The sequence below is a fragment of the Acomys russatus genome, chromosome 2 (genome assembly GCF_903995435.1).
Source record: "Acomys russatus chromosome 2, mAcoRus1.1, whole genome shotgun sequence".
NCBI lineage: Eukaryota > Metazoa > Chordata > Mammalia > Rodentia > Muridae > Acomys > Acomys russatus.
In genome coordinates, this window is record NC_067138.1 from 3,065,759 (window position 1) to 3,209,937 (window position 144,179).

A 144,179-nucleotide genomic window follows, 5' to 3' on the forward strand; every position below is an offset into this window, starting at 1 on the left:
CTAAAAATACTTTGGCTAATTCTAGACAATCACTAGTTTCTTTAAAACCAAAATATCAGATGCAGAATGACAATGTCATATAAATGATGCCTTTGCCATTTCCTGAAGACATGCTGTGTTTCTTTCCCTTAGTGCGGCATCCTTTGGGCCGAGTGACTGTGTTATGCTTCCATCAGCGACAACGGACTGGGTAAGTAGTGGACTGGCAGAAATAGAATTCCTTAATTTTTTTTTTTCCAGTTAAGGACAATTTCAACCCAAACTGTGGTGTGACGAGGGACATTAGATGTAAGAGGAAAGGAAACTTAGAATGGTGAAGATAACCTAGTTAAAGATTTCCGTGTGGAGCTGGGCAGTGGTGGTGCAAATCTGTAATCCCAGCGCTCTGAGGCAGAGGCAGGTGGATCTCTGTGAGGTTGATTCCTGCATGGTCTACAAAGTGAGTCCAGGACAGCCAAGACTATACAGGGAAATCTTGTCTCAAACTACTGCCCCCCAGCCCCTGCTTCAAAAAAAGAAAAAAAAAAAAAGAAAAAAAGAAAAAAAAAGATTTATGTATGGTCAACTGAAATAGGTAAAACAATCCAAAGATTTCTCTTACAGACAGGACCAGCAAAACCATCATGGGTCTGGAGAAGGTATGAGATAATTTGTCAGAGTCACAGTGTGCGATGTCGGTAACACAGACACAGGGAGAACTTTGGATCTTGTAGCTCAACCATGGATGTGCTTAATGGTAGAATGGTAAAGCGTCTAAGAGTGTGCCACAATTGGGAGCACTCTGAAGGAAGTCTTTAGATAGTTCCCTAAGGTGTGAGCAAAGCTGTCAGTATTAACCATTTGCTACCACTGTGTGTATAGTCTCGGGACCTTCCTAAATTAAATACAGGGTGTGTGACAAAGGCTGGGGCTCAAAGGGAGTATTTATTTGGCTTGGGTTGGATGGAAGGCCTCAAGGGCTCTGAAGTTGCAGTGGGTCCTGCATAGAATTCTGCAGAACTTCTACGCCTGACTATCTGTAAAAGAGCAGGTTCTACCTGGAATGTTGCTGGAATGGCTGGATGGGAGGAAGAATAAGTTAGGAAGCTCTGAAGTTCCTTCCGTTCATCCTAGCTCTGAGAAAAGAATGAAGAACACATTCCCAGAAGAGAAGACCAACAGCCTAAAAGGCAGAAAAAGAATCCAGAGCAGTAGTTTAATCCAGCCTTTCCATTACTTCCACTGGCGGAGGTGCTTGTGGGTCATCTTGGGGAACAGAAAGGGAAGTACCAATGCTCTGCTTCCATGGTGGATGCCGAGTTCAGATCTCTACCCCAGAGGGCAGATTGGAAATATTTTATTAAGATGGTGGATGTCAGTATCTATTAGGATAAAAATGTATGGCTCATGATCTCAGACTGTGGTCAGATTTGTGGATATGTTTATTTAAAAATTTCAAAATCTATTAAAAAAAAAAACTTCATTCCTAATCATCTCTTCTAGAGAAACACAACTAGCTATGAGAACTGTTTGCATTCCCCAAATAATTAGTAGTCACTGTCATCAGGAATATATGAACAGTTGGATATGATGGCGCATGTCTTTAATCCCAGCACTCAGGAAGCAGAGGCAGGCAGATACAAACGAGTTCAAGGCTAGCCTTGTCTACATAGTGAATTTCAGGATACCTAGGGTTATGTAAAGAGACATTATCTTGTAATATATGAGCTGAACTCAGTGAATAAGCCATGGACCTGATTGGGAAGTCACTAAGGAAAAAAAAACCTGCACACACAAACACATACAGGGACAGATGAACACACGCATGCACACATCTCACCTCTGGCTCTAGGATCATACACACTTCTATGAGTCAGCATTCTTATGTATTGTTTGCAAATTAAGAGTTCCTGCTCCCTTTTCATCTTAAGTGGGAAGATCTGACTCCTGTCACACTGATGTGCCTTCCACAGCAAAAGGTCTAATATTGGGTACTGTGGGCTCTGACAACATTAAGAAGTGAAGTACACACGTTGAACTTCATAGTCCATGTATGTGGGTGTGGTGTGTGCATTGACAATCAGAGCTTAACAATGAGTTATGGAACTTGATTGGCTCAGGCAGATCGCCTTGAACCCACGCATTAATCTTCAATTGGACACTCAGGTTTTCTCATGTGGTGCGAGGAAGATGCACCGGCCCTGTGAGCATCCTTGTTCCTGATGTGTTTAACCTCACAATGAGGAAATGCTGTAAACAGTCCGTCAGAATGTGGGGGCATCCCATGTTCAAATTGGCGTGCATGGTTTAGTAATGTCAGTCATGAAAGAGCACAACACACACACACACACACACACACACACACACACGGAGGGGCCAGTAAGGGAGAGAGAAGAAGAGGAAGGAAACGATACTCCATTAATGGAAATGAAGACAATGACAATTAAATGTGAGGTGTAGTTTTTGATTATATCACAGATTTTTTTTTTTTTAAAGAAAAATCAACTACAAAGAATTTTGGGGGAAGAATTTGAACAATCTGTATTGCCTACCAAATACCCACTTTGTCAATGTTCAGGCTCTTGTAATTGATAGCATTGAAGATGGGCAGATAAGGTTCTTATTTCTAACAGCGGGAGGGGGAGGCATGATAAAGTATTTTAAAACTTTAGGATGACTTTTTTTTTCTTTTTTTTTCTTTTTTTTTTTGAGGATTCAGCAATGAGTGCATTTAGAGTGAGAAAGAAATGTAAGAAGGAGGCCCTTCATGTTCTTGGTGCACTCAAGAACGTAGGTACTCGGTGTAGTCTTTCAACTTTGAATTTACTCAAAATTAAAATAAACATAGAAAAGGAGGGAGAACAAAGTTAGGCCTGGAGCTGCAAGGATCTTCCATTTACAATATAGACGTTTGGAAGGTAAGGTTAGGCCAAAGGCTAAAAATCAGCTCATGAAGATTTAAAAAAAGAAAAAAAGAATTTGCCAAACAAAGTTCTGTAGAAATATGAACACCTTGCACTTAAAAAAAAAAAAGCAGAACAGTTGGCTAGATTTTACTCTAAGATTTGATTAGTGCAATTAGCAATACAAGCCAGACACTATCATTCCAAGAATTAAAAAAAAAAAAAAAAAAAAAGGGATGTTTCAAGCTAAATGGAAATTTGATATACACAAATAATTGATAGAAAATAACTTTAAAAAGGAATGACAAATGTCTTCAGAGTTAGGCTCCCCCTTTGACTAAGTATTACTGAAATGCAGGTACATACTCCACTTCAGACTGCATGAGTCCTGCAGTTGTTCAAAGGACAAAGCTGCAGAGACTCCCCAAGACCAGGTGGAATAGCCTGCCATTTGTCAGTGCCACCATCCTGCATACCCACGTGGTATGTTGTTAAGTATTGCCTAGGTCAGAAATTCAGGGCTTGTTTCTCTGGACCCTTAGGGCAATCAGATAACGCTTTAGGTCAAAGTGATGTTGACAAAAAAAACCGTTGCCTATCTTGGCCAAAGTTACTTAAGGAGAAAAGAAAAAAGTCCCTGTAGGTCAGAGTGAGCCAACATCATGGAAGTAGTGGTGTTGGGCTTCAGAGGGAAACATCTCTGAGAATTGCTCTGTATCCTTGCATCATGTGCAATGCCACTGAGTTTGTACAGTCAGCTTTTTCATCATTTAGACAAGACGTCATTCTTGCCAGGCTTTTGTGGTGGCCACACATGGCATCCACATATTATATATACTAAATAGCATCAGACTAACTTAGTCATCTTTTGCTATCACCTCAGCTGCAGGAACACATCCATCTCTACTTCCCTCCACCAACAGTCTACTAGAATCAGACATCAGGGGCAAATATGGGTGCTTCTTAGTCAAGCTGGCAGAACCACAGCTTTGTGACGGAACCACAGAAGGCAGCATTTCATTTACTAAACCTCGCGAAGACAAGAGATAGTGCAGAATGGTGATTCTGACTGCTGGGAGGAAGACCTTGGCGACTGTAGCACACCCACTGAGTAGAAATGGAGTCTGTGTCATCATGTAGCATGGGGGATGGAGGGAGGGAGAGAGAGAGAGATAGAGAGAGAGAGAGATAGATAGAGAGAGAGAGAGAGAGAGAGAGAGAGAAGGAAGAAGAAGAAGAGGAAGAAAGGGAGAGAATAGAAAGGAGAGGAAAGGAAAATGGAGAAGAGGAAAAACATTAGTGGGGATCAGAATTTCTGGGGTCAAGTTGTGAAGGCTACAAGTCAAGAGTATTTAGTCCACGTGTACCAAACACCAACTGTCATTTTTGTCTGGTCACTGAAACCCTAGTATTCTACTATGCAGGGACATCCAGGAGTCACTATCCCTTAAGAAAGAACAAACACTGCACTAATCTGGCTTAAGGATCCTAGAGGTCAATTTTAAGTTCATTTCTCTCTGGGGAAATGGGAAAGTATACCTTTAATGGGAGAGTCTAGAAATGGCTGTGGCTACAAAGAATACATTCTAACCAGGGCAAACTGATAACACCCCAGCTGTATTTCCAGTCACAGACTCTTCCCAATGGTTAGCGTGCGAATGGCTTGCCTGGGCCACAGATCATGTATCCCATCAAATGGTTCCCCTGGTGAAACCACCTATGAGGAAAATGGCATGGATGCTTCCAGAAGAACTGCAGGCTTTTCTCAGCTCCGAGCCCCAAGCCCAGAGCTAGGGCCTGCAGGGACTTAAGGAAAGACGGGACAGGAAAATGTACTGCCTATGTGGTATCCCCCAATTTGCTTGGTGCTTAGAAAAATAAACCACAGAGAACTTAGTCAAGAAGCCTGACAAGATGTGAGTGGAAGAGGACCACCACAGCAAGCCTCTCAGTCTTAAAACCTGAATTCCAGTAAAGCCTAGGGGGGCAGCTCACAGGCAGAGCGGGCAGACGTGCATGGCCCTCTCCTGCACTGTCCTCAGCCGCAGGGGTTAAGGCTGGTCCTTCATGCTGTGGTCTGCATGGCCCACAGGCTCTGGCTAGCAGCACTTGGAGGGTTAAGAACACGTGAAGTGGGTAGGAGACTCTTTCCGAAGAAGTCCCCGGTGGGGCTCCAGCTTTCCTGCTCCTGGAAGTCGGGGGTCATTTTCATCCAGGGAGGGCCACTTCCTGTCCCATAGGGACTCCTGGGAGAAATAGTATTCCTTTCTTCCGGAAGATGAGGCAGAGTGTTAGTGACACATCCTGGTTGTCATCTCTTTCTGGAAAGCAAGAAGAGAAGGGCTGTTAGGGGACACTAAGCCGGGCAATGATGGAGACACACTGGGGGCATTTACCTGGAACCCTCACGGTTGCAAGCCTCGGCCAGGACAACACATTGTATTTGGTCTGTAGGCTCTTGAGTGTCTTCTGTCTCTTTCTCTCCTCTTCCTCTTCCCTCCCTCCCTCCTTTCTTTCCTCTCTTTTTCCTTCCTTCCCACTTTTAAATCAAGACAATTAAAATGTTTAAATATTTTACTTTCTTGCCAAGAATCCAAGCTACTTGCTTTTTTTTTGGGGGGGGGGCGTGAACACAGGATTGGATGACAACTCTCCTCTCTGGAAGTGCACGGCCTCCCATGTCCGTCCCACCCCTTCCAGTTGTGTCTCCAAGGAGAGCCCAGGAGCACTTGCCAACTCGTACGATAATGGGTTTAGACTGCTGTTTTTAGAATAGAAGACATCTTCCATTTGACTAAGTTTCAATCAAAGATGGGAAAGCGAAGATCACAATCATGTAGACGTCAAGAAGAGCAAGTGAGAGGAAGGAACGCCGGGATCCGGCCTGTGTTCTGCCTGTGCACATCACTTTCCCAGCTCTTATGGGATTTTGTGGATCTCAAATGTACCGTCCTTTGTCTTCCTCTGAGACTTTGCATAGGCTGGCCTATGCATACCCCATTGCGCCTCTACCCTCTTTACCCAGCTAACTGCTGTTTATCTTTCCAGTTCAGACATGATGGCATCCATTTGCCTGGAAGAAGCCATATCCCAACTGTGGAGGTGACCAGACCTCTCACCCTTGCACACTCCGACTTTTGTACAGGGCACACTGGCTCTGGGTGTGTGTGGCAGTTTCAATGATAATGCCTCCCATAGGCTCATATTGCTTGACTACTTTATCCCAGTTGGTGGAACTATCTGGGAAGGATGAGGACATGTGGACTTATTGGAGACGGTGTTCCCACTTGGTGTGACTTCCCGAGTGTCAGGAAGAAACAACACTCATTGCATCTCTACAGAGGCTCTCGTCTTTGTAGTCCCACTGTTTCCCACAATGTGGTGAAGGTGGGGGCGTGGTGCAAGAGAGTTCTTCCCCGCTCTCCGCCCCCATCATAAGAACAGTGTGGGCTGTGGCTGGAAAAGAGCCTTAGGCTTGTCAGCATTTGGGAAGACAAGACTAAGTAGTTTTAATTAGATGAGTAAATTGCTTTGGAGTTCCACTGCAGCTATATCTCCTGAATGCCAGCCTGGATCATCCCAGACAACCAAACAGCCAACATCCGAGTCAATGGAATTAGTGTCAGAGTGCCCTGGTGCTCAGAACATTATTCATACAGCCAGGCAGTGGTGGTGCATGCCTTTAATCCCAGCACTCAGGGGCAGAGGCAGGTGGATCACTGTGAGTTCGAGGCCAGCCTGGTCTACAAAGCGAGTCCAGGACAGCCAAGGCTACACAGAGAAACCCTGTCTTGAAAAACCAACAAAGCAAAAAACAAACAAACAAAAACAAAAACAAAAAAACAAAAGAAAGCACGTGACCATAATGGGTTGTGGACAGCATGAATACAGACATGTGAAAAAGAGCCAGGTACCTTCTGCGAGGAAAGGAAACAAACCCATGGCAAGTGCAAGATGAATCAGCTGTTGCTGCCTCAAGTTTCCAGTGGTTCTTGTGACCTGGGCATGCAGGTGTAACAACTGTAATCCCAATACTTGGGAGGCTGAGGCAGGAGGATTGAGAGTTTGAGGCTAGCATGGGGTATAATCAAGCAAGGAAATGAAAAACAACAAAACCAAAGGCTCTTATATTTTGAGGAGACGTTTGAAAACAGATTGGGTATTTGAGAGGAAGAGAGTAATTCCAAGGATACATCATGTGACTTCAGTTTTATAACTTAATTTTATAACTATTTGCAATGGATCAGTGGTCCAAGAGAGAAAGGAAGAAGCTTTTGATAAGAGGCTGTGAAATGCTTGTTGCTTTGAGATGCCTGTGTTGTTGTTAACACAGAACTCCAAGAGGGTGAGGTGTGGTTGAGGTGAGCTGTAGCCTCACCACAGGAGGCTGAGGTCTCTCCTGTTCACACCTGCTCTTCTGCAGGTGTACCCTGCATCTCTGGCTGTAGCCCTGAGAGATGAGATGTGAGGGAGAAGGGCGCAGGTGTGGGACTCAAACAAGTCTACGTGAATGTGAAGGCTGGAACTGTCCGCACAGCATGGGGCTTTAGTTGACAGCCTTGAGCCAGAAATAAATATGCATTTGAGTGATAACTTGGAAATTAATTGGCTTATATATTAATTACAGATGGTTTCAGGCCATTTCTGAATTTTCAAAATGCTAGAGGTACTTTTTTTTTTCTTCTTCAGCTAGTCTGATCTCAATTTGAATTAGTAGTGGAATAGAAAAAGTGTTAAGATATTTCTGTTCCCCACAGTATAGATGTTTAAAATATATGAGTTTTTTTTTTTTTTTTTTTGAAAAAGTGGAGGGAGGGAGAATAGATCCAAGGCCCTTGGCGTAGGTTTTGAAGTTAATATGGGAGCTTTCTTTGCCACAGTGTGAGCCCTACCAGGCAGAAGAAAAGCTGCTTCTGAGATGCCTCTTAAATTCCTACAGGAAAACGTGATTTGAACGACAGGTCTACATTGTTCTCAGTTGTGCCCTTTGAAAATATACAGGCCTGGGCCGGTAGGGTGGCTCCGCAGGTAAAAGTGCTTGCTACAGCTGGGTGGTGGTGGCACACTCATAGCTTTTCATGACCACACACTTATAATTGTTTTCCTTATCAGCTCTCTAGTACTTTATATTATCTCATCTATACTATCTACAAAAATAACCCACACTAACACCATAGATGTTCAAGAAGTAGAGACAATTTGAACCATTCTACCAGCTGCAATTTTAGTACTCATTGCACTACCATCCCTCCGAATTCTCTATATGATAGATGAAATCAATAACCCCGTCTTAACTGTCAAAACAATAGGACATCAATGATACTGAAGCTACGAATATACCGATTATGAAGACCTGTGTTTTGACTCCTACATAGTCCCCACAGATGACCTAAAACCAGGAGACCTCCGTCTACTAGAAGTTGACAACCGAGTAGTACTTCCTATGGACCTTCCTATTCGCATGCTAATCTCATCTGAAGACGTCTTACACTCATGAGCCGTACCCTCATTAGGCTTAAAAACAGATGCTATTCCCAGGCGCCTAAATCAAGCCACAGTATCATCCAATCGCCCAGGCCTATTCTACGGACAATGCTCAGAAATTTGTGGCTCTAACCACAGCTTCATGCCAATTGTGCTTGAAATAGTACCACTAAAACACTTTGAAGACTGATCAGCTTCTATGATTTAATCTCACTGCGAAGCTAAGAGCATTAACCTTTTAAGTTAAAATTAGAGATAAGAGTCTCCACAGTGAAATGCCCCAACTAGATACATCAACATGATTCACCACTGTCCTCTCCTCAACTGCTACACTTTTCATTCTATTTCAACTAAAACTTTCAGACATTAACTACTTCTCAAACCCCACACCTAAAGCACTAAAATCATTAAAAACTGAAAACCCCTGAGAAACAAAATGAACGAAAATCTATTCTCCTCTTTCATTACCCCTACACTAATAGGACTACCCGTAGTTATTATTATTATTATATTCCCCTCTATAATATTCCCCAACTCAAAGCGTCTACTAAATAATCGCCTTATCTCACTCCAACAATGACTAATCAAACTAATCACAAAACAAATAATACTAATCCACACACCAAAAGGACGTACCTGAGCCTTAATAATTATCTCCTTAATTATATTTATTGGCTCAACCAACTTACTGGGCCTTCTCCCCCATACATTCACACCAACTACCCAACTCTCTATAAACTTAGGTATAGCTGTTTCCCTATGAGCAGGAGCAGTGCCCTCGGGAGGCAGAGGCAGGTGGATCTCTGTGAGTTCAAGGCCAGCCTGGTCTACAATGCGAGTCCAGGACAGTCGAGGCTACACAGAGAAACCCTGTCTGGAGAAACCACACACACACACACACACACACACACACACACACACGCTTGCTACCACACCTGAAAATGTGAGTTCTAGACTCACACTGGTGGAAGGAAAGAACAGACTCTTTCAAGCTGTCCTCTGACCTCACAAGTGCCATGTCCTCACACTTGACTTTAAAAAGCACAGCCTGCCCGTTTCCTTCTATTGGGTTGCCTCATCCAGCCTTAATGGGGGGGGAGGGGGATGAGCCTCATCTTACTGCAGCTTGGTTGATAAGCCTGGGAGCTCCGCCTTTTTCTGTAGAGGAGGGGGATCTAGGGGAGAGGGGAGGGGGGGGGGGTGGGGGTGCACTGGGAGAGAAGGGAGGGAGAAGTGCCATAGAGACTAATCTATGAGAGAGAATTTTTAAAAAGCAGCACAGGTTCCAAGGCTGCATTCTACCTCTTTTCCACGTGGTGGCGCCATCAAACCGCTAAAAGACAAGCTCTCCTCCAGGCATAACCCCCAAGCATGGCTTTCCTAGCGGGCTAATCCAGCAGGGTCAAAGGCATCCTTTCATTCCTTCCTGAAGGGGACCAGGCTCAGCATCTTCCACAGGGCGCTCCTTTAAGAAGATGTGCCGTGGCTGGGCACTCAGAATGCCACACATATAAGGCAGGCCACCAAAACCTGAAGCATGCTTAGGGTGGTCACTGCAGTCTGAAAAGTCTCGGGCAAGAGAGTGTAATTGGCTTGTTTATGGGGGAAAAAAAAAAAAAAAGCAACATTTGAACTTTTAAAAAAGACACAACGGGGGCTGGAGAGATGGCGACCCCAGAGGTCCTAAGTTCAATTCCTAGCATCCATCTCACAACCATCTGTAATATGATCTGATGCCCTCTTCTGGCCTGCAGGTGTACATGCAGACAGACCATTGTATACATAATAAATAAATATTTAAAAAAAGAAAACAAAAACAAAACACAGGGCTGGGCCAGGCGGTGGTGGCGCACACCTTTAATGCCAGCACTTAGGAGGCAGAGGCAGGCAGATTGCTGTTAGTTCTAAGGTCAGCCTGGTTTACAAAGCGAGTCCAGGACAGTCAAGGCTACACAGAGAAACCCTGTCTCGAAAAACAAAACAAAAACAAAAAACAAACAAACAAACAAAAAGCCACAGCTAGGCATATACACATATCTTACCACTGAGATACCCACACGTTCATGTTTATTGCTGCTCTAGTCATGACAGCAAGGAAATGGAACCAGTCTAGCTGTCCATCAACAGATGAAGGGGCAATGAAAATGCAGAACATGCATGCACGTGAGATTTTACTCGGCTGTAAAGAGAAATGGCATTATGAAATTTGTAGGAGAATGGACAGATCTGGGAAGTAGTTAAGCAAGATGCTAGAAAGACAAAAGCTACATTTTCTCCAGCCGTGTGTGTGTATGTGTGTGTGTGTGTGTGTGTGCATAAAGTCTAAAAGGCTAGAAAAGATACCAAGAGTGAGAAGGGTTAAGGATGGGCAGAAGGTCACATAGGAAAGGGAGTGAGGAGGGGAATTACAAGAGAGGAGCAGGAACAGCAAGGGACAGGGTGGGGGTGGGGGGTGGCAGGGGGAAGGGGATTTAATAACAACTTCCCAATAATGCTATTTTAGAATATTTCTTTCTTTCTTTTACTTTTCTTTCTTTCTTTTCTTTTCTTTTTTTTTTTTTTTGAGACAGTGATTCACCTGCCTCTGCCTCCTGCATGCTGGGATTAAAGGCGTGCATCACCGCACCTGGCAAAGTATTTCTTAAATGTATTCTTGTGGTAGAAATAAAGGCAGGCTTTGGATTTGTCATTCCCATCAGACTCATTTTCGACAGCCAATAACCAACTTCCACCTTCTGCGGCCAGTCGACCAGTCAGAAGAAGCTGGTCGTGGCTGGTCATGCCTTCTGTCTCAGGCAGCTTTTCGCCATACAAACAGCCAGGCCAACCAGCTCCCCCAGGGCTCCACAAGGCCGGTGCCTTGGAGTTTCTCACTGGATGTTTATTCTGCCGAGGAAAGGTTCTCCACTTGTCTATGCCTGGCAATTCTCATGGCTTACATGACTCCCTGAAAGCATTATTCCATCCATTCTGGGTCCCTATTGCCTGGCTTTCCGAGGCACTGGAATTCATTATACTATTAGCCTCAACCTGAATTGTATATTGTGTATACCTTAGTGTATACTATTGTGCGATGAAGGATATTTTTTCAAGTCTTATACAGTACATACGATTTGAAGCAGTTATAAATACAATTTATGTCTAATATGAGTTTATAGCTGGGTAAACGAAATCATGTTTGTTTTTATGTTTTTCAATTTCTGTTATTTTTGTCCTTGGCGTAGTCTCTGAATTTTTAGATACTTTTAACACTCACATTATTTCTTGCTTTTAAAAGAAAACTCTAGTAACTTAAAAAACAATGCAAGGGGAAACAGGACGAAACACCCAATAGAAGTCACATTTAATTTTAGAAATGAAGTTTCAATGACTTTTGCTGGGTTTTTGTAGGGAGGGTGAGGGTGGAGAAAACAGCCAAGCTTTGCATAGGTTACACAATTCCTTGCCTGATTTAAGCTTTTAAAACTGAAAATGGCCTCTGTTTGGTAGTACTGTGAGATGATTTTGACACCCAACAGTCACGTTTCTATGAGTTCTATGATTCAAATTTCACCACCACTGCCACCACCACCACCATCACCACCACCACCATCATCACAACCACCACCACCATCATCATCATCACCACCACCATCATCATCATCTCACTGGTCTGGAAATTGTCTGGACATCATGAGTCCCAAGCTAGCAGACATTTAACCCTGAAAGCAAATGGGGTACCCCATCCTATCACCCTTCCTTCCCTGACTCTGCCTGTGAATCAGAGAGTCTGGCTGCGGGCTCCTGCTGTGACCCCCCAGAAGGTTAAGGGCTCCTCCCTCTTCTGTCTTTCAAGTCCTGATTCTCTCTAGAGACCCCTCCCCCTCTGCTTTCCATGTCAGGTTCTGGGGCCTCAATTTCCCTTGGAGCCCCTGCCATGCAGCTGCCACTCTGCCTATCTGTCCGTGGTGTGTGGTCCTTAGTGTCTTCCTGACCCACCCACCTCCCCCAGAGCTTAACCTCGGTTACACTGACTTGCCCAAGTCCACACAGCTTCTGCGTGGCTTTCAATCCAGATTGAGTGGAGCTGAACACAAGCAGGCAAACCCCATGCTGTTCCCATTATTCCACTTGGGGGAGATGCCGGGAATGACTTCAGTGGTGTTTGAAATGCCTCCAGGATGCAAGAACAACAGCGTCTTAAACTCACACTTTCTCCTAATCCTGCAACATTCTGCTCACTGTAAGGAGCAAGGAGGCTGAGGGAGGAAGACATTACCAACAATAAAAGCAACTAAGGAAGAGAAAGAGCAGAGAGGTCTGTGCAGCATTTAGCCCCTTTCTTCCCTCCTCAGGCGGGGGTTTGGGGCAACGGGGTGGGGTGGATTGGGGGGCGTCTGACCATGACAGAAAGCTATGGGGGACACTGGAGTTAAAGCACCGCAGAGAGTAGGCAGATGTGGTTTTGGGTGCTACAAAACCAGAACGGTCTTTCTCTTAGCTCAGAAGACTCAGGAGTCCTTGCTTTGGCATGCTATCTTGCAGCCATTCTGGTGTGCACCCAATGGTGAGAATCATTTCTCTCTCCTCAGCTCCTGCTGGTTTCTTTAGCAGCGCTGGCAAAAGAGACCCAAAGAGACATAAGAGTAGCCTCTACTTCCTCTCTGTCTTTCTGCTGCGATGTACTAGGACCTCAGGACCTATACACCTCCCATCACAGCAGCCAGGCACAGGCCTGGTCTCTGCACTTGCTCCTTCAGAGCTGCAACAGCCACTCCAGGCCATCCTTCCATGCCCTGCTTAGGTGTCTTTGAAGCATCTAAGCCACCTCGATGGGAGACAGAGCAACTCCCAAGAAGGGGAGAAGGTCCCTGGGTGAGGAGGGAGAAGGCATCTCCATGGCTGGTTGCTAACTATGCACTCTGTTAGTTGATTCTCCCTCCGGAGAGTTGGCGTGATGTCAAGGGAGAGCAGCCAGGTCAAACTGGAGGCCGTTGGCTATAGTAACATCCCCAGATGAAGGAGAGGAGAAGTTAAGAAGCAAAACGCAGAACATCCTAAACAGTTCCCCAGCCAGCTGCCTTCAGAAAAACTCAACACTAAAAGTGCTGGAGCGAAGCCAGCTCCTAGCCACCCCTGACGCACACAGAGGCCTGGTGGTGGGACCACAGCTTGTCCAAATGAGGCCAGCTTCCGTTTCCTGTGGTGAGCATTTCTCTTCTCACTTTCTAGAATGCAAATAGCTGTGTGACCAGGGGAAATAACAGCGGTCTTGGGCAAATACCCTTGGCAATTCCAGAAGCCAGGCTTTTCCTACCCCACTTCTATGAACAGATGGGTAAGTCCCCAGGACTTGCTTGTCCACTGTGCAGGCCGAGGCATGCCTGGCTGTTTTCATGGTATGGAGTGAAGGCTGAAGGTCAGAAACGGAGAGCCACCTCCTTTGAGCTCTGAGATCTCCCCTCTGGCCCTCAAGCAGGCAAGCTTTCTGAAAAGCCTGTTCAATTGTGGTCAAACTGACCAGCAGGTATTACCAGATTATGAGGCTTAAGCATTTGGCACACAACTATCTTTTTTTTTAATAATGCAACTGTACCTATCTAACAAGAACTCAGGGGTGGGTGTGGGGGGGTATTCTAGTAGGAAGCTGACACCAGTCACTCTACATATGTACATCTACACATATACACAGCTACCACTTGGTACATAGATGGGTGGGTGATGAGCAATGTAAGAAAGACGGAGGTGATAACAAAACAACGCCACGAGCCAGCAAGCATCTTGGGCTCTCAGCAGGCACAGCTACCTAACCCTATGTGCCAGACACTGTCTACACTGCACAGCATCTTCAATGACGTCACGGTGTGTGATCTCTTCACTCTGCAGAGGGACCCGAGGGGCAATCTCTTGCCACAGTCACCTGCGTAGCCATCAGGACAGCAAGTCTGACACTTCTAAGCCTGTCCTCTAAAGGGTCCACCAGCTATGCCCCCTGGCATCACACCTTCCGTATCACTGATCAGCATGTACTTTCAGTGGGGCCTGAGTCGATGGCCACACTACATCTGCCCTGGCCCACAGGGTGGGGTCACTCCCAAAAGCCCCAAAGGCAGGGCTGCTCCCCTCTTCCAGGAACATCTCAAAGCCTGAGATGGTTGAATAAGGCAGAACAGTCAGATTATAAAAATTAAAACAAAACAAAAGAACCCCGCCCGCCGGAAACTCTCGTGAGTATAGATGACATCCAGCCAGTGCAGGAGAATTAAAAATGTCTCGTCTGGTGCCTTTTAGGGATGTGGGTGGTGAATGAGCCAAAAGAAAGTAAAAATAGCAGTGGTCACAACTCTCTGACCGGAAAGAACAGTATTTATTTGATTAATTTTGCTCCTGGCTGCCCATGTTACTGAGACAGAGGGATTCCCTCTATGGGAAGATGAGGATGAGCACAGACACATACACGCAGGCCCTCACATCCGTACACCAGTGTGGACAGATAAACATGCATTCCTGCCACCCACCGAGAGGAGTTATTCATAACTGATCCAAACTGCCTTTCCTCTCGCAAGCCCTACAAACATTAGAAAGAAGTCACTTTATGTAAACAGCCCTTGGTTTACACTGACTCACAGAACCAGCGAGCCTCGTTGAGATTTTTGAAGCCCTCTCTCTGAGCACATGGCTGGGTGCCTCCTGTGAGGAGATCGTGCGTCCCAGGGTGTGTTGGCTGCTACGCCAACAAAACAGGTGACACTGGGCCTGGCTTGAGTGTCTGAAACCTCAAAGCCCATCCCCCAGTGACACATTTCCTCCAACAAAGCCACAACTACTCTAACAGGGCCACTTCCTATGGACTTCTAAGGGCTGTTTCATTCAAACCACCACAAAAGGCAACCACAGCAGCGTAATATAGTGAACGCCAGGTATATATGGTGGTAATGGAGCTACTGACTGGGAGCAAGGAGCCCCTTGCTTCAGATTCTAGCTCCTACTGCCCCTCCCAGCTACAAGAGATCCTAGACTGTACCCTTCTAATACACCAGGAAGCACTCCTAATCAAAAGCAGGAAGCCATTGTAGTCTCTCTGAAGTTGCCATCCAAGATGGAGTGGGACTTTGGAGTGATTCAGCTGCCATGACACTCCCGCACGTGACCCCTTACCTGTGCTCTATAAAAAGGTTCAATGAACTCATTGGTGTCAGCAAGCTAAACTGTGGTGACACCGTACATTGGTCTTCTGTTAGTTTGCTTTCGGGGTGACTGGACATTTGTTTTCATCTCCCCCAGGAGAAATGAACACAACATTCTGGTGTCTGTCACCAAGTCTGGCTTCCTCCTCCCGCACCCTGAATTCACCAGCACAGCTGGAAGGGCCCTTGCAGATGCTCAAGAGGCTCCCATGCGTGCGTGCGTGCGTGCGTGCGTGCATTGAAGGGTGAAGCAGAGTGCTCCATTCCTCAATGCTCATTTGTGGATCCTCCCAGCTTCCTGGAAAGCCCAAGGCGGGCTTCACGATGCGCTCTCTCCCTCTTGCTTCTGCCATTGGCCTTCCATCAGCAAGCAGAAAGGCATTGGCTGGAAGAACTCTGTAGGGTGGCTGCAGACACTAGCGTTTCAATGAATGGGCTCAACTCTGATGACCTTCAAGAAGAAGTCCCCATCAGTCATTTTGGGATGTTGTCTGAACTTTCAGGGCATGGGCGCCTGAAGGAAGAATTTACCTCCCTTGGGAAAGACAAAGAGTCTCATAGAAGCCAGCCAGCCAGCCTCCTTGACTGCACCCACAGCATGGAGCCTGCCATCGTGTAATAAGACCTGTATTGTGTGCCTGATGAAGCGAGGAGGAGGGGCTGCTTCCCCGGTGAGCTTGCAATTGGGAAGGTTTGTAGTTTTTCTTAGCGGCTTCGCCCCCCCCCCCCTTTGGCAGGAACAATGTTGCTTAGACTGAGTAAAGAGCCCTAAACCCATCCTATTCTGTAAGCAGGGCGGAAAAGACACTTCAACACACCAGTCCTCCTGAACATCTGGGTTAACAACACAGTGCATTACAGCGGAAGTGAATCGCGCACTGCTATGCACACGCGCACACGAGCACGCATGCACACGTGTGGCGGAGTTGAGGCTTCCTCTGTTGCCTAGCTTCAGAAGAGGGTATCTATCACCAGCCTGGATGAAGACCAAAACCCAAAATTCAAAGTATGGTTTCTACCACAAAGTCGCAAGAATTCTAAGCCTAATCACAGCACGTCCGGGACTCCTCTGTGTGTGCTGTTGGTTTGACCAGCACTAAGTGCAAACATGCCAAGCTCCCACAGAACTGCATCTTTGCGGTTATGGTGGGGACTTCTGCGTACGGTTACAGGTGTGGCGTGTTGGTGTGTGTGCATGCATGTTTTGCAGGTGTGTGTGCGCATTCCTGAAGTTTCCTCATTTGTTCCCCACATTAGAGAAGCTGAAGACAGAGTCTGCGGATTTGGCTAGAGCGGATAGGTAGCCTGCTCTGCACGTCATGTTTCTGCCTCTGCCTCCTGTGTGCTGGGATGACAGCTGGCTGCCATGCCACCCTGACTTTATGTGAAGACTGGATCTGAACCCCCGTCTTCAAGTGCTTTAGCCATTGAACGCTGTCTGTCCCGGAGCCTTCGGAACCAGTCACCATTTTGCCTGCTGTTTGGGCACTGGCTCTCTCCTCTGTGGGTGGCTGCCCAGCTATTTTTATAGAGAAGCTGGGCATGGAGAGGTCAGGGATTTGACTGAGGTTACATGGTTAATACTTGGCAGAGCAAGAGTTTAAACCCAGATCATTCAGATATCGTGGAAACCTGTTTTTCCTCTATAACAGGGACCAGAAAAATAAATACAATGTGTGGCCTGCTTTTATATGGCCTACAGTCTAAGAATAGTGTTAATTTTTTTTAAATAGTGAAAAAAGTTAAAGAAATATTTCCCATGTGATTATTATTTGAAATTCAAAATTTCAGAGGATTTATTTTTATATATAGAAGTATTTTTTCCTATGTTTATGTAAATGCACACATTGTATGTCCATGGAGGCCATAAGAGCATGATGGATCCCCTGGAACTGGAGTTAGAAAGTAGTGAGTTGCCGCGTGGGTGCTGGAGCTGAACCCAAGCCTTAGAAATCTGATCTTAGACTGCAAAACACCAAGCACTTCTGCAGCCTCAAAGGAAACCAAAATAACATCGGAGGACCTGTTAAAACTCTAATGTCTCACATCGTGATGCCAGAAGAGACAGTCTGCCCCCCTGAGCACCTATTAGGGGTCCTCTGCAGCGCATGTACGAAGGCCAAAAGACTTGGGTCCTAAAGAATGTCAAAACCGCAGCAGAAACCCAAGGCAGAGAGGCAGGTGTGCTGACCTTATTCAAAGTTTTCCTCTCCAATTGAGAGGCTGTAAAGTTAAAGCTGAGCGTGGATGCTAGGGCCAAACATCTTTCTCTAATCTTATTTGCTAATGTTTCCTAAAGATTAAGAAGATAAAAACCCCCCAGCATGTGTTTTGAGTTGTCTGGTAATTTCCACTGGCTTCTCAAGGCAGGGGTGGTGCACTGGGCTCCAATGTTTGGAATACAGCAGCTGCTTACGGTCTGAGCCTGGCAGGGATGGGGTCAACTCTCTACATGCCAATCAGCAACAACACTGGGCTTCTTAAGTGAAGCTGGTGACAAAGAAACAGCATGCTCCTTGTCCTCTGTTGTCTGCAGCAATGCAGTCACCGCAGACCAGCAATGGAACTCTGGTATGAAACAGCGTGGTGTGCGGTAGACACCAACTTAATCAAATAGCCATTGTCACGGCTGCTACATCTAAACCCTGTATGCCCAGTCACCAAGCAACACACACACACACACATACACACACACACACACACACACACACACACACACACAGGATCATCTCAGAACTTACGGATTGTCAAGCTAAAACTCACGAAGTACAGATGCTAGGTGTGCATTACCAAGTTGTAACAGGATGGGACTTGTTTTGTCAACCACAGTAAGTGTGCAAATGGATGGCTCCTAAGCAAGGCATCGTCCCTATAAGGGAATTCAGTCTAAAATTTAAAAATAGAATGACTACCCTAATGAGTTGGTGCTATCTAAAATTCTGAAGCAGCATTTACATAAAATGTTGTAGTCTCACTTTCCTTTGGTTCGGAAATAATGGGCCTCTGTGTCCACAAGGAAGCCTCTCGAGGCAACGGGGCTGCACTGGAAACAGAGTTCACTGAAAGGCAAACCGCCTGTGTCATTGTGGTGCCAGAACCAGAGGGAATCTGGAAGGTTCCTTCCCCAATCTACGCAACTTACAAATTATTTCAGCAACAGGAACCGTTTCTCTTGGAGACATTTTCCCTGTAGACATGAGCCTACAGAGTCCATTAATTAATAAAAGGAGTCAGGCTCTAACAGAAGATGATGAGGGGCCGCAAACTGGTCTCGGGCTCCACTCAGTGCAGCCTCAGTGTGTCCTAAGGACCATGGTTTGGCTCACCCTGATGACGGCCTGCATGGCAGCTGGAATGGGGATAAGCACCTGTAGGCTTTCACTCTGCAGTGCTTGGGCCCCAGTTTGTGGAACTGTTTGGGAAGCATCAGGAGGCATGGCCTTGTTGGAGGAAGTGTGTCCCTGGGGCTGGGCTTCCAGGTTCCAGAAGCCTCCTCCCTCCTGCTTCCCTCTGCCTCACGGTTGTGGATCAACATGTGAGTTCCTTTGCTCCAAGTAACTATAACCTTTTGAGGCCAAACCGAGTCCTTTCATTTATACGTTGCCTTGGGCATGGCGTTTTTATTGCAGCAACAGGAAACTAAGACATTCTACCATTTAAAATATTTTAGTAACTTCTACAGTTTCAGAGATGTATACAACACATCCGACCATTTTTACCACCTCCCAGATCTCTCTCTCTCTCATCCTCATTCTTTTTCTTTGTGGCCCACTGAGAATAACCTGGGCCATCTGTGTGACCATGGGTTTGGAGCTATCTACAAGAGCCTGGTGGGCTCAGCAGTGGGTACAAAGTGGAAGACACTGATCCCACCATCTCCCAGAATCTATCACTGGTTAATAGTTCAGAGGTTAAGGGTAGGGCTGGGTGAGCCCTTGCTTAACTGACTTTTAATAGGGCAGGTCTTGTGTGGGCCCGATGCAGCCAACTGCTGTGAGTTACTGATGGCAGCGGTTGTCACAAGCCTAGAGACTGTCAGTGCATAGCCTTGCTACCTATTTCTTTGCTCTTACCTATTCTCTGCTGTCCTAGTGTCATGCCAGAAGATAATGTAGAACCATTCATATGCACACATAGTAAGAAGGTTCAAGCCAGGCCTGGTTTAGTACAGGCGAGGTCCCAGAAACCTCCATGCCTGAGGATGTGCCATTAGGATGTGACGATCACTCCTGTCATTAGAAGGTGACAGATACACCAGTGTGGCCTAGACAAGGTATTGAGTGTAGGGTTGATTCTGAGGGAAGAGATAGGGAAAAGAAAAGTAAATCTGAGCTTGAAAACAAGAGAAATGGGATAGATATTCTCTTTTAAAATGTGAAGAGGCTCTTACTGACCTCAGTTCTACTCAATTTGGGAACTAGTTGCTGTTAGTTTCCTAGTGAGATGTAGGGATTACCTGCATTACAAGAACCTAAGAGCCACTGGAAATACAAGATTGTGACTAGCAATGTAGATCAGTTGGCAGAGTGCTTTCCTAGCATGCACAAAGCCCTGGGTGCAATCCCCAGCATGGTATAACTTGGGCACGGCCGCAGAAGCCTGTGATCTCAGCACTTGGGAGGCGGAGGCAGGACGACCATAAACTCAAGGTCATTCACAGCGCTGCTAAGGGAGAGGGTTCAGGTGGCAGAGCGATTGACATATAAGCATTATACAGGCATATGGAAGTGAAGGTGCCGGAAGACAGGCTGGTCTGGGGACGTACTGGCCAGTGTGTCTAGACAAACTGGTAAGCTCCAGGTTTAGTGAAAGAGTTAGCCTCAGACACCAAGACAGAGGGTGATGGAGGAGGATGCTCAACACCCACACCCTGCTCTCCTGCACTCGTACGGAAGATGATCCTCAGTAACACGGGGAGTCTAAAGCTGATTACACAGGCTGCGTGAGAGCCTGGCTCACAAACAAAAACCACCCAGGAACGCAGCCCTGTGAGCTCCATGTCTGGCCTATTGCATCGGAATTTTTCATTTTTATTTTATTTTTGAGACAGGGTTTCTCTGTGTAGCCTTGGCTGCCCTGGACTTACTTTGTAGACCAGGCTGGCCTCGAATGCACAGCGATCCGCCTGCTGGGATTAAAGGCATGCACCACCATGCCCGGCTGCATCGTAGTTTTTAATAGCAGGCCCCATGCAGGAGGTGCTTGCAGATCCCCATACTCAGTCTCCCTGGTGCTCACCCTTGAGGCTCCAAGAGAGTGAGCTCTACTTTATCTGAGCCCTTGGAGATTTCGACCGAAGAAATCGGAGATCTTTCCAGGTGACGTGTAGCAGACAGGTTTACAAATACAACTATTGCCAGAGGCACAGGGGGACCCACCTGTAAACATCTGCTTGCACACCTGGAACCGCTGTGGTGGAGCCAGGTCTTGGGGATATAATTCTCACGTATAGCATGCATTGGGGTAGGACAGACAGCAGAGATGATGAGAGTCCTGGCCAGAGCTTCGCACCTTTTGAAACGGTCCAGAGGCCTTTCTAGCCAGTAGCTATAGGACCTGTCCATAATGTCTATTTTTAACTCTGGAATTACATATACATGAGAGCCTGGAGCCGGACAATACTAGAAACTTCATTGCCAGAGGGTTCCTCTTGTGTTTGTCTGACACATGAACCATTTTTGTTACTATAACAAATTTTTAAAAAGGTATTCTAATTGTCCCTAAGAGATAAGTCTTTACTCTTCTGTTAGCCTTGCTAACTGCCCAGGAGGCTAGGGAGTCAAAATATCTGAGCCGAGGTCTGTCAAAACATTCTTCTTGTGAAGGCCGAAGTCTTAAAAAATAAGTTCGATGCATTTACCAAGTATATTCTTAAAATAAAATTGATTCAGGCACAGTGAAATGCCTCTCTTTAAATGCACAGTCTGATGAGCTCTGACAGATGTTTGCTCCCTGTAAACACGCAAGCATGCCACAATGAGAACACACCTACCATGCTTCGGCACTCTGTCAGGTCTTTGCTCCAGCTGGGGCCCCAGCCAACCACCAATCCGAGAGCTGACACTCTGCATTAGGCCCTTCTGGAGCTTGAGGTAGAGAGACTCAAACTGCATGTACTTTTCGGTGTCTGGTTTCTTCTGCTCAGCACAATGCTTTCAAGATCTACCGGTAAGCACGAATTAGCAGCGGGTTTTCATAACATCCACTGCCTCGTGTGCACCGCAGGGTGAGTGTGCAAGCCTGCAGGATCCTACTTCAGTAGGCAGATCCTCGCTCTGGAGCGCAAAGCAGGCTACTGCGAATTGAGTGGGAAGTGAGAGAGTGGCTTCTTTCCGCAGAGGCGGTGCTCTGAGACCACAGTGAGATAACGGGGAGTTCTCACTGAGCCAGGGGACTTCTGAAGAAATGTGCTCAGTGGGGCAAGAGGAAGCCATGTAGGGGTCAAAGGCACACATCCCCAGCTCAACAATTTTAATATCATGACACTTTAGAAACATATCCCCACAGCCCTCTGTTTAAGTGATGGAGCTTTAGTGTGGGCTGTGTTTAATAACTCACCGCTGATAAGTAGGAAAGCATGCAAAGCCTACGGCGTTCTCATCTGCAATAATAACCCATGATGGCGTTTGTCTTGGTTGCTCCATATAGGGGAAGAACAGTTGTCCCCAGGGAAGTGAAAATTAAGCCAAGGCCCATGGAATGTCCTCAGGAAGACAATGAGGGACTTGTATGTATAACAGCTCACAAGGGAAGGCACACGGTCCATTTAAAGGACTCTGGGACATTTCTTTTTCTTTTTTTTTTTTTAACCTTTATGTGCATTGGTGTTTTGTCTGTCTATTGGTGTTATGTATGTCTGTGTAAGACAATCAGGTCTTGAAGTTACAGACAGTTGTGAGCTGCCATGTGGGTGCTGAGATTTGAACCTGAGACCATCTGGAAGAGCAATCAGTGCCCTTAACCACTGAGCCTTCTCTCCAGCCCCGACATTTCTTGTAGAGTGATTACATTGTTTATTTTTCCAGTTACACTCAGTCACAGTGTAATAGGTATCTATTCATACTAACATGGCGGGGCTAATATTGGCTTGTCCCAAGTTCCAGTCCTATGCAATGCTTAACTGTATATTTGGCCTTTGTGCATGATATTTCTTCATGGGAAGAGGTCCTCAGAGCACATGAGTGGGCCCACAAAAGCCAGCCCTAGGTTAGAGACAATCTGTAGTCTTATCTTTGTGGTTTCATTACAGTAGGGGGGGGATATGAGTGATGAGTGAAGATCCAGGGTTATATTTCCATAAGCAAAACCTTTCTTCATTCAAGTCCCAAGTTGATATTCGCTTGACACTTTCCTGGGCCGAAGAATCTGGTCTTATCTGGCTGGGAAATTTGAATGTGTCCAGATCACACAAAGCAGCCAGCACTTGGCAGGCTTGTGTACGGGCATCGAGCCACACTGCCTATCTCATTTTCACATAAATGTTGAAGATGATGAATTAATCCCCGCTGTGACTGACATCTGCAGCAATTTCCAACACCAAAGAACACACAGTGGGGGGCGGGAGGGGGGAGCAATAACTATTTGATATCCCAGAAACCAATAGCACTCCTAATATTTTGAGTAATTCCCTGACGTGGAGGATCAGATGGAAAACCCAGGGAGAAGTGCTGAGCACATGGTTTTGAGCTTTATCTACAAACTAGGAGAGAAGTGGCTTAGCAAAGACAAACAGGCCATATTAGGAGCTTAAGGGACTAAATGGAAACGGCTCTCTGAGGCAGCATAGGGACTGCTTTGAGCACATCTGGAAGCACTGTGTGCTGTTAGGAGACTAGTCTTGAGGACAGAAGCTCAGGGTCATTGATGTCTGATAGACTGTTTCATTGCTGTGACACGAGTGGCCCTTGGACTGTAGGCGTTACAATTAAGAATCAAATTTTAATCTGCCCTTTAATTCTAGCTAAAGTCACCAATGGCTGGCGACTGCTAAGATCGTGACGGCCAATGGATTAAAGAGCAGTGCTCTTTAAAACCATGAACTTCTAGCTCGTCCTGGTGAGTTTTTATTGCTGACTTGACACAATCAAAAGTCACCTGGGAAAAGAGAGACTTAATTGAGACATCCCTCGGATCAGATTTGGCCTGTCACCCATGTTTGTGAAGAATTATCTTGATTAATAATTGATGTAGAAGGGGCCCAGCACACTGTGCGCGGCACTGCCCCTAGGCAGGTGGGCCTGGGCTATATTAAAAAGCTGGGTGAGCATGAGTCGGGGAGCGATCTGGAGAGCTGCACCCCTGCCTGGTCTCTGCTTCCGTTCTTGCTTTGAGTTCTTGCCCTGCCTTCCTCTATAAATAGAAATAAACCCTTTTCTTCCTAAGTTGCTTTGGGTGAGAGTGTTTTTATCACAGCAACAGAAAAGGAACCAGAGTAAACTGGACTCATAATCCTAGCACTTGAGAGGCAGAGGCAGAGGCAGAGGCAGAGGCAGAGGCAGAGGCAGAGGCAGAGGCAGAGGCGGAGGCAGAGGCAGAAGCACCATGAGTTCTAGGTCAGCCTGAACTACAAAAACTACAAAGTTTTCTAACCAAAAAAGATCAAGAGGCCAGCGAGCCAACACTGACTTTTTTTAAAGAGTGAATATATATACATCTTGTTCGATTTAAAAAAAAATTATTTATTATTTATACAGTACTCTGCCTGCAGGCCAGAAGAGGGCACCTGGTCTCATTATAGATGGTTGTGAGCCACCATGTGGTTGCTGGGAATTGAACTCATGCCCTTTGGAAGAGCAGACAGAACTCTTAACGTCTGAGCCATCTCTCCAGCACCCTCTTGTTCAATTATTATTGTGCTGGACTCGGTGTGTGGCATGCAGCTGTTTGTTTTAAAAGCTTATTAACAGACATGCAGTGAACATTAGACCACATAAGCCAGTGGAGTTGGTATTTCCTACAGGGTCTTCAAGGAGCCTTCTACCCACAGATAGCTCTGTACCGAGCATCATGCGTACCAACACATTAAAGGAAGGTGACCAGCCCTGTAAACAGTTTCCTATAGCTCTCTGTGGAAGAGCCTTTTTTTGCATAACATTTAGCATACCTTAGATCTAGGAGATTCTTGGAAATATCCGAGAAGATAGGGACCCCTGATGGTCAGTGCGTAAGAGCTGACAAATGTTTACTGGATGATATAGAAGGTATTCTTTCCTAGCCCCAAACCGGAAGTACTAGATAGACCATCGCCACCCAGAGGACAGCAGGAGTAGTGTGTGTGATTCCAGGCACTCCCAGGCTGGTGTCCTGGGCTGGGTGGACCAACAGATCTGCAAGACCACCAGCAGCTGAGAAGCAGATGAAATCACAAGTTAGACAAAAAAATAGCTGCAGGAGTGTGTGAGTGTTTAGAAAGGCTTCTATATTTTAAGTTGAAAGGTTAAGTACTTGGAATTCGTTGTGACTTGGGCATCATTCTCCCTATAAAGGATGTGCCAATCAGAGATGCTGGTGCACTGTGAGTTTGTCTGGGCACTGGCCCTGTGGGTAGGAAAGGAAAAACGACAAAGCATAAATCTGATTGACACCAGGGTAGAGACAGCATCCTTAGTCACTTCCGGATTTGTATTTTGGGAATATCTGAGTAAAGACGGATAAAAATTAATGTCAACAAAGAATTATTTCAGCAAGGTTTTCTGTAGTTATTGTACACACACTTAGGCTTAAATTCGATAAATGACATGTATAGTGGTCATTCCATGATTTAGATTAATCATTTTCAACAAATCCCTTTTGTTCTCTTTAAAACTTGAAGTTGGAAGAAAAAAAAATACAACAGAGGTCTTTTCAGAGTGAGCAGGGGAATCTGAACCTTTTATTTTCATTTAGTTTTAATTAATGTTAGTTGCCATTGAGGAGAGAGGCCAACTCCGTTCTTGGTCCTGGCACAGAGGCTGTGTGAAGCTTCAGGCTTTGGTAACAAGGCCCTTTGTGGCATAAGGCTTGACTTTTTTTTTTTTTTTTCTGATTGCACAAATGATTCATGTTTGTGATAGAGGGTCAGAAAAACTCTAGGAGTTATGCATAAATAAGTAGCATTTTCTGTAATTCCATTAAGAGAAAAAGACCAGTTGTTGAGCTGGTGGCGTACACCGATAGTTTAAATACATGAGAGGCTGGGGCAGGAAGACCGAGAGTTTGAGGCCAGTGTGGTCTACGATGTAGCAGGATCCTGTCTCAAAAACAAAGACCTCCTTCAAAATCAAACCCAAGTCTTTCCAAACCAAATAACAGTGAGAGAGTCACTGTTGGCACTTTTAAATATATTTCCTTCTTCTTTTATGGACATATGATTATTATTGATTCTGGAGTGCAGTTTCAAATCTTGTTTTCATTATTGAATATTATATGCTGAAAACTCTTTAGCTTGCATCATTTTAACTCTAAGAAAATAATTAAGAAAAAGAAAACAAGCAAACAAACAAACAAAAAAACCAAAAAACAACAACAACAACAACAACAACAAAAAAAAAAAAAAAAAAAAAGAAAGAAAGAAAGAAAGAAAAGAAGAATTCAGGGCGTAAAATAAATCAGACCACATCTCATGCTTGACTCTATTAAAAACAAAATAATGTGACACCCTGCTCCAGCCACCCAAAAGAAACCAACCACCTACCATCCTACAGAACAGATCCTAAAGCTCCCTGGCCATCAAATAGGGAAGAATAAATAAGTCTGGCAAGAATGCACGGCTGATTCTGCACAACGTAATTAGTTGACGATAACGCTTTGGTATTTTTCAAAGGCACACTTGAATAAGTCTGCTGGAAGCTCCTCAGATGACCTCTGGCAGGTACTCTGGCTCACCTCTGGGCATCTGGCTTGAACAGACACCAGCTGATATAACCTTGTACACATACACACATACTCTTGCTCCCTCGCATGAATTCAGGTACACGCGCACACGCGTTATCATCTGATTTAGCAAATGCAGACTCAGCTTTTTCTCTGGGCCAAGTACATCTCTCTCTGCTGCTATGATGGATAAGCCTCCAGTCGGGAGGACCTCTCTAAACAAAGATGGAAGGTCATCTTGGACAAAAGATGACAAGCCTGGTGATTTACAGTGCCAAAGATCAGAATCTCAGCCCATCAAGCCCGGACCACTCTAGAGCTGATGCCTTTTGAAAACGGGGAAACTGAGGTCCAGAGGCATTGCAAGCCTCATCCAGGGCCAAAGAAGTGGAAACGTGAGAGCGAGGCTGCCATTATATGGGGCCTCGACTGCAGGCTGCAGCTCTTTCTTCTCCAGTGGCTGTGTCCAAGGTCGAGGCACTTGGCTGAAAGTCACAGAGGCCGCCTGACAAGCGGCTGTCTGGAGGCCTCTATCCAGATGATGCTCAGAAAGAAAGGATCCTTTCAAAAGCCCCACAATGGCTCTTCGTTGCCAGCTATTCAGGGAGCAGCTTGGCTCACGCAAAAGCCTCGGCTGCTTTTCACGGTGCTGACCTGATCTTGTGTCGCAGGCCAAGCACAGCTGCTGGACTCAGCAAGACTTCTCCAGGGGATGGGCAGGCCTGGCTTGGCCCATCTCCTAGGGGGACACAAAATCAGTCCATGTTTGGGCCCAGATAGTTTAAGGTTGGGCTTCCTACAACCTTGGTCCTCGCACTTTTTTCATAGCTCCCTTGTTAACGTGGTGGGCTGAGAACTGTGAGCATGAGGCAGCAGGCACCTGCCTAAGAGGGATGGACTGAGACGTGGGCTTTGGGGAGTAACACGATGTCAGTGATGAGGGATGGTGAGGGATGTGGGCCGCATGTTCTCTTGTCTCAGGCATGGTAACAAGAGACGAAATAATACAAGTAAAGTGCTGAGCAGAGGGACCGTCAAGATGGCTTGGCGGGTACCGGTGCCTGCCACCAAGCCGAGTTCCATCTCCACATGGCAGAAGGAGAAAACGGAACTTCAGCTGAGCCGTCCTACGTCCTCCACATGGGTGCTCCCCAGTTCCATCCTGTCAAACCCACAGAACTGGAATCTGTGCCTTCAGCTGAACCCTCTACAGCTGGAGAAAGCTACAGGTTGGAACCAACTTCTAATTTCAGTAACTGGAATTCATGTAGCCAGGATCAGGCTCACATACACCCATTTCAGACACACACCCCCCTGCCCCCCCCCCCCCCCCCCCCCCGCCACCGGGAGATTATGATGCAGGTGGTGTGGGCAACCCTCCTGTCTTAACTGAAGATCTCCTGGCCCCAGCTCCTGGGGTAACCTTTGCTTTTATAGCCAGCACCTCCAGGATTGCATCTTCCCTGTTAGAGATAAGGAAGTAGAGTCCTGGTGAGAGCCTGGGAAGGGCTTGGGTCAGGTCACTCAGGGGTCAGCAGGCACAGTAGGATGAACTAGTGCCCGGGCATGCTCGCCAATCTCGGCATGCTCACCAATCTCAGTTCTTTAGCAGCTAGCACAGTGCTAACAGGCCTCTTTGAGCTTGTTTTTGTTTTTGGTGAAAGGCCACTGAAACACAACGCTTGCTATTTGTGACTGCTAATGATAATTAGATCAACTCTGTCAGCTGACTCCAAGGCAGCCAGGGCCAACAGCAACCTGCTTATTTGGTGAGTATCTGGTCCATTTTCCAAATACCAGCATTACTTGGGCTTCCTTCCCCTCGACTGTGAACCTGCTTGAATTTGGTCATCTTCAGCAGTTGCATTCACATGACAAATGGATTATCTTGTCATCCTGCCCCCCTCTGCCTGGTTCTCTGGGTTCCCAGGCTACTGGTTGGGCTCCAGAAGTCAGTAGCAGGATCTCACTGGGGCGATAAGGCAAGCTCTGGAGGCAATCAGTTCTGCTGGCCTTCACTGTGCTGGCAGGGTGACCTCTTCACAGCTTCTGAATTCCAAATTGATTTCCTACTCCGAAGTTCAACAGGATGAATGACTGTCCCAGTTCACTGAAGACCAAGGTCATTCCCCCACCCTACCCCCATGGAGACTAAGATGGACAGGGCTGGTTAACCTGTGTCTGCTGCACTAGGACACTGAGGCGGTACGACAGCATCCGACACTTCCTGGGCGAGTCAGTCTGTAATCCAGGGCAGAGAATGTCTAAGTGTTGTAGCACCATCTTATGCTGTCAGGTCTAAAGTTTAAACAAATCCCTTCACTGCTCTGCATCTCAATTGGCTTTTAATCTCTTTTATAAAGGAGTCAGAATGAAGCTTTAGTTCACATAAGTGAATGGCTAAGTTGCAATTCTGAAATTGGATGAAATAAGGAAACCAAGGAGGAATGGCTATACACAATCCTTTTGAATAGAGGTACATCGTCCTTAAACTACTCTTCGCAAATAAGAAACATTTCAAGTGTTTATTAATGTACCAAGCACCATGGACAATTCAGGCATGCATCTAATCTACTACCTGCCCTCATAGAACTGACAACTCCAAGGGACAGACAGATACAAATACAATTAACTATGCTTGCTCTGAGACTACCGAAGGAGTCACTGGGATGCCTGAGAAACCCCGAGAGGCAGGGAAGGGGAAAATAGGGCCATTTACTGGGTGCTAACTGCTCCAAACTCATTTTCTGACTTCACAGCTAACATGTTTTGAACACGTTTTTTTTTTAATTCTAAGTGTGGGATGTGAAACAGACTTGTGTGAGGGTGTGCGGTGTTTGTCTGCTGAAACAGACTTGTGGGAGCACACGTGGTGTTTGTCCACCAGAAGAGGAACTGCCTATTGCAGGTGCATGGTCTTTGCCAATTGATAAACATCCTAGTATGGACTCTGAGAGGATGTGTGTGTGTGTGTGTGTGTGTGTGTGTGTGTGTGTGTGTGTGTGTTATTTCTTCCCATCATTCTGCATCGAGCATTTTCTAAAGAGCAATGCTCCAGAGAATGCTTTGAGGTTCCATGTTGCAGCTGCTGCTCTGGATTCCAGTTGCTGCGGTTGCAGTCACCTTGGTTGAATTGCTGGTTTGTTGTTTAACAGGTCTACTGAAATCCTGACAAGGAAGCATAGAATCACTCTGAGTAACTGAGTCTAGAAAGGTCTACTTCTCCTGTTCCCATTAACCTTTTTTTTCTCCTATCTAGGGTAGGTGGGTTGGAAGGGAGATATAAGCATTAAAGAACCCCAAATAACGTAGGTTTGTAAAAGTTCAAAGCCTACATATCTTTTAAAAAAGATTTATTTATTATTTTGTACATAGTGCTCTGCCTGCATGCACACTTGCAGGCCAGAAGAGAGCATCAGATCACATTATAGATGGTTGTGAACCACCACGTGGTTGCTGGGAATTGAACTCAGGACCTCTGGAAGAGCAGTCAGTGCTCTCAACCTCTGAGCCATCTCTCTAGCCCCAAAGCCTATATCTTAAGTACTTACTGTGTGCTTAATTCATGTAACATTTACAATTCCATTACATTTACTCCTCGGGTGAGGAAAATGATGGTGTGAAAAACTGGGCATCTTGCTCGAGGTTACAAGACCGTAAGTGAAGGTCTTGAGCCCTGGGATTGAGTCCTGTGCTGCCTGTGTGTGTGTGATGCTGAGTCTCCTACCCTCATGTGAGGTCCTGGATTCTCCACATAGTCCATGTGCAGTGGTGCTCAGCTGGCACCACTGCAATGCAACCAGGTAAGCCCTCATACAGAAGACTGTGGCTGGACATGGTAGAGGCATGGATGGGAAGGCCAGGTGAGGCTCCAAGTTCCACTCTGGAATTCTAAGCATGACTCCAGGAATGCCCCACTGTTGGTAACGGGGTGGAGACTGCTGGGAATGCTGCTGTTTTGGAGGAAACTAGCTGAACAAATGGTGCCCTTTGGCCTCTAGCTACATCACACTATGAAGAATGCATGGCCAGAATTTGAAGGGAAATTCATCCTCTAGGGATGAGGGCATTATTGCATATTTCTAGTCTGTGTTTTAAGTTTTCCCTAAAACTGATCTCTCTTTTTCTAAATATATTTTTTAAAAATATATTTTATTAATTTATTCATATTACATCTCAATTGTTATCACATCCCTTGTATCCTCCCATTCCTCCCTCCCTCTCATTTTCCCCTTACTCCCCTCCCCTATGACTGTGACTGAAGGGGACCTCTTCCCCCTGTATATGCTCATAGGGTATCAAGTCTCTTCTTGGTAGCCTGCTATCCTTCCTCTGAGTGCCACCAGGCCTCCCCATCCAGGGGACGTGATCAAATATGGGGCACCAGAGTTCATGTGAAAGTCAGTCCCCACTCACCACTCAACTGTGGAGAATGTCCTGTCCATTGGCTAGATCTGAGTAAGGGTTCGAAGTTTGTTGCATGTATTGTCCTTGGCTGGTGCCATAGTTTGAGCAGGACCCCTGGGCCCAGATCCGCCTGCCATAATGTTCTTGTAGATTTCTAGGACTCTCTGGATCCTTCTATTTCCCCATTCTCCCATGCTTCTCTCATTTAGAGTCCCAATAGGATGTCCTCCCCTCTGTCCCACTTTCCTGGTAAATGAAGACTTTCATGGGACATGCCCCTTGGGCTAGTGTCCAGATATAAGTGAGTATATACCATTTGATTCTTTCTGCTTCTGGGTTAACCCACTCATTATGATCATTTCTAGTTCAATCCACTTGTCCACAAATTTCAGGAATTCCTTATTTTTAATAGCTGAGTAGTGTCCCATAGTGTATATGTACCACAGTTTCTTTATCCATTCTACTACTGAAGGACACTGGTCTAACTGGATGTCTATGTGTAAAAAAATGCAACTGGACTCATATTTGTCACCATGCACAAAACTCAAGTCCAAGTAGATCAAAGACCTCAACATAAAACCAGAGACATTAAATCTGTTAGAAGAAAAAGTGGGGAAGAGCCTGGAACACATTGGCATAGGAGACAACTTCCTGAACAGAACACCAACAGCCCAGGCCTTAAGGTCAATGATTAATAAATGAGACCTCATGAGGCTGAGAAGCTTATGTAAGGCAGGAGACACTGTCACAGAACAAAGCGACGGCCTACAAACTGGGAAAAGATCTTCACCAACCCCGCATCTGACAAAGGGCTAATATCCAAAATATATAAAGAACTCAAGAAATTAAACACCACCAAACCAAACAACCCAATTGAGAAATGGGGCTCAGAACTAAGCAGACAATCCTCAACAGAGGAATATCGAATGGCTGAGAAACACTTAAAGAAATGCTCAACCTCCTTAGTCATCAAGGAAATGCAAATCAAAACGACTCTGAGATTCCACCTTACACCCATCAAAATGGCTAAGACCAAAAATTCAAGCGACACCACATGCTGGTGAGGATGTGGAGAGAGAGGAACACTCCTTCATTCCTGGTGGGAATGCAAACTAGTACAGCCACTTTGGAAATCTATCTGGCGCTATCTCAGAAAACTGGGAATAGGTCTTCCTCAAGACCCAGCTATTCCACTCCTTGGAATATACCCAGAAGATGCTCCAGCACACAAGAAAATTTGCTCAACCATATTCATAGCAGCCTTATTCATAATAGCCAGAACATGGAAACAGCCTAAACTGATCTCTCTTATATGAGATCTGAACATTTTGCTTTGAACGTATAGAGAAGTTAGAATATACAAAATAAAAATACATTGATTTTGGGCCAGTGAGATGGCTCAGTGGGTAAAGGCCTCTGCCACCAAGCCAGATACCCTGAAGTGAAAGGAGAGAATATGCTCCCACAGCTGTCTTCTGCTTTTAATTCCAGCAATTGGGAGGCAGAGGCAGGCGGATCGCTGTGAGTTCGAGGCCAGCCTGGTCTACGAAGCGAGTCCAGGACAGCCAAGGCTACACAGAGAAACCCTGTCTCGAAAAACAAACAAACAACAACAAATTATATACATATTCACGAGTGCAAATCCACAAGTATAGCACTCTTAGTGATTGTGGACATGCTAAGCGTTTGGGCCTGCACCATATAATTGTTGTAGGTTTAAAAAATTATCTTATTCTATGTGTATGGGTGTTTCCCCCTGCATATATGTGTGTATATGTCTAGTGCCCACAAAGGCCAGAAGAGGTTGTTGAATTTCCTGGAAGTGGAGCTACAGACAGCTGTGAACTGCCACGAAGGTGCTGAGAGTTGAACTGTAGTCCTCTGAAGAGCAGTCAGTGCTCCGAACCGCTGAGCCATCTCTCCAACACCTGTTGTTGCTGTTTTTGAGACAGGATCCCTCTATGAAGCCCTGACTGGCCTGGAACTGTCCATGTAGATCAGGCTAGACTAAAAATTGCACCAATCCTCCTGAGTACGCCTCCAGACTGTTGGGATTACAAGCATGTACCACCATGCTTGGCCATCATATACTCATTAAACTCAGACACATCCACAGGATCTAACCCTGTGATTTACAGTTTTGAGTCTGTGCAAACAAGCAAACACATAATTTCACGCAATTATTTTAAAACTACATACCGCTACTGCTACTTATTACAATTATTTTTCCTGTACTATAATTAACAAGATGTAAATGTGGGAAGAAAATGACTTTAAGTACGAGTTAAAGAAATACAAACTTGGGGGTGGGGTGGGGCGGAACAGGACCCAATCTTTTTCTTGTCCCTTTCAGTGTTAACAATTCCTGGTTAGGAGAATCATGGTTTTTCTCTAAGGCCCCCAATGAAGAACACTGTAGAACACTGGCTTGCTTGGGGCCTGGCTGTGAGGCAGGAACTGCAAGGCAGCTCCTGGCACTACGGCGCTCCAGCTCCTGCGCCCTTTCCTCAACACACTAACCACACAACAGAGGTTTTTGATAGCAAAGAAAGGCCGCCTTCTCTCCTTGCTGGTTTGCCCTACAATAGCCTTTACATGCTTCCGTGCATGGAGGACAACTTGACGCTCAGCCCTAACCATCTTCTTTATGCATCAACGCAGCAAAACTGAAAGCGAGGCTCTGGCAGCGCTGCCACTTCTGGTGGCCTTTGGGGGCCTTGCTCCTGTCCACCTGGGCATGGCCCTTGATGGGAACTGAACTCCATGGCCCAACAGCGGCTCTTTCCTATCTCTTCACTTACGGGGCCGCTCTCTTTCCACGGTCCTTGACGTTTTCTGAGATTAGCTTTATCAGCTGGTTCCAGGATTTAAACTCCCGGGTTGTTTGCACAGCCTTTCCCTCTTGCCGTGGCTGTTTACTCTCAGGAGTCTTTATACAGGGTCAACTAGCAAACCCACCATTTACGCCTTCGAGTTCCTTTCCGCTTGAGTCTTACAGTGATGCTCAGCAGTGACTTGGTGACGAGCCCCGAAAGCTTTCTAGGAAACCAGTGTGGAAGAAAACGAAGAACACCTGTTCTTTAACCAACTGTGAGGCATTTCAACTGTATGCAAAGCAAACTGGTGTGTATTCCATGGGGCAACTGTAGACCAGGAGTTAAACTCCTAGAGGAAACTAAGAGTCACTAACATCTTCTTTAAAAGATACAGATACAGTACAGTTATAACTAATGTGTCTATTTATTTTGCAATTTGCTTCTTCAACCCTGAGAACAAAATGCCACCCCCTCCCTCCCCTGCTCCCCAAGCCAGCTGGTAATACCTGAGGTGGCAAACTGTTTACTCACGAGCTGTTCGCACACAGCCAATACAAACCAGCCAACACAGAGCCCAAAGCCAACCACCTCCCAAATGAGGCTGTCAGACCAAAGACCACAGTGCGAGGATAACAGACAGCCAGAGCCGCCTATGTGCCTCAAGCTTGCTGAGTTCCTTCAGACAAATCCACCCTGTGCCTGTGTCTATGCTCCCTCTAGTTCCCCTGTGAGCTGTTGCTTTGCCACATAGCTGGGCTCAGCTCTTGTTGTGGGGATATGTGACTATAACATAGTATGTTTTCAGCGGTAGTCATGTGAGCTGTTGACCCCCGGGTACCCGAATAATAATAATAAAATATGATTTCAAATGTGCAGTCCAAGAAAAGACGGGCCGGGAGTAGAGCAGACACCCTTGCCCTGTACTTCAGTCATTAGTCAAAAAGACTTCGATAAAAGTTACTTCACCAACTATATTTATCAAAACTACACTTTAACTCCTTCAAGGAAAAAAAAAAGCATGGTTTTAACAGGAAAGCAATGTATCGTACTGGGTGGAAAGGTTCGCCTTAGAGCCACTGGAGATGGCTGCAGGGCAAGCATTTACGTTATAAAGGTTTTGAGGGTCCTTGGCTATTCAAGCACATAGCAAAGCTAACAGCAAAATGGACTTACATAGAAAATAAGCACACGGGGTGGAGGGCTAGCACAGTGGTTAAGAGCACCTAGTGTTTTCCCAGAGGAGTCAGGTTATGTTTTCAGCACCCCCATGGCAGCTCGCAACCATCTGTAACTCAGTTTTAGGGCATTCGGCCTCCACAGGCATTGCATGCCCACAAGGCACAAACATACGCACAGGCAGAACACGCATACGCATAAAATAAAAATAAACAAATCTCTTTTAATATAATATATTATATAAAAGATTATATATTATAAATAAATTATTATATATAAATAAATATGATATATAATATATAATAAATAAATAATATAATATAAATAATAAATAAATATATAAAGATTATATATATATTATATATTAAAATTATATAATATAAAAGCAGCTCACCAGGATAAGAAAGCTAGAGCTTTAAATCTCAAATGTTCGGGACCCTGCTTCACCCCAGGGGATTTAGTCTACAAAGAGTAAAGTCCCCAGGACATAAAACTCTCCCTTAGACTGATTTTTCTTTGCGTCACAGGAAGTTTAATTTGACTTTGTGTGCCTCGCAGCCCACATTCAGCGGGTGCTAAATATTCATTTACTGACCGTAGCTGACTGATAGTGATGGATCAAAGAAGTGTCTCTAAGACATGAGTAAACGATATCAGAGCTCAGAGCATTAAAGCTGCCTTCCCTGGCCCAAACCACATTATATGACTTCCTGGAGAACAACTTAAGACACTTAATCTGGTTACAGTGGGTATTTTGGCACACCCTGGTCCTTTGCTGACCACTGACCTCTGTCCATTTCTGCAGCTCCCTTCTAATCTTAGCTAACAGGCAGACGGCACTTTCATCCTTACATATATTAGTACACATTGTGTATTTTATTATACAGTGTCTGGCGACGTACCGCTGAGGCACTTACCAAGGGCTCTAGCTCCTTGCGGTCTATGAGGTTCATCTCTGTAACGAAGTAATAGAAGTGTTTGTAGCAGGTGTTGACGTGAGCCTCTGCACCCATCACGATGACGCGGTCAAAGTGGTGGATGTAGACGTGGACGAAGACCCGGAAAAGGCGGCACAGGATCTTCTTGCATATCTGAAGGAAGTTCTTCGGGAAGGGAACGCCTGGAGGAACAAAAAGGAAAAGGCATGAAGCCACTTAGGAGGATCTTTTCCTCTCACCTCTAAGATAAGAAAAATGGAGGCAAGGGAATGCTGTGGTGGGGGGTGAGGAAGTGGTACTGCTTACCACGCAGGACCTGAGGGGAAAAAGACTGTCACAGATTAAAAAGCACTGGGGGCTGCTAGTCTCCAGCCACCAGTGACCATAAATGGGACGAAGGAGGCTCAGCGTTATCATAACATTGCATATCTCCAGGTAATTTTGGAAATTTGGAGTATTGTGTAAACGCCGCTGCTGCCTTTTAAAAAGGTTAAACAATTAATTTGACGTCTTGAAAAATTCCTACTGCTAAAACAAAGCATCTCTATGCACTGGACTCATCCCACAAAGCTGCCCACTTGCAAATTTTGATTGAAAGCATTTCCCGAGGTGTGGTCTCCAAGGTGGGCAAATTCAGACTCTGTTTGCACCACTCACTTTGCTCCATCTCTCTTGGGGGGAGGTAGGAATCGAAGGGTTATGATTTCATGACAGAGAAAAGGCAGGTGGCTGGGAAAGTCACTCAAATGTCCTGTCTGATGGCCACAGTTCCCAGCTGGCTCCAAGTGGCAGAAAGGTAAGCCCACTGCCCTCCTCCCTCTGAAAAGCTACTTCAACTCTCAACAATTACCCCGCTTTCAATAGGAAGCCAGTTGTAATGGATGTCAAAGTTAAACAGACTTTGTTTGAGTTCCTGTTCTGCCTCTTCCCCATCTGTATGACGAGTGCCAGTTATTTAACCTTTGACCTCTCACCTGTAAAGGAGGGGTCAGCGCAAGGCTCTTCTTGCAGGGAAGGGAGGGTGTCGTTATGTGTAAGGTCTTCCTATAGTGCCTAAGAACATAGCAGAAGCTCACAAATGGGGCTGGTCCCATCTCTCTGCACAGTAAGGTCAGAAGCATCCACCCGGTGTTAAAAGGAAAACTTGCCAGTCCAGCTTCCGGCCCACTGTAGAGGTGGCATGGGCACACCCCAGGTCCTCAGAAGCCTGGGAGTTTGTTGTTCTTAGCATCACAGGAACCTGGGGCAGTTATCTGCTGTGAGCTGTTCTGTCAGGGGAATCTCCTGGTCTCTTCTCCTCTCCAGCGCAGAATAGGAGAGATGGAATATGTCTGCCTGTTGGCTGTGGTGGGCACTGCCTCTCTAGGTCCCAGCTTTTCTTAAAAGTTAAAGTCAACACGTTGAACAAACCCAGGGAGACTGTGGGTACAGCATACTGCCTGGATGGTGGGGCAGCAGATGCTGGGATCTAGAGATGAGGTAAATTAGGGGAAGGACAGGGTCAGGGCAGCCACTTCAGCTTTTGGCTTTCGGGCTTTCCCTGGTGCAGGAGGGAAACCACCACTGACTGTTGAGAGAGGCGCCAGGATCTTCCAAAAGGCCCGTGTGTCCTACACATCTTGCCTGTGCTCTCTCTAAGACAAGTGAGGTGAGCAGTAGAAGGCTGAATCTTTACAACTTGGCTGTGAAGTACTTTTGCCATTCCCACTTCTCAGCTGAGAGACACAGAGGCTCTGAAGCACGGGCTAATAATTTCACACAGCAGTAGAGCTGCGATTTCAAATGAACAAACCAAATTCTATAATCCAAAGGACAAGCACTTTTGCAGTTTGACTTGCCGTTGGGCCTGGGTTAGAGACACCCCTGAACTGCTCAGCATAATGGAGAACTTGAAATTTACTCCTCAATAATTAAAAAATAAAATAAAATAAAAATTTAAAGAAAAAAAAAGAAAGAAAGAAAGAAAGAAAAAGAAAAAGAAAAAAAAAGAAAAGAAAAGAAAAGAAAAGAAAAAAGAAAAAAAAGAAAAAGACAGAGAAATGCACTCGGCCACAAACAAACAAGTGAAGGGTGACTGAGAGAGAAGGGCGAGGAAAAAAAAGTCCACAGCATCAGGCAGTCCTAGGAACAGAGCATCTACCTGATAGTTAACTGCTAATAGGGAGAAACTGTGCGCTTCTCCTGCACCAGCCGGAAGACCATGGACCTGGGGTGAAGGGTAAGAGCCTGGCACTTACTGTGTTTTAGAGATAATGCCACACACTTTGAATGGACCAAGTAACTGAATCTGTGGAGTGGTCCTTACATAATTGTTTTCACTTTAAAGATGAGTAAGTAAATGTAAGTAGTTACCCAACATAAACTCACTGACAAATAGAAGGCTCTAGACCTCACTGGTCTGACTCTAAAGCTCAGTGCATCCAGCACGCTGAAGCACTTTAAGACTGAGGGAGGGCAGTCTGCAGGCCTCCAGCAGCAAGTTCTGTCTTGTCTGGGGAGGAGACTCTCTCCAATTTCTTCACCTTTTGTATCCTCGGATCTAGTCTGGAGGGAGGTCATGATCAGCTGTCAGGGTGTATGGTGGACTCTAGCTGTGACATTCTTCTAGTCCTTACAGCTCAGTCCCCACACCCCACATGCTCACTTCAGAGGAGGTAAAGTCTAGTCCTAGACCATCTGCAAGGATGCTAACCTAAGTCTCCATCAGGTAGGACCCCAGGCTCGCAATCCAAGTGCAGCAGGTAGGACCCCAGGATCACAACCTCTTGGTTTTGGATGCAGAATCAGGTCAGACTTTCACCATTTCTTTTCTTTCATGTACTTTATTCTCCAAAAGCAGAAAAGAAAAACAGTTCAAGCCAAGATGAACTCAGTGTGCACCCACAGTGGGCACTTCAACTCAACCCTGCAAGCCAAGCACTAGGGGGCCTGGAATTCCCAGAAGTCCTCAGGTAGGCTAAAGATGAAGCCTTGTCTCAGGGTGAGATTGAGAATAGGGAAACCACAGAGATTTGGAAAAGCCAAATTTGATTATAATGTTTTTAGAACCATTTAGATAGCTTGAGCATCATGTGAGCCCATTGTCCCTTTTCTTCTGACTTTTAGACGGTCAGGTTAGTGTATATGTTTTAAAGAAACTTTCTATAGAAGTAGAAAGGAAATGGGAGAGCCCTCAGCTGTCAAGGCCTCATAGGACCATCCCACTGGTAGACTCTGAAATTGTATATCTTGTATAGTTCAAGCATTCAACTCCATTAAACAGCCAGAGAGGAGGAATGTATGGGTGGGACTTGATATATACATTGATATCATTTAATCCAGTGATACTCTGAACAGTGGTCTTCTTCTTCTTCTTCTTCTTCTTCTTCTTCTTCTTCTTCTTCTTCTTCTTCTTCTTCTTCTTCTTCTTCTTCATCATCATCCTCCTTGTCACTGTCATCATCGTCATCATCATTTTAGCTGTTAAAATCATTTATCAGGATCTTAGCCCAGCGAAGCATCTACTCCAAGCCACATTACACATTACTCATAGAACATAGATATTTGGTCCAGAGCCTATAATCTCCTCCTATCACTGGATGCTTCATAGTGGCAGGGAACTGATGTCCCTTTCAGAAAGACCTAGAAAAATGTCTCTGCTTGGAGATTTTATGTACAATATAATATATATTAACAAATTATGCAATATTTAAAAATACATGTTTTCCTGATTCCAGCAGCAGGAGAAATGAAAAGGCTACCAGATTATCAAATGGGTGCTGTCTGGCCACAGTGTCAGCCTGAACGCATGGGGACGGAGTGCGGCTGGGTTTGACAGAGAGCAGGCTATGTGGTCTACACGGCATCACTGCTCCCACATTAGGGCCAGAGTCAAGCTGCTCCTTTTGTGTCTTATGCTTCTCTTGTAGATGTGAGACTCACGATGCCTCTGTTTTAGGCTTTCTCTAAATATATTTTAAAAATCACCAATCTAGGAGATTCTTAGCAGAAAAGAGAAGGTTGTGAGGTCAATTATAAAGCTCTGTCTTCGTAGGCTTACAACATGTGACGATCTTAGAATACACATGGCAGAACATCTATTAGGCCCTGGGATCTCCCTTTTCCCTATAGTGCCCACTGGTGTTACCCATAGCTGGCTACCAGATCTTTTAGCTATCATTTCTAGTATTACCACCTAATAATAATGTTGCCGTATACCAAGGGTCTAGCTGCTTTAAATATCAGCCATCTCAACCAGAAACCCAAGTATATATTAATACTATCCTCAGTTTAAGACATGGTTGGGAGGATTAAATACAAATGCATATGGAAATGTGAACTGTCAGCATAACCAATTGTTTGTACTTTATTTTTAAACTTTTTTACATATACATTTATATTATTACACATATATACAATAAACTACATACAGCAAAAAGAGCTATAAAACAATCAAGAATTATATAAATGTTGCATTCATTGTTTTGGCTATTTGTATTTGGCAACCTTGGAGAAAACATCTTCCCTAGCTTGGTGAGTCTAAAGTTCTGAATGTAAATCAGTATCTGTCATATCTCATCTGTCAACTTAAACACCTATCTTAACCCCTAAACAACTAAGCTTCACTGTAAAACTAAACTATCTGGTTTTTAACCCCATCAGAGACTTGAGATGGAATACAATTAATTACCTGAGTAGACAGGAAGTGCAGGTTAGCAGCTTCCCAAATGAGAAGAGATGACAGAGACAGCTTGCTACCTGAATAGTCACCTAAAACTCTCCATAATGTTGGAGGATCATCTTCAGCTTTCTGGCCCAGTATATCTGACAAACATATTTTGTGAGGCAGGAACTATAGAGGACTTGCTTACCCTGTCTAGGTAGAGTTTGGCCGTTGACTCTGCCTGCATCCAGGCTTGCCCACTTTTAGGAAGAATTGTGTCTGTGGCCAAAACCAGTGGCTAGTTTACCACATTTGAAGCCAACTCCATAAGGAGGTTCATTGATGCTCATCATCTTCTTTGAGGTAGGCTGGATGTTGGCAACAGTTAACCTGTCTCTTTGTCAAAGAATCTTTAAAACAATAAAAACATTTTTAAATGCCATATTCTGTACGTCTCTGAGTTTTCTTGAAGACATTATCTAATTTTACCACATTTATCTATAGAATCACATCTATCTGTTAAATCTAGGATGTATATTCTTGTGGTAAAAATAGACTAGTAAATGACATAACCATGATTTTATCAACTAACAATTAACTTGTATTACCTAATTATCCTAAGCAGCCTGCAATAGCACTTTCAAAGTATTGGAAGTAAAACCTTGTATTATAAATGAGTTGTATGGATACAATACCTCATACTAAAGTAGAAATATAACGTGTGTGAAGAATAACCTTAAATCTGAATTCTATACCAATGCACCAAAATTAAACTTATTTTGCATCCATATACAAAGTTCTATACCAATGAATTAAAAAATAGCCCCTTGAGTGACAATCAAGGCCTTAAGTTGAGGAGTAGGTTCAATAATCTACTTTTTGTCCCATCATCCCTATATATTTCTATATTCCCTCTTCTTTCTTTCTTTTCAACCCCTATCTCCAAGCCTAAGAAAGAAAGTGTTCACGCTTTATAATGTACTTGAGACTGAAGTCTTCCTGCACTTTTATTTTCAGGAAGATCATTATGGCATCAACATATTCATTCCGAACTTGGAAGAACGGAGAGTGATGGGTTCTCAACTAAGCACTGCATTGCAGTCCACCTTGCATATTGTCCGTGAGCTTTTTCATGTGTACGCCCTGCATTGAGATTAGTTCTATAAACAGAGGCAACCTTTCGTACCTTAGTTCTACTTTTTAAAAAACGGCTGGGACAAGCGGGACAACTGTGGTGGAGAAGGGAAGGGAGCCTTATTTCAGTGATGCGGGGATCGAGCAGCTCCTGTTTGGGGAAGAGAGAAAGCCCACAGCAGAGATAAGAGCTTTTGACAGTCCTGGCATCCTCTCAGCACAAGATATTGTTCAACGCTTTGGGAAGATGGAAGGAGAACTTTGTAATGAACAACACTTTTATCTAGCCTGTAGAGTAGGAGGAAAGACTCTGAAAGTCCTTTCCTTTAATCATTAACTCTATTGTTCTTTCCATCTAGGTATCCAGGTGGGGAAAGATAAGCTTCTGTCATTGCCCTCAATCAGAAAGTTATTGTGTAAATATACCATAGTTTCTTTATCCATTCTTTGGTTGAGGGACGTCTAGGTTGTTTCCAGATTCTGGCTATTACAAATAAAGCCGCTATGAACATAGTTGAGCAAATGTCTTTGTTGTATGGTGGAGCATCTTTTGGGTATATTCCCAGGAGTGGTATAGCTAGGGGTTGAGGTAGAATTATTCCCAATTTCCTGAGAAAGCACCAGATTGATTTCCAACGTAGTTGAACAAGTTTGCACTCCGACCAACAGTGGAGAAGTGTTCCCCTTTCTCCACATCCTCACCAGCATGTGCTGTCACTTGAGTTTTTGATCTTAGCCATTCAGATAGGTATAAGATGGAATCTCAGAGTTGTCCTGGTTTGCATTTCCCTGGTGGCTAAGGACATTGAGCATTTCTTTAAGTGCTTCTTGGCCATTGGATATTCTCCTGTTCTTTTTAGCTCTGTACCCCGTTTTAAAATTGGATTATTTGGTTTGTTGGTGGTTAATTTCTTGAGTTCTTTATATATTTTGGATATTAGTTTTTTGTCAGATATACAGTTGGTGAAGATCTTTTCCCAGAAAATTTCTGGCAAATGGATAGATCTGGAAAAGATCATCCTGAGTGAAGAAACCCAGACCCACAAGGACACACTTATAAGTGGATATTAGCTTCATAGTACAGGATAACCACACTAGAAGACTCAGACCTAAAGTAGTTAAATAACAAGGAAGATCCTGGGGAGGATACTTAGTTCTTACTCAGTACGGCACGTAGAATAGACACTGGAAGCAGTTGAAGAGAGTGAACAGGATGGGAGCCTACCATAGATGTCCTCTGAAAGACTTTACCCAGCAGGGCATCAAAGCAGAAGCTGAGTCTCACAGCCAGACTTTGGGCAGAGCGTAGGGAGGCCTATGGATGAGTGGGGGGATAAAAGGACCCGGAGGGCATAGTAGCTCCACAAGACCAACAGGGCCAACAGATCTGGGCCCAAGGGGGGCTGGTGGAGACTGATGCACCAAACAAGGACTATTCATGGAGAGGACCTAGGCTCTACATCCAGATGTAGCCAATAGGCAGCTCAGTCTCCACATAGGTCTCCTACTAAAGGAAGCAGGGACCATGTCTCAGGACAGTGCTAACAGCAGTGCTCACTGTGCACACTGCACGCTTCACTACAATAGTAACAACAGTCCTCACTGCTGCACACTGCCTCACTACAGTAGTAACAGCAGTGCTCACTGCTGCACATTGCACGCACACTACAGTAGTAACAGCAGTCCTATCTACTGCACATTGCACGCCTCGTTACAGTAGTAATAACAGTCCTCACTGCTGCACACTGCATGCCTCACTACAGTGCTAACAGCAGCGCTCACTGCTGCACACTGCACGCCTCACTACAGTGCTAACAGCAGCGCTCACTGCTGCACACTGCACTCCTCACTACAGTAGTAACAGCAGCGCTCACTGCTGCACACTGCACACCTCACTACAGTGCTAACAGCAGCGCTCACTGCTGCACACTGCACGCCTCACTACAGTAGTAACAGCAGCGCTCACTGCTGTACACTGCACGCCTCACTACAGTAGTAACAGCAGCACTCACTGCTGCACACTGTACTCCTCACTACAGTAGTAACAGCAGCGCTCACTGCTGCACACTGCACTCCTCACTACAGTAGTAACAGCAGCGCTCACTGCTGTACACTGCACTCCTCACTACAGTAGTAACAGCAGCGCTCACTGCTGCACACTGCACGCCTCACTACAGTAGTAACAGCAGCGCTCACTGCTGTACACTGCACGCCTCACTACAGTAGTAACAGCAGCGCTCACTGCTGTACACTGCACGCCTCACTACAGTAGTAACAGCAGCGCTCACTGCTGCACACTGCACGCCTCACTACAGTAGTAACAGCAGCGCTCACTGCTGCACACTGCACTCCTCACTACAGTAGTAACAGCAGCACTCACTGCTGCACACTGCACTCCTCACTACAGTAGTAACAGCAGCGCTCACTGCTGTACACTGCACTCCTCACTACAGTAGTAACAGCAGCGCTCACTGCTGCACACTGCACTCCTCACTACAGTAGTAACAGCAGCGCTCACTGCTGTACACTGCACGCCTCACTACAGTGCTAACAGCAGCGCTCACTGCTGCACACTGCACGCCTCACTACAGTGCTAACAGCAGCGCTCACTGCTGCACACTGCACGCCTCACTACAGTAGTAACAGCAGTGCTCACTAATTTACAGTTGATTACCAAGGCTCAACAGCACGCCTTTACTCTATCCTATCCAGACCATCTCACATCCTGTGGCTCTCAGATTAAAGCTGGGAAATTTTAAGATTCCAAGAAGAAATCGTATTCAGATGAGTGATCTACAAAGGGGTGATGGACAGAAAATCCAGGGCTTGGATGCCCTTGGGTCATGTGGTGTGGCTTGGACATTGCCAGTGGGCCAGTCCTGAAACAGAATTAGTGAACTCAAAGTAGGACTGGGATGAGCTCAGATTCCAACATGCCTGGGCAGAGGTCAGCCTCCAAGGTGCTCACTCATGAGGTTCCGGCAGGGATTTGTTCCAGGCTGGGAAGGAGGCAGGCCAGGGAACTGGGGTAAGGGTGAGGTGAAACTGCAGGCTGCATGCTGATGAGACAGCTCCTCAGCCCTGGCTGCTGCTCCCGAGGTCTTGGTGCTCTGTCAAGAGCCAGCATCTGACAGAAGCCGTGCTGAGTTTATGAATTGCCTAACCACAGCGTTCTGATCTCCAGACCACATTCAGCGAGAGAGCTAAACCTAGCACAGATTATAACTGTGCAGACCTGCCTTTCATCTCTGACTCAGTAAATCTCCTTTCTCCCCAAAGAAAATTAAATAAAAATTCCAGTAATTTCTGAGCTTTAACCCATTTTTTTCCTGCTTGCCTTTTCTTTCCTCTTTTCTCCCTTCCGCTAGGCCCTCAAATGCCCATGAATATTTCATTTTCAGACACACCTAAAGAAAAACAATTTGTTTATGTGGCTTGTGTGATTTCTCTTATCCTGTCATATAGATTGGGGGGGGGAGCTTGAGAGGGAAGGGGGAGAGAGAGAGAGAGAGAGAGAGAGAGAGAGAGAGAGAGAGAGAGAGAGAGAAGACAGAAGACTCCAAACTGGACAAGACATAAAGGGAGTTTGTGAGCTATCTTCCCCTGGTGAGAAAAGCCAACACTTGGTGATTAGACTCTGGCCTGTGATGGGTGCGGGGCTGTACCCTGGGCTCTGCAGGTACAGCTATTCCAAATCCTTTGGAATAGGGAGGGCTTTGGAAAAATGCTTTGGGACTATGCCCTACAGAAGGGCCGGGTCTGTGTCAGTCCGCGTCACCAATGATTCCTTACTGCCCAGCATAGAGCCTGGACAGGAAGGGTATGAAATACTTGTTTAGACTGCTCCCGGCTAGGGCAGAGCTCCTCTGCCAGCGGCTGACACTGACATCAAAATTCAGAAAGGGAAAGGCCCAGCTCAGGGCTGACAGAGCTTCCAGGGCATGTAAGAAATGCAAAGGGTCTGGATTCAAGTCTGCGAATTCTAGAGGCTGTCTCCTTCCACCCTGTTGGAAAGCTTTACAGATCTCTCATGGCTCCTTAGATTCCAATCCAATTGGCAGGATCGAAGAAACAAACTTGTTAGCAGATGAAGGTGGCAAAGGGTAGTCTGGCTCTTATTTCCCCCAAACCTAAGTGCTAGGGCTAAGGGCACTGGTTAGACACCCCCTGGCTTTGGCATGGATCATACCTGAGTCAGACTCCAGCTGTGGAAATTCCACGATGGCCACCCTGGGCCAGGTTTGCTATTATAACTCCCAGGAGCCTCAGTCAGTATCCTCAGCTGAGGAATGGTGACACTGATGCGTGCCTGAAACTCGGTGCAGGCAGACACACAGAAGGTAAAGAGCGAACAGGACTAGATATTCCTATCGGTATAACGACAGCTCTTCTTTGTCACAGCTGAGCTGGTGTCAAGAGAGACAAATGAAACAGGAGAGGCGAAGGTGTCCTTTCCCCAAAGGGCAAACACTTCTCTGTAAAACCAGTTTGGAAGAACACTGATATGGGAGGGGGGCGTGGTGGAGGGGGACACACCACGAGAGCCGTCCAAGGAGCTTGATTTGACCGGAAACCTAACATCCCAGTCAGTCCTTCAGGGACCTCGATCGCGCGTCAGTCACAACAACCGGAAATGTCCACCTTTCTCCTTTAAGCTGTCGCACAGATTTGAGGGCCTTGGTGCTGTACTTTTTTGCCTTTGGAGTCCAGAAATAGGAGTGTGCGTGTGAAAATCCCTCTACAAGTCATAAAAAGTAAAAATCACCCATTCTCAATAGGTCACAAATAAAAAAAATATCCCACACACGCGAGGAAAGGAAACAGACGTCTGGCAGCGGGGCTGAGCGCACACTTTCTCCAGAGTTCTCGCAAAACACGATGCAGTTGGACCCCAAGTGGGGATAAAAAACGAACACAGATGCTTCTTAAAAGGAATATACACTCCCTCCTCCTTCTTGTTTACTTTCTTCCTCCTTCCCAGCCAGCCACATTGCCCTGCCTCCTGAAAACCCGCATCGCGGAAGCCCTGGCGCTCTCCCGGGAAGCCGAGGTCGCGCACACTCAGCTGCAGAGAGCGGATTTCTTTTGGCAGACGGTTTGTATTATGTCGATGCGCCCTCAAGAAAGTGTCTGTTCGCTGTGCCAAAGAAAACAATTGCGTGTAGCAGGACTTTGTTCCTCTGCCGAGAGAGAGAGAGAGAGAGAGAGAGAGAGAGAGAGAGAGAGAGAGAGAGAGAGAGAGAGAGAGAGAGAGAGAGAGAGAGAGAGGAGTCCCCAAACAAGCTGACAGCTGCAAATGGTTAGAAATAAGTTGGCTACCCCTCTCCTCTTCACCTCTCTTCCTCAGCCCTGCCCCAGCGCCTTTGTGTTGCTCTCCAGTCTCTCACAGTGGTTGGAGGAAAAGACTAACATGTGATTATATGTTCTAAACAGATTATTAATCTGTTCAGACATGCCATTTTCCAGGCATATAAAGTACTGTTTCAGCCACACAAAGAGCAACTGTAAACATAACGTGACCGCTTGCCATACACCTAGTTCTCCAACACCGCTACTCAGCTACCACAGGCTGCCCCTCCCCCCACAGCTCTAGGATGGTGGCCTCTGTTCTCAGCTGTCGTAGTATGGATACAGAGGCAGAAGCAGGACCAGAGAAGACCCAAGGAAACTAAAGTACAGTGTTCCTTAGGGGCGGACAATAAAAGCAATTAAGAAAAAAGGAAGGAAGGAGGAAAGAAAAGGGAGGGTTGTCCTCAGTAGTTTGGGGCAGGGATGGTAGGCCTGTCCCCATGGCACCAGCACCGCTTCTTGTTGAACCAACCTCATTTTATTAGTGCAGCTCTCCTCTCTCCATCTGGCAGGTAGGGCAGGGGGAGGGGACCTCCCTAATGTGCAAATATAACCGAGAAATCAGTCTGTATAAAACTCCAAGGCAACTAGCGTCCTTCCTCCAAGGTGAACTCAAAGCTGCTCAACGTGACGTTTTTCTGGTCCCAGAGATTCATCTGGAGACGCTACAGTTGGTGGGCTACGCTGCAACCGTTTGGAGCTACGATTCTCTAGCCTGCTTCCAACCCCTGGGCTTAGCTTGATTTCTTGCCAGAGTTTTGTACTGGGGGCATCATAGCTCAGAGGTGTCTAAGGAGACAAGATGACAAATGTAACTGGCAGCTGGGTAGAATCTAGGTGCATAAAAGAGGTATTAGGGACAACTAGCAAACTTCAAATGGAGAGCTCAGTGTAGGTCTTCAGTTGTGGCAAATACGTGATGGATTCGTGGAAGATGTGCTAATAAGGAAAACTTGACATGAGGTGTATAGGATGCTTGGTCCTGCCCTTTGTAAGTTTTCCATGGGTCTAAAACTGCACCATATACATTTTAAAAAGACCTTATGGGTTAAAGTATATGGTAGATTCCACGGGCTATGAGTTTATGCCCTTGTACATAAAATATAATTATCCAGAACAGTGATTTTCATCCTGCGGGGTCACATATCAGATATTTACATTATGATCCATAATAGTATTAAAATTACAGTTAGGAAGTAGCAATGAAATAATATTATGGTTGGGGGTCACCAACAACATGAGGAAGTGTATGAAAGGGCTGCAGCATTAAGAAGGTTGAGACCCACTGACCCAGGATTCCTAGTTGATGACAGAAGAATATGAAAGTAATAACAGGCCCCTTCCGAGCGCAGCACTAAGATAGCTTGTCTCTGACTGCATAATGTTTTGAACAGAGAGACTATGTTACTTGCTTGGGGGACACTGGTGCAGAACTGGAATTTCAATCCAGAGCTGGCTCACTCCAAAATATCCATTGCCCAAATGACACACCTCTTACCTCTCAAAACCCAAAGCAACACGTTAAAATTTATTTCGTCCCCAATAAAGGATCTGTCAATAGTTTTTAAAAACTGAGGCTGATATAAACTTGTTATGTCAATTTTAAGGGTTCCCCATGACACATGACTTTTGAGGAAAGCCTGAGAGTTCTGGAAACGTCTTTTGGAATTTGATGGAACAGGGATGTGAGGAGAGATGAAAGGAGGCAGGTGACCAAAGCACTTGCTCCTCAGGACTGAATACTAAAGGAACACAGAGTAAGATGTTGAAGGCAGCTGGCCAAGGTTAGCCAGCGGGTGTGTTTACTTTGGATGACATACTGTTGAAGTGTTGCCAACACTCAAGGAAAAGAAAGCCATGACACAAAGGTCAAGAATGCTGGCTTCCTTCAGAAGACCAGGAACAACTGGGAACTGACTTAGCGACACGGCAACAGCCTATCCAGGCCTGTTCCTCCACACAGAGATGTTAGACACACCTGGGCAATCCTGTCCACTCCTTGGAGCTGGAGTTACAGGGGGCCGTAAGCCACCTGATGTGAATGCTGAGATTTAACTTAGGCCCTCTGAAGGCGCAATATACCCTCCACCACGGAGCTCTCTCTCTGTCTCCATCTCTCTCTCTATCCCCCCAACTCCCCCCACAGTTATATCTATGTACATTTATGTGGCTGCAGGTGCCTGTGGAGGGTACTGGACTGCTGGATATAAAGTTATAATAGGCTGTTAGGTGTCCTGTGTGGATGCTGAGAACTGAACTCAGGCCCTTTGGAAGAACAGGAAGCTCTCCTAACTGCTAAGCCATCTCTCCAGCTCCTTCCTCCTCCTTCTCTTCCTCTTCTTCTCCTGGCTCCAAGGTGTTGAACCCAGGGCACGGCACATGCTAGACAATGCTCTACCACTGAGCTACTAGCCTGAAGCCTTTAAAAGGAAGCAATGCCCTTGGTTGTAAATCGATGGTAGCAAGTGGCAGGCCCTTTCTTGAGACGCACAGGTAAGGAGAGTCTCTGTCTTCTATGAGGACATCTCAGGACGGTGCCCACAGACTTCCTACCTGCTCCTTTAGGCTAGCCCAGCAGCCTTGCTGTGATTGAAGCTCAAAGCAAAACCCCTGCTGGGAAATCACTACCCTAGTCACAGCACCTCCATACACTCCACACTTTCACCTCTCTGAAGCACCACTTGGTTCTTAGGGGGCCGTCCTGTTTTCTCACACTGTATTTGACCCATTTATGCAAAGGTGACATTTGTTTGATTTCTGACGGCAACTCCAAAGATCATGAGCATATTCCTAAGGCTGATGAAGGGAAACACGGCTTGGTGTTTTGCAACATAGGAACTGTTTGCCGATGCCTTCCCTAGTTACATATGCTGGACTTTCTTTCTTACCGCCTGCATATATGCACTGGGCACCTGGATCTCCTCGGATATGGTGTATCCGATGTGAGATATATTAACTGTAATAATGCTTTGTGATGTCTCACAGAAACACTGTTAGCCACGTGTATTCACTGGAGGGAAGAAAAAGAGTCCCCACTGCACTCCACATGCCCTTCTGTCTCCTCACCGAGGGAACCTGCATGTGTAGTCATAAGCCCCCTTGCTCTATGCTCCCTGCTCAGTTCCTAGGAAGTTTCCCCACACCTTTAAGTCCAAAAGCATAGCAGCAATCCTTTAGAGACCATAACTAGTAATTTTAAAATGTTTCCAGCTCTCTGAGAAATTTTCCCACTTACAAATCTATAATTTGCTTTACAGACATGTTTTTTTTTGCAGAACACATATTTATTAAAGTAGGTAACTGCCTAAATAATAATAGTTAATTAATAAATAAAACAAATTATTATTATTATTATTATTATTATTATTATTATTATTATTATTATTATTATATATTATCATCATCTGAAGACTATATAGCCCTCACAAGTGCTGGGATGAAAGGCACGTGCTACCATGCTTGACCTAAATTACTTTTTTATTCTACAAACAACAATATTATTTTTTAAAAGATTTATTGATTCCTATGTACACAGTGCTCTGCCAGCATGTACACCTGCAGGCCAGAAGAAGGCATCAGATCGCATCATATATGGTTGTGAGCCACCATGTGTTTGCTGGGAATTGAACTCAGGACCTCTGGAGGAGCAGTCGGTGCCCTTAATCTCTGAGCCATCTCTCCAGTCCAATAATAATATTATTAAAACACCAGAAAATGCCAACAAGTATAAATTTCATTACTATCCATAGTAGCACCAGGAAACAGCTACTGAGCAGTATTTTCCTTCTGATCTTTTTGTAGTATGTATGTGTACACACACCTACGTACAAACCACACACGCCACACACATAAATGTATATATTCATGTTTATACATATGTATAGTTTAAAAAAAATAAGATTAAACTCTCATTCTTACTTTTTACCTTTCTATATTTAACATTGATTATGTTGTGAGTGTTGAATATCCTTTGAGCAATGAGTCATTGCAAACCCATGATGCAGATTTAACGGTTACTTACACAGATTGGCTGAATGATCCTTTCAGTCTCTGACTGATTTTCCTTGACTGTACTCATAAGGGTGAATTAAAATCCATAATTTATATAAATAGCTCATACACATTTTACACTGTGCTTCATGGTAGATCTGCTAGTTTTATAGACAACACTGGAATTTTCATTTTGCAGTGTTAATAATCCCTTCACAAACCACCTCATACAGGGTAACGGTGAGAAAGGCTTGGGAAACAGAAGCTGTTCACAGCATTTAGCATTTTTCCTTCAGTTGGACAGTAGGTCTCAGGGTGGTGCATTCAAATCACCAAGGAAAAAGATGAACAGCAATGGCCCGCCTTATAGCAGCCACGTTTGAAACCCCAGGTTTGTGTGCAGCCTTGTTCAGCAACACTAGCCCAGAGCAGTGATTTTTCAACTGTGGCTCCCAGCTCAGCAGCACTAACAATATCTAAGAATGTGTTACAACTCAGAGTTCTCAAGCCCCGACCTAGCAGTATTGTATCAAACGCTCTGGAGACTTGCATTTCAATATGCCTTCCTGATCCACACTACAGAGCTTAGAATGTTCCTTTGTTTCCATGTGGCCTAAAGAGACAGCCTGCATAACCAATCAAGATGGTCACAGAATCTGCTGTCACACGGATTTGCGTTTGAACCCCACATCTGTTGCTTACTAGTGCTATGACCCTGGGGGAACCACTTAGGCTCTGTTTCCCTACACAGGACATGGATATTAACAGTATCAACTTCATTGGGTGGTTGTGAGAATTGAGCAGAAATAAATAGAACAAAATGGTGCAAGGTATTCTCCAAAGTACACAGGGCTTGGTAAGCATTTGCTGTTATCACTGTCCTCAGATAGCTGACCCGTGGCCAAGACGGCGGTAAGAAAGCTTCATAGGTGGAGGAGGCGGAGCATCCAAAGCAGGGACTTTCTCCCAGCTTATTAGCTGAGGTATCAGTTATGTCCCCTAAAGGCATGAGCAGCCTCCAAGGAGGAGGCAGTGAGCCATTCTCCTAATACAGGGCTAGAAGGCCGAGCACAGCTGGAGTGGGGAAGGAAGGTGGGAGGAGACACCATCCTAACCCCTGACTAGGGTTCTCAAACAGAAGCCACAGAAGCATCTACAGAAATCTCGGGAGGTTCTTAAAACAAACTCACAGGTCGCATCTCCAGAGGTTGGGTGTGGTGTCTGAGAATCTGCACTTCAAGCAATGCGGACATAGCTTGACCTCGTTCGCTGTTCTAAATCGAAAACAGTGGCAGTATGCAAAATGGAAGAGACAGCTAGCTAACTTGTGACTCGCAAGTCCAAGAAGTGGAGAGCTGTTCTCGAAGTCGTCACACCTGCTCTGTAAAACTCAGATTCCCCCGCCCCCAAATCTGCATTATTCACATTGACCCCAGAATAAGACAGTGCGACTTTACAGTCCTGTGAGTGGAAATGTCTTCCCAGGAATTGTAGTCCTCACGCAGAGGGAAGACTGATGGGGCAGAGCAGATGGGGGTAGGGGGTGGGGAAGAGGCTGGTCCACTGGCATCTCTTATTCCTCCCAAGAAGCTGACACAGGGGCAATTACTCAGTAGATTCAGAGTTAGAGTCACTAGTTGGTTACCGTTTCTGCACACATCTTACGGTTGTAGAAATTGACGCTCAGAAAGTGAAACAAGTTTTCTAAAGAAATGTCCCAGGTAATAAAGACCTTTGGGTCAGAGACCATATTTGAAGATCTTGGTATTTCTTGTTCTACCTCACACAATGAGTATAAGAGTCCTTGTTTCTTGACTGACTAACCAACAGTGCCTGAGGACCATTGGTACTAGACATCTGAGATCTGGGCTGGAGTAGGAAAACACATTTAGTAGGAGGAGTACTTGGACCAGATTCTACTTGTCCTTAAAGATGCAGTCATTCTGGCTAATAGCTCCTAACACAAGCTCCAAGGCTTTGGTCTAAGAACCACCAGAAGCAGAGGTTAACTTAGCCAAATGATCACGTGGGGATGGGGTGGGAATAGGTATGCCCAAACTGCTCCCCTCTCTGCCTTGGCTCCTTTCTTAGTTTCCCAGCCCTTATCAGGTTTTCTCTCTGGTGCAAAAATCACACCTGGGAATCCTGGGTCTCTGGGTCTCATATGATTGGGTAGGAACAGAGAGACTGCACGTGACTAAAATGCAAAGGGAATTGAAGTTTGTTACATAGGGGGACTAGGAGAACGCTGGATGGACGAAGTGTAAATATCTGAAAGGGGACCACTTGGAAGATGGAAAGGAGAATAGAACATCAACCCACTTGTCCAAAGTCATGAAGCTGACAGGCACTACAGTGCGTCTCAAGACGCCGCTAAGCTTGTTTGCTTTGTGGTGCTCTGTTCTGTCTCCTCTGGCTAGAGGCTAGCCTCTTCTTCTTTGGCCAATACAGATGCTGTAGGTGTCCAAACGGGATGCATCCCCTGAGGTGACCCTGATCGCCTCATGCCAGGAGGTGTTCAGAGGGAGACTGGAACAGGATAGATTTCCAGACCTTGGAGTCACTGGGTCTTAGGATATAGGTTGGGATTCAGGGCTTTAAAAAGCATCTTTGGGGAATCCAGTGTGGCACTAGGAGATGTTTGGGTCTCTTTCAACTCCATAATGCTAAGGCCCTATGTTGTCCATGTTGGTGATAGCAGCATCTATCAGAACCAGCAAGCTACGAATTCCTCCCAAGGACCCTGCCCTAAGGAGGCACTGTTACGCTCTCCAATTTGAGGAGGAAGAAATGATAGAGAAGTTTCTCATCCAAGGTTATGTCACAAGTACCAGAAATGCGAGGCTGGGATGCCGACTACCTGGCTGTAGAACTTTCCTACCAACTGTACAGGCTCCTCCAAAGTATCACACCCACGACACACTGTGAGCAGAAACTGCCAGCAGCTGTTCTCCCAGATAACAGGAGTCCCCAACGGACTCTTAGACTGGTTTCTTGATGTTTTGGTTTTATTTTTGATGTGTGTTATGTACATGTGCGTGTACATTTTTAGTTTAAACTTTTCAGTAGAGTCCAAAGAACTCTCTCTCTCTCTGTGTTTGTTTCTCTTTGTGTCTCTGTCTCTCTGTGTCTCTCTCTCTGTCTCCCTGTGTCTCTCTGTCTCTCTTTCTCTCCCCCTTCCCCTCCCCCCCTCTGTCTCTGTGTGTGTGTGTGTGTGTGTGTGGTTTTCTGAGACAGGGTTTCTCTGAGTAGCCTTGGCTGTCCTGGAACTCACTCTGTAGACCAGGCTGGCCTTGAACGCAGAGATCCAATTGCCTCTGCTTCCCAAGTGCTGGGGTTAAAGGCGCAGACTACTGCCACCTGGCTGCATCAGGGTAATTCTTAATGTTGTCCCTTCATTTAAAAGCAAAATTTCCTTGCTAAAATTAGTTTTATTCTGTCATGCAATATTTAAACAAAATGTCATTAAGTGTATTGACAGAATGGCTAAAACATTAACCGAAGCGAAACTCTCAATGTGCTAATTCAATAGAACCCTCCAGGCCTTGGTGGAGGGGGGAGGCAAGGTCAATCTGTATACCTTGCATGTTGTGTCTAAATTCTCACCCACTGTGTGGTCTAGAGGACTTCATTCAATTCTCACAACCACCCAATGAAGTTGATACTGTTAATATCTGTGTCCTGCGTAGGGAAACGGAGCCTGAGTGGTTTCCCCAGGGTCATAGCACTAGTAAGCAACAGATGTGGAGTTCAAATGCATAGCCCTTTTCAATCAAATATGTCCTTGCTTCTTCTCTTGAGGCCAAGCAAGTACAGACAAAGAGATGAGATTTCTTTATCACATGTATTGAAGCCAATGGAGATTTTCGGGTCAAATGCCCCCAAACACCAAGGCTCTTAAGGAAGCTGACTGAAAAAAAAAAAAAAAAAAAAGGAAGCTGACTAGTTACAAAAGGCACCTTCACTTTTTCACACAGTCCAAGGGAGTTAAACTTAAGCTATGAGTAAGGCATAGCTACAATCACCTGTTTACAGCTAGAAGCTTATAGTCTGGTGAGCTTTCACCGAACTCAGTTAACTTCTCTTTCTGGTTCTTTAGCTGTCAGCCCAGAGCTGTGGGGTGGGGATCCTCTTTTCTGCCTCGAGTCTATCAACAATCAGCGCTCAAGCTAACAGAGTCAACTTTGCCACTCCTTGGCCAAGGCTACAAATAGACCCATCTTAGGTACAGACAGACCAATCACCCTATGACTCTGGACTTAAGTGGGAGGCTGTGGCCTTCCATTACTGCCACCCAGCCCATGGCCACCCAAGGATTGCTAACCGCCTTCCCTAGGGCTAGAGTCCTCTATGAGTCTAGGGTCCTCAGGCTAACCTCCAGGTTTGTCAACAGACTGAGAAGTTGCCTCCGTTTCCTGCTCACTCTGGGGTTTGACAAGGACTCTGTGAGATCCTGAAATTCTGCCAAGGGCCTTCCTGAGACATAAGCCATGCCAGACGTGGGTGGCAGAGGTCTTGGGTGGGGGGTAATCTGGGTCCCTTACATCAATGCCTGATTTAATAACTATCAAAGAGGATTGCTTGTCAAGTGTTGGTCCGAATATTCAGGACTCTGAAAGACTAATATTCAACTGTGAGGGTAGGTTTTGTGTGTGTTCCATTGGAGTGGAAAAGCTCTGGGTTCTTGGGCCCGAGGGAGATAGCTCAGCTGGTAAGTGTTTGCTATATAAGCATGGGGACTTGAGTTCGATCTCCAGAAATCACACGAGAAACAAACAAAAACCAAAAACAGGTGCACATGTCTGTAATCTGAATGCAAAGGAGGTGGAGACAGGCAAGAAAGCTGATCCAAAGTGGCAGGTTGTCAGAGACCCTTTCTCAGGAAACAAGACAACACAAACAAATACTGAGGAAGACACCAGACTGGACTCTTGTCCTCCACATGCATGTATACCCTGTCACCTGCACACACATGTGTACACACACATACATATGTACACACACATGAACATAAACATATGCACACATACATGGACACAGACAGGCATGTGGACACACACACACACACACACGCCTTGTGCTTATAATTTTGTCACCCTCATTCTAGCTTTGGAGCCTTGAGCACATGATTTCAGCCTTCTGGGGTTCTTTGGCTCTATACGTGATATTATTTGTTATTGTTGCTGCGGCAGAGGACTAGGTCAATTCCTGGATTGTTCTGGGTTGTTTCAAATATGGCAAGTAAGAAAAGAAGCAGCAAAAACAAAAATAAAAACCAAGAGAGAAGAACAGAGCCAAGTCACTCACACAGCTGTGTAGGACAAGCGTTTGCTTCAGATGGAGGCCAATTCTCTTTCTACACTTTTCTGCCTAAGGCCCAGGTGCACCGTAATACAGAGTGTGCTCAAGTGAGCCATCCCGAGGGCCCTGATTCGCTCTTCCTCCCAGAAGCTAAGAAGAACATCAGGAGATCTGAGCCAAGCCCCTGCCTCCTCTCCCCAACACACCCATAGCTTCAGGCAGACAAAAAAAAAAAAAAAAAAAAAAAAAAAAAAAAAAAAAAAAAAAAACCTAATAAATCAATGCATATTATGAGTTCCTTTATGTTGACTCAGACTGACAGCTTCTTGGCTCCTCCTACCTGAGCTGAGAAAAGACAGGCTGGAGAATTCCCTGAACCTTGCTCTCCCAAGTCGTGATTAGACCTGAAAAATGTGACTCTGTTGTGAGAGATGGCTCCTCCGGTGCATCTGCTCAAGGGTCAGGCCCAGGGCTAGGAGTCATGAGCCGCAGTGACAATCAAACAAAGGAGGTAAGCAAGGGTGGATCGGTGGGTTTAAAACTCTACTCTTCAGGGTTCACAACAGTACTTAAGGGGGCTCCCAAGGGGTGGGGAGTGCTGAGGTGTTGGAAGTGTGTGGTGGGTGGTCCTCTCCCTGCCCACCTGCTCTCTCTACTACCTCCCCCTGATTTAAGCAGCCCAAGTCTATTCTCTGCGTTACCTTGTGCAGAGTGCTGCCAGGGCACTTAATTTATTGACGTCTGCAAAGCCCTTGGGAGATTTTGAAGGCATTTGCTGCTGCAGGACAGGCACAGGAACAGGGCTCTTATTAAGCATGCAAAGACAGATGCCAATATTGATTGTCCTAATGGGTTCTGGCACAGGAAACACACTTAGAGTTAATTGCTGTCTGAACCCTTTTGAGCAAGCACAAGAGCAGGCCAGGCCTGGCACTTCCTCAAGCGCCTACTTGCAGCAGCAGGGATCAAAGCCTGGCAGTCTAAGGGGTGGGTGATGCCCATCAAAAGTCTCAGAAAAGGGTGCCCTGTGGCCTACACATGGCAAAGGTTCTCGGGCACATCTGGGGAGGTTTGAACATCGTGAGCCGTGGACACCTGGGTGTCCTCATAAACATGTGCTTAAGTACATGGCTCATCCACCCTGTCACCTTTCCTCAAGCATGCATGGTGGCATCCAAGGGCGAGTCCAAGGTTAGGGTGCTTGCCTATTACCACCTCATTTGTGACACTGGGTGAATGCTCTCTTAATGTATATACTGACTGCAGAACACTGACGCCCACTGTTCCTACTGAGGGAAGCTCTAGAGAAAAGGAAAGGCAGGCACGCGTCCAGTCACTGCTTGCGTCACGTTGTTGTGGTATGTCATTTTTAGTAGCGCTGGGATAAATACCTGATTCATGTAGCCATTTTAGCAGTCTTGCCATTCCTATAGACACAGCAGAGGAGACTCGTTCAAGGGCGACAGAGGAACTGTCTGATAACAGCAGTCATTCCCTGTGGGCGTCAGGCCCCGGAAGTAACACTTGTCAAGCTGGGAGCTGAACCAGAGGGAAGGAGCCACTTCTCCCAGGGCGCTTCCATCCTTCTCAAAAGCAGGGTGAAGAATGTATTTCTTTTCAGATGCTAGAATGTATAAATACCAGAAATGTCTATCCTTGCGCGAGATTCACCACATGGAAGCTCTTTTCAAAGGAATTTCAAATCTATGTGTGTTGCACACAGGGGTCACACGCAGCCCTGAACCGATTGTCATCACATCCCTGATAGGCCCGAAGGCTCAGTCAGCCTGAATTCCATGAGTACTTTATTAGCTACAGGAATTCCTTTTTGAAGGAAGACACCGGCTTATCTTTTCCAGGGCCAAGGCAGCAGACAGTGTATCAGCTCACAACTCTTGTCCCGTCCCTCATCTGAGTACAGTCCTCTGTAGTCTCACTCCTGGTCACGGGGGAACATGGGAGCTCTCTTCCCTACCTACCCAGCCTTGTAAATTTAACACACCTGTAATTTCACAGCTGCCTGTGGCTGCCACAAGACAGATGCTTGTGTTGGCTTCTCCACAATCTGAAAGCAACAGCAAAATGTGACAAAGTTGCTTCTGGGTACCAAAACCACGATTACAAACCAGGGAAAAGGAATCACTGTCATTTAATGAAAATCTCTAGACTAAATGTGCTTGCTAACAAAAACTGAACTTGGATGCCACCATTAAAGACAGTGAAAGAAGCCGGGTGGTGGTGGTGCACGCCTTTAATCCAAGCACTTGGGAGGTAGAGACAGGCAGCTCGCTGTGAGTTCGAGGCCAGCCTAGTCAACAAAGTGAGTCCAGGACAGTCAAGGCTACACATAGAAACCCTGTCTAGAAAAACTAAAATAAAAAAAGAAAAACAATGAAAGAAAAGTGAATGAGAAAATGAATAACCCTTCATTTGAACTATTTTTTAACCGATGGGTACCATGATTTGTACAATTCTACGGGCTTTCTGTTTTTCCCCCCTCTTTCTCTGTTTCTTTATTTCTTTCCTCTCTTTCTCCTTCCCTCTTCCCCCTCCTTCCTTTCCCCTTTCTCCTCCCCTCTTTGATTTTTATCTAGCCAGGCTGGTTTCAAACTCACCATGCAGCTGAGGCTGACCTGGAACTCATGGTTCTCCTATGTCCATCTCCCAAGTGCTAGGTAAAGGCTTGTGCCACCATGCCCAGTTTTCTACGGGAAATTTCCACTAAAATTTTTTTTATTGAAAAGTTATTATAAATTCTTTTTTCTTTTCTTTCTTTCGTTTTCTTTTTTCTTTTTTGTTTTGTTTTGTTTTTTTGAGACAAGGTTTCCCTGTGTAGCCTTGGCTGTCCTGAACTCCCTTTGTAGACCAGGCTGGCCTCGAACTCACAGTGATCGGCCTGCCTCTGCCTCCTGAGTGCTGGGATTAAATGTGTGCGCCACCATGCCCAGCATAAATTCTTAAGTATGTTTAAGAATGCATCCTAGTAGGCTGCCATAGCCCCCACTCCATATTCTCTCTCACCAGATGCCTACCCCTCCTTTGGAAACACAGAAGACCGGAAACAGCTCTGCCACTTAACTACCTGTGTGACCTCGAGTAACTCATGGTACCTCAGCAGCCTCATCTACAAGATGTGATGGTGACATTTCCAGAGTCATAGTGAAGGCTATGAGTTCATCTTTTTGAGATACTCATAGTTTCATGTGAGTGTGTGTCATATTCATACATGCATATGACCGGGTGCGTGTGTGTGTGTGTGTGTGTGTGTGTGTGTGTGTGTGTGTGTGTGTTGCTCCAGCTCTCACTGTTAGCATGACCTTTCACCAGATTCTCCTGTCATTCTCTTCCCCCTGCAGGATGTAGTTTCCCCCCAACAGCAATGTTGATGTGAACATTTAAACACAGAGATGTTATCACCAGAAGGTCTTTATAGGGTTAATTGCTGACCTGGATTAACATTTTAAGAGGCTCGGAATTCTCCTTGGAAGTCCACTTTGAGAGGGTAAAGGACAGTGTATTGAATAAGGAAGGATGTTGAAGGCCACCATGCTGATGGGGCCCCTGGGTGTGGCAGCTGTGAGTGATGCTCCTCAGGGGATGTTTGTAAAGCCAGGGCCTACAGCACCCGGTGAGTCCAGCTATAGCACACGACAGCATGAAATCCTGTGCTAGTCTTTCATTAAAGACTATCATGGGGGCGGGGGGTGGGGGTGGGGGAGGATGGGGGGATGGCTTGGTGACTAAAAGCATACACTATTCCTTCAGAGGATCAGGAGTTCAGTTCTTCCCACCCACGTCAAGCAGTGCCCGGCCACTTCAGCTCTGGGGGAGTCTGACACCCTCTTCTGGTCTCTGCAGGAACCCATACACACACACACACACACACACACACACACACCTGTGTGTGTATACATATATATATATATATATATATATATATATATATATATATATATATATATGTAAAATAAATGAAGGAACAAACAAACACAAGCAAACAAACAAATTCTGCTGGCTAGTTTTATGTCAACTTGATACAAGCTAGAGTCACCTTGGAAAAGGGAACCTTAACTGAGAAAGCGCCCTCTGCAGGTCGGCCTGTGAACAAGCCTGTTGTGCATTTTCTTTATTGATGATTAACCAGGAAAAGCCCATCTTACAGTAGGCAATGGCATTCCTGAGCTGGTTGTCCTGGGTGCTTAAAAACCAAAAACAACAACAACAACAAAAAAAACCAACCCAGACTGAGCAAGTCATGAGGAGCAAGCCAGTAAGCAGCACTCTTCCATGCCCACTGCACCAGTTCCTGCCTCCAGGTTCCTGTCTCCAGGTTCCTGCCTTGATTCTCTCAAAGATGATTAAGGTGATTAAGATACAAGGATTAAACTGAAACAAACCCTCCCTCCCCAAGTTGCTTTCTCTCTCTCTCTCTCTCTCTCTCTCTCTCTCTCTCTCTCTCTCTCTCTCTCTCTCTCTCTCTCTCGTGTATACAGTGCCCTGCCTGCATATACACCTTCACACCAGAAGACACTAGATCTCATTATAGATGGTTGTGAGCCACCATGTGGTTTCTGGGAATTGAACTCAGGAGTTTTGGATGAACAGACAGTGCTTTTAACTACTGAGCCATCTCTCCAGCGCCCCCCCCCAAGTTGCTCTTTAGTCATGGTGTTTTTATTACAGCAGCAGAGCACCTTAACTAAGACACAGATAATCTTAAAACAAAAAACAAAGGCCATGCTATGAGCCCACAGGAACTCTCACTTTGGGTTGCATGTCCAGGGCCTAATCAGGCCTCCAAAAGTGCTCCACCTACTTCTGAAACGGTTTGTGCAGGATGCCACTTCTGGACCACAGGGGTTTATTCCATCCAGGACACTTTCTGGAGACTGAAAGCCTGCCATGGTCCTCAAACGCCGACATAATTCTCGGCTGAGCCATGACCAGCTGAGCTACTGCCATCAGCAGCTTTAATTCACTTGCTGAAGCACGTGTGCACACTAGGCCCTGGGCCTACAGTTGCTCTTCACACACGCCTGTCTAAAACCATTCGGTTTATTTTCCTTCCTCTCTGCTATGCTTGCAACCCAGCATCCCACTTCTCAGTAGATGCTTTGGCCACCTTTCCTGTTGCCCAAGCTAGAAGCCTAGGCAATGTCCTCTACTCCTGTTTTAGTCTCACTGGGTACCCTAGGCTGGCTTTAAACTCAGGGCAATCCTCCTGCCTCAACTTTCCATGTGCGGGTATTACAGCCCAGAGTCGCCACACCTGGCTCCACAGCTCTCTATTCCTATCACATCTACCTGCAGGCAGATGCTATTACTGCCAGCTCTCAAGCCTATGTGAAGCGCTTCCTCTCCTCTCTTCTGTCCATGCCCTCCTCTGACCACCAAGAAGAATCTCTTCCAAATCACCTCACTTGGTTCTTGACAATTTCTAATTAATTCTCTTCACAATGACATGAGTCATCATCTTAAGAACTATTACCTTTACCATGCCCTATGAAGCCTGGTGTTAGGGTTGTAAATGACAGTCCTTAGGCTAGCGGCGCTCCCCCGAAGTGCTCTGAGGACCTTGCACTTCCTGGATTCCAGGCTCTGGGGTGCAGCTCTGCATTCAGTGCTCCAGACACAAGCTGGAGGTTGAGAAGCAGAGCTTGATGGGCCTGGCCTCTGCTTAAAGTGTCCATGCTCACGTGTTGTCCTTCTTGTTCCTACTGAATACACAAGGGTAAACATTTCTTTCTAGTTTTTTGTACAATCCACGATCCCCTCCTCAGGCCTTAGGTTGTGATACCTGTGACCGCTCTCGGAAGTATAGTGCTCTGTCCTGTGACTACTCTTCGGAAGTATAGTGTTCCACCTCCACTTCTCTGTGGTTATAATCGGATGGTTGTCCCCAAATTCCTCATCACTAGATTCCTGCTGTCTGTTTTCTAGCTTACTTGTTCTTAGACTCCTCCAGCTGTCTGTAGGGGTTAACAGGCTAAGGACCATGCGTCTCTTGTTCATTGGTGTACGTACAATGCTACCACGATGCTTGCCACAGACTAGTTATCAATAAATTGAAAGCACTTTCTTTCTTTTTTTTTCAACCAAGAGTAGAAAGAGAAAAAAAAATTGCATGGTTTGTGCTCTATACAGGCTTTCTCCCTTAAGCCTGGAGACCGCTTCAGTTTTCATGCAGTGAAAAGAGAAGAAAGGAGAAGGGAAGAGAGAAGAGAAAGAAGATAAAAGCAGAAAAGCAGGAACAGAAATGGAAGGGACAGTCATAACGATTTCAAATTCTAATTGCTAATATTAGCTCTTTGCCAAACGCTGCTAATGTCGCTCAAAAACTTCTTCCCACATGAGACAGCTGGTAGTTGGGGGGCGGGGGTGTAGAACGAAGTCAGCACTTGGATATAGAATAGTGTGTGCCACTCACTTTCAGGTGTCAGAGGCTGCGGTGTGTGAATGTCCATGCATCCACTAAATTGCTGTCTGGAAATTGTAACCCCTAGGACTTGGTAGCAGTAGGTCAGGGGGTAGGGGTGGGTGTGGGGAAGTGGAACTTTTAACAGTGGTGTTCCGACCATGAGGTGGAGCCCTCCTGAATGGAATACTGCCACTTTGTGAGAGGGTCTTGGGCAGGGAACGCCCTCCCTGTTGTCACCATGTGAAAACACAGGGAGAAGGCAACCTGCAACTTGTAGGGTTTATTCTGGCACCTGATTTTCGGGTTCCAGTCTCCAGGACTGTGAAAGAGGAATCTGCGGTATTGTCACTCTACTTATGGAACTTGTTATCACAGCCCAGGTGGGTAAGTCTGAGGGTCCCAGACTTCTCATGGTTTAAATTTAGTCAGGCTGAGATGTGCTGGAGCTCAGGCATAAACCCTTGACTCAGCATACTCTTGTCCGGAAGGAGGTAGCTTCAGCAAACTGCACTGTGCTCACTGGATGACATTGGGTGAATATGTTTTATTCAGAAGTAAGGGATGTTGCTGGGTCTGCATCTATTCCACTGGAACCAGAGGCAGGTGGGACTCTGTGACTCTGAGGCTAGCCTGGTCTACTTAGTGAGATCCTGCCTCAAACAAAAAACCGAAAACAACATTCTAAAATAAAACCCAAGTAATGCCACTACCTGTCTTTCAGCAATATTCTCTCTCTCTCTCTCTCTCTTTCTCTCTCTCTCTCTCCACACAAGCCCTTACACATTTCATCACGTTGTTCACATGGGTATACACATATGTGCATGAAGGTAGAAGCAGAGGCCGATCTTAGGTGTTCCTCGGGGTACGTCCACCTTGCTTTTGAGGCGAGGACTCGCAGCAGCCTGGAACTCACTGATCAGGCTTGGCTGCAGAGCCGTAGCTCCACTGGCCTCTGCCTCCCTAGCACTGGGCTTACAAGCATGTGTCACCATGCCTGGCGTTGTCTACATGGATTCCAGGAACTAAACTCAGGTCCTCTTGCTTGCACAGTGAGTATTTTACCAACTGAGCTATCTCCCCAGAGCAACCTTTACAAAATTGTCAATGATGCTTCTTCAGGAATGTTGGCAGGGCATCTGTTCTCAGCGGCTTTTTACATAAACAAATGTGACATGGTAGGGTTGGGAATGCAAACTTTCGGGTCATGTCCTGGATAACCCAATGCGTATTTTCTAGGCCGATAGTGCACTTATGAAGAAAGTTGGACTAACTTTGGAAGAATGCTCTTTACTGGGAAGTGTGGCAATAGAAATGTTTGGAAGGCACAGACATAGTTACTAAACTAATTTAATGAGAGTGCTTATAGGAAATATCCTCTTTGGGATTCAAAAGTAGCAATCAGCATCTGGAGACGTTGCTCAGAGGTTAAGAACATTGGCTGATCTTTCAGGGGACCCTGGTTTAATTCCCAGCACCCACATGGCAGCTCACAACTTTCCATAACTCCAGGTCCAGGGGGATCAGACACCCTCACAGTGCCATGCAAGCAAAACACCAATGCACATTAAAAAAAAAAAAAAAAAAAAAAAAAAAAAGGAATCATTAAAAAAAAATTTTTTTTTTTAAAAAGTAGCAATCATTCTGAGGTGGGTTGACCATGTGAGGTGGGATATGTGGCCACATTTTCACTACCATGGCAACCAACTGGTGTCTCACACAAGACTGAGACTTCCCTGGCCGGCCTGGGATTCATTTGGGAGGAATATGCTTAGTGAAGCATAAAAGTGATTGAAAGGCCGTAGGGTGGCTCATGGTGTTAAGGTGTCTGCGACCAAGCCAGACAATCTGAGTTCCAGTCCTAGGACCCACAAGCCTAGGACTAAGCTCTGCAAGTCATCCTCTGACCTCAGTAAGTAAGGTCTCTCTCCACACACACAGTATAAAAATAATAAATAAATACATAAATACATAAAAGTAAAAAGTTTAAAGTGATTTCAAATGTAAGGGTGCTGTGTGTGTATGTGTTTCATATGTATTTGTATGTGTACAAACACATATGGAGGCCAACAGTCACCATTTAGAATCTCTTCAGTCACCTTCCACCTTATTTTTTGAGCCAGGCCTTTCACTGAAATAAGTGCTCACCAGTTTGGCTAGCCTGGCCAGAAAGCCTCAAGCGTCCAGCTGTCTTGCCAGGACTGAGGTCACAAGTGTGTGCCGTTATGTCCCGCCTTTTCAGTGGGGCATCGGGGTGGGGGACACAGGTCTTCATGTTTGCACAGAAAGCGTATTACTGACTGAGCTGCTGCCTAGCCCCAAATGTAGGAAAAAAATTCTTCTAAGATTAATCTTCTCAAACTGATTTGGGAAGCTGTGCCTAAAACAAATCAGATGGGTCTGCCCCAACATTTCAATGCAAAATGGATGTAGAAACCTTAGGCCATCTCCATGCCCTATGGTGAGAACAGAGAATTTCTCACAGAGAGGTCACTGATTGTCAGACCAGATGCCTTTATGGGAAAGTTCTGGAGAATGCCATCCCCAGGCCAGCAGTAGAAGAGTTCCCTGCCTTTCATGCAGGGTCATCAAATTGTCAACTTTGCCAAAAAAAAAAAAAAAAAAATAGCAAGCCAATTTAAAAAAAAAAAAAAAAAAAGAAAGAAAGAAAGAGGGGAAAAAAAAAAAAAAAAAAAAAAAAAAAAAAAAAAAAAGAAGGCTGCACCGAGCAGGAACCGTGACAAGCTCTGAAGGAATGAAGAATTGATTCGTCATCATATTTTTCCTTATAAAATAAGGATGGTCACCATCACCATAGTGATGAATGACTTTATAGAAGGGACTGACATGTTTCCTCTGGGGTATTTCTGTTTGGATCTACTGTCTGCTAAGAACTTTATTGGACTGGCAATAAGAGAGACTTGGGATAGAGTCGCCGAAGCAAGACCAGAGGCCACTTCGCTGGTCACCCCCAGTGTTTTATTACACCCCCTCTCTTCCTGCAGATTCCCATGGCATTTATCTCATTAGAGAGGGCCTTGGCACCTGTGAGGGTGTGTTTGAAGTGGAAGTTCTGCGTAGTCTCTCCTAAAACATGCAGGGTTCAAGTGGCACACCTGTTTAAATGCTGCTTGGGTCTCGCTGATCTTTCGGTATGTCTAGCTAACTTTCCCAACGTAAACACAGGCTAGAACGGAGAGAATTCATGTGCTAGGCGCATGAAGGGCAGAGAGGGCCAACACTGGAGTCACACGTCGGTTGATGTCAGAGTGTTAATCATGCTCCAAGAAGTTGTGCCAAGTGGTGGACCTGGGCAGAGGGAGGCTCGTAGGTAAATACCATCCCACAAACAGACCCCCCCCCCCCCCCGCAACATGGTTCCCCAAGGACTCTGATGAAATGTTTTGTTTGCATTTAGTGTTTTGCTCTTGGGCACTGTTTCATATTGTCACATATTAGCCTTCACAACAACTGTAGAATCACAACCCACCGCCCCCCCCCCGACTTTCTATAAGAGGAAACCAAGTCTTAGGCAAGTCATTTGCTCAAGATCACCCAGCCTGTCAATACACAGGCAGAACTGGAAAGTCCTTGGAAATCAATAGTCTAAACTCAATACCACTAAGCTAAGTTGCTCTGCGCACACACACACACACACACACACAACCAGAGAAGGCGAGCTTAATTAAGGCTCAAGCTGTTAGACTGGGCTGTGTTTGCTACTTTCCTTCCGTCTGACATCTGACATGCAGTTGGCCAGGTCAGGCTCGTAAGTTTACTTCTGTGGGGGCAGAAAATAAGAGCTTCGTGAAATACCTGGCTTATTGATCCCTTCAGAAATGGCATCCCTGCTCTACACTGGAGCTCCTCTCAGAATGAGATGCCCTCCCTCCTCAGCCCGCCTGTTGAACCAGACACAGAGCAGTAGCCGGGTGTCCTGTCATCGGGCTCCTTCGAGATAAGTCTGGTGAGCCCTTCTTCTGGAGGCGGCTTTGTTAAAGCTCCCTTCATTAGTTACCACCAAGAGCTAATAAAACATGTCAGGAAGTCTCTGTGAGCTGTAAAAACATTTCCAAAGGTCACTGCCAACACTCTGGACTTCAATGACTTTTTTTTTTTTTTTAAAGGAAAAGAAAACAAAAGCGAAGAGCTGGGATTTCCAAAACACAGAGTAGCGATCACAAATGGGCTACAGGGGCTGACAGATCCATCCCACAGCAGCCACTGAATGAATCGAGTCCAGAGGAGTCCTGAGGAAAAGATCCGAAAGCCTCAGCGAGGACCGTGTGCAGGGAAAGCAGGATGTCCCGGGGCTGATCACAAGCGAAGATGTAGTCATCCCTGCAAATCCTAGGGGACCTCTGCAGATCCCAAGGGCTGACACTGACCAAGTATCTCCTGAAACGGCATCACATCTGCACGTAATCAACCCATGAACACCGCCCTGTCTACTTCAAGTCACTACTATATCACACAGAATAATACCTACCACAGCGCAGAAGTTATATATAAATGTCCGTGTTGTTTAAGGGGAAATGCCCGTGCGTGTTCATACAGGTGTACCTATCTATCACGGGTCTAAGCACATTCTCCTCCACGATTGGACCAATCTGCTGATGCCAAGAGCTAACTGTGTTTGTCTTGCTTGTTTACATTTGGTTGGAAGGCATCTGTTAATAACAGTTATATCTGCTTACACTTGCACCGCTTTACAATAAGGCTGTTTATAAGCAATAGAGTACGTGGCACGAAAGTGACTAATTTCGAGATTAACCGCAGTGTGTCAGGCACTCTTCTTAATACATGACATTTTACATTATAAAGGTAACTACATAGTTTAAATCATTTCATTTCATTTTTATGTGTGTGGGTGTTCTGCTGCATGTATGTCTGTGTAACATGTGAGCGTAGTGCCAGATGAGAGTGTGGCATCCATGTGGACTCAGCCACTCACACAGGTGCTGGAAGTTGAACCTGGGTCCTCTGGAAAAGGAACCAGTGCTCTTAACTGCTGGCGATTCATCTCTTCAGCTCCACAGTTTGTTTGTTTGTTTGTTTTGATTTTTCGAGACAGGGTTTCTCTGTGTAGCCTTGGCTGTCCTGGACTCGCTTTGTAGACCAGGCTGGCCTCGAACTCACAGTGATCCACCTGCCTCTGCCTCCAGAGTGCTGGGATTAAAGGCGTGCGTCACCACACCCAGCCATAGTTTAATTTTTAAAAGTAGGGGGAAAAAAAACATAGAAAGGAGAAAGCAATCACATCGATTCAGCGCTTGTGTATGGTTTGATGCCCACTGTTTATTTCTTGTGGCAGGAGTCATACTCTGATGTCTGGGTGGGTGTGTCAAAGCAGGCGGCTGTGAGGCTTGGGGTTAGGAGTTGTGATAATTATTGAGATTTCTATCCACTGCTCTCCAACAAACTTGCTATAGCAGGTATAATAGCATGTTTAGTCCATATTAGGGTAAAATTTGTGACTTAAATCCATGTTTTGTTTTGGGGGTGATTGTAGGAACCAGGCCTGACTGGGCTGCCTGCCTGTCTTGCTGTTTCATGTCCTGTATCTAGCAGCTTCCATGTCTGTGTTTATCTTGGTTAGCTAGTCATGTTTACTGCTCTGAGAACGCGCCCCTCCCTTCCTCGAGACTTTTCCTCCTGTGTGCAATCACCTCTTGAGGGATTTCAACTGGGAGGAGGATTCCTATTTTGCTGCCTATAAGAAGGCTCTTTGGAACTCTGGAGAGGAGAATAATAAACCGCTGCCGCGGCTGCTGCTCTCTTAGCAGGAAGGACCTGCTGTGTTATTGTGTGTGTGTGTGTGTGTGTGTGTGTGTGTGTGTATGAGTTAAATCCACAGTCCCTCGCCCTCGACTCAGTACCGCGGTGGCGTGGGCGCCACAGGTGATGGTAAGGCCATCCGAGGGTCCCAATGTCTTGCAGAAATGTCAGGATTCCTAAGTGGGGAGATAATAGCTAAGGGTGGCCAATGATAACGAAGCTGGGGATAGAGCTCAGTGGACTCACTGTCCCCAGTGTGTCCAGCCCTGGGTCCCATCCCCAGTAACAAAAGGAGGAAGAGAAAAGCTGAGGCCTTGGTGTGGCTCTTCAGCATCCTCCCTCTAGGTCCCTCTTGTTGTTTCTCTGACTGCATCATCACAGTGATGATAAGGGACGGTTGGAGGATTAAATGATGCAGGCAGTGCTGAGCGATGGTGATGCACACCTTTAATCCCAGCACTCGGGAGGCAGAGGCAGGTGGATCGATGTAAGTTTGAGGTCAGCCTGCTCTACATAGCAAGTCCAGGACAGCCAAGGCTATTATTACACAGGGAAACTCTGTCTTGAAAAACAAACAAACAAACAAACAAACAAACAAACAAACCAAAATCCAAAAACTAAACAAACTAGCAAACAAGGAAGGGGAAAAAAAAAAAAAAGAAAAAAAAGAAAAAAAGAAGCAGGCTGCTTCAGCAGCCAGGTGTTCACAGCCTTTGTGCTGATGGTCTGTTGCTCCAGAATCCGGGAGGCCCTTTAGATGAGGCTTCTTCACCACAGGTGCCCCATGTGTGGGGCAGAAGACAGTTGTTAGTGGTAGAGGGCGTCCTGCATTGCACGGTCCTTTGTCATATCCATCCACTCGATGCTCAGAGCATTCTCCCCGAGGTGACAGGAAGGGAGCTTTTAGACAACGCTAGTCATTGCAAAGTCACAAAGCTGAGACTGTGCCTTAGGTCACCCACTCACTGCTCATTAACCATTCCTCCCTTTTTTTTTTTTTTTTTTGACAGGTAATCCAGAGGTAAATTTTATGGCACACCCTTGCCTATCCCAAAGAACACGGGGGCGGGGGGTGGGGGGGGTAAGCTGGGAATTACCCAGACTCCGCAGGAGGCACTCTGCTGATATCCTCGCTTCACTGCTGAGAAACAGCAGGCCATGTCACCCAGTAAGATAGACAGGCGCCGTCATCTCCTCAATTGTCCCCCCATTCGCCATCTGGGCAGTGGCTCATCACCTCATCTGCTGCCTCCTTCCTGGGCAGAGGTGGTTTGGCTCAGAGGCTTTCCCTGCCCAGGAAAAAAAAAAAAAAAAAAGAACTAAGCATCAGGAGACTACGTATGGCCTTTCGCTTCATAAAAATGAAGATGGTTCTGACCCTGAGGTTACTGCTCCTAACTGGAGGACACGGGAAACACAAATGTCTCGCATGGATTCTAGTGCAGTGCAGGTGTACACCGTCAGTGTGAGGTCCTCCGTCCCATTCCTAAGGAATTCCGGTGGGGGGAGGGGCCCAGTCCAACTAGAAAGTCAAGATGAAGATGAAAGGAGTCGAAGGGCTGGTGTGGTGGTGCTTGCAGAGGCAGGTCGATCCTCGTCGAGTTGGAGGCTAGCCTGGCTCGATACCCCAAATGCAGGGCCAGCCAGGGCTACAGAGTGAGGACCCTGCCTTAAACAAAAACTAAACTAAACAAAAACCCAAAAAAGCAGAAAGCTAAGAGGAGGGAGGAAGCTGCTTATATCCTCCCCTCTTGCAGTGGAAGAGCAGAGAACAGCTGGTCAGAGGATGAATGGAGAATCTTGGAGGATCTTAACACCCACTATGTAACACCCCGAAATAAAGGATAAGCAAACCATTAAAACACTGCGGTGCCTTTTCAAAGTTATGGCTTAGTTATCTCAGTTAAGATACTTGACCGGTTCAAAGTGTGTATGAAGTCTCTGACTTTCACCTTTCAGCCCTCATCTTTAGCTCTTTGTAAACAGAACAATATGACATTGCCAGGAGTCAACTGTTCTTGTGTGTTTGTTTGTTGTTTGGCTGGCTTGTGTGTGTGTGTGTGTGTGTAAAATAGGAATTCCTTGCAAGTCCCATCTAAATTTAGAGAAGGAAACCGACTCTTTAAAATATTTAAAATTCTTCAGTAATTTAATCTTAAGTGTATGTGTGTGTGTGTGGGGGGGGGGGACTGTAAGGAAAGCTGAAACCAAAAAGTCCACAGATCAGTTATTATAAGTTGCAAAAATTCCATCCTCCCTCATCTTGCCTTCATAAACCCAACCTGCAAATTCATAGAGCTCCCAAAAGACCCTTCAGCCTTTATCGCAGGCGCTTTATCTCACTTCCCAGCAGGGCTGTGCATGAGTCACAGGGAGAAGGCACACCTCAGCTGCAAATAAGCTGTTGTCACACTGAGCAAGACCAGAGAGCAGACCCTGCAGCACAAAGGAACAGGTGGAAATGCGGGCCAAGTCATTATGGGTTGGGTTACCCCAGCTCACCCCCACTTTCCCCTTAGGGAAAAGAGAGAACTGAGGAGACAGTTAACACTCCCAGGAACTTAGCTGGTAGGCAAATCACGGAAAGAGCTGGAGTATTTTATTGACAACTGTACCTTCAGTGATATGACCTAGAGAACCTTCTGGAAGTACTAATTTTGGAAACCACCTTGCGAGCCTTTTCAAACCCGCCCACCAATCAGAAGGATACAACAGATACTGCCAGTTTTCCAGATTCCGTCTTATCCCTTTCCCAAGCCCCAGGCTTCCTTACACACCTCCCAACAGATCTTCTCTGTCTCCGTATCAAAAGCGTATCAAAGCTATTGTGGCCCCAAATGAAATCCTATCTCTTGACTTTGTCACTCCCAGATTTCAGGCTGACTCATTTGTTTTACTCGCCTTCCCAGGATCAGATGTGATAACCCTCATATTGCCAAGCTGCCTGCAGCATGAGCCTAACTCGAGGATGGCTGGCATGGTGGGTGAAAGAGATGGCCAGGCTGGGTACAGAGAGAACCCTCCCAGCACTACGGGAAGTGTGTCATTACTCTCTATGAGCAAGTCTCTCAGCTGTTTCCTTTTGCTTAGTGTTGAAATTTTTCCTTATCTGTTTGGGTACTTGTGCTCTGACTTATATGTGACAAGTAACAAACCTACACATGCTGGATAAGTCACGATGGCATTTCCTCCTCCTCCTCCTCCTCCTCCTTTTGAGACAGGGTTTCTCTGTGTAGCCTTGGCTGTCCTGGACTCACTTTGTAGACCAGGCTGGCCTCGAACTCACAGCAATTCATCTGCTTCTGCCTCCCGAGTGTTGCGATTAAAGGTGTGCCCCACCACCACCCAGCTGACCCAGCTCTTCTGTTGGGTGGCATGTTAAGTAACGTGGCACAAGTTAACCTATTGGGGGTCCTGTCTCAGGTCAGTCTGGGTCTTAGGAACAGATGCCCCATCACTGGGGACTCTGAGCATAGACAAGCAGATAATTTGGAAGGTATCACCATCAGCAACAGTCCAGATATCTCTAAAAGAATACGGTCTCTTCAGCTTATTGGGAAACACGCCATACATGCTTTCCACGCCACCCCTCACCCCTGGCGGCTCCCACAGCTTTCCACCCTTCTAGCATATAAGAGCCAAACACAGCATATCTAGATGCCAAAAATTAAATCCTCTCTCTACAGTAATGAGAAACTAAAACCATTAAAGGAACTTCAAAGCAAGGGAAGTGAGGGCAAGCATCTGGGTAAGCCACACGGTAAACGTACAACCTAGTACCTATCTGATAGCTGACTTTGAAACACGAACAGCACAATACTTCTGGGAGGCAAACTTCACTTCGTCGGTGACATCACAGGGACGGGTGGGCATTACGCTCTCCCAGCTCCCAGCTCCTTTCCACCAGCCTGGCCCACAATGTGCAGGTGCGGCTGTATCGTGAATAGAACCGGTTCGGCCGCCTTGTACGCATGACCAATGAAAGCTCACCCACATCCTGTGCCGGTAGAGTGGAACCGATAAAACTGTGCAGGGTTTTTGGGAATATCATTGGTGAACTTATAAAGCATATATCCTTGTGTCTGGCAGGTGGGTGTGGTAGCATTTTTGAATCATGTGAGGTTGCTGATATTTTGGTAGGTTGAACTAATAGTCTATACCCCCTCCTACCACTTGTTAGTGCCATATATTTATGTGTTTCTCCCACTAAAGAGTGAGTTCCTTGACATCACGGACTCGCTCTGCTTGTCTCACTTCCCACACAGGGCCTGGCACGAACTTAGCAGAGAGTAAGGGTTTTGCCTATTTACTGATTGAATGAACGTTATGCTATGAGGGAGCTGGTGATGATGGTGATGATGAAGGTACTTCTGGGGATAACGGCTGACAGCATAGTCTTTTACCCCATGTTCTGACATACGCTATCGAATAATTACTGTCTTAAAGGCGTGGAGAAGTAATTGAGTGAATACATTTTCAGTCCCATATATAGGAAGTCCAAAGAAACTACCAAGTCGACGAAAACGACTGAGCCTGCCGCCCAGGTTTGAGCATGCTTTTTGTTCATTTAGCCACCAGTGGCTTGCCTTCATTTTTTACTGTTCTAGAACGCTGTTTGGTTTTAGGTGAAATTATTAGAGTTCCTTTAGTCCCATAGGCCTTCCAGGTAAATGAAAGGCATGGTGACAAGCCAGGACAATAAAGGGTTATATCGGGAAGATCCATCCACGTGCTCACTCTAGTCCGCCCAAGAACAGCCAACAGCTGACAAGTGTGCAAGCCTTTGAATGGGAAGACTCTCATAAGGAACTGAATGGGGCTTATGGCACTTGTGCTTTGTCCTAAAGACCTGCGAGATTGACTCCCTGAGTCTCTCAGCAAGCGTTCAAGGGTGAGAATGGTCCTAAAAATAAAATTAAATGAAAATAAATAAACAAATAAAAGACCCTTCTAGGGAATTAGAAAGGCTTGTGAACATGGATTAAGCAAGAAGTCAGAAAAGTAAGGACAGAATTACAGTGGAAAAAGATTTCACTCGTTTACATAAAACTTTGACAATTCAAGTAATGACTCGTCTCTGTGTTTTAGAATAAAGTCCGATTTAAACAATAGGCATGCTCTATCTAGTTTTGACAACCCATGAGGGAAAAAACAATGGGCAAAGGCAAAACATTCATTTAAAAGAGAAGCATTGGGCAGGGAGTGGTGGCGCACGCCTTTAATCCCAGCACTTGGGAGGCAGAGGCAGGTAGAGTTCGAGGCCAACCTGGTCTATAAAGTGAGTTTAGGACAGCCAAGGCTACACAGAGAAACCATGTCTTCAGAGAGAGAGAGAGAGAGAGAGAGAGAGAGAGAGAGAGAGAGAGAGAGAGAGAGAGAGAGAGAGAGAGAGAGAGAGAGAAGCACTTACTTTAAATTACTTAAACGTGAGGGATGATAAATGTATACGCACTGGGAGAAAGCGATAGGTAAGAATTGCTGAGGCCCAGAAACAGCCACTGGAGCTCCCTGCGCTGCTCCTCACTGCTTAGCTCCTGTGATGGCTCAGGGGAAGACACTTTGCCATCTGAGTTTAGAGCTCGAAAAAGAACAGCAGGAACCAGCCAGACAGAGGGTTTTTATGACTTCTCATAGCACTGGAGCTGGGCTTTTCAACTCAAGCTGCTGCTTACAGAAGCATTACCACAGGATTATAATTATGGGGTTTGCTCAGTTACAAAGGGTCTGAATCTTCCATCAAAGGAAAAGGAAACAAGTTACTTGGACACACCCTCAATCTTTCACATTTCGCTGGTTAATGGAAGTCTAGTGGCCTGCGGTGGCCTGAGTGGCCACAGCCAAGGCCCCCAGGCATGGAGTTTGAGGGCTTGAGGTGCTCATCTTCCTACTCTGCTGGAGACGTGAGATGAGGGTCAGGTGAGGGAACAAGTCTTGAGCGCTCACTGGGTCGGTTCTCCCATCTGCCCAGGCATCCACCTGCTCCGGGGAACACGATAGGCCTCAACTCCCTTGCGATCATGAAACCAGAGTTTGCAGGACCTCAAAAAGAGGCCATCTTGGCCCTGAAAAGTTGGCAGACACTTCAGGGCCAGGAGATTCTGGTAACACTTGAGATCCTTACAATGTCTATTTGTGACCAATATTGCTTCCTTTCAACTTTGTTCCTTTTTTTTTTTTTTTCCTCCCAACTTCCCATCTGGGACATAACCCTGAAACTTATACATTACCTTCTTTGGGAACCATTTTATCTCTGGGATTGAAGACCTGGGACCTGGGACCTGAGACGCGACTTCCCCTCTTTGCTCCCTCACTGAATATTCCCAGACATTTTCACCTCTAGAAGTCATTGTTGGACCCTGACCCTAGTCCGCAGTACATACACCACGAACAGCTAGCTCACATTAAACAGGAACTTCTGGCTATCTCATAAAAGCCTCACAGAAGAACACAAAACAGGTGAGCCAGCATCTAGACTAATACCGACAATGGTTTCTGAAATGACTCAGCACGTTCTGCCAAGTTGCTGAGACAGAGAAACTGGGCATAAAAGCATTATCTTCCTTCTCAAGGAAATGCGTTCCAGACCATGCAACGTCCAGTCACTGGGTACATAGTAGAGCAAAATAGGACTTAGTCTTGGTTGGTACTGAGTACCCCCAGAATCTATATGTCTACAGTTGGCTAGGTGGATTTTCCATTAGTGTCTGAGCAGAAGGGAAAGTAGAGCCTTGCCTTCTTGGCATTATCTTCATTTTGTACCTGGAGCATTAACATCCCACTAGCATTTAAGGTTATATGAAGCTAATTTTCCCACTAAGCAAGTGGTAGCTGTACCCACAGGCCCGCCACCAGGCACCAGTCACTCACTAACCTTGACTTAGTGCCCTTTGTTCAGCAGCCGCACTGTGCCTACTCCGGTTACAGTCCGCAGGAGGCTGAGGACAGATCTGAATCTCCTCGCTCCACACTTCCTCCAGGACTGTTGCCAGGGAGCGTGCTGGCTCCAGGATGCTCTTGGCTTAATGGATTTTTGTAGCATTTCCTTTTCCTTCCTGCTACAAAGCCCTAGCTTAGCATGAAAGCCCCCTCCTCCTACCCACCCCCCTAGCACCAGATTCCCAAACCAGAATGCTTAGTGTCTCAAGGAACCCTCTACCCTGCTGCAGACCCACGCTCAGCATGGACCTGCTTAGCCACAAGCAACTCTGGGCAGTGCTGCACATGTAGTCCTTGTAGGTCCCTCGCAGATAGCGTGACTTTTCTTCCTATGCTACAACTGAGGCTATTCACTTAGGGCAGCTTACATAGGGAGGGAGTGATGGGCTGGAGTTCATGCATTCAATACCTTTTAATTTCTTACCATAGTGAGTCAGGAAGCATTCATGAACAGCATAGCCTAAAACATGCGCCCATATGGAGTTGACTCCCTCCGGGGCTTGAACCCAAAGCAGCTTCACCTCAGAGCTGTTTTCACCACTGTCATGCTTCTCTGCTTAGATCAGAAATGGCCACGACCACGCAGGAAGAAATGCCTCAGTGTTTGAAAGTTTGGGGGGCTGAGAAAATGCCTTGATGGATAAAGCAGATGTATTGTGCATGAGTTTAGGTTTCTTGAACCCATATAGAAGCTGGAGGCAGGTGGCCCAGACTGCAGCAGGAACAACAAAGCTCTTTCTTCGAGGTGGAAGGTGAAGACCAATACCTGAGATTTCCCTCCAGCCTCCATATGTGCATTGTGGCAAGTGCATGCCCATATTTACACACACACACACACACACACACACACACACACACACACACACACAGGCACCCCAAATGCACACATGAACACAAATGCAAAGGTAAAAGAGAGAAAAAGGTTTGAAAGTAACTAAAATGAAATATCAGCTGACATTTATTAGGATAAATAAATAAAAGAATAGATAATAACTATTGGCAAAAATTGGGAAATTGGAATTCTATGCACAGTATTATATTGACGTAACATGAAAAATACCTTGGCAGTTCCTCAAAAGATCAAATAGATAAGAATCGTATGTTCCAGTAATTCTACCTTTAGATATAAACTCAACAAATCGCAAGTGGAGACATGAATATATATTTGCATACTAAATTTTCAACACAGATTTACCCACAATTGCCTACAGGTGGAAATACTCAAGCATCCATCAACAGACAGAGGCATAAACAAAAGTATGGTATAGCCACACAACAAAATATCACTCAGTCATAAAAAAAAAAAAAAAAAAGGAAATTCTGACACTTGCTACTACTTGGATGAACTTTAAAATAATTATAGTAAGTAAAATGAGCCAGACACTGTATATTCAGTGTCCACAACATGTACATTTTTGGGTACAGAAAGTAGAACAGAGATTACCAGGCATGGGAAGACAGGGATAGAGAGTGGCTATTTAACGGGTACTGACTTTCAACAGTTTAATGGCTGAACAGTGCTGCATTGAACGCCACTGAAATAATTATACTCCTAAAACTGTAAAACAATACACATACCTTACAATTAAATACATGAAACATTTGATCGCAGATGAAATCATCTCAAGAACAGTCAGCACCCAGTTATAACTCTATATTGTCATTTGTTTTCAAAATGAACAAACAATTCTTCCCAAGACAGGGAAGTGAAAATGCATCTTCCATATCCTGAAGGTCAGCCTTTCACTTCTGAATATGGTTGGTATAGTCCAGATTCAGAACACAGCTGGTTAAAGGTGTGTGGGGACACTGGAGCCAGCAAATTCACACACACACAGTCTGATAGAACTTTTAAATGTGACTGTAAGAAAATGATGCCTGGCTAGGAAAATGCTTTGAGTAGAGGATTATTGTCGGCTTGAAATTCTGTGAAATATTTTTAAGAGCGCAATTGCAGGGCTGCGGGGGTGGGGCGGGGGAAGGTCTCATTCAACAAGGTGCTTGCTGCATAAACATGGGAACCAGAGGTTGATGGTTGGATTCCCAGCACTCACGTAAAAGCCAGGTGTGGTTTTCACGAACCAACAGAAAGGCTCTTGCTCACACTTGGTGCAAACAAACAAGCAAACAAACAAACACACAAACCAAAACCAAAACCACAAATAGAGAAATAAGTAAATAAATAATAAACAGATGAACAGAAGGTGTGTGTGTTTGGGGGGGGAGATGTGTTTTAAGAAACTGAAATTATTTTTGTATAAGGCTATACTGGTAGATATATAACCATATACATTTCCCAAAACTCATACCTCACAAAGAATGAACTGTGTTGTAAACCACAGACACTAGCTAACACGATGAGTCAAGTTTATTTCAGAGCCTATAATCCCATCGCTACATTGGCAAGGACAGGAGGATAGTTCCTTGAGACTCTGGTCAGCCAGACTAGCCTCACTGGTAAGCTGCAGGTTCAGTGGGATGCTCTGCCTCAAAAATTTATGTAGAGAGCAATCCAAGAAGAAATTTTGCGCTTAAACATATGCATCCCACCCCACACATACACTCATACACAGACTCCTACACACATTCACACATCCCCACACACACAATCACACACACGCACGCATGCACACATGCAGAGGCGCACACACACTTCTGAAATGCATGCATTTTTTTCCATCTTCTTAGAGTTGAACACAGGGAAGTGCTGACCAGCATCAACAGTCTGACCAGGGCTTTGCATCTCTCCGGTGCCCACTTGGACTCGTGAATGTAAAAGAGGATCTGGCAGGTCTCAGATCAACTGTATCTCCCATCACCATGCACAATGCTATCAGTTTTAGTTTAACAAGAAAAAAAAAGTTGCCTTTCCAAATTATAAAAGTAATGAAAATTTGGGAAATGTGGAAACAAAAATCTGTTTACAGTCAGCTCAAATAGCACTCTGTAGTTTTAAATACTCTGCAAAAATATTATTACAGTGACTAAGACTGTAGCATACAGATGTTGTACGAGATCGCACTAAGAATGAGATAGAAAAGCCAGGTAGAAATGTGGCTGAAGGAAATGTGTTTGGAAGTGTTCCTCTTGTTCTAAAATGCATGGAATTCTTACTATATGAATATTATGTTTAAAACAGGGCTTGCCAGCTGGGCCCAGTGACAGATGGATTTCTGTGAGTTCGAGAGCAGCCTGGTCTACAAAGTGAGCCAATGTTACACAGCAATGTTACACAGAGAAACCCTGTCTTGAAAACAAAAACAAAAACAAAAACAAAAAAGGAGGCGGGGCTTTAAGCTAAGTATCCTCCTTGAGCTTTCAGGCGGGTTTCTGGGACCTGGTGGCCTCTTCCCTGCTTAGTGTGTCTCTGTTAGAGAGGAAGCACACTGGTCTATCAGTCTGCGGTCTACAGCTGGGCCTGGGAGTGTGGGAGGGGCGCCACGGCTGCGGTCAAATCCAGCACTCTTTGGGTCAGTCCCATAGAAGAAGGTTCCAAATCCCTGAGCAGAAGCAGTCTCATGAAAATCAGCACCCTCCATCTTTTTCAGAAAACGGATCTGTACCAACCCTTGGGGATTAGTGTGTTGGTCAGAAGCCAGTGCGAAGCCGCTCATGGGCATGAGAGCCCGAAGACGAAGGGCAGCAATGCCGGAAGATACGTGGAACCTATTTCTGGACTTATAAATTGTCTGTGTTTCCCAGTTGCTTTTTCCTTTTCCTTTTTTTAAAAAATTATTTATTTATTCATTCATTCATTTATTTATTTATTTATTTATTTATTTGAGTACTCTGTTTGCATGTGTACCTGCAGGCCAGATCACACTACAGATGGTTGTGAGCTACCACATGGTTGCTGGGAATTGAACTCAGGACCTCTGGAAGAGCAGTCAGTGCTCTTAACCTCTGAGCCATTTCTCCAGCCCTAGTTGCTTTTTTCTAAAACTTTGGCAAAGGTTTTCAAACCTTTGAAGGAAGATAAAGTGTGCTCAATGACCCAGCAGGAGGGCTCTTGTTCATAACAAGAAAATGAAACACAAATAGCAAAAATGGGGAAAAAAATATAAAGAGATGAACAGAAGTGTGTGTGTGTGTGTGTGTGTGTGTGTGTGTGTGTGTGTGTGTGTGTGTGTGTTTTAAGGAAGTGAAACTTTTTTTTATATAGTGCTACACTGGAAGATACATAGCTATACACATGGCCCCAAACTCAGACCCATATAGCAAAAAGAATGAGTTCTGTTATAAACCATAGACATTTAACTAGTTAACATGACAAGTCAAGCTTTGTTCAGTAATTATAACAAACATACCAAGCCAGCACAACACACTCCTAACAGGAGATTGTAGGTGGGGAGAGCCATGAAAGCTCATTTTTCTGAAGACCTAAAACTTCTCCACAAAGAATCTACTAGTGGAATGAGAAGAAGAACATGCTTATAATTTCCAAGTCATTCTTTCTTAGTGGCAATTTACGCTGTCTTAACAAACTGAACAAACCACTCCGTAAGACAATACGGAGTGCAGTGACTGTTTTTCTAAAGAGCCAGTCTTATTTGGAAGTCTCCCTTTTTGATTAAAAAGACACCAAAAGGTGGGGCCATGTGTGGTAGCATGTGCCTTTAAGACCACCACATAGGAAATTGCAGAGGCAGGTCTGGTCTACAGAGTGAGTTCCATAGTGAGCCAGGGATGCGCGCGCACACACACACACACACACACACACACACACACACACAGAGAGAGAGAGAGAGAGAGAGAGAGAGAGAGAGAGAGATCTTGTCTCAAAAAAAAAAAAAAAATCAAGAAAATAATTAAGAAGGCAGGACAACATAACTACCCATTCCGTGTGGTGGCTACAGGGAAAGACAGACTACCGGGGCAGATCACCTTCTTTAATTCCTGACTGGCATCTCCCAATGGCGGCAGGAATACCACTGTGACCCTAGTTTTCCCAGACTTCAGTAGGCGGCACTCACACCAAGGCCCGTTGGCGTCATTCCTTCTACACTTCACACGTAGGGACGCCCTGCACCAAAAGCCACTCTCCTTTTGGCTTATGTACTTCGGTGACTCAGTCTTTTTTTTTTTTGAATTGTCTTCCTTCAGTTTTACTTCTTTCACCCCTTCCATCAACTCTTCCTTGTTTTGAAACTTAAAGCAAGACAGCTTCAACAAACAAACCAAACAAAACAAAACAACAAACAAACACAACAAAACAAACAAAAGAACGCTTATCTGCCTCTCAGGAAATAATGTTAGACTGTCAGTGCGGAGGGTCTGTGTGGAATCACCTCGGATGGATTGAAAGGCACCCATCCCACCTTAAACAGAAGTCCTGCTCCCAACCACACCCAGCCTATGTCACCCACTCTACAGCACCACCTGTGTCTAGCTGCCCCTCCAGGGGTGCAGCTGACTGCAGCATGGCCATGTTGGGGGGCCCTCACTCTTTGGCGGGAGCTCCTGTGAAAGACAACCTTTGAAGAGTGAGCTTTCGAAGCACAGCAGCACGTGCTCCAAACCCAGCACTAACAGAATGACTACCTGCCGGTGCAAAACATCTAAAATCCCAATAACAACAGCAAAAGCTGAAGAAAAGAAAATAGAAGAGAGACTGTGAGAAGGGAGGAAGTAGCCCAAAGAAAGGAAGGAAACAGGAATAAGAGAAGATAATGGTGGGAATGAGAAAAAAGTACGTGTGTGCGTGCATGCACACATGTGCATGTGTGTTCTTTCACATGCAGAATCTAGATTTGACAATATATGCATATTTACATATATCATGAAAATAAATGTGAGTGTTTAAGAGTCTGGAGAGGATCAGCAAGCAGGGAGGAGGACGACAACAGGAGAGGGGAAGGGGGAGGAGAGAAGAGGAGGGGGGAGGGGAGGGGGTAGCTCAATGTAATAAGCAAAGTTCAACATTAGACCAGGCTTCAAATTCATTGTTTTGTACGCACGCTTAAACAGTTCATAAAAATGAAATAGTCGCTTAAAATGAGTTAACTGAGCCCGGAGAGATGGCTTAGCAGTTAGAGCACTGGCTGCTCCTCTAGAAGTCCTGAGTTCAAGTCCCAGCACCCACATGGCAGCTCACAGCTGTCTGTAACTCCATTACCAGGAGATCCGACACCCTCTCGCAGACACACACGTGGGCAAAGCACCAACACAAATAAGATAAATAAATGATTTAAAAAAAACAAAACAAGTTTACAGTCTTCAGAATGAGACACCACAAAGCTATCCAACCACGCAACAGCGTTTCTAGCCTCTGCCTCCTACACCTCCACGCTACAAACCAAGCAGTGGCCCGAGTGGCAGTCAATGGTGGCGGAAGATGGGAGCCTTGTCCCATCTCCTTTGTCCCATTCCCTAGAGGCAAAGAACTCAAAGGTAAACCCTGGCCTAGCAGAGTAGGGGCCAAGGGAAGAGGACAGGGGGCGGGCTCTTATCTCTGGAATGTGATCATTATCTTGAGCTGGACTCTCTTACTTAGTTGGGGCTCGGTTTGTCTTAAAGGGACACTGTTAACCCCAGGGTGATTAGAAAGGTCTTCAAAATGTACAAATAAGAGAAAGACAGCCTCCATAAAGTTTCCTAAAGGACACAAGGAGACTAAGAATGAAATTGCATTTGTGTTGGTTCAGTAAAGAAACCAGTTTAGGTACACTGCTAGATTTGGTTTAAAAGCTTTACTCTTAGGACTGGAGAGATGGCCCAGTGGTTAAGAGCACTGACTGCTCTTCCAGAGGTCATGAGTTCAATTCCCAGCAACCACATGGTGGGTCACAACCATCTGTAATGTGATCAGATGCCCTTTCTTCTGGCCTGCAGATGTACATATACATCTGTATATGTATACATAATAAATAAATAAATAAAGCTTTACTCTTGACTGTTCTGAAGAAAGTGGAGACAGCGAGAGTGACCTGGACTGTAGCTGCAAAAGCCCACGGTATGCCCACAGGTGATTGCAGCAATGGCAGGAAGGCAACAGGAAGAGTCTAGCCCAGGTCTCCACGTTTGGGGCTGGAAGAACGAGGCAGAAGCTCTCAGAGCGCGCGCTCTCTCTCTCTCTCTCTGGAAAGTTCTTTTGCAGAAGTCAGCATGGCATGAGGAGAGAGGGGCTCCTAATAAATACAGGCTTTAGCCAGTTCCCCGGGGCTATTTTACAACAGTTTCAAACAGCCCCGGTTGCTCTTAGATGGCTCAGTGAACAGAAGCCAAGTGCAAGAATCTGAGACTTAAAGAGTGGAATATGTGTTGGCCAGAGTTAAGCTTTCGCTTAGGTTACGAACGACAAAGTCTTCCGTGATCTCCCTGCACTGTGTGGCTGGCTCTTCAGGCTGGGCGAGGCTCTAAAGGACAAATGCATGTGATCTTTCTCACTCACTGCTCTTTGCTGAAGGAAGCGTTGTGGCTGGTCTAGCCTTGTCAACAGATGCCAGCTTTGGCAAGCACCACTGTACAATTTCAGAAGACCCTGGAGCAGGACGGAATTACCATCGTCCTTGGCAATAGGAGGAGAAACTGCATTCATTTCTCAGTGTTCAGAGGAGAGACATCTGCCTAAAGGTAGCTGAGAACCTGGGTGGGGTGTGAGTGCCCATCCTTAAACTCAGGGCTGGTAGGCAGGATGAGCGGAGGATTCCCCACATGAAGCAAGACCCACATCTCACTTTTGCAGAACAAACTGGAGGATTTAGTTCAAGATGTCAGAGTCTTACATGAAAGGCAAAGTTCTTGGCTCCTGCTCTTGAAACTATCTGCCCTACGACCTCAGATTTGGTGATAAGGAGCCAGTTGCACATGGTGTCCTTTAAAGCGCTGCCCCACTACTTAAATCAGCAACACAAATATTTGGAGAGGCAGTCAGAAGTCAAAGGTCTACAGGCCTTCCAAGCAGCTGCTTGGAGGAAACTGCCATTCAGGGCTTCAAAAGGCTTGTCTAAAATAAGGGCAAAAGTCTTATGAAAGAGTGTGGCTGAGCTGTTTGAACTGTGGGTTTGGAGAGCCTGGGATGCAGGAACGGATGGTGACTGCTTCTATGCTGTAATATCTAAACACACGATGCCAGGCTTTCCTCCGGCAGCTCAGTGTTTCCTTCTCGAGAGATCATGACAACGTATGATGTAATAACTGTCACTTTCTATGGTTGGAAAGTGGCTCCAGAAGTATGCAACAGCACACACATTAACAGGGAAGAAGCTGGCTGAGTCACATTCTTTATGCTAGTCTATACCTTGTCTCTAAGCCTGAAGTTACCACTGGCGCTAAAACCCAATGTTTAAACATCAGGGATTGGCTCTGCAGGCTCTGAGCTTTTCGCTCCTGTTACTACTCTCTGAAACATTCTTTCTTTCGTTCGTGAAAGAAAAACTAATGTGATTAACTGTGGGTAGGTTTATTTTAAAAGGCGAGAACCCTGCATTTCATGGCCGCACAAGCAGCACAGCCAGCGTCTCCAACAAAGCGGCGGAACGCCATCAACGGTGTGAAAAAAAGCCTCATTTTCGGTTCCTAATGGAAAAGGTCCTAGCTGATTCAAAAGGATTTGGCTTGCATGCCTGGGGAACAACCAACTAAATTGTCTACTCAATGAAGAGCCATCTTACTGCGGAAAACACAGTTCTAAATTGCCAGAGGAGCTCCCTACATATCTTAATACAGAACCTGGGGTGCTAACATAGTTAGCACACTTGTGCAGCCATAGAAATGTGCTGTAGCCTTTGCTGCCACCCCTGGATTATCCACAGATGATCCTAAAGGGAGAAGTATTTAAATCCTGTTGCTCTTAGAACTGGCAGAGCTTTTTACAGGCCCTTATGAGCCCCAAACTGAATTTGGGGTTAATATACTATACTGGCCGGTAAAAGCCCTACGCGGCCCTAGGCTCACACGTTTAATGCATGCTCACACTCGGGGCAGAGCCGGGAGGAAGGGCTGGGAGGTGGCTCAGTGCACAAGAGCACTTGCTGCGCATGCGTGAGGGCCTGAGTTTTGGCTCCGCGATGCTCAGGCAAATAGCCAGCTGTAGCCACACTCACACCTGGACACCAGCGATGCTATGCCAGGGTGTGTGGGTGGATAGAGGAGAGCTGCTGGGGCTTGCTGACTGTCAGCGAGAGACCCTGTCTCAGGGAATAACTTTGAAGACTGCTAAAGAGGGACACCTCTTCTTACCTTCACATACTCGCTCATGCCTACACAGATGTGCACAAACAATACACATGTGCACGCACCAAATAATCTAATGTGCATCATACACAGGGAGTACTGAATTCTGAGTGATTGGGATTCTGTATGTGTGCATTTTTTTTTTATTGTTTTCCCCCCTCTTAGACAGGGTTTCTCTGTGTAGCCTTGGTTGTCCTAGACTCACTTTGTAGACCAGGCTGGCGTTGAACTCACAGAGATTCACCTGCCTCTGCCTCCTGAGTGCTGGGATTAAAGGTGTGCACTACCACTGCCCGGCTCTGTATGCATAAAATTAACGGTCCATTTCACTTACAATTTCCCTTCGTGATCCTGAAGGTCCACAGACGTTATCTTGGGGATGGGTTAGCGAGAGCTAACCAGCACATGGCACACCAGAGAAAACGCTTCCCTTAGATGTGAGTATGGGCAAATCTGGCAAAACAGCAGGTGCACAGTGACTCCAGGGACCATCTAGTCTAATCTTGTGCTTATAGAGTTTTTCTTACAAGTTTAAAATGCCTGGTGCTTAGTTTCTGCCTGTGGTGGGGATGCCACACTCTTGATAATCTAGTAGAGCTAAAAATATCCTCCCTATAAAATATAGTATTAATAAATTAGATACAATTTGAAGGATTTATAAAACTCCTGGAGCCATTTCTCTTTTATAAAACAAATGGTGGCCACCACCACAAGCCTGTTAGAGGACAGGAGGAAAGCTTAAAAGAGGATATATACCACGCTGTCTCCTTAGTTACAGGAGGATTTTGAAGGTGGGAGGGGGTAGGAAGGAAGAAGGAAACTTTGATTAAGACTTTAGGCACTCGATATCCCTTAAATTATTATTATGAGGACACTGGATGAAGTTTTAAACATAAACGGCTGGAGTGAAATGATGGGCTGCTTTAAACGCAGGTTATTTTGAGTGATCTGACTGAGATGGCTTTGCTCATAGCCGCCTACCCCCCACCCCTAGCTCCAGAAATAAGTCTTCTCTCCTGCTGAGCCTCCAGGGAAGAAGGGAGCAGCCAGTACTGGGGACGGTGTCAGATGGGAGGTGACAAAGGAGTCCAGGTTTGCTGAGCCTGCCAGGGCTTTTCACATATGTGTCCTGAGGACCCTCTGGGCTGAGGAAACGGGTCCTCTCCCTGACCCAGAAGCCAACAACAATTATTGAAACCGGACCTTGAGCCCTTTGCCAAACCATGCTTCTTTTACCAGACGTAGACATGACTTCATCTTTTGGTTCAAATCCTTCGGCTTCCTACTCAACTTCAAAACAAAGCCCAAATGCTTTACCCCAGGCCTTTCAAGGCTTGGCTTCCCCCAGCTTTCCCCACTTCCGCTCTGCAGATGCAGGGGCTCCAGGCAGGCCCTCAAACATCCTCTCACCACAGGACCACCTGAGGGAAGTGCTGTTCCTCAGTGCACGGCCTCCAGGGCCTTTCATAGGTATCTGCTCTGCTGGGTAAGGGACACCTTGGTTACCTCTTTGGCACTAATCCCTGCCTACTTCTACCTTTGATTATGACATTTTCCCCAGACCCCGAGTCAGATGGGAATTTTGCTGTGTTCCTAGAAAGCATTGGAGCCTGGCAGGGGCTCCATCAATGTTTGTGGAGTAAATTAATGAGTAAATATATTAATAAGCTACAAATAGAAAACAGTGAAGAACTGTACTTACACATCACAGTGAGCGCAGCCTGATGTGGGTGCTGGAAATCAAACTCAGGTCCTCTGGAAAATTACTACATGCTTTTCACCTCTGGGCCATCTCTCCTGCTCCTCCCTTTCTTCTTTAAAAAAAAAAAAAAAAAAAAAAAAAAGATTTGGGGCCAGAGAGATAGCCGGGTGTGGTGGCGCATGCCTTTAATCCCAGCACTTGGGCAGCAGAGGCAGGCAAATCACTGTGAGTTAGAGGTCAGCCTGGTCTACAAAGTGAGTTCAGCACAACCAAGGTAACACAGAGAAACCCTGTCTCCCAAAACCAAAGAGGGGAAAAGAGTAAAGAAGAAACTGCTAAGTATTAAGAGTCAGTTATTATGATTAGTGTAATTACTGCAGATGAATATGCGAATTTCATCTGTTCCAACAGCTTTGACCCCCACACGTTGTAAGAGCTACAGATACTTTCTCTTTCTTTTAAAACTTACCCAAGATTTAAGTTACTTCTTTCCCCAAGCAAACAAGTATTGGTCCGACTGCCATTCTAAGTCGCCCTCTTCTTTTCATTGGCCCTGATGTTTGGGAAATGCACGGGGCACTTAATTGTGCAGTATTAAAAGAAAAGACAATGAGGTTGGAGTTATGATTATTTAACTCTGCCAATTGCTTTAGAGGTTAATCACAACACTTGTCACATGTTTAGTATCTGATTTAATATTTGCCTTTTGAGAACAGAAGGTATGTGCACTGTTGGCCTTTTCAAGTACACTGCCTTCACACGGAAGGCACAACATTGAAAAAGAATTTCTTTAATGACTAGATAAGGTGCTGAGTCTGTGCTCATCAGATGAATGCATCAAACATTTAGCTAGAATACTGTAAACCAAGTGCTCTCCAGGACCTGGGTGGGTGTTAATCCATTTAGCCCTCATGACAATGATGTGTAAGAAATGGTAGTGTGTTTGGTCTGAGGTAAAGAACAGAGGACACAGAGAGGTCAGGCTACTTCCTCAAGATTACATGGCTAGCATATGACGGAGCTATAACAGGCAGGGTAGCTCAAGAGTTCGTACAAGTCTCCATCCTCCTGGCAGTTGGGTTAGTCCCCAGCCATCCCTTTGGCATGAATATTAAGCCACTAGATTAAAGAGGAACAGCGAGGAAAGGATGTTTAGAAATATCTCTGTTGTTTCTTACATATGCTAAGACCAAGACAACACATCTAGGAAAGAAAGGACTGTGTTGATTTAGAGGCTCATCTCCCAAATCCCAACAGCCAGAAATGAATATAGCCAGGTCTTATGGCCTGCTGAACAGGGTAGAGGATGGCTGTGGGTGAGCTCCAACTGGAGGAGGATAGGACAGGTCCACAGGGAAAGATCTGGTTCAAATCAATTGCTTCTTGTTTTCCATCCCTCACTTTTTAAAAAAAAATGTAGATCAAACCCTTGAAGTGTAAGGAATGATCAACTCCTCGTTAATTCTGTTGATTGCAATAAAGGAACCATTGGGGGCAGGTCACAAGCCTTGTGTGAGCCCACCGATGCTCCAAAGACTGCTACAAAGGACAAATTCTGGTGATAAGATTAATAGGACGGCACAGTTTGAAGTGATCAGAAAATTAAGAACGTGCAAGACCAGAAAGCCCACCTGCCAGTCAACATCTCCCTGTGAATCCTACCACTTGCCATTGGGCCATGATGATTCAACTGGCTCTTCTATGGCAACCCCCATTTTCATATTCATGCCACAAGACCCAGAGTATGCTTCAGGTCTCCATTGTCCCACATGGTTAGTCTCCATGGTGGCCCTCGTGGGAGTTGGGAGAACCCCAGGCCTTGAGAGAGGTCATTGGGGCACTGAGGGCATGCCCCTGTAGTGGTACCTAGGGAATCTGAGGCCCTTTTGTTCCTTGGTTCATGGTGTACTTTGTTCTCATCATGATGTGCTGTCCTGTCACACACTGAAAAGCAACGGGTCGGGTAGATTACAAGCTAGTACCTCAACACTGTGAGCCAGAACGAACGTTTCATAAGCTTTCCATCCTGCGTGTTTTGTTATAGTGACTGAAAGCTGACTTAGACAAACTACAACTCTAGGACATGGCTCCTAGATCCTCAAAGGCTAGTTCCTGTTGCTTCTAAAAACAGCTGCATTCCCCCCTCCCCCTCCTCCCAGCCAGGGGTTTTGAAACATGCCCTTGATCACTGATACGAAGACATTGTTTAAGTTAGCCTTTGTTATAGGCATGTCCTGCTCCAAGGTCACTGGAGGCAGACTTATTTTTAGTGCTCAGCATTGCCTAGAATTCGACCAAGCACACAGGTGTCCTTGCAGGGAAACACACGTGTCTAGCCCTCTGCTCAATGCAGAGAATACATAAGCCTTGTGCCAGATAAAAGACACCTGTGACTTTTCAGACCTTTCTTGACTCCAGAAGGGTTGACAGTAGGCTGTAGAGCTGGATTTATAACCCAAAGTCCAATACAGTAGGCTTTATAAGCCTGGAAAGGGGTCAAGGAGATAGAAGACAGGGCCCAGTATGGTCATCAGAAAACCGGCTGGGGGTGGCGGTATACACCTTTAATCTAAACTCAGGCGGCAGAAGCAGGTGGATCTTCAAGTTCAAGGCCAGCCTGGTCCACAAAGTGAGGTCCACGACACCCTGTTTCGACCCCTTCCAGGAAAAAAGAAGCCTATGACTTTATTACCCTCTCCTCGGTCCATTTCTCTTTTCCCAGCACTTCTTCCCTGAGGTCTTTCCAATGTATTTGTTCCATCAACCAAGTCACAGGAGCCCAAAACATACGCATGGAAAACCATGGGTGTCTTAGTCAGGGCTTCTGTTGTGAAGAGACACCATGACCAAGGCAACTCTTATAAAGGAAAGCATTTAAATGGGGCTGGCAGCCGGGCATGATGGCACACGCCTTTAATCCCAGCACTCGGGAGGCAGAGGCAGGCGGATTGTTGTGAGTTCAAAGGCCAACCTGGTCTACAAAGGGAGTTCAGGATAGCCAAGGCTACACAGAGGAACCCTGTCTAGAAAAACAAAACAAACAAACAAACAAACAAAATAAATAAATAAATAAATAGGGCTGGCTTACAGTTCAGAGGTTTAGTTCATTATTGTCATGGCGGGAAGCATGGTGGCATGCAGGCAGACCTGGTGCTGGAAAAGGAGCCAGGAGTTCTACATCTGAATTGGAGGGCAGCAGGAGGGCAGCAAGAGCCCCTGGGCCTACCTTGAGCTTCTGAAACGTCAAAGCTCAAGCCCCAGTGACACTCTTCCTCCAACAAGGTCACACGTCCCAATCCTTTCAAAGAATGCCAACTGCATATGAACCTACGGGGGACATTTTCACTCAAGTCACACACATAAGTTGTAGACTGACTTGTCCATTAGGCATTAGATGGCCTAGCTCAATTCGTCCAGTGAAAGGAGGGAGGTAAGGAGCTCCCCTAGACTCTAGGGGCAGCAATAGTTACACCATGTTTACCACAACACAGCACTGTGCTCAGCCTTTGAATAAAGGGTCTCACCCCATCCTCCTAGTAACTCACAGGGGGCAGGGGTTAGCCACATCTTCATGCTCCTATGGAAACACAAAGATTCCTTAAAGCCAGTGGCAGGACTAGGATTTCAATCTAGTTGATTCTACAGTCCGTAGTTGAGAAGTGTTTGCTTTGGTGTAAAACCACCTGTCCTGAGAGGTGCTCAACCCCAGTTTCCTCTGTGTCAACAAGTACCGCCCAGGAAGGAAGGCAAGCTGCATGTTTGGCTGCTGTTTTGGTCCCATTCTTGCTTGGCGTAAGCAGGGCAGGTAGGTGTGTACTTTGAGGGGCAGAGACGGGTGTTAGGGTAGAATATGGTTGTCCAAGCCTGTGTCAAATGAGATGCCACACGTGTTAGCAGAGCTCACTCACACAGAGGTCCAGGCAGGTGACCAGGCTGGTGTAGTCTCCTGGGGAGAAGTTCCTGTTCAGGAGAAGGAAAATTTACAGTGCTTGATGTGACCCCAGTATCCAAGTATCTCCAAAGAGCAGTCTGGCTAGAACTGAGGGAAAGGGAAGTGCCAGCACATAGGCAGTGCAGACAAGGCAGTGCAAACATTCCTTAATAGTGACCAGTCTGAGGAGAGATGCCTGCACAGACAAGCAGGGCCTTTTTATAGCTAGTCACTTCATAGCTTAGTTACTCCAATTAAGGTCAATCCAAGTTGCCTCCTCCTTTTGCAAATAAATGCGTAAAAGCCAGATTTCCTAATAAACAAGAGCCATGGGTTTAATTCATTCACCTGACTCTTCTTTCTCTTCCCGGTCCCCAGTTCAAATGAATAAGAGGTACGGACAGAGTGATAAAGATTCAATTCCTATTTCCCCCTTGTCTTTGATCTAGCTCAGGTTTGTATTTCAGTAACTGGAAGTGTGTTAGTCACTGTTGCTCATGGCTGTAACAAAATGCCCGGCAGAAGCAACTTCAGAAAGAAAGGTTCTCTTGGCTTAGAGTTCGAGAGGACAGCCCACCAGACAGCGGCAACAGCTGAGGCTGCTGGTCACACTGTATCCACAGCCAGGGTGCAGAGAGAGATGAGTGCTGCCCCTCCGCTCCTCCCTCAACTCTGCCCCATTGGTTAAATTCAGTACACATATATGGTGTGTCTTCCTTCCTCACCTAAACTCTTCCAGAAACACCTGTTGTGGAGCAGTTTCTTTCTTAAGATAAAATCATCCATCTTGGAGAAAAACACTTTAAAACATAGAATACAGCAAGGCGGCTAAAAACCAGGACGTTCTAAGAGGAGAATGGGACACTCTGTCCTGCAAGAAAGCTTGAACAACTGAAAACAACTTCAGGAAGTCCCTGAAACTGAGCAGATTCACCACCCTACCCTGTGCTCCCTCATGCCCCCAACCCCCCACTTTCCAAGATATATAAGCAGTAAAAACAAACAAACAAAAAAACACTGTTGGGAAAATTTTCAAACAAGCTCAGCCTGGAATAAACAGAGACAAGCAGAACTGCATGAAAGATGCTCAGACCAGCTGAGCCACCCGGAAAAGGACACTCCTGTTCTTCCGGCTGCCTGCAGGCTGTGCAGCGCGCTCCAGGTCATCAGCTTAGGTGGTCTGCCACCCACGCTGTAGTGGACTTAGGCAATGCAGCTGTCTGAGTCATTTCTGGCCCCTGACCCCTATTCCTATTAAGTAAATGTACTAAAACTCACTGGTTCACCCAGGTGGAGGAATAGACATTTGTTACCCTTCTTACCAGGAGCAGTGTCTCTCATAGCACCCTCACAGGGGTGCCCAGGAGCTGGACTCCTGGGCAGTTTTAGAACGTACCAGGTAGGAAATCATAACAGGTGGAAAACGAATATCTTTGGGATGTCAGGTCTACCTGTCTCATCGTGCTATGAGAAAGCCCCATGGAGGCTGACATACCCAATCCCTCGCTTTTTCAGATCAGTCTTTGCTCGCCTGGTCCTAGTCCCTGCTCTTACCAGGCTTGCTAACTCAGCCAACTTGGCTCCACGCTGCCTATTAAAATTGGTTGTTCGATCCCTGGGCCTGGCCAGAGCACATCCCCTAGCTTCAAATGGTTCCCACCATATTTTAATCTCGGTTTACTACCATGTGGATAGCAGTGGCTACAGCCCTCTCCTGGTACGGCCAGTGCCTAGTGAGTATTGTTCATATGATTATAGTCTTGTTTGCACATGCAGCATTCACTGAGGAGCTACCACGAACCAAGTGCACTGTCAAAAGGGAGAAACCATGTCTTTGTCACGAAGGGACTGTTGATCTAGCAAGTCATTGCTTTTTACACATAACGGGCACGGGGCTAACCAGAGGGTCGTGTCAAAATGCAGTTTTTCTTTCTTTGTAAATAATCTGATGTGGAGCTCGATTTTTCATGTTTTCCAGTTGATCACAGTGCTGTCATACTTGAAGTGGAAAGTAGGAAACTGCAGGGGCAGGTAGAGAGAGGTGAGTGTGGCCACACAGACACCTCAGTTTTAGCCAGGGGAGACTGTAGCTGAGAGCCAAAGAGTGAGCAAGAGTTGGTCAGAACTGAAGGATTACATCTGTCAAAGACAAGGAGGGCAGCAGCAGAGGCAAAAGATAAACAAAGGGAAAATGTTATTTCCATCAAAACCTGAACTGAAGGAAGCATTTATGATGACTTACTGCCAGGGAGGATGACAACTTATGAGAGGCAATGACCATAGCTCCGTAGCGTCCAAGGAACCCACGCCCATGTCCTCCCTCCATCGGTTCAATGCAGTAAACTCAAGGCGACCATGGAAGCCAGGCCAGTGGTAACCAGTGCGGATAAAGCCTGTGTATGGCTGCTTTGCGCTCTGACTCCGAGCCAAGTCCTGGGAGCTTTGCCAAACTGGGAAACTGCTGCACGCCTCAGGAACGTAACTGAGAAACTGCGACACGCCTCAGGAACATAACTGGGAAACTGCTACACGTCTTGGGAATGTCAGCACTGGATCCCCTGTCCCTTCACAGAATGGTTACATTTCAAATAATATTATATGAAGGAAACAAAACATGATGCTCTGTTCACTTCCAGGTTTTTGTTCTTGATTCATGTATGTATCAGGGAGTCAAAGTGGTTAAGCTATGTGGGACAGCTATGATCTTTAGGAGGCGCAGGCATTAAATCCCCATTATGGATGTCAGGACACACAGGGGAAGGCTCAGAGTAAGACCCCAATGCCGGGCAGGCTTGGTAGTGCCTGGCTGTGATCCTGGTACTCAGGAGGCTCAGGGAGGGGGATTGTGGGTTCTCGGCTATCAGTGGCGACATAAGAAGTTTCTAGCCAGACCAAGAAGAGACTCAATACCCTATGAGCATGTACAGGGGGAGGAAGTCCCCCTCAGTCACAGTCAGAGGTGAGGGGAGTAGGGGAAAGTGGGAGGGAGGGAGGAATGGGAGGATACAAGGGATGGGATAACCATTGAGATATAATAAGAATAAATTAATTATATATATATATATATATATATATATATATATATATATATATATATATATATATAAAAGAAGTTTCTAGCCAGACTGAGCTACATAGTGAGAGCTTGTCTCATTAAAAAAAAAAAAAAAAAAAAAAAAAAAAAAAAAAAATCAAGCCATGGGGCAGAGAGATTGCCCAGTGGGCTAGGGTGTTTAATTCACAAGCACGAGAACCTAAGTGTGGGTCCCAGCACCCCTGGAAGAAGCTTGCTGTGCACCTGCGGGTGTCTGTAACCCCAGTATTGGGGGAGGCTAAGACAAGTGGGTCACTGGGGTGGGCTGGCTGCTTGCCGAGTGCCAGATCCTATGAGAGAGCCTGTGTCAAGGGAATAATACAGTGAGTAATGGCACATCATGGTCTCGTCTGTCCTTTGCACAAATACATGCACCTGCAGACACGTGTGCCAATATAACATGTATAGTACACACACACACCACACACCACACACACACACACACACACACACACACACACACACACACACCAGCACCACCACCACCACCCCGCCAAAGTAAATAAAACCTCAACACCTGGTGTGGTTTGCAAGTCTCAAGACAAATTACTTGAAAGGTACAATTATATTAAGGCAGTCAAAGTATTACTGCAAGCCACTCCTAAAAATTGTAATCACAGAGCAATCCAGATCGAGAAGCTGCTAAACTGCAACCTAAAACCATTAAGCAGAGTCAATTCTTAGAAGCTAAACTGCCATTCATTTTCTCAGTTTGCTATGGCATTTTGTTAGCAGCAAGAGTCTGGGCTTGGCCCCGGAGATTTAGGGTAGAGGGAAAGGTGCCATGGGGTTCCATGCTGTTGCACGGACGAGAAGCTTAGGTCAGCCTACTGATGTTCGGTCTCTAGGAAAATACTCAGTTCAAGGTCATGAACTTGAAGCTTCGTGATACAGACCCCAACTTGATCACTCTGGAACAAGTACTCTTGTCAGGTTAAAACAAAAGTTAAGAGCCGGGTGTGGTGGCGCACGCCTTTAATCCCACCACTTGGGAGGCAGAGGCAGGTGGATCATTGTGAGTTCGAGGCCAGCCTGGTCTACAAAGTGAGTCCAGGACAGCCAGGGCTACACAGAGAAACCCTGTCTCAAAACCCATCCCCCGAAAAAACAAAAACAGAAACAGAAACCAAAAATACGAAACATCACGGCCTTTGCTAAGGATAACGGTGAACTCAGAAGTCAGGGATGAGAGCTAAAGACAGCCATGCTGGGAGATCACGGCTTGCTGCTCAGGAACGACCCCAACATGGCTTTCTGGAGCCTTTTGCTCTCAGTTTCCTGAGGAGCCCCTGAGGTCTTGTCACAGCCTCCCAGAGGCAGCACTTGCACTTGCCAGCCCTTTTCACCCGCCTGGTACTTCATGAACACCCACAGCAGGCACAGCATCTCATGATGGAAGTGCGGAACAGCACCCTCCTGAGGCCAGCCTTCCCAGCCAGCCCTGACGCTGCAAGTTCTGGGTAGCCTCTCAGAGGACACCACCTGGACTTCCAGAACCAGGGTGGGTGTGTGGACCGCACCCCACAGTGCATACATCGGGCCAAGGGTGTTTACTTGTCTTATTTGAGTTCTATGTCCCTTTCAGTTGCTATTAGAAAAGAAAGAGCGCCAACAGACCTGAATACATGGACACCGTACGGCTCCATCGGTTATGTCATCATACCATTGTTTTTCAATGGGAAAAAAATGACGGAGGAAAGCCAGGTGGTGGCGCACGCCTTTAATCCCAGCACTTGGGAGGCAGAGGCAGGTAGATCAGTGTGAGTTCGAGGCCAGCCTGGTCTACAATGCTAATCTGGAGAGCTAGGGCTATACAGAGAAACCCTGTCTGGAAAAACAAAACAAAAACACAAACAAACAAACAAAAAAGAGTTGAGGCTGAGGTAAAGGTTGACCATAGCCAGGTGGAGTTCAATGGAGACAGAAAATTCCAAAGCGGCCATTGTGAAACACAAAAGCTTGCCGAGCCACTTTTCTTGCCTGCAGAGAATTTTTGCGGTTGTCAAGTATTTTCTGTGAGCTTGGGCTAGCTCCTGGTTCTTACCTCGGTAACCTTCTGAACTCTCTCTGCCACATCACTAACAGGGTGATTCTGTTGGTGTTTGCTAAGCTGCCTTCCAGACTGCCAGGAAAAAGAGAATTTCCCAGTAATGGCTCAGATTTCGCCTGAGTCTCTTAAACCCCAACAATTTGGCTTGGGCTAATTTAGCCATTCTTTAAAAAAGGTTTCTCCAGCTTAGTTTTTGTAAAGGTGGTAGAAAAATTGACTTCTGGGACTGGGACGAATTCTGCTTTTTATTTTTTTATTTTTTATTTTTTAAGGGACATTTTTAATCTAAAAAAGAATGTGCTTTTTTTTTTTTTTTTTTTTTTTTTGCCTTTTCCCCTTGGGAGAAGTTGAGGCTAGTTCACCCTAAAATTTAAAAATATACAAACAAACCCCATGAGTCACATTCAAAGAATCAAAAGTTAAACAAACAGCATTATTTGTCTCGATTAACTAGCGATGTCACATGTGGGCTTACTCTGGTGTTAATCACACTCCCACCCAATCTTCCCCGGGCTTAATCGCCAAAGTTGAAAGAACAGCAGGGAAGAAAATGAGGGGCTCGGACAGATGAACGCTCTTGGGTTTCACAGGTATCAGAGGGGATCCATCCCATAAGAGGAAAGCCTTACGCACTTCCTAGAAAATCAAGGCGTCTCTTGGGAAGGCCAGCTTGACCCCAAGCGTCGGAAGGAGCTGAGTACCACAGAGAGAACACCAGGCCACCTATAAATCTGTCACAGAGAGCAAAGCACAGGACAGGTGGGGATGCTTGCAGGGCCCCCCCTCCTCACCCTGCTTTTAAAGTTGTGGGGACCTGCTGCCTGGGGAGGTGTGAAGCTGGGAGTCCAGCCCTTCGGAAACCGCAAAGCCCTAGAGAGGCCCCAGAGGGAGAAGAGAACATTCTTTCCTAAATGACACCAAGCAGACATAGCTGAATTGACTCGTTCAGGAAAGGTCAGTGAAGTCGTGCTTTTCCCATTAAAAAGCTGTATACAACCAATCAACATGAGAGACAAACACAAACCCACGCAGCAGAGAGATCACAGGCTTGGTCATTGCCTTGCCCCCAACCCCCCAGTTTGCCAAAGCGTCAGGCCGCTGCTGCACACACATGCCGGATGAGCCCACAGTGTGGGCATCACAGTGCAGCGTGGGTTAGAGTCCAGCCGGATGCACTTCTGAGGGGAGGGGCGGGGCAGGGATGGAGGGGGTGGGAGATGAAAAACAGCGTGGAGACAAAGGCAATGGCCTAACGTCCATCAGGAATGTGCTTCAGAAAAAGCAAACAGCATCAGGCAAGCAACCACTCCTTTCAAAGAAGGAGAGCAGGAGCGGCGCAGAGAAGAGAGAAATTAATTAAAGAGTGGAAGGCATCCTATTATTAACGAGGCCAAAGAAAAGCGTGGGTGAGCCAAGGGCTCACTTCTAGTCGTTAATGTAAAATATATTCTGAACATCCAGCCGGATCGGCGAGCTCTTATGATTCTGTAACCTGCCTGTTGTTCCTTCGGTTCCTCTGCCACCCCACCGCTTCTCAGTGAGTTTCTTTCCTGTGTAGTAAAAGCAGTAATAACTCCATGGCAGAATTTTTGTCCTATGGCACATTAGAATAACCTGTAAAACTAAAAGTTTAACTAGAATTACCATATTGGCAAAGCTTTTAATTGATGTATTAATTTAAGCATTTGTTGTCCACACACGACTGTCAAGGGTTGCTTGTTTCCTTGCCTTGTGTAGACCCTAGAGACTGAGCTCATATGGTCAGACAACAAGTGTCTTTACCGACTGAGCTATCTTGCTTGCCCAAGCTTTTATTTGCACCCACCCTCTCCCACGGCCGTTTGGAGAAGGCAGGGCCCACGAGGAGCACCTCAGCAAGGCTTCACCTGGTGTTCACCTCAGCGTAACCGTCAATGTATCTCTTGCGTCTAACCTGAGTCTCAGCCAGGGTTGTGCTCGCTAAGCCATGCCTGTGGCTAAGTGGCAAGTGCTGGCACTGACAACCTCTGCGTGCGGCAGAATGTCGGAACTCTGTAGACTGCAGTGGTACTCGCATCCCTCTCCCTCCAGAAACAGTTTGGGAAAAGAAGAGTCATGTGAGATTCAAGTCCAGCTCCCTGGAGGAGATGCTCTTTTGAGCCTTACAAAAGGTGTAGAGGAGTGTGGGTGTGCAGGGGAAAACATGTGACTCCAAGAACGAAGTAAAGCAGGAACTGGAAAACCAAGCTATTTTCCCAACTCTACCGAAAAAGAAAATTACTCTCCAGTTACATTACATTCTCAATCTGTGTGGGACCTGGGATAAGAGACCAGAGAACAGATTTAGAAAGATTTTCTTCCCCTCTTTGAGAATATTGTCTTTCCTTTAGAAAAAGTAGCATTTTCTTTTTAAAAATTTTTTTTAAATTAAATGCTTGTTTCCAATCAATCATCCCCTGCAAATTTTCAGTCAGAAACTGTCTGCCCTCATCTTTTCCCAGCTCCAATGTGAGGCCTTCATTATCTGAAGCAGCAAGATGATTTTCAACTGAGAGATGTGGTCGCAAGTGAAGCCACAGAGCACGGTCGCTGTCAGATGTTCAGGGGACACAGAGACGTGAGGGCTGGGGAGACACAGCCAAGCCGAGCGCAGGGGTGCAAGGGCTGGGGAGACACAGCAGGACCAAGCACCGATTGATGATCTCCAGCACCCATGTGAATAGGCAGGCTTGGCAGAGGGTCCCTACAACCCCAGCACCGGGGTGGGGTTGGGGAGACAGAAGACAGAAGGATTGCCAGAGCTTGCTTGCTGACAGCCTAACTCGAGGTTCAGTGGGAGACCTTTTCATAAGATAAGAAAAGAGGAAATAAAGGAGCAAGGCACCTGCCTCTGGGCTCCACTCTTACTGCACGCACACACGCGCACACACACATACACACACACATACACACACAGACATGCCTCTCTGTGATAAGCCAGCCCCATGATTTTTCCCTCTCCCTTAAGTGAGCATCAGTTCGCTGCATCCTTCAGGGAACCATGTGAGCCTACAGACCACCACGCTGACCCTTCAAGCTAACCAAGTCATAAAAAAATTCCCAGAAGCCAGCAGCTAAGGGAGATAACACTGAATTGTCAAGACCTTTAGAATTGCTGTGATTTATAGATGGGAAAGAAGCCTTTCTGTGCGTGTTGAAGGGCCACAGGAGTTGTAATTTACGGTTTTGTGGTTGTGAGCGATAGCAGTGAAGGCGCTAAGCTACCGAGTCATTCACTGCCTTTGCATGGTCTGAGGAGTCAAGCAGCTTTCCTCAGCAAGCCAGCGTTCTCCACCAACTGCAGGCTCTTCTGCTTGAAGAGACAGACATGTGTACCCACAGAGCCAACGCAGAGTTTAGAAATACACAGAGCAGGACTGGGAGAATGGAAATCCGCTGAGAAGCGAAAGCTCAGGGTTAAAGTTCACCATCTTTGAAGACACCAGGTAGCCCATGTCAGTGTCTTCTGCAGTTCTGCACACTGACCTTGTTGCTCTGAAACTGCAGTGAGAAATTCTAGCTAGACTCGGTTGGACTTTTAATTGGACCAGACTAATTCTGAGAGAAAAAATGCTCCCTCCCCCTTCCAAGAGAGTCGTATGCCCTTTATGATGTTTTGTCCTGTTGTCTGAATTGGTCTATGAATGCCTTACACTGTAGAGTCTACAGCACACTTTTCCTTTGGCTCACAACACATCACTCTTTCTTAGTTTCCTCCTGGGTCTTTGAGTCCATCCACACCCCCTTACCAATGACTCCCCTTTCTCTACTCTACTCTTAAATGTGCAGTCCCTAAGAGCTCTGAGGCTCTAGACCCTCTCTTTTTTAAAAATATTTTTTAATCAAAAAAGAATTACATCCCTTTGTCCCCTCCCTTCCCTCCTCCTAGCCCCCCTCCATCTAACCCCTTCCATGTCTCACACCCTCAAGATGGTAGCTTATTTTTTTTATTATTGTTACATACAATAATAATGTATTTGTAACACACATGTACGTATGTATGATTGTATGTATGTATGTATGTAAGTATACGGCTTCAAGGCTGGCCATTCTATAGTGATCAATCAATAAGGGGCCTCATCCCTAGCAGAGGCCAAGTCTCCTCTCAGCAGTCATTAGTTGGCATTAGTTGGGAGGGGAGGGGAGGAGGGTGAGGGGAGCCTGCGGTCTGGATGTAATGTCTGAGAGAATAACAAGGTTGACAGACTGAACAACCAAAGGGAAGGCAGAATGAGACTGCAGACATCGGGCTCAGTGCTAAAAGTCGGCGCTACTGAACTGTATCAACTCTCTCAACCGCTACCTGTGAAGCCACCTGCACAATGCATAGCTACTCGGCACGTCCGTCCTCTGTATTTTTAAAGTTATTTTCCTCCCTTTCTTCCTAGCCAGTAAGATTTGTTTCCTTAGAAGACACCCCCCACATACACACTCACACAATCAACCCTGGCACATGCACCCTACTAGACCATTGTCTTGCCTTGTTAGCGGGGTGGGGGTGGGGCGTAGGGGCATGGGGGGAGTGGGGATGGGGCTGTTACAGCCATGGCAGAGGCAAGAATGGAAAGCTGTGACAAGGAATCTCTTTTATTTTACCCAATGCAAGGTTTCTTGTTCAATAGGGCCTTATGTTCAGTGTGAGACACCAACCGTTCTACTTCTTAAGTTATCCTTTCTTCTTACACTCCTCAAGCTGCAGACCACCCCCCATGTGGCCTTTGTATATGTTTAAGTTTCTGTATTATGCAAAGGCGTGGAAGTACATGTCAAGAATATTCTTATTTCAGGTGTTCCTGCGAGAGTGGAGAAACCATAAGAGAGGTAAGCATTGTGACTCATGCTCAGAATTCCAACCTTCAGGAGGCTGACAGGAAGATGAGGAGGTCAAGACCAGCCTGTACTATGTAGCAAGTTCAAATCCAGGCTGGGGTACATGGTGAGACCCTGCCTCAAAATCTAAAATGACAAACCAAATCCAACCAGCCACAACAGAAATCCAAGAGGAGTCTTTTTTAAAAACCTGCTTTAGACTTTTATAGTCTCACTCATTTGGAAAATAGGCAAATTCTAGTTTTTCTAAAAATATAGCGGGGCAAGGGTGTGGAATCAGTGAGCACTATATAACATATACAACATATAACCCATAATACACTCAAGGGATGGTAACCATCATTACTGTGACAACTGGATAAAATGGAAGTTAGATATGACATTATCGTCTTGGCAACACATGTATGAGTCAGGCCTCCAACACACTAACCATAAAGCCACATTTACTGGACAGAAGACATTCTGTAAACCCCATTTAAAAAGGTCTGTCCAGAGGGAAATGCCTATCTGCCCATCTGTAGTATAAAGCAATGCAGCCATGTTTGTCTAATGCTGACGTGGTCTCCTGGTCGCAGGGCCTGCTTAACGCTGAATTCGGTTACCTGTGCTGATGGAGAGAACAAGGTTGCAGACAATCCCATAAGGCCAATGCTGTGCCTTCTAAGTCTTTTCCCCCCATAGTAGCTACCTTCTAGGGTTGCCCTGATCTTGGCTTGATGTTTGACCTTCTATAAAGAGCGTGTGTTGCTTGATGATGAGACTCATGACCTCACCGACCCAAACAGAAAGCTCTCCTGAATGCAAATACTTACCGCATAAAGTCTGCAAGATGAACAACAGTGGTGGGCCTCTGATGTACTCGCTAATGTACAGTACAGTAATTACATCACAGTAATGCGATTTAAATTTTAATATGCTTCCACCGTGCACATCAAGTACAGCAATTAGTGCCTAGTCTGGACTCCATGGCTCATGAGCTTAGTGTGGACATGGTAGAAGGGAAATCATAAAACTCCTATTTTTTTCAGAGGGTAATTAGCATCTTTCTTTTGGTGGTCCGAAAGAAAGGCTGTGGTGAGGAGTCTACGTGATTATGAAGTTTAAAAAAAGCTATGAATATTGCTGAGTAAGTACCATGTGATGCATGTCCAAGAACGGTGCTTCTTAATTGGCTTAGGTTGTTAGTATGAAGCACTAATGAGAGAGGGGGGAGGGGGAGAGGGAAGAGGGAGGGGGAGAGAGAGGGGGAGGGGGAAGAGGGGAGGGGGAGGGGGAAGAGGGAGAGCGGAGAGGGAGAGGGATTTTCATTCTATAAGTTCTGTTTCTCTAAGGAGCCCTGGCTACACAGGGGATTTCCCTTCCTGTAATTAATTTCAATCATAAAACTAGCAGTCCCATGATTGGGCAGATGTTAGTGTCATTATTAGACATATCTGAAATTGAGGCCGCTCGGGGAGAGTTAACTTGTCCCACAGAAGTGGGCCTCAGACTCAGAATTACCTGGAAAACTTCAAGGCACAGACTTCTGGGTTACCTCCAAAATGTTCTGATTCAAGAAGGCTAGGGTGTGGCATGACTTGCATTTCTCACAAGGTCATAGGCAAAGCTGCCGCTGCCGCTGCCACTGCCCTGGGGTCCAGATGAGGAAGACTCTTGCCCTAGACTGGCCCACCTCATGTCCAGTCTGTCCACTGCACCTTACAGCACAAGAGTAGGAAAAGCGCTCTAAAATGGCCATGTATAAATCACTCTGAGATCAGAATCCAGACGTGTACCCCGTCATTTGACCAGTTGTCTCTCATGGCCTATAGGCTTTTGATTCCAAACACTCCTTTCTTTTGCTACACCAACACTGAGCCTTCCTAGGCTTTAAAGGGGTGCCATGATCTGGTGAGCCAGAATTTACCAGGGCGAGAGGGCAACAGTCACGCTCAACTGCATCCATCTGTCTTGTATTATTTTATAGATTTTCAGACTTTTGACCTTGTACTAAGTAGGCCATGTTAGCCCAGCCAGGCACCCTCAGTCTCCGGATACTCCAATATAAACGTCTTCAGTTGCCTCAAGGAACAGGCACTAAGATTTCAAGGTGTAACATCTGGGTCTTTGATAAGAAAATGATATTTTAGTTCGGCTTTAATATATATACTACCTGCTCATGGCCAGAATTACCTTCACTTTGTTAGCCATTGCAGTAGGCTGGACTTTGTGGGTACCAATGTATGTATGCATGGCCCTGAACCCTATCTCTTTCTAGATCTTGCTAATCAATGGCATCACTCACCAGAGTCTCAAGTCAGAAAGGCACATAATAATACTCTTCAGACAGCAAAGCCTCCATGCATGTTCCACCCCTCAAAATGCTGGGTCTAATTTCTAGTGAGTGCAAATGTCTGCTCTTTACTCTTCTCATCTTTGGGGATGGTGAGAAGAAAGCAAGCGTGTGCTACACATGTACGCCGCACAGTCGTGTGATTTCTTCAACCTCTTCATCTTTCATTTGAGGATTTGGAGAGAAAAAGGTGGATTATTTTAAGGTCATCATGAAGATACTTCCACGAGCGCGTTTATGCTTTAGAGATACGCTAGGAAAAGTAGACCTAAAATTCCCAGCTAGAAAAGCAATGCCTGTCCCTTACTTTATTGTTGTTGGAAGGCAGGAGGAGACAGACATGACTTTGATCCCGTTTGTGTTTAAGCCACTGGTTTTTGAGGGAGGGAACTCTGCAGTCTAAGCAGACTTTTTTGTAGTTAGGCAAGCCTGGGTCAACCATTTACTACAAAGGCAACTTTGGGAGGAAACGTATTCATGTTTCTTCATTTGAAATGGGGCCAAGAATAATAGTTATATAGGGCTGCTATTAGGAGAAAAAAAATATATATACATATATATATAAAATGAAAGACAGCACATCAATGAACCCAGACTGGGAGTAAATGCAAGTTAATGTAATTATTACTCTAATTTAAAATTCTGAAATGCCTGCCTTACATAAAAGTGGATTCTACTACTTCCAGCTGATAATGAAGTCTTGATTAAGTGCTCTCCTAATGGATGGAAAAGGGCCCGCCATCCCCGCCTCAGATTACTATAACTATGACACAATCCTCATTTTTTTTTTCAACCTCAGTTGAAAAAGAAAAAAATGAGGAGAAAAAATTAGGCAAACATGTCCTTGCTCACTAAGCAGCATAAAGTGCATTCTGAGGAAATGAAGGTAAAACGTATTCACCACTTAACTCTCTCACACTAAGAGCTTAACATTTTATAATGTTACAAAGAGCACATGGCTCTTACCGCTCCTTGCCTGGATGAGGAGGCAGGCTTGGAGAAGCTGCGGTCTCCTAAATAAGGAAAGGAGATCCTGGCATGAAAGGTGAGCCCCTAACCTGTAGGTCGCTTCTGAAAACCTGAAGCAAAGCAAACACACCCTGTACTTTGACAGCTACAGCCCACAGGTTTCCTAGGGAGCTGGCATCTGTTGCTGAAATATTTGTTCACAGTTCTCTCCGGAGACATGCAAAGGCAGATGCCTTCAGGGTAGGCCTTCTCTCTTCCCATTGAGAAAGCCAGTAATGCATGGTGTATCTGAAGGCCATTAACAGGTAAACACCGGGTAACTAGTCCCTCTGCTCCTGGTGGCTGGGGTAGGCCGGGCAACTGAGGTGATATGGAAGGAAGCCATTCTCAGGTGTCACTGCGCTCAGGACTCTCTGTGTTATCTGTCTGTCATTACACATTAAGATCCTATCACTTCTGCGGGACCAGAAGCCAGGGAGGACCAGCTGCTGCCCACCACAGGCAGGAGATTCTCCCATCATGCCTCACTGTTCTCCATTGTTGGTCACCTGGGCTGGATGATGAGAAATGCCTATGTTTCTTCAGAATTAACAGCTTCCTTAAAGACACACACTCTACTTTCTAAAGGCATGAACCTAAGGATCAATTAGCCATACTACTAAAAGGAAGTCACTTACTGGAAGGATTCTTGACCAAGTTTTCTTCCCGTAGTAAACTTAGTCATAAACAAAGAAGGCTTAGCTTAGTAAGTGTCTTGCAGCCAAGCCTGGCCACTGAGTTTGATCCCAGGAGGCCACATGGTGGAAGGAGGCAAACCAGTTGGTCTCTGATCTCTACAGATGAGCTGTGCCACACACATGCCAGCACCCACTCACCCACTCACAAGGAATACATTAGCCACGTCACAAGATAGGCGTAGATGCCACTTCCTTATAGTTTTCAGGGCTCTTCCCTTTAGTGTTATCTGCTAGCCAGTTTTCATGGGAATAACTCTCTCACTGGAGGGCTGTCATGCAGGGTGTTACTTTGGCCGCTGCCACATGAAATGCCTTGTGCTTATGGGCATTCCTGCTTCGAGCTGTGAAAGCCAAGTATAGCCGTCCAGTCTCTCACGAATGTTTACCTTTCAGAAACGGAGCAAAAGACGGATGATCAAGTGTTTGGCCAAATGCTTGAGAGACCCGAGGAGTTTTCACGTCACCTCACCCCATGAGTCTGTTTGATCACTGAGACTGTGTAGTAGCCAGGAAACTAACTTTGAAGTATCTTCTCTGGGTCCCCAATGGTGTGTCTGCTGTTGAACACGTAGCATATGACTGAACACTCAATAATTCTGTGAGGTAGGTATTTTATGCATATTGTACAGACGAGGAAGTAACCCCAGGGAGAATGGCTAGTAAAGGCTGCTAACTAAGATTCAGACAGCTCATTCTCAAACTAGACCACCTTCCCGCAGCAGCATTTTACCGGAAGACTTAAGGATTAAGGAAAACCTAATCGTGTTTTTCAATTACCAGTTTGAGTGTAAGCTAAGGCACAGGCCAAGCCTCACCTGCAGAGAGAGGCCCTCAAACATGGCACACCCCAACATCTGCACGGGTACTCCGACCATAAAGCTTGTGAGTTATTTGCCACACACAGATGTCTGCGGCAGATTAATAATTAATAATTAGACTTTCAAAACAACAGTGTCATTTAAGCCTCTATATACAATGTTAAGGACGGTGGGGACACTGGTGATGAGCAGAGGGAAGGCCTCTGGAGGCAGGGCCCTGCTGAGATGCTTCTTCAAGCTCCCTGCTGCCTCTCTTTATACCACTGGTCCCTACAATGCCGCCTTGCTTGCGCCATGGCTCCAACTCGCTAATGAAGAACGGGGCAAAGGCAGCAGTTCTAAGTATCTGGCCTCCTGTGAGTATCTCATATCCCTGGTTCCCTTCCCAGCTGGTGCTGAGTCGCAACAGCGTGTCACCGGAGACACGCCCATTAAAATTACATAGCACAGGTAATGGAGAGAGCTAGGTACCAGCCAGGTAATTAGGCTCTTGGCGTTCCCTTTCCCTCTGTCTTAGCACACCAGGGGCCCTTCGCTCCGGTATCTCTTGGGATTTTGTTGAGGGGGTGGGGGGGTGGGGTGTTATTTAACACTGTCTTCATTAACTCAGCTACTAAGTTGCTAACCAGTATTAGGTTCACCTCATGGGGGAAGGGACTTGAAACTCTCCACAAGAGGCCCACCGTCAGCTCTCTAATGGCAGGTGGCCAGTTGCAGCAGAGTGGATTCAGCTGTCTCCTGCGTGCTGGTCACGAACAAACAACTGAACAAACTTGGGTGGCAACAGAACCCACAGGAGGCCTTTTTTTGCCCCCCCCCCCCCTTTAAAGGAGCCAGATCTTAAAACGCCCAGTTTAAGTAGAAACAAATCAGACACAGGGCCTTGGCTGTCTTTGAGTTTCTTTCTGACGATTCCCATGGAAGAGCTCACAACAGTCAGGAGTGAGCCAAGCACGATGCTGGTTCTCGGGAAAGAATGCTACAGACATGAGATGCAGGTGTAGTTGAGAATGTGGGTCTTGAGGTGCCCCAAATGGGTTCTATGCTGCTTTTACGAAATACCGTGCAAATAACATAATGCCTTTGAGTCACGTGAGAAACGGTGGAGCCGCTTTCCAGGTTAATGACAGTGTACAACAGTAGCAATATGCACCCAAAAAATAAAAAACAAAAAACCAAAAACCCGGCAGCTTTCGTGCCCTCTGAACCAGTGCGTGCTTAGGGAGCCAAACAGTTTACCAGGTCCCAAAGGGAAGTGCTTGTTGTCAAAGCTCTGGCAGCTCTTGCCCATTCACAGGCTCTTTGGGGGAGAAGGGAGTTCTGCTGGGGGCAGTGACTAGCCAGGAAAACAGAAAACAAAGCCAACATCCACAGACATGCTTTGACAGCACGCATCCCTCCCTTCAGAGCCGCAACCCAAGCTGCCCCGCTTAGCAGTGGCTTTAATGAGTGGACTGTCCTGGGTGTAACTGCTGGGCTCCGTCCCTGCTTGTCTAGCTAACTCGTGCTCCCCTTTTGCTGAGGCTAACTAATATGACACTGTACACGGCCAGATTTGGTGTTCAGTTTTTTTTGTTTTTGTTTTTGGAAATGGAGTAGGAGACCCTGGCTAGTAGTACTTTCTCTAAAGATTCAGGTGCTCTTCCCTGAAGCCAGGAGGAGTCTCTCTAACTCCTAGAGTTTTCCAAAGCCTTTAAGAGATGCCCTGAAGTCTTGTGTGATCATCATTATAGCAACAAAGACTGACAGTATCTGGAAATCTCGCTGGGTCTATAAATCTGTATTATAACTCTGCCAATGCTCTTCACAAATTGCCTAGTAACTATGGTTGATAGTTGGAGGGTTGGGGAGGGGGAGAGAAGGGAAGGGAGAGGAGAGGCGGGTGAGGAGAGGAGAGGAGAGCCGACTAACGCAGCACACATGTCTTCAGGATCTTTTATGCCCCAGGTTCTAACCTGTCACGCCCCCCCCCCCCACCCCCACATCGCTTCATTTGATTCTTAAACAGCCTCTTGATGTCAGAATTACAACGTTGGTTTACAAATAGAAACGGAAATTTGGAACTTGCATAGCAGCTTGTAAGTAGTGGCGCCAGCTGACTAACGCAAGCAGTGCCTTCTCCGTTCTGCAGATACGTTGTGTCCATGTCCAGCCTCTTTTTTTTTTTGTTGTTGTTGTTGTTTTTTAAGGACTTATGTTTAAACTTGAAAATGCAAGTGAGACACATACAATATAGAAATAGAAAATAAAAGGTTAAAATGTAAATGCTCATCATAAATTTAAGTCCTCAAATCCTGAGATGTTCTTTCATGGGAATGTTTTGTATTTATTTATTAGTATCTTAGTAGTTTGGAAGATGACAAAACCAGGGTGGTTCATGTCTCTGATCTCAGCACCCAGAGAAGGCGGGAAGACCATGAGTTTCAGGTCAGTCTGAGCTGTGTTACAACTTTAACACTAACCTGACTTACACAGTGAGACAGCTTTAAAAAAAAAAATCTAAAGGTGGGGGTCACAGCCCATGGTAGAAGGCTTGTCTAATACCCTGAGTTGGATCTTCAATGAGAGAGAGAGAGAGAGAGAGAGAGAGAGAGAGAGAGAGAGAGAGAGAGAGAGAGAGCGCACATGAAAAGGGTGCACAAATGGATATAGCTTATTTCCACAATACACTTAATAAAATGTAACATGAACTTTTATTTGCCCATTTCAATTCTTGTCTTGGAGGCTTGCTGCCTCCTTCTGCTAACCTAGGCCTAGTCCTGGAAGTTCTAGTCTCTGTACAATCTAACCTAGGCCTAGAATGTTTTCAGCCTCTGAGACTCACTGCTTAATAAGCTCACCCTTACTTGTTCTTACTCAGCTCTGGGCTGGCTGGTTCAACTCAGCTGGTCTGGCTCAAAACTCCTTTCCCAGCTGACTTGCTCAACCTGGCTTTTCTCTGAATTGCTCTGCTTGGCTTCAAACTTTTCTAATCTTCTGGCTCCTCATTCTCTGGCTTATTCGGTCTTTACCTGAGTTCTTGCTCTACAATCTGTCTTTCTATTTCTGTCCCAGTAAAACTGCCTCCTCCTCCTCTCCCTCCTCCTCCTTCCTCCTTCTCCCTTCATCTCTCTCCCTGTTCCCCCTTTCTGCCCCCCTCACCCCTGCGTTGTCCCTTACGTAGCTTCCCTTTTCTCTCTCTTCCCCGAGAGTTGGGCATATCTTATATACTTTCAAATCTTTTCTGATTCATCACTTTCTTTTTCTGCCACTTAATTAGACATCACTTTCAAACATGGGTGCTTCCTTCTACACACTAACCTTACCTTCATTGTTTGGGAATAAAGACATGGACCATAACGTCTGGACCTAAGCTTTTCTTTACCTGATACTTGCTCTATACCAGGCTGGCCTTGAACTCACACCTGCTTGCCTCTGTCGCTTGGATTAAAGACGTGTTTGTATCCCAGCCGGATCACACAGACCTAGAAGGTGTTTGGATGTGATCTCTCGCCAGAGCAGCCATGTTCTAAATTAAACTTCCTCTACAATAAAATATACAAAATGATTTAAAATAACTAGGCATCTGGGCATTATGTAAATGGCTCAAGGATAGGGACTCTGTCTACTTTGTTCTTTGGGTAACTAAAACAGGACCTGATCTCAAGCACACACACACTAAACACTCACTGAATTGATGAGCGAATGAGTAATGACTATTTGGCAGTCACAGGCCTCTGTGGACCAAAAGATGAGTTGGTCTGTGTCCAGTCTCAGAATGGAGCACAGCGCATCTGCGGAAACTGAACGCATTTTCCAGACATTTCAGTGCTGATCTTTTTCCCTAAAGGAACAAAAGCCAAAGCCAATCATTTTTAACAAAACAAAAACAACAAAAACAAAACAAAACAAAAAAACCAGACAGGACATTTTCTCCATCCTAGTCATCGCCCTAAAAGCTACTGAGCTAGTGGTACATCTCCTGAAGGATACGGGACAGAAATTGTATAGACTCTTGGCCACAGTAGCTCACACTGACTCCTAAATTATGTATCAGCTGTGCAGTCCAGAGAAAGCCCTGTAGGCTCCTAGCTGCCAAAATGCAATAGTCACTCCATTGAGCTGTTGCAAAAACTAAGGGTGATTAGCAGTGGCAGCCACAGTGCAGGCATTTAGCAGGCTCTGTAGACAGGAATTTGCTTTCCCCCTGACTTTCACTGATCGCTCTTGCTGACTCCCGTTTATTCTAAAACTGTAGATGTAGGTGAGATCATAATTGTGTCTTACATACTCTTATTCTTCTTTCACAAAGACTATTTCAAAACACATGAGTCAGAAGGGCTCTAAATCTTCTCCTTTTTTTTTTTTTTTAAAGTATCAGATCAACATTGTTCAATCCTGTTATATAACAGAAAAGCAGGGAAGTTGGGGCTAGAACAGAGAAGGCCTTTTCACAATAAGGCAACAGTGTTCTTTTTTTCTTTTTTTTCTTTCTTTTTTTTTTTTTTAAAGTCTTTGGCTTTCTGCTTTGGTTGTATTTTTAGAAGAGGTAGAATCAAAGGGGAGGTGGTCCTTGCTTCTACAGTTACCGCTGTTCAAAAGAGGCATCGGCTGAGTTTCTACAAAAAGAGGCCAGAAAAAGAGTTCAAGGGAGAGTGAAGGGGACTGCGGCTCACGGGGGGGAGGGAGGGGGGGCACATCTGTTTGTGTTCTCCCATGGGAAAAGCTAGACTTCTGGCATAGCACAGGTTCCTGGCTAAACTGGAACCCAGCAACAGATAAAAGGCTTTCTTTCTTAGATGCTTCAGGGTCAGTCAACAGCTGTCTGCTGCATCCTTTAGTGCCTGACTAAGGGTGAGGCCTTCACACCTACCAGGACATTACAGATCTGTTTCCTTGGATCACAGTGGGGAGGAGGTTAAGTTAGAACCTTGCTCAGTTCCCAGGCTGGGAGGGACACGGATACAGGCCCAGGATTCTCATTCTAAGCAGATCCCCACTTTTCTCATCCTCCTAGTATCTACTGTTTGCCTGAAATTCTTCTTTTATTTTATCCTGATAAACATTTTGATTATTTCTCTGAAAATGACTTAGGACAGTATAAAGATCCAAAGGGAGAAAGCATGATGGACTCAGGGGTAGAATTATGGTTAAAAGTGGAGTGCATGTCTGTAATCTCAGCACTCCGGAGATGTGAGTTTGAGGCCAGCTCGGTCTACAAAGCAAGTCCAGGACAGCCAAGGATACAGAGAGAAACCCTGTCTCATCCAACCAACCAACCAACTAACCAACCAACCAACAAAAAGTGGAGTGCACTGGAGAAAGTGCTCCAGTTCACTTAAAATAGGATCTTTTTTTAAAAAGCACCAATAGTGCCGGAGAATGATGCAGGACGCAGATGAATACTCTCGTGATGATGGTGGATGCTGGAGCTTTTCATAGACTCCTCACATGGCATGGTAGAAAAGCTAAGAAAATCAAGCCAGGTTGGAGGAAGCTTGCCTTGCAAGGATGGGAACTGATTTTTATCTCCAGAATACATGTCAAAACAAAACAAAAATCAACCAACCAACCAAATGAACAGACAAGAACACTGAGTGATGGCATGTGCTTATAATCTCACTGCCAGAGAGGCAGAGATGGGTGAATACTTGCAGCTCATTGGTCCAGCCAGCCTGGCTTACCTGGTGAGTTCCAGGTCGGGAGGGATCCTGCATTAACAAAGGTAAACAGCAGCTAAGGAGTGACATCTCAGGTTGTCCTACAACACGTGCACACACAAACACACAATCACACATGCAGTCATGCACAAAAGAAAGGAAGCCTTGTGAAGACAAGCGCTGGGTAAATCACGCAAGGGTGGCATCTCTGCATTGAACATTAGTGTCATGCAAAGCTGGAACATTACAAAGATGACTTTCTAGTTGCTAATCCATCCGACATCACCTTTTTCCGGAGATCCTCACCTGGGACATGTTCTAGAGCTTACAGAGGTTATACCGCAATGAGTAGAAATATGAACATAAAGAAAAGGTATCTGATCAGGAGGACTGCAAAGGAAACATACAAAAATCACTGGGGAAGGAGAGAGTATGTGTGACTATACTGTGGTGACAAGTAGGCTGTTTTTCGGCAAGAACAAGCATTATGAGCGGTTACAATAAAAGAAGAGTGGTAGGACTTTTAAAACTTAAGTTTCGTAAGGAATTCAGGCAACCCAATGGTCAGAAAACAATTCAAACAGTGGACAAAAGGTCTGAGTGGGTATCCTGGTTAATGCTACTGATGCTATGATGAAACACCTCGACCTAAAGAAAGTAGAGGAAGAAAAAGGGTTGGCTTATGCTTCCCCATTTGTAGCCCATCATTGAAGGAAGGTCGGGCGGGAACCTGGAGGCAGGAGCTGATGCACAGGCAGTGGAGGAGTGCTGCTTACTGGCTTGCTTCATGTAGCTGGCTCAGCCTGCTTTCTTATAGAACCCAGGACCACCAGTCCAGGGATGGCACCATCCACAGTGGGCTGTGAGCCCTCCCCTACTGATCACTAACCAAGAAAAGGCCTTCCAGCCACATCTTGTGGTGGCATGTTCTCGACTGAGGCTCTCTCCTTTCTGATGACTGTAGCTTGTGCTGAGTTGGCATAAGACGATGCAGCACAATTGTCAACTTTACACACAGACATCAATGCTTAGCCATAACCTTTCCTTTCTAGTTCATCCCCCCAAAGCACACATTCACATCACAATATGAACATCACGATATCAAATATTCCTAGTTTTAAAAGTCCTACCATCTTTAAGTTATCTTTAAAACACCTAAGCTCTTTTAAAACCTCAAGTCTGTAAAACTCCAAAATCCCTTTAAAAGTTGAAAGTCTCACAAACTGTGGGCTCCTGTAAAATGAAAAACCAAATAGAGAAGAACCAGTGCAAAGTCACAATCTGAACCAAGCAAAACCCAACTCAAAGTATGTAAATGACTCAGTATCCGACACCTGGGATCCACTCATAGTCTCCTGAGCTCCTCCGAAGGGCTCTCTGCCTGTGTGGCACATACAGACTGTCTCCTGGGCTCAGGCCAGCTCCACTTGCTTGGTGGTCATCCCATGACACAGCATCTCCAAAATGCTGGCATTACCTGCTGCAGCCAGGTTGCACTTTCACCAGTTGCCTCTCCTGGCTTCTCCTCAGGGACTCAGCCTCAGCAGCTCTCCATGACCCCCTTCATGCCTTCAAACCCAGCACCACCTGGGTAATTCTTACACTACGAAGTTTGAGGTTCAACCATAATAAAGGACAGCCTTGACCACCTCTGGAACACAGATTCTGTGTGCTGACCCCGAGGCAACACTTCCCAGGAGACTTTCACCTCAGTGATGCTGGTCTCCTCTTAATCATGGCTGATCCTTCAGCTCCAGCTGGTCAGCATCCATTGTCCCGGCAAAGCAAAGGTTTTACTTTAGTAAAGCAAGGTCTCTTGTTAATCTCAGCTGCTTCTTCAACTCCAACTGGTCAAACACCACATACTCTTCACGCAAAGGACCCGCTACAATCTTTGCTCCCCTCTGAAATTTCCCAAGCTGGACCTCCACTGCTCTCAACAGTCTTACCTTTCAAGCTCCGACAGAACAGCCCACTGAACTCTTACTACTCAGTGGCTCTTCTAGCTAAAAGCTCCTAAGTCCTTCCACAATCCTCCCCAAAACAAGATGATCAGGTCTGCCACAGCAACGCCCCACGATCCTTGTACCAGCCTCTGCCCTTAGTTAGAGTTACTGTTGCTGGGATGAAACGCCAAGACCGAAGCAACTTGGAGAGGAAAGGGTTTGTTTGGCTTAAGCTTCCACATCACCGTTCATCATGGAGGGAAGTCATCATGGAGGGACCAAAGCTGGACAGGAACCTGGAGTCTAGAGCTGATGCAGAGACCATGGAGCGATGGCACGTACCGGCTCACGCAGTCTGTTTTCTTATAGAACCGAGGACCACTGGCCCAGGGGTGGCACCACCTAAAATGGGCCTGGCCCTCTCCTCCCACATCAATCACTAATTAATAAAATGCCCCACAGCAGCTGGTCTAAGAGAGGCAATTTCTCAATTGATGTATCCTCCTCTCAGATGACTCTAGTTTGTGTCAAGTTGATGTAAATCTACCCAACATAGCAGACATTTCTCAATACAAGAGGAGTAAGCAACAAACAGGCATATGAGAAACATCAGACATAATGTATTTGCATATTCAATCAGTAAGTATCCAAAATGGATGTCTGAATAAAGAAAAGGTGGCACATATACACAATGGAATGTTTTTCAGTCTTTAAGAGGAAGGAAATTGGGGCTGAAGAGATAGCCCAATAGGTAAGAGCAGTAGTTACTGCTCTTCCAGAAGACTCAGATTCTGTTACCAAGCATCTACATGGCAGCTCACAACCATCCACGTGGCCTCTGTGGACTCATTCAGACTCACACACATGCACATACAGAAAAACAAGCAAATCTTAAAAGACAGTGTTAGCTAGGTGTGATGCCACACGTTTATGATTCCATCTTTTGGAAGGCTGAAGCGGGGCCGACTGCAGTCTGGGCCAACTTGTGTTCCGGGTCCACCTGGCCTACACGTGAGAACCTGTCTCAACTAACTCTCCTCTCTCCTCCCTCTCCCCACCCCCCACCCCCGCCATCATTTACAACAATGTATACGAAATGTATGCATCACGTATGAACTAAATTGGGCACACAAAGGTATATGTCATATTATCTCACATGTCAAACCTAAAAAAGCTAAGAATAGAGTAGGATGGACGTTGTCAGGGGCTAGTGAGGGATTTTATTGCAAGGATATAAAATTTCAGCTAAAAGAGGGAAAAAGTCCTAAAGAACAATCATACAATGTAGTAGGTCTACTTCTGTTGTCTGTTGTTAGGTTACAGGTTCTCAAGTTTCATCTAAGAAATCCTTCTCCTTTTTATTATTATTATTTTTCTTGGCAGGGCTAGAGGACCAAACCCAAGGCCTTGGCCATGCTAGGCGAGTACTCCTCCGCTGAACTATACCCTCAGCCCTCATGTAAGCTCAGGGCTGCATTTTGAATAGAAGGCCCAGGCAATTTTGACAACTCTGATCTATATCGGTTAATATTTCCTTAAAATTAAAAATGCAGGGCGTGATGGCTCTAGCATTTAATTCCAACATTCAGGAGTAGAGCAGATAGATCTCTGTGAGTTGGAATCAGCCTGGCCTATTAACAAACGCCAAACAGCCAGAGCTACATAGAGAGAGCCTGTCTAAACAAACAAACATGCTAAATGGAAAAGGATTATATTTTATAAAGAACGAAAGTGCCACGTCAAACTTAGAAACACACAGACTGAAAACTCGCTTCTTGGGGCCAGCAGGTAAAGGTACTTTCCAACTCAGGGTTAGGGTTTAATAACCCGGTTCTATCCTGGGGCACACAAGGCTGAAAAAGAGAACCAGTTTGTGCATATTATTATAGCTATTGTCTGTCTGGGCATGATACTGACACTTGTTTATGGGACCTCTCAGAAAGAACATTCCTCTCAGCACAATCGGCCTCCAAGAGTAAAACGGAAGTGCAAAAAGATAAGAATAAAGGGTTTCCTACTCTTTGGAGATGTGGAACGCCAGCCCAGGGAGCTTCCCAGCACCTCCTACGCAGCACTGAGTACCTCACCTCCTTTCTGGTAGCAAGACACAGGGGAGGGAAGCAGGAGGGGACTAGACAAGTTGAGGCAGGGCCAGCATCAGTGCCCTGACAGACTGGTTTGTGTGCCGGCTGCTTCAAGATGTACCATACTGCAACAGCCAATCCATGCACTATTTTCTAATATAAACCTAATTACTTCCGTCCACCCCTTCTCAACCTGAGGACACCTGTCCATCTACAGTGATCCCAACAGACTTCATCATGTGTTTTTCATGTGCATTCATTGTATGCTTCGCATACTTATTTATTATCTCGGCTATCCCAACGGCACAATATTCACTCATCTCAGAGAAGTTTCTGAACACCCATGCAGGTTTCGGGCACTGTGCTAAGCACTGGAGACACAGCGATAGAAACAAGAGTTCTCTCATTCCTACTTAGCAATGAATTCCATAGCCAGCCTGTGCGTATACGGGAATACGATAGCTAGCAACTCAGAGAGGTAGGAGAGGCTGAGTCTGAACCCTTGTGTTTTCTGGCTGAGGACACAAAACAAGGCAAAATATTTGTATTTCAAATGTTCCAGTCTGTCTATCCATCAGAATATCCTCCGCCCCATCAGATATATAGTTAATGGAATTTAGGGAAACACTGACATGGGTGCTATCTAGTATTCAACACCGTATAAGACACACATTGTGGCAGCCGGGCGGTGGTGGCCCACGCCTTTAATCCCAGCACTTGGGAGGCAGAGGCAGGTGGATCTTTGTGAGTTCAAGGCCAGCCTGGTCTACAAAGTGAGTCCAGGACAGCCAAGGCTACACAGAGAAACCCTGTCTTGAACCACCCCCCCCCCAAAAAAAAGACACACTGTGCAAACTTTCTCAGTTCAGGGGAGGAATAGAGCAAAATATTGAGACACACATACACACATGCACACACACACAAAAACAATCCCCCTAAGACCCCACAGACTTTGAAGCCTGCAGTGCACTCACCAACACAGGTTGGAAATATGTCCTCATTGTTGATCTGGACCTCGATCCAATCCATGAGTAGGTTCATGTACTGGGGAGCCGGCAGTGCAGTGGGTTTCTTATACTTGAGGTCATCCTGCCACCGATACTCATATTTGGGGCCCCCTGACATCACCGGGCAGGTCCGCTCGGTGCAGAACTCGCAGATGGTGCCGTAGATGAGGTTGATGCGATTGAAGAAGTCCACCACGTGGACGGCCACCCAGTCGTTCTGGTCCTCCCCGCTGGGCAGCTGCACAGCCGCCCTCAGGTCCACACCCGAGTTGAGGGAGGCCTGAGCTCGTTTGTGCAGCTCAAACCTCTGGGTGCCGGGTTCAAATTTCCTCTTGGGCCGGAAGGTCTTGTCTTTGTTAAACACTTGCTTCAGGGCTATGGACATGGTCTCCTCCTGGCCTTCCTTCCTTTTGCAGGAAGCAAAGAGGCACTTGGGACTTTTCAGTGAGAGATCACAGCCCAACAGAGTTTTCCACTGCCAGCCCTCGGGCCCCAGTCTTGCAGCCTGTGGGTTTAAACTCTATTTTAAATGGCTCCTTCCATTGTCCTGTTGAATGATCTCCAAGGAAACTTCATGTTCCTTCCTAAAGATGGAAAAAAAACGGGAACTTGTGAGTGCATTTATGAACTAACAAAGGCTTGTGTTCAATTTCCACATGGCATTACTGGGTGTGCTGAGTGCCTATACGTCTAGGTATATGAATGTGGAGTGTAAGCTATTGCGCTGTGGGCTGCACGGTACTGTGAATTATGCAACCGAGGAGGGAAAGATGCTACCCCCCTCTTTGTGGTGACCATCAAATCTTTGCTGGCTCTTGTGTGATCGTAAGCTGAGGACTTCTCCAAGGCACTATGGTGTAAGTCAATGATTCAGTCCTATTGCCTCCTTCCTGGAGACTGGTGAGCAAACATAGATTGTGTCTGTCTTCTCAAACAGAGGCGATGGGACCAGGTGGCTATGATACCAAGCTGGCTAAAAAGAACCAGGCATCTGCATCAGTTGGATCTGTAAGAAATGACAGCTGTGTGTGGGTCATATGTAGTGACTGAGAAAGGTGGACAGTAGAGATGAGAGAGGAGGGGGCGGGGAAGGAACAAGAGGGGAGGGCAAAGAAGAGGAGAAAGAGGAAGAATAGGAGAGGGAGGAAAAGGGAGAGGAAGAGGAAGGGAAAAGTAGAGGAAGGAAGTAGTTGCGACAGTGGTTATTGAAACAGAGCAGCAGAGCAGGAGCCCAAGTTGCCAGGGTGAGAAAAGCGCAAGGCAGAAAGAAGCAGTCAGAAAGGGAAAGTGGCTCCTTTAGTTCCCGAAAATCCAGGAACCGGTCCTCACGCTCCTGGAAACTTAGTTGCACTGCTCAAGGAAGTCCTTCATCTTAATTCATTGATTTTTAAGTTAGTTGTTCTGTTTCGGGGAGCCCCAACTACGCTGGCACTTGCTACCTCTACAATGGAACCACCCTTAATGGTCCTAACAGCACCCTCTGGAGATCTTTGGCATGAGTTGTTCAACAGAACTCTTGCTCTGACAGTGCACACGTTAAAAGGACTGTGGTACAATGTGATGTCCTCTTGACACATTACTGGCTTAATGGCATCCTGTAGCTTGCAGGAGGGCACAGTTGGCACCAAATCTGACTTGCTAACCGCTTGTAAAGGCACTTTCCACATGGGCCCTAGACTCTTTCACCCTTTCTTTCCTACTCATTCATGACACTCCCTGACCAGAGCTCTGTCCCTGATTCATTTTATACGCACATTCTCCAAAAGCTGCCAGGAGAGAGTGGGTTGAGATGAAGGCTTTCCTGTGGTAACAAGTTCACCCAGGACAAACGGGAACAAAGTGAGCGCAGGCTCGGAACAGCCACCACAGAATCTGGCACAGAGGGTTACAGTACCAGCTCTATTAACTGCTTTATTCACACCCAGAAGGGGTTCCGCCACCCTCTACATGTGAACATGGCTGGGTTTAGGTCATTAACACTGGACTATGTTCCCAAAGATATATTTTCAAATTTTTATATCAGCGTGCACAGTATTAGATTATATCATGGCATTTTTCAAACAAAATTCGTTTCTGTTCATTTTTTTTCCCCCCTGAGATATCTGATTCCCTCTGCAGACTGTGCCCTTTGCTCAGCACAGCCATGGTCCTGCTACCATGTGCCCCTTCTACCTCTCCCAGCGCTGGCTACTCCCATCCCCTCTCTCTGCCTACCCTCTTCCTAAAAGCTTCCCCCAACCCCCCCCCCCCCGACACACCCACCCACCCACCCTCAGGAATGCTGAGAAACATCTGGGAAATGGATCTCTTCTCTCCTTCTCGTGTGACATTAAGCATTCACTCCCTGTTCCCACAAAAAGATCCATGAGGGAAAAATCCACATGACACCATGCAGGAGACCTTTTAAGAAGTCATACTCCAAGGGATGCCGAACTATCAGCTACACGGATTTCAATACCAAAGTTTCAAAGTCTTGGCTGTGGACACGTGTGATCTCTTTTCAAATGAAAACCTTCTTGGGGCATAAGCCCAGTTGCTCAGAGTGTATGAGACTGCAGATTCAACCCCAGTGCACAGAAGAGGAAGGAAGGAAGAGAGCGAACGGGGGAGGGAGGGAGGGAGGGAGGGAGTGAGGGAGGTGGATTCCTTGAAGACTTAGTTTGCCTCATAAGAGACTGAAGAAACTTGAAACTTTAAAAGGTTTTTTTCCAAGACAAACTGCATGAGTGAGAGGCTGGAAAGGTGGAGAAGGAACAGTGAGACTTTTTCCTCGCTAAATGAGCAACAGTCCCTCTTTGCAGCTCAGTAGTGACAGGCGGCTATAGCAAAGAAGACTGGCTGTTCCTGTACTGATAGTGAGGGTCCCGTCAACTCCCATGGTTCTCGGGGCCGTGCTCCTCTTTCCCAGTTCCATGGCCCTCGGGGCCTCTGATTCTGCTGCTTGTGTGACCTGTAGTGTCTGCTCTCATGGACACCATCAACAGATCTGTCTGATGTCCTAGATGGAAACACGTGACTAACAATGATCTCATCAAATTCCCCAAAGCTTCACAAACATGTCAAAAAATAACCAAACCTTGCTAGAATTGTGGGGAGCTTTTTTCTTTTTTCTTTTTTTTTCATTCTAGTAATACTTAAGTAATAGATTTTCAAGATCTCAGTTGCATTAACTGGAAGGACATTTATTCCAAACTTCAATCAGATTTAAAGTCACGCTGGGTGTGGTGGTGCATATCTATAGTCCCAGCACTCAGGAGGCAGAGGCAGGCATATCTTTTTGAGTTCGAGGCCAGCCTGGTCTAAGTGAGTCCAGGACAGCCAAGGCTACACAGAGAAACCTTGTCATAAAAAAAAAAAAAAAAAAAAATCACCATCTCGGGGCAAGGGAGATGCATCATGGGGTGAGAGTGTTCTCTAAGTGAGCATGATGTCCTTAGCTTAGGACCCAAACAGCCATTTAAAGTCAGGGTGTGACCAGGCGCATGAGCAGGCCCCACCTAGTGCTTACTTCTCAAATACTTGAATCTGCCACTCACAAACTCCTTCACTAACATTTCTGGTTCTCAACTCATCTTCCCCCGCCCCCCCCCCCCCCGAGACGTGGTTTCTCTGTGTAGCCTTGGCTGTCCTGGACTCACTTTGTAGACTAGGCTAGTCTCCTGGACTCACTTTGTAGACTAGGCTAGTCTCGAACTCACAAAGATCCGTCTGCCTCTACTTCCTGAGTGCTGGGATTAAAGGCGTGCGCCACCTTGTGTGGAAGTCATGACCATGTTAGATACAAAGAGACTGAGTGCTAGCTAGGTTAAATAATCTGCCAGAAGTCAGAAAGATGATAGGTGGTAATTTGAATCCATATTTCTCTGCCCAAGATGTACGTGATGTTTTCCGCTGTGGGTATTTTACAGTCCCAAGGATGTCTTCAGGTACCTTTTAAGCACCTCACATCAAGGGTCAAAGGGTCTCCAGAGCAGGTGGTCCTATTGGTTGCATTTGCACATTGCCACACATGCTGGAGTAGTCAGACACGGACAGCTTCTGCTGGTGCAAAAGCCTACAGTGGAGTTATTTATTCTGAGGAGAGTGCCTGTGGGACAGGTGGGTTCCCTATGTACAAAGACAAGGGCAGTTGGGATGGATGAGAAAAGAACCATCACACCTCTTAATACTAAGCAAGGGTACCTTTCTATGTATTTTTCCAGCTGTCAGAACTATGTTGGTGTAGAAACCTAAAAGAGTTTTATGGGGGGGGGGGGGGAGAGAGAGAGAGAGAGAGAGAGAGAGAGAGAGAGAGAGAGAGAGAGAGAGAGAGAGAGAAGAGCATGGTGGATGCATCTGGCCTTGAGATCCTGCCCATAGTGTGTCTTTCATCCAATTCAGTGGTTACCGCTAGCCAGGGTTCTGATCTCAAGATACTTGGGAAGCTGAGCCAGAGGACTCATAGCCAGCCTGTATAACTTAGCAAGTGCCTGTCTCAAACCTTTTTTTTTTTTCTTTTTTCTTTTTTCTTTTTTAAAGAAACAAACAAAAGGCTGGAGATAGACCTCTGTGGCAGGGCACTCTCCCAGCATGTGCAAAGCCCTGGGCTCACTCCTCTCTGCTGTTATAAAATCCAGACCAGGCTAGCACAGTGTCTATCCCATGTTAACACAGACACCCGAGGTTATGTTAAAAGCAGCGTCAAGTCTGTACTTCAGACAAGCTCCAAATGACGTCAGATCTACTAATCCAAACAACATAGGTGATACGGTGTATCAAATTTGAAGGCTCTCAGGTTTTTACCCCCAGACACCGGATATCTAAATCTGCACTCTAACCGCATCTCACAGGGAAACGCTTGGAGCGTAGGTAGGAGGCACGACTGGCTGGGCAACTAAAGAGATGAGGACATAAATTTGTTCCTGTGATTTTGTCAACAGTTTGCTTCATAAGCAGAGTGCGGAGTCGACCGTGTGTGTTGGGGAAGAATGTGAAGCGCCTCGCGGTTCTCAGCTCACCTGCTCTGCTTGACTTGCTCGTTGCCAGGTGGTGATAGAAGGATAGAGGGTGGGCGGTGGGGTGGGGTGGAGAGTGGGTGGGCGGGAGTTCTGATCTGGATGGATCTGATCACCCAGCACCTCCAGGCCTCACGGAAAACCATTGGGTGATGCCACAAGGAGAGTGGTTCCTGCCACTGTAACCACATGCCAGAAGTTTCTTAGGCTAATAATGACATAGTAGTTATTCTCCATCTTTGTCTAGTGTTTGGAAAGAAAAGAACAAGTCATAAGCTTTGGGCCCTGGGTAGAAAGGCTAAGAAAGTTCTGTTGTGAATAGCACCCATTATAATGCCAGCTCTCAATAAATAGTTGAAGCCAATTGCTCACTTAAATAAAATTTTTTTTTTTACTAAGGCCTGTTTATTCAGCAGACACAGGACTAGGATGCATAATTAATTAAAAATTGGCCTCTATCTATTGGTGTTCAGTTTGTGGTCAGTCTGAACTTCTGCTTTTCATGCCCCAAAGTCTAACACACTAATGTGGACGCAGATGCCATTCCTTCAGTGTGTCACTTGAGTTAGGAATGAAAAAAAAAAAAAAAGCACTAAGGTCTTTGGAAAGAGAAAAACGGAAATCCAAATAAACAGCATAAAACTGACAGCCGCTCCATGTGTTCCCCATATTTTCTGCTTAATAGATCAACTTCAGCAATAAAACAAATGCACAATGAAAATATGCAGAGAGAACGCTGCTGGGCTGTGAGCTAATGTTGACAGGGTAACTAAGCAACACTGGCAAGGGAACGGCAAGGAAGTTCTTATTTTTCTTTTCCTATTGATGTCTTCTGCCTCATTAGTTGAAAACTCAGAGTCCTTGCCAGGGATAAAGGAAGAACTGAAGCAACTCTCCCACTGACTCCTGAGAAACGCATCTTCTCTGCCAGCGACCACATCTTAGGGGCCATCCTGGCGAGGCAGGAGAGTGACAGAGACAGGAAGAGGAACGGAACTGATGAATGTTAACAATTGGAAGTATGTGGTGGCAGAAGATGTCCTGGACAGGACGATTCACTGCAGGAAAGCCACAAGAAAAATGGCCCCCAACAGCTCAAGCAGAGGAGGTAGAACCTTAGCTGGGCTCTCAGAAGCTGGACCAGTGATGGGCGCAGAGCAGACCTCACTGAAGATTTGTTGAGTGCATTAGTAAACAGCACTTCACACTAAACCAGAACCACAATAGTGCAACCAAACTGCAGCTCCTAATCTGAGTCACTTGGGGGATCAATCTCAGCCTCGGTATGCTCATAGTCAGAGCCTGAATATGAATACACCAGTTACTTAGGGGTGTTCTGTAGTGACATGGCAGTCTCCAGCAGGGGAAGACACCTGTCCACTTACCTTTCTAACAGGCTCCTCCCTTCCTTGGTGCTGTCTAAACTTTCACGCTCAGAACTGAAGAACAATCGTGGTACCTTCCTCCCCGCATACTTTTCTCTCTGTGGCTGAAATAGTCTACAGAGCTTTCCTCTTCCACTGTCAATATTGAATAAGTTAGGTTTTAAGAGCTGGTGTGTGTGTGTGTGTGTGTGTGTGTGTGTGTGTGTGTTGAACATGTGTGTGCCTGTGTAACTGGAGGCCCGAGGAGGATGTCTAATGTCCAGCTTTATCATGATCTTTCTTATTTGAGAGTTTTTCACTGAACCTGGAATGAAGCTGCCAGCCAGCGAACCTGAGAGGCCCTCCGTCTCCACCTCCTCACAGCACTGGAACTGCAGTATCCAATACAGTCATACCTGTTTTCCATTCAGGTAGTCATGGAGAATACCATGACCAATGATACTCTCTCTTACTCTTATAAAAGAAGAGTGTTTATTTGGGGCTTACGGTCTGTGGCAGGAGGCAGGCAGGCGTGGTGCTGGAGCAGTGGCTGGGACACAGAAAGGAGGGAGGGAGGGGGAGGAACGGCAGAAGTCTTTTGAAACTTTAATGCCTGCCCTTGGTGACACTTCTGCTCGAACAAGGCCACACCTTCCAATCCTTCCCAATCAGTTCTACAAACTGGGAATCACATGTATCAAGTCTTCACATATGAGCCTATGGGCCCCATTCCTATTCAAGGCACCACAATGGGTTCTAGGGACTTAAGCCCAGGCCCTTATACTTGCACAGCTATTACTCCTACTCCCTGAGCTATGACATCATCTGATGTTCGTAGGCTCCTCTAAAGGATGTACTCCTTGATTCCTGTCTACCGACCGTTATGCATCCCTGCACACCACCAGCAAACTGGAGATTCCTGCCTCTGAGGAGTAGCTTTGCCACCCCCACCTCACCCCTAACACGCCTTCTCAACAACTCAGAGCTGCTTCACGCTTGTGTTCTGTTGGATTAGGTGAGAGAAACGCTGCCGCCTCACTATAATCTTCAAAGACGTGCATGTGTTCAGAAGCCAGCATTGCTAAACACAGATGAAGACAGGAAGAGCAGGTGCAGCCCTTGTTCACCCCTGACCCGTGACCCTCTCTGCCCTAATCCATAGCTCTTCATTGGCCTGTCATACGCCTTGACACGTCATCTGCTTATTTATTTAGCCACTGGGAGAGACCCTCTAGCACTAAAAGTTTGAGTACCTAAAAATGAAAGCATCACATGCCAACCTCGACGGTGTAGCAAACACAGGAGGCCATCAGGGCAGAGCAGGTGGCTTAGAAACTTCCCATAGTGATCCAGATGATTCACCACTCCCCAGACTCAGAAACAGCACTGTTCTGAGGAGGACCCAATGCTGAGAGAGAGTAGGAACGAGATGTAAGAACAATAGATTGAACACACCACATACCACAGTCCACAGAAGAAAGACAGAAATTTACCTACAATGTTTTCCTAAACGAAGACCTTGAAGATGCCAGGGTGGGGCCAGCAGGATTTCCATCAATGAGGCCCAACCTCAGGCTTGATCCAACCTATCCCACTTTTTTCCCCCTGAAACAGGGTTTCTCTGTGTAGCCTTGCCTGTCCTGGAACTCACTCTGTAGACCAGGCTGGCCTCGAACTCACAGAGACCTGCCTACCTTGTTTTTGAGACAGGGTCTCACTATGTAGCTCTGGCTGATTTTGAACTCAGAAATCCACCTGCCTCTTCCTCCCAAGTGCTGGGATTAAAGGTGTACACCACCATGCCCAGCACAGATAAGATTCATTTGCTCATATTTAATAATTATTTAATGTGTATGGGAATTGTTTACATATATGTCTGCACACCAGAAGAGAGCATCAACTTCGATGGTTGGGAGCCAAGCTGTGGGTGCTGGGAATTGAACTTGGGACCTCTGGAAGAGCAGCTAGTGCTCCTAACTGTGACTCCATCTCTCTAGCCCTGATGATTTTATTGACATTTTAAAGAAAAGGAGAAAAGATGAAAGTTCCAAGTTGGTAAACCTGTTACATTATTTTCACATCTTTCAATTCTCAGAAAAATGCTCATTTTGTAACTTTATAAAAACACATTTTTAGGGCTGGAGAGGTGGCTCAGCAGTTAAGAGCACTGACTGCTCTTCCAGAGGTCCTGAGCTCAATTCCCAGCAACCACATGGTGGCTCCAACCATCTATAATGTGATCTGATGCCCTCTTCTGGCCTGCAGGTGTACATGCAGGCAGAGCACTACATACATAATAAATAAATAAACAAACCTTTAAAAAATAAAAACACATTTTAAAAATTCAATATCTGTGTTAGGGAAGGTAGGCAGGACATAGATGAGTATGGTGTAAAAAATAAAGGTAATATAATGGCTTAAATTAAAAAATTCAGATAGATAAAAATATGTAAGTATGTTTACATTTTAAATTAGGGGTACATAGCAGGCAGTGTGACTACGCAGACCCTCCGACAGATGTGAGATGGAGCTCACTGCCCACTATCGTTTCTCTCTTTGTCTTTAAAACAGGGAAAGACAAGCATGTCTCGGAGAAGTATTACTTTAAAGCAAAAATGTTCAAACTTAAGGAAGTCAGTTCCTGAAACTGTCAACAGGCGTATATCCCCTTAGCCATTCTAAGTGAACTTGAGTCTCAGAGGCTGGAAAAGTTTTACTCCTGGCTTGAGAGGAGCTGACGTGTGACATCTGGAACCACTGCAGGAGATCTTTGAAGGGAAGTAGAGAAGCCAAAATGGGCTGAAGGGCTGGAAATTGGAAAATGCAGTCTCAGTTTCAAAAGAGCACACTTCTCAGCTTGGAGGGGCAGGGCAAAGTTAAAACCGAGAGCGTTCCCAGGCAAGGTTTCCAGGCAGTCAGGGCCACAGCTTCTGCAGGGTAGTGGGACACCTCGAGGTGTGTTCAGGTGTGTCCAACCTGTGGTCCACGTGACTGCGCATCCCAATACAGGAGTCACAGCCTAACGCATTGTAGGTGACAGTGATGTGCCACTATACCGAAGGGATTAACACTCGAGGTAGTGGATTTAGCTCATAGTAGGTACCCTTAAAAGGATTAACACTCGAGGTAGTGGATTTAGCTCATAGTAGGTACCCTTAAAAGGATTAACACTCGAGGTAGTGGATTTAGCTCATAGTAGGTGCCCTTAAAAGGATTAACACTCGAGGTAGTGGATTTAGCTCATAGTAGGTACCCTTAAAAGGCGGTTGCTATTATTTTGACACCATTTGATTCACACCATGATGCGCACTTTAATACAAAGCCTGGTTCTTAAGGAATCAAACAGGTCCAGGGATCCATCTTAGGATGCTGAGAATTCTCTTTACCAAGCTACACAACCATAGTACAGACTCAGCCAGCATGGATTGAGGACTGACTGGTTACCTTAATCATCACAATCCAATGCATAGGGCTTATTACTAGTCCTATTTTATACTCAAGGAAACTGAAAGACATAAGATGCAGACTTAGCTGCACAAGCCAGGTGTGGTGACACACCTTTAATTCCAGGAGTCGGGAGCCAGAGACAGACAAACCTCTTTGAGTACAGCCTGTTCTACATAGAAAGTCCCAGGCCAGCCAGGGCGACCTACTGAAATAGTGTCTTAAAAACCAAACAACAACAACAAGCCATCTGTCTTTGCTCAACAAAACCAATGAATGTTTCAAAAACAAAGGGAACAGAGGAAGCTCATGAGGGCTGGAATCAGGGAGGGGAGGAGAGACAGGTGGAACTCCACATGTTGTCCTGGGACACCAAACTGCAGTTCTGAACATTACTGGTCCTGAGTCAGCTGGCTACCTCTTTAGACAAGGTGTCTCTTAAAAGCCTCTGTTTTTGCCTCCTTTAAAGATAATGGTGGTTTTCCTTCAACATAGTATGAGCATTGAGAGCTACTGTCTGGAGGTGGAGAGATGGCTCAGAGGTTAAAAACACCTACTGCTCTTCCAGAGGACCCGGGTTCAATTTCCAGCACCCGCATGGCAGCTCAAAAGCCATAACTCCAGTTCCAGGAGGATCTGACACCCTCTCACAGACATACACGCAGTCGGAGCACCGATGCACATAACATAAAAATAAATAAAAATTTTAAAAAGAGGTACTGTCTGTGGGAACTTAAATAAACGAACAGTTTATGGCAGTCACAATGAGTGGTATCAACGGGAGATGCAACTTTAGACTTAATACCCAGGGGTGATACAGAGAGGACGCTTCGGTGCAATGCAGGTATGTTCTGTGAATAGGGTGGGAAAGGGACCTGGAAAGGATAAGAAAGAAATCAAGGGGCTGGAGAGATGGCTCAGTGGTTAAGAGCACTGACGCTCTTCCAGAGGACCAGGATTCAATTCCCAGCACCCACATGGTGGCTTACAGCCATCTATAATGTGATCTGATGTCCCCTTCTGGTCTGCAGGTGTACATACAGAAAGAGCACTGTATACATAATAAAAAATAAATAAATAAATAAAGCCGGGCATGGTGGCGCACGCCTTTAATCCCAGCACGCGGGAGGAAGAGGCAGGCGGATCGCTGTGAGTTCGAGGCCAGCCTGGTCTACAAAGCGAGTCCAGGACAGCCAAGGCTACATAGAGAAACCCTGTCTCGAAAACCCCGCCCCCCCAAAAAAAGTAAAAATTTTAAATAAAAAAAGAAAGAAATCAAATGCTTCCTTCTCACTTCATTTGGGTGGGCTTTTAATTATCAGGTCAAAGAAAATAATATTAACCTCAGAAACATAACCTCAGTATTCTCTGGCATTTAATATATATATTAATGGGGCTGGAGGTGTGACTCAGGAGTTAAGGACACACACTGCTCTTGCAGAGGACCTGGCTTAAAAACTAATACCCAAAGTAGGTGGCTCACAACTACCTGTGTGACTCCATTGCCTGGGGATCTGACATTCTGGCCTTTTGGGGTAGCTGGGCTGCACATAAGCTCATACAGGCACATACACATGCATATAAATGTAAAAATACAAATTCATTCTGTCATTGGAAGGGCATTTCAGTACTTTTTGTCTGTAATAAGATCCAGTGCACGTGGTTTATTTCACGGATTTGGGCATAGCACAGCAAATGACACTTCTCACGCCCTCCCACCAACCCTTCAAACCACTTTTTAGATTTCAACCTTTCCATGCACTGAGCTTTAGCATTATCTGCACTGTGCTTAATGGTTAAACACACACCACTCTCCTATTCCAGCACTAACAACGCCCCTACACCGTCTACAAAGTTTCCCTGTTATCAGAAACGAGGGTCTGCTGGAGGCAGAAGGCCACAGCCTCAGAAACAGGAGCGAACAGACCAGCCTGCAAACACTGCAATCTCTCAGATGCAAACAGGTAGGAAGCAGATAAGGGGAGACAAAGAATTAATGCACTGGTGCTCTGGCCTCCTGAACACATCCATAACACGCAAACAACAAGTCTGAAAGAAAACTGAGCTCAGCATGGAACTGCCGACTCCACCCCATGGCAACCACAAAAAGGCTGGGTGGGCTTGCGGGCGGACAACCCTGTTTTCAGAGCCACAGAGATATGTGCCTGCATCCATGCTAGTTACTCTCCTAGGTGAACGGGTTACATGAGGTGCCAATACTATGTCACTGTGTGTTTCAGGGACAAAGGAGGGTCATGTAAGTAAAGACATGACAGGCAAGCGACAAGTATTAGACTGACCCAGACTGCTCACATTACCAGGCTTCAGGCTTCCTGGCATCCATCTTTTGACTTATTCCCTGTAAGACTTCAGCATCTCAGCCTCAGACGTGCAAAATTGGAAACCGTAGTGCATGGCGTCATTTGCTCTCTTGGGGCTTTATGAAGAAAAATGTTCACCTAAGCCCACAAATAGACAGACTCTGTCATAGTGTTGCCACCAGGGAGGAAGACACTGTGTGGCTGCTAACCATGAGAGCAATAAGCTAGCCATGCTGAGCTGACTTGGTCTTAACTTTTCTTCCTCTTGAGAAGTATCTACCTTTGGGAACTTTGCCATTTCCTGCTGCCACTTTCTCCACTGCAGGGAGAAATACAGGTCCTTTGGGATTTGAGTTCTCAGGCCTGTCAGCTGTGGGATGTATTTTCTACTGACTTCTTTTTTTTTCCTTTCTTTTTTTTTTTTTTCCTACTGACTTCTTGCTCTAGTTTTATTCTTTGTTTGCTGTGATAAATATGGCCAATAGGACCAAGAAAGGGTTTATTTGGTTTTACAGGTTACTGTAGCTCATCTGAGGAAGCCAAGGGAGAAACTTAAGGCGGGAACCGCAGCAGACATTGGAGGAAAGCTGCTCCCTCGCTTGCTTCCCTTGGCTCACACAGCTACCTTCCGTCCACAACCCAGGACTATGGGTCTAGGGTTGGGGCCGCCCGTAGTAGTTAGCAGTGAAGGAAATGCCCTCCCCCCCCCCCCCCCCCCCGGCAGACCAATCTGATGGAGGTGACTCCTCATCGGAGGCTCATTCTTTGCAGGGGTGTCAGGTTGGAAACTGATGCTAACTACGACATTTCCATAAGAAATAAAGTTAAGGCCAAGTGTGTTGGTGCACACCCATAACCCAACCACTGAGGGTGGCTGAGACAGGATGATTGAGAAGTTCAAGGTCAGCCTAGGCTACATAGTGAGACCCTGTCTAAAGGAAAGAAAAAGAAAGTGGATGTATTTGAGTTTTTCGTTGTTGTTGGGGTGGGGGGGGGGCTTGGATTTTATAAGGCTGCGAAGGTCTGCTTTTGTTGTAGTTTAAACCAACTGAACATCTGCTTTTCCTATCAGCTTCCTCCAAGCCAGGTAGAAAGAAATAGCAAGTGTTTATCGGGGACTTTCTAGAGACTCAGTATGGAGTCGTGCACACTGGCATGCTAATGCAGATAGCTGTGTTAGGAGAGACTTTCCGCAGAGACTTGTGACAAAGCTCAGGGATGACTTTACACAGCAGGCCACTCCTCTGTGGAGGCCCTGTTGCCACAGAGGAGGAAGCTCAGTTCTCTCAAGATGTTTCTTTGATGAGAGAAGACCTGGTCACAGAGTACGTTAATCCCCACTGCTGCCCAGTGGGTGGAAATACAGAGAACAGAGCAATCTCACTGGTGAGTCAACTCCAGGTCTCTCGCAGGCGCAGGCTCTTTCAGGTGGCCTCCACCCAGCAACCTGATACAGGAAGGGAAATGGTCTCCTTGCGGACTGGGAAAACCTTCCAGACATCCAGGTAAAGCTGCTCCTTTGCTCTGCGTCAGTTTCTGCAAAGCTCTCTCTGTTTCAGTCAAAAGCAGGAAGAAAGCAGAGAAAGAAAGAGCTAGGTGGCTGGTTCAGGGTGCGTGTGTCTGGCCCGTACCTCTCTGCCCCCCTCACTCGTGACTTTACACTGCACTGTGCTCTTCACTTCCTGTGGCCAGTCACCCCTCCGGTGATGACAGCACAAGTATTTCACACAGGACAGCACAAACAGAACTCAGGAGCCCTCATGGTTAAACTATTTATCTAAATGATCGCTGACCCAATACCAGGCAGATAAACAGTTCTTTCTCCCACCCATGGTCCCGTAATCATGACTCACAATCTACAAAAGAGATCCTTTCAGAAAACAGAGACCTCTTGCAAAGATCTCCAGGACTACTGGACATGCTGCTTTCCAGGTCAGCGTAAACTGTTGACGTGCTTTCAGATTGCAACATTCGCTAAGAAGTCAATTCCTCTTGACTAAATGTCAGCTTTAAGACTTGAAAAATATGCTGGGTGATGGTGGCTCATGCCAGCACTTGGGAGGTAGAGGCAGGCGGATCGCTGTGAGTTCGAAGCCAACCTGAGCTACAAAGTGAGTCCAGGACAGTCAAGGCTACACAGAGAAACCCTGTCTCGAAAAACAAAACAAAACAAAACAAAAAAGGCTTGAAAAATATAGGACAAGGCTGGAGGTGGCTCTGTTGGTAAGAACGCTCCGTGTGCAAACATAAGGACCTGAGTTCGAATCCCCCAGACCCATGTAAAAGCCATGTATGGCCAAACACACTGACAACTCCATCTTTGGGGGCCGGGAGGGAGGCTTAGAGGCAAGAGAGTTCATCACTAGGGCTCAGAGGCCAACAACAAGCAAGCAGGGAGCCTCTCCGGGTTCATGAAGACCACCCTGTCTCAAGGAAATGAGGTGAGAGAGACTGAGAGCAAGATAGCGGCGTAGACCCCCTCAGCCCTCTCTGCCCATGTGTACCCCAATCCCATGTGTCACACCCATATTCATGCATGTGCGTGGGAGCACACACACACACAGACACACACACACCACCGCCATCACCAACCCCTTAGGTTACAACAAGCTGTTTGCATAGCCTTTCTATGGTGTCAAAGACTTCTACCTGTAAGCATGGAGTGTTTTTCTCCTAACATGAGAAGGAAACGGAGCACAATCATTTCGGTTACTTTCCTCCACTGTCCCGGTGATGCTTGTACCACTAAGCAGAATCCTGACACTAGTTTTCCTCCAGCTCTGATCCTGGCACTCACCCCCACAAGCACGACAATAAAATTGTTACTGGTAATATTTTTGCACCACGAAGGATTCCTGAGAACTTGTTTGGTTCAGTCTAACTTCTCAATTTGTCTAAAATAAAAACAAACACCTAATTCCCAGAGAAGTGAACATTTAAAGTCTGGCAGCTATGCAGAGCTGGGGCTGCAGCTGTAATCTCTACTGTGAGGTTCTCGCTATGCGTATGAGCCTTTTAAACAACCAAGGGGAGCGGGGGGGGGGGGGGGGGGGGGAGGGAGGAATAACTATCACTCAAGATGGTCCAGAGTACCTTCTCCTGAGCTAAGAAGGGAGGCACATGATTGGCTGGCTGACTGATTGATTGATTGACTTATAGATTTTTTAAAATTTAACCTACAGTGGTCTTTAAGCCTTTAAAAGCAACATATAGTGCCTCTGCAGACTCAAATGAAGTCTTATAGAGGACATCCATGATATAAAAACTTATGGAAAGTCTCCTCTCGGTAGTGGAAACAAAGAGAGTCCAGCCCCTCCCAGCTCAGACCTTCAAGAGCCAGAAGGTTTAAATATTTCTCAGCCATTCTCTATTCCTCTGTTGAGAATTCTCTGTTTAGTTCTGAGCCCCTTTTCTTAACCGGGTTATTTGGATTGGTGGTGTATAACTTCTTGAGTTCTTTATATATTTTGGATATTAGACCTTTGTCAGATGTAGGGTTGGTGAAGATCTTTTCCCAGTCTGTAGGCTGTCACTTTGTTCTGTTGACAGTGTCTCCTGCCTTACAGAAGTTTCTCAGCCTCATGAGGTCCAATTTATTAATTGTTGACCTTAAGGCCTGGGCTGTTGGTGTTCTGTTCAGGAAGTTGTCTCCTGTGCCAATGTGTTCCAGGCTTTTCCCCACTTTTTCCTCTAGCAAATTTAATGTCTCTGGCTTTATGTTGAGGTCTTTAATCCACTTGTGTATGGTGACAAATATGGGTCTAATTGCATTTTTCTACATGTAGACATACAGTTAGACCAGCACCATTTATTGAAGATGCTATCATTTTTCCATTGAATAGATTTGGCCTCTTTGTCAAAAATCAAGTGACCAAATGTGTGTGGATTAATTTCTGGTCTTCGATTTGGTTTCATTGATCCACCAGCCTATTGCTGTTCCAGTACCATGCTGTTCTAATTACTGTTGCTCTATAGTACAACTTGAGATTGGGTATGAGATTCCTCCAGAGGATCTTTTATTGTATAGGATTGTTTCTGCTATACTGGGTTTTTTGTTTCTCCATATGAAGTTGAGAATTGATCTTTCAATGTCTTCAAAATATTTTGTAGGTATTTTGATAGGGATTGCATTGAATCTGTAAATTGCTTTTAGTAAGATGGCCATTTTTACTATGTTAATTCTCCTGATCCACAAATGGCTGGGTAACACTTAAAGAAATGCTCAACATCTTTACTCATTAGAGAAATGAAAATCAAAGCGACTCCAAGATTCCGTCTTACACCCATCAGAATGGCTAAGATAAAAAAATTCAAGTGACACCACATGCTGGCGAAAGATGTGGATTGAACTAGAAATGATTATAATGAATGAGTTCACCCAGAAGCAGAAAGAGTCAAATGATATATACTCACTTACATCTAGACACTAGCCCAAGGGGCATGTCCCATGAAAGTCTTCATTTACCAGGAAAGTGGGACAGAGGGGAAGACTTCCTATTGGGACTTTAGGTGAGAGAAGTATGGGAAAATGGGGAAATAGAAGAATCCAGAGGGTCCTAGAAACCTACAAGAACATTATGACAGGCGGATCTGGGCCCAGGGGTCCTGCTCAAACTACGGCACCAGCCAAGGACAATATGTGCAATAAACTTCGAACCCCTACCCAGATCTAGCCAATGAACAGGACATTCTCCACAGTTGAATAAAGAGTGGAGACTGACTTTCACATGAACTCTGGTGCCCCGTATTTGACCATGTTCCCTGGAAGGGGAGGCCTGGTGGTGCTCAGAGGAAGGATAGCAGGCTACCAAGAAGAGACTTGATACCCTGTGAGCATATACAGGGGGAAGAGGTCACAGTCATAGGGGAGGGGAGTAGGGGGAAAGCAGGAGGGAGGGAGGAATGGGAGGATACAAGGGATGGGATAAAATAAAAATAAATAAAATTATGTCATTAGCAGACTTAAAAGAAAAAAAAAAAAAAAAAAAGAACCAGAAGGTTTGGCTTTGTCATTCAGATAACCCACAGGCCCCTCAAAGTCCAGCAGTTTCTTCCTCCTACAAAGGACTTGTCTTCCCCTGCAATGTGAGGAAACAGCTCTAGGCTGGCCTTTGCCCAGAGCACTGCACCAAGCCATCCGAGCCACCCTCTTTCCTCATGCCTAACTTCTCAATATAAAGTCCAGCTATAATCAGAGCTCACCTGGCCCCCATCAGACCCTATGCACAAAAGCAGTTTCAGCCACACCCCACCTCTGTCTTAGATAGTGCATCTGTTTTCCTTCTCTCTGGACTCAGCACTGGCTGTGCTGGATTTGATTTATAGTCCAGGCTGGCTTTGAACTCACAGAGATCAGAGATCCACCTGCACCTCCCTGAGTGCTAGGATTACAGGCATTTGCTATTACACCCGCTTTGACTCAATTCTTTATTTGTTTGTTTGTTTTTGTTTTTTTTTGAGACAGGATTTCTCTGGGTAGCCTTGGCTGTCCTGGACTTACTTTGTAGATCAGGCTGGCCCCACACTCACATCAATTCACCTGACTCTGCCTCCGGAGTGCTGGCATTAAAGGTGTGCACCACCACACCTGGCTTTTGACACAGTTCTTAGATTGTACTTTCCCCCAAGCCCTGCCTCCCCATTTTTCCTCTTACTCCTTCCCTCTTCTCCTCTCTGCCTCTCAGGACTCTGGTGGAACGTGTTGCTGCTGAACTGAAAATGCACAATCCTGGCTCACCCTGAACCGGCTTTCTACTAGCAAACACATTCCCTTGGGTCTCCTCGCTGGACCCTCAGAAATACTAAAAACACAGAGATCACTTGAGGTGCATGTGTAAAGTGCATCTTAGGTCCTCTCGTCTCCTCTCTGAATATATTGACTGGAATCTTTCTAGTTTGTACAAACTCTGAGTTAGGAAGCCAGATACACCGGACCTGGGCCAACACTCAGATACCCAGGAGAACAGGCTGGACAGAAATGTCATCTGAGGATCTGAAATTCCAGGAGGGCTAATCGGAACCAGGTTGAGAACAGAGTATGACCTCCCCACTGCTGGTAAGTGAAGCTACACCACCCACAGAGGGGGCAGCTCAGCTCTTCTGGACTCTGCATCTGCTGGTCCTTGATTCCTGGAGACTGGATGCTGTATTGTGCGCCTGAGAACAGCATGCTGGGATTTGATTCCCATGGCTGCTGGCTTCTGAGCTTATTACATCACATCATTAATCTTTGCCTTCCTCCTCTTCAAAACAGAGATAATGAAGTTACCTATCTCAGTGTGTTATGCAAGGCTTCCCTTTTCTCTTTCTCATATAACACTCTGAGGGCGATTATACGTTAACTCCAGGATTTCAGCGTTGCTCAGTCAAGATGGTTAAGTAAGTGAAGGTCCACCGCTGGCCTGACAGCCCATAGGTACTCAGCATCCCTCAGTGATTGCAGAAGAGGGCAAGCCACTTCGTTCCCCAACTGGGAGGAGAAACGTTTTCCTGTTAGGCTTAGCTGCCGGGTGTCTCCCTTCAGCCACAGTCAAGCAGCCTACCAGTGGAGCAGGAGCACAGGGTAGGAGGCTGCCAGATAGTTTGTGTTTACTAGACATTCGTGATTATAATTTAAGATCAGGAATTCACACTCACATGGCAGTGCCAGCAAAACTCATCCTGGGTCAAAGCATGCTTTTAAAACACGAAATGTCTTAATTCTGATTTTCTTATGTAACCACGATGTGTAGACTTGCCAAAGAATGTTAAAAATAGGACCCAAATCAAAGAGGGAAAGAGCCTCACAGTTTCTGCTCTGACTGGCATGGAAACAGTTGCCTCACAAAACAGGGGTGGCTGTGAGGTTTTTTTCATTGTCTAGGGGGATCGATCGCTTTCTTGGTTTTCTTCTTTATTTTGTTTATTTCTCCCACACTACTTTGGAGTGATGAGTCAGGGTGCCACCACTTTTCTGGAAAAACAAGAAAGGCTACAGAAGGAGAGAAAAGTCCTCACAAATCTCCAGAGGCTACAGGAACTGTGCCAAGGGAAGCGGCTGCTTCCACAGAGCCATGGAAAACAACAGGCGCTGTAGGCACCAGGCTCAGCCAAACCCTGCAGCGGGGCCTAGCTTTATTTTGGATCCAAGCAAGAGTCCAGGAAGCCATGTGCATTGGCTTCTTTTCCATTTAAAATCCTACACTCATCAAAATGTGTCGACGAGGGCACCTGCATTAGGGTACCCCTCTGTGTGTTCTCCGAAAGAGGAGGTGAGAAACAAGTCCTAGGAAAGCAAGCTGTGCCCAAGGATCTAAGGCAAGTGTTGGATGGTGGTCCTTATTCCCACTTCCTCTCCTCTCTCCTCCCCCTTGCTCCTTTTCTCTTCTTCTCTCCTTCCCTAAGCCCCTCTCCTTTTCCCTCTCCAGAGTTCATAATGTAGTCCTGCCCTGGAACTTGCTAGGTAGCTCAGCCTGGCCTGGTGCTTAGCAGTGATTTGCCTTCTTCCCATGTGCTGCGCTGGCATTAGGGGTGTGTGCCATCACACCTGGCTCCTGTTCTCTTTAAACGGCACTCTATTCTTTTTTTTTTTTTTAAATTCTCCAAAAAGATGATAGATTTCCATAAAAATTCTGATGGCCCAAGATATTTTTATACCAGTTTCAGTCACTTAAAAAAAAAAAAAATCAATGACCCAATATAGGCAAGATTTGAAGACTACAGAATGCCACAAGAAAAAAAAAAAAACAAAAAACAAAAAAACAAAAAAACCCCACACTATTAGACTTGCACTAGAAAGAAAAGAAGAGGTGTCTAAAAGCCACTTTGGAACATCGCAAATTCAGATCTTTCAAGAACCAAACAAGATACAAGCCCCTTGCCAATATTTGTGCTTTAAATCAGATAGCTAGCCCCAGATGCTACAGATGTTCAGAGCCTAAGTGATTATACAATGGGCTGCTTCCTCTTTGATCCCTTCCAATATACCCTATCCCAGAGCAGGTTCTAGAAAAAAAAATAATAAAATAAAAACAAAAGCTCACAGACCAGGGCAGCACAACCAAAGAGCCCTGATTTATCTGAGCTTTGCAGGGTTTCTGCGCTTGGCTTCTCGTTTCTTCGGGGAACGCAATCCACACGACTCGGCTTGCTGCTTGAATAAAGCGCACGTTTTTCTCATCTAGCAGAGTCATCTTATGAAAAGTGAGGACAACCTGCCCTGGCGTCGGAGGGGCAAACGAGGGAAGAATAAGGTCATGCTGGGACATGAAGGGTTTAGAAAGCCTTGATCTCTGGATACAGCTTAAAAGGCACAGACAGGGAAGGAGCAAGGTCCTACTTTTCAGGGCACCCAGAAAGCAGTGGCTTTCTTTCTTTCTTTCTTTCCTTCTTTCTTTCTTTCATAAGGTTTCACCATGTGGCCTGGAACGTGCTATGTTAGACCGGCTTGGTCCTACATAGACCAGACTAGCCTTGGACTCAGAGATCCACCTGCCTTTGTCTAAGTACTGGGATAAAAAGTGCGTGCTGACATAGCCAGTGGGAGTAGCTTTCTAAGAAGTCACCAGCAGAGATGAAACAGACACTTGAGACCTGGGTCCTTCAACTCAGCCTTATCAAAAGGAGCCACGTGACACTTAGGCTTGCAATGGCTGAACTGCAAAGCGGAAAGCAAGAGCAGAATGTCTGACAAACTGTAGCTTCTTCTCCACCCTAATATCACCCTTTCAGAGGGATCTTCAATAAAGTCTCAGTGAAGACAGTCCCTTCAGTTGATCAGAAGCCATTAAATTCCTCCACCCCCACCCCCACCCCGCCTGCCATTCATTTGAGAGGCTTCTAAGGTAGACTAAGCCCTTGGTTAATCTAGTGGCTACATGTCAATAATACCTCTTGAATTTGACATACTAAAATCCTAACCCTCGATGCGGTAGTATTTAGAGATGGGGCCTTTGGAAAGTGATCATTTGTCTCACGTGCATAAGTGGGTCTAATTCCCGTATAAAGGGGACACTAGACAACTCCACCCCCCCCCCAAGAAGGCCTATGTAAGAACGAAGACATGCTGACACCTTCATTTTGGAACTGTGAGAATTAAATGTCTGTTGTTTATATGCCATCTGGCTTACGGTACTTAGCCATAGCAGACTAAACTAAGATCCATAGATATTTAGAATGATAGCCCCACCCCCCTAAGTCTAGGATTAGGATGTATTTAGCTTTATAAGGCTACCTCAAAATGTGTGGGAAGAAGATAAAGGAATTCTTACAGTAACTTGTATTTCCACCAGCCATTTTAGAGTAATCAGAAGAGGCTCCTTGTATAAAACTTCGTCTTGTGACTTTTGAGAAAAGAAATGTCTACTTTCCACTCCAGGTACTCTCTGTAGTTCATGAGCGGTGAGGATCTGGAAGAAATGAGTCAAGTGGTGTTTCCCTTGTCCTCAGGGGCTCTCCTAACTCCCTGTCAGGTCCTGAATTTTTAATCCCTCTCCCTGAGGCTGGCTGAATAAATCTAACCCAACGCTAGCAAACAAGTAAAGGCAATTTTTTTTTTTTAATGGCACAGTCCAGGTCACCATAACCTAGACTAGGTACCAGGTCAGCAGGAATGGCAGGTACTGGCTGATACCTTTGTGTCATAAGACACACGGTTATTTTCTGTTCTAGGATGTTTTGGACGGGAAGCCAGGAAGTCAAGATAATTGTGTAAAATCTGTCAAAGGCTCTTTCGAGATCCCTCCATCTAAGAGGAGGAAATAGCAAGAGGGAAGAAATTCAGTCAAAATGAACTGGAAATCTGGAGTGAAGCTTTGTGCTGCCATACCTGACCCACAGCAACTGGGAGGTAATCGGTGTTACTCTCAAGCCACCAGGTTGGAGGAAGACTGTTCTCCTGCGGCAATTGATAAACACACCCACTTAAGCGTCACTGAAGAAGACACACACACACACACACACACACACACACACACACACACACACACACAAAGAGGGAGACAACTCAGGAGTCATCCAGAGGGAGCTAGTTTCCAGAGAGGTGCAACCATTCAAGAAACATTGGCTAGCCCCCAGAATGCATATCTGCAGTGATACTGAGTAAAACTGATGAAAACTGGTGTGTGTGTGTGTGTGTGTGTGTGTGTGTGTGTGTGTGTGTGTGTGTGTGTAAAACAAATGTTACTTCTAAAAGAGTCCATTCCTGTGCAATCCCGACAAGTTCCTTACCTAGTTCCAGGCTCAAAAAAAATTTTAGTTGTTCTATACTAACATATATATTTGCATGTATGTGTACATATGTGTATAGAGACGTGCACATAGATTTATTTTTGACTCTCCTCCTTCATGCTTCTTATTCAGTCTGTCCAAAAATTATTTAGTCTGCTTTTTTGTGTGTTTTGTTTGGCTTTATTGGTTTGTTTGTTTTGTTTTCAAAGATAGGGTTTCTCTGTGTAACCTTTGCTGTCCTGGACTTGCTTTGTAGACCAGGCTGGCCTTGAATTTACAGAAATCCACCTGCTTCTGCCTCCCCCAAGTGCTGGGATTACAGGCGTGTGCCACCGTGCCCTGCTATATAGTCTCCTTTTTTTCTTCTTCCTTGAGACGGGGTTTCCCTGTGTAGCCTTGGGTATCCTGGACTCAGTTTGTAGACCAGGCTAGCCTCGAACTCACAGAGATCAGCCTGCTTCTGCCTCCTGAGTGCTGGGATTACAGGTGTGTGCCACCACTGCCTGGCTTATAGTCTACTTTTTAATTGAGAGCACATCTCATACTTCATACCACCTACACAGGAGCCACTCTCATGTAGACCATGACTCTCTTTCTTTACTAATTCCATGGACTGGACGGGCTTCTCTGCGTCTGTTCTCCCTCTACAATTTATTTCCAGATCAGGCTGCTTTATAAATCTACATGAAATCAGTCCTCTGCCCTCTCCAAACCCTGAAAGGCTTCCCCCCACACTCAGAATAAAAGCCAGAGTCCTTATGTTAATCCATGAAGCCTGGTATATAGACCTGATCCCTGGCGCTTCTCCCGCCCCCCACGGTTCTCCCTTTATTTGCCTGTTTCCTCTTCCCTGCTCTTTGATGTTTCCAAAGCACACAAAATCTGCTCTCACTCCAGGCCTCTGCTAGTTTGCTGGGGCTGCTATAACAGTGCACCAAAAAGTAGTTGGCTTTTAAAATGGAAATGCATTGTCTCGTTTATGGAAATCTGAAAGCCGTGTGTTGGCAGGACCGTGCCCTCTCTGATGGCGCCAGGGAATGTCTGACCTCTCCTTGCTCATGTGGTTTGCTGGCCATCTCCACTGTCCCTTGGCGTGTAAGCTCATTGCCCCAGTCCGCTGTCGTCGTCACCTGGTGTTCCTGTGAGCATCTATATCTTCAAACATCGCACTTGCAAAGGCAGTTGTCATCTGAGATGAGGCTTGTTCTATCCTGGTGGCCCTCACTCCTATTCCCAAACACAGTCATATTCGAGAGCTCTATAGGTTACAATTTCAAACACGTGAATTTCAGGCAGGGAGCATAATTCGGCCCATAACGAGAGTCTCTGCAATCACTGTTTTCTCTCCCTAAAGGCAAGAAACCACGGTGCGGCTGCCATAGGAATGGGCCCTATAGACTTGTGACTTACGAGGAACCCAGCTGCCGGGGACAGCTGCTGTGCTTTGGAATTGTCCTCTGCATCTGTGTCAGTGCTGTGCTTCCCAGGGCCGTGACCTAGTATGGCTAGGACACCAAAGCAAAGCTGCTCCGGAAGATGAGAACTGCCCCAACAGGTGGCTTCCACTCCAAAACAGTCCAAAAGCCTTGCCAAAGTCTCAGGACAGCACAACCCAAGGACGCTCCCACTCAACGCCCCCCTTCTCTCACAGCAGTCCGATGGATCCCACAGTTTCCCAAGAGGGTGCTGTTGTTGTGGTTTAAACATGAAAAATTCCTCATAGGTTCAAGTGGTTCGACGCCTGGTCCCGAGCTGATGGCTCTGTCTGGGCAGGTTGTGGATCCGGTAGGAGGTGGAGGATGTAGAGCCTGGCCTCACTTCCCGTTCCGGACTGCAGAGGCAGACTACCCAGCAGCCTTCCTCTCCCACTCTCATGATCTCCCCATCCCCAAGGATTGTAACCCTTCGAACTGTGAGCCAAAATGACCCCCTTCTGTTAAGTTGCTTCTAAGTCAGATATTTTATTACAGCACTGAGGATAGTAACTTAAAAAATATAAATAAATAAACGAACTCTCTTGCATTGTGAATGCCATCTTGGTGCCTGCTTCTTGGAGAACCTGAGCTAATCTCTCAAATATTAGTATCTCCTTACGTAAGCCTCTGACTAATGGTCCTTTGCGATCCAAAATAAAATACCCTCATCCAACCTGGTCCTTCTTGCTTTATTTCTTCTGATTTCATTATCTTTTTATTTGTTGTTCCTCTTGCATCTTTTTTTTTTTTTTATGATCAAAGACATTGAGTTGTTCATGTTTACACCCTAATGTCTACAGCAAAACCAGGAATATAGTAGGTAGTAAATTAAATTTGTGAATATGTTTACTTTATAAAGAAATGTTGGATTGAAACCCCCTTCAATTCCAGACACATAAAATATAACCATCATAATAATGTGCCTTATAAACTTTTAATATAGTCCAAAATTGAACAGTCAACACAAAGCCAAAGCTGTAAGCCACAGCGCCAGGGGTGACTTGATTCTGTATACAACAGCTACTTTCAGCCTTAGATTGAGACTGAAACGCCCAAATGAGAGTGAGGGCAGGTGACGTCGCCCTCAGCCCTGCGCGGAAGACAAGCCAGAATGACAAAACTACACCATCAGAATTCTGGAAACACTCCTTCTACATGGAAATAGAGCTATTAAAAACTACCACTGCTCCCCCATCGCACCCCCCAGGAAGCAGGCAAGTCTGTAGTGTGTTTTGCCACAGGGTCATATTTAAGTGGAAAGCACATCTGAGGAGTAGGAGGAGGTCCCCTGCCAAGCCCCAAGTCAATGTCATGCATAAGCACAGCACCGAGACTCACACTGCTTAGATTGGACAAGAATCCCGAACCAACATAGCACCACACAGATGTTCCCCGGACCAGGGAAACCTTTGCAGAAGCAAACTCAGACTGCTTAGGAGGATGACTTTTTTTTCTGGAGCTCAAGGTTCACGAGGATCCCTCCCTACTGAACAAATCAGACAAAGATCGGAATGAGCCAGAGAAGAGTCATGTCCACAGCAAGCCGAACAAACAGCACCTCAAGAACTGAGGTGTATGTGTGGGGGTGGGGGGATGGGGGTTGGGGTGTGGGGGTGTGGGGGGGTTTCTATACACCAATCACACTTAAAATAAGTTCCTAACCCAAAGGAGAAAATGTACAAAGTCCTCTATGAGAAAAGGAAAGAGAAGTAACAGAATTCTTTTATGTTTTTATTGCTATTTGATTTGCTTACATTTTACTTATTAGTGGGGGGCAGCATGGAATTGCATGAGGAGGGTGTCAGTCAGTCAGTGGTTGGGCGCTTGTGAAGTTGACATCAGGCAGAAGTCAGCTCTTTCCTACAGTGTGGGTCCCAAGGATCGATCTCAGGCTGGCGAGCTCTTTTATCATCTGAGTCATCTCAATAGCTTGTAAGTAGAATTTAAAAACATAAAATACAGCTGGGTGTGGTGACGCATGCTTTTAATCCCAGTACTCAGGAGGCAGAGTCAGGTGGATCACTGTGGGTTCGAGGCCAGCCTGGTCTACAAAGTGAGTCCAGGACAGCCAAGGCTACACAGAGAAACCCTGTCTCGAAAAAACAACAACAACAAAAACAAAACAAAACAACAACAACAAATACAAGCCAAGTATGGTAATCATGTCTTTAACCCTAGACCTCTTTATAGCTGAAATGGAAGTGTTGCCTTGAGTTTTAGGCTAGTCTGAGTTACCTAGTGAATTCTAGGCCAGCCTAGGCTACAGACTGAAACCCTGTCTCAAATTTAAGATAAAATAAGCAAAGAGGAAAAACACAGTGTGTTCAGTTGCTTGTCAGTTGCAGTTTAACAATTAATAAGGAAGATAGATCTGAAGAAAATAGCTTAATGTTGCAGAGAAGAGAAACAATGGAAGAGCTGCTACAGAATGTGAAAATTAAGTTAGAAAAACATTAAAGCATAAGCTTGTAATGCCAACACTGGGGGAGGCAAAGGGCGGGCAGATCTCTGCGAGTTCCAGAATAGGCCAGCCTGGGCTACATACAGAATCCCTGTCTCAAAAAACTAAAACCAAACAACCAACCGAAAAATTATTCTAGAAATATATATACTTGTATAAACAATGTTTTCACACGTGGATATAATGTACTTTGATCATATTCACTCTCTACCACTCTCTACTACTTTCTTAATATGTGTTCTTTTAAGATTTGTTTTATTATTTGTTTGTTTGTTTATTTATTTATTTATTGTGTGTGAGTGTGTGTGTGTGCACATGTGTAGATGTCTTCAGCGGCCAGAAGAGGGAATCAGATTTCCTGTAGCTAGAGTTACAAGCAGTCATGAACCACCAGACATGGATGCTGGGAACCAAAGTTTGGTATAATGCAAGACAGCAAATGCTCTTAATTACTGAGCTATCTCTCTAGCCCTTTAGTATGCGTTGAGTGAGGAAATTACAAATAGAATTTAAGCACGCACACACACACACACACACACACACACACACACACACACACACACACACACCAAGAACTGTTAAAAAAAACTACAGAAAATCTCAAACCTTTTAAAAAAAAAATCACAAAAACAGTAAAAGATAAATTGCTAACTGAATAAAGTCATTCAGCTTGTCAGCTGATTTTACATAGTGAGAGAGAGAAGAACATGCTATAACAGAATAACATTCAGAATGACATATGGACACCACTTGCAGGCCAGTAAGCTAGCTCAGTGGGTAAAGGCACCTGCAGCCAATTATATGCATGGACTTCTCAGCCCACAAGGTGGCAGAAAACTGACCCCCTCATGTACACACACACACACACACACACACACACACACACACACACACACTAGGTGTAATAGAGTTTTTATTTAAAGACCTTTCTCCAAAGAAAATCATGACCAAACTACTCTCTATACCCACCTAAATTACTGCTCAAAAGTGGGAAGAAATAAAATATACCATACCAAACAAAAATATACCATACCAAACAAAACAAAACATAAAGACATCTGAGAGAAATTAATAACAACCTATTTTAAGATAAAATAAACTGAAATAAAGTGAGATAAATAATGGTGAGCAAAGAAGATACAGAATACATTACTACCTTTTGTTGTTGTTGTTTGCTTTTTCGAGACGGAATCTCTGTGTTAGCCTTGGCCATCCTGGACTTGTTTTGTGGACAGGCTGGCCTATGAACTCACAGTGATCCACCTGCTTCTGCCTCCCAAGTGCTGGGATTAAAGGCCTGCACCACCACTGCCCAGCCACATAAGTACCTTTGTAAGTACCCTTGCCATTTAAAAGCTACATTTTTTTTTTTTCCAGATTAAAGGGAGTTATCAACAATTTGTAAGTAAGATGCAGGTGGTAGGACTGTGGAAGAACCATTAAGTTACAGTGGCTTAAGGTCCTTACATTAACTCAACCGAGGAGGAACAAGTCTGAATAATTTTATAAATAATTTTTACAAAATTTTATTTTACAAAATAATTACTATAACTTTAAAAGTTTAATGTAAACCTATATATTACAATTTTAGGGGAAATGAAAGAGGAGATGGGGTATAAGAAGTGGAACGCATCATGGTGGACAGGAGGACGCTCTGATAAGACAGGCACACAACTATAAACATGATGATGTACTGCCAGCAGATCCTCATGGAAAGAAATTCTTAAAACCTTCTTTAGGGCCCAGTGAAGTGGCTTCTTATGGTAAAGTGGAGCCATCAAGCCTGACAATTTGAGCACAGTCCTTCGGATCTACATGGTGGGAGGAGAGAAGTGACTCCTATGAATTGTCATCTGACTTCCCCACCTGTGTCTTATTATGCACACCAGCCTGTGTACACACACACACACACACACACACACACACACACACACACACACACACACACACACGGGTGGGGGTAGAGAGAGGGGGAGCGAAGAGAGAGAGAGAGAAAAGAGAGAGCAAAGTAAGGGGATAAAGTAGAATAAACATGTGAGAAAATGCACAGTCAGTAAAACATCAAGATGAAAGCCTAACAAGTCCAACCAAAAGAACAGCCCTTGCCAACCTGTGCTACAAGCATGGAAGCCAGGTCTTACACTCAAGCAGTCCCGCCAGCCTCACCCTGTAATTTCCACCCTGCTCAACCTTATCATCTGGCTGAGAGGCCTAACATTACAGGGTAGGAAAAATGCTGGATAACTCAAACGTAAAACACATGCAGCCCCAGCGGTCAGTCAAACCTAAAATAATGTCTGGAGGGTAGTTCTGCCCGG

At 45.7% G+C, this 144,179-nt stretch overlaps 1 protein-coding gene across 1 annotated transcript; it reads right to left on the reverse strand.

Moving 5' to 3' along the window:
* Nucleotides 1-4,121: 4,121 nt before the first annotated feature.
* On the reverse strand, nucleotides 4,122-116,198 carry Mob3b (MOB kinase activator 3B). Its single transcript, XM_051157655.1, has 3 exons — nucleotides 115,564-116,198; nucleotides 35,700-35,902; nucleotides 4,122-5,203 (listed from the first exon to the last, which is right to left on the reverse strand). Exons 1-3 carry the CDS (start codon nucleotides 115,979-115,981, stop codon nucleotides 5,174-5,176), a joined length of 651 nt encoding a protein of 216 aa, XP_051013612.1. The 5' UTR covers nucleotides 115,982-116,198; the 3' UTR covers nucleotides 4,122-5,173.
* Nucleotides 116,199-144,179: the final 27,981 nt, after the last annotated feature.

Bases quoted from the DNA above. Each gene is read 5' to 3' on its own strand.
- Mob3b (XM_051157655.1), bottom strand. From the start codon at position 115,981: ATGTCCATAGCCCTGAAGCAAGTGTTTAACAAAGACAAGACCTTCCGG. The intron at 35,903-115,563 runs GTGAGTGCACTG...TTGTTCCTCCAG, and splicing joins CATATTTCCAACCTGTGTTG to GCGTTCCCTTCCCGAAGAAC. The intron at 5,204-35,699 runs GTAAGTGCCTCA...CTTGCTTTCCAG, and splicing joins GCAAGGAGCTAGAGCCCTTG to AAAGAGATGACAACCAGGAT.